This window comes from Cibotium barometz, chromosome 3 (genome assembly GCF_041138505.1).
Source record: "Cibotium barometz isolate CiBa-2024 chromosome 3, ASM4113850v1, whole genome shotgun sequence".
Classification (NCBI taxonomy): domain Eukaryota; kingdom Viridiplantae; phylum Streptophyta; class Polypodiopsida; order Cyatheales; family Cibotiaceae; genus Cibotium; species Cibotium barometz.
The window spans coordinates 17,163,826-17,308,004 of record NC_141048.1 but is presented as its reverse complement, the minus strand read 5'-3'; the positions used below and the strand labels follow the sequence as shown (position 1 = coordinate 17,308,004).

The 144,179-nt window shown below is 42.1% G+C and overlaps 4 protein-coding genes across 18 annotated transcripts; 3 read left to right on the top strand and 1 right to left on the bottom strand.

Annotated features, from left to right (window-relative positions):
• Window positions 1-46,410: 46,410 nt before the first annotated feature.
• On the top strand, window positions 46,411-48,378 carry LOC147639777 (uncharacterized). Its single transcript, XM_086823858.1, has one exon. It carries the CDS (start codon window positions 46,411-46,413, stop codon window positions 48,376-48,378), a length of 1,968 nt encoding a protein of 655 aa, XP_086679984.1.
• Window positions 48,379-48,886: 508 nt separating this feature from the next.
• On the bottom strand, window positions 48,887-141,893 carry LOC147639774 (pentatricopeptide repeat-containing protein At5g39350-like). 7 transcript variants are annotated; one of them, XR_015261976.1, is made up of 5 exons: window positions 141,559-141,893; window positions 99,875-100,147; window positions 99,694-99,749; window positions 95,971-99,592; window positions 48,887-48,903 (listed from the first exon to the last, which is right to left on the bottom strand). XR_015261976.1 is itself a non-coding variant. In XM_086773925.1 (5 exons), the coding sequence occupies exons 3-5, from the start codon at window positions 100,134-100,136 to the stop codon at window positions 96,458-96,460; spliced, it is 3,453 nt and encodes a 1,150-aa protein (XP_086630051.1). In that variant the 5' UTR covers window positions 100,137-100,147; window positions 100,266-100,339; window positions 140,092-140,536; the 3' UTR covers window positions 95,573-96,457. The 7 variants fall into 7 exon arrangements, 6 of the variants coding, with proteins under 6 accessions (XP_086630051.1, XP_086630023.1, XP_086630058.1 ...); XM_086773925.1 differs by lacking the exons at window positions 48,887-48,903; window positions 141,559-141,893 and adding exons at window positions 100,266-100,339; window positions 140,092-140,536 and having other exon boundaries at window positions 95,573-99,592; XM_086773897.1 differs by lacking the exon at window positions 48,887-48,903 and having other exon boundaries at window positions 95,573-99,592.
• On the top strand, window positions 49,101-56,213 carry LOC147639776 (pentatricopeptide repeat-containing protein At5g39350-like). Of its 9 annotated transcripts, none has more exons than XM_086773967.1 (4): window positions 49,101-49,560; window positions 51,941-52,213; window positions 52,339-52,394; window positions 52,487-56,212. In XM_086773967.1, exons 1-4 carry the CDS (start codon window positions 49,509-49,511, stop codon window positions 55,628-55,630), a joined length of 3,525 nt encoding a protein of 1,174 aa, XP_086630093.1. In that variant the 5' UTR covers window positions 49,101-49,508; the 3' UTR covers window positions 55,631-56,212. The 9 variants fall into 9 exon arrangements, with proteins under 9 accessions (XP_086630093.1, XP_086630100.1, XP_086630134.1 ...); XM_086773974.1 differs by having other exon boundaries at window positions 52,496-56,211; XM_086774008.1 differs by lacking the exon at window positions 49,101-49,560 and adding an exon at window positions 50,796-50,957 and having other exon boundaries at window positions 52,487-56,211.
• LOC147639775 (uncharacterized) lies at window positions 78,151-79,526 on the top strand. The gene is made up of 3 exons (XM_086822484.1): window positions 78,151-78,363; window positions 78,450-78,555; window positions 78,688-79,526. Exons 1-3 carry the CDS (start codon window positions 78,303-78,305, stop codon window positions 78,869-78,871), a joined length of 351 nt encoding a protein of 116 aa, XP_086678610.1. The 5' UTR covers window positions 78,151-78,302; the 3' UTR covers window positions 78,872-79,526.
• Window positions 141,894-144,179: the final 2,286 nt, after the last annotated feature.

Here is a 144,179-nt window from a genome sequence, read left to right as displayed (position 1 = left end):
AGAATGAAGAGAGGAGGAAAGTCTTTTCAACAAGACATAACATCATTTTTCATTTTAAAGAAAACAAAAATTAGAAAACCATTAAATGGAATAAAGAAAAAGTAGGATTTCTAACCTACATGAATTTTTGTGAGCTTTCCTTTGGCTTGATGGTTTGAGGGATCTACTCTTGTTTGCAACAAGAGTGGCCACCAATTCTTTTGAAGAGGAAATGGTCAAAACCTAATGAATTATCAATAAATTCACTGTTTTTGGCTCTGGAGAGGAGTAGAGTAATAGTGCATAAAACACTATTAAGCTTTTACAAAGGGGGAGGCTTCTATTTATAGAAAAAAGTGAGCCTCTAACCAAGAAAACTGATTCTAGAATTTTTAAGATTAGTTTGGTCACTTTTTGATCATTTTTACGCCAGTTTAGCTTACTTTTTGGTTCTAGTTGAAACACGAGTGAGAAGAGATGAAATATCTCATTATTTGAGAGTTTAAAACTCTACCACACATGTGAAATAGGCGCCTCCTTCATGAGGAGAATTCCCTCACACTGAGGTATCAAAAATGCATCATTTCCTCTAAATATCTCTTCTTTTTTAAACTAATAATCTTGTCCTTAGTCAACTCTTCATCTTATGTGAGTATTTACTCATTTTCTAGGAAATTTTCTTTATTTCTTCAATTTATCTTCTCCCTACATTTGGATTATTCTAATTGGCCCCTCAGAACCTTAATCTAAAATTTTCAAAAAATCTGGACCCTTAGGCTAAGGCCTTTTGAACAGATTATAATTTATTTCTAATGCACCTTCTGAATTTCTTTTTGAACTTCTCTTTCGAGGGAATTTATTTTAATAAGAAGAGATATTTTTCCATCCAAAAATATCTAAAAATTGAATAATCTCTCTCTAGAATATTTTCTCTCTCTAAGCCAAAATAGGTAGAAACAATCTGTTAATATTCTGACAAGGGGAATGATTACAGGAAGAGAGATTGGACATCTTGAGGGGCTGGGGGAGAAATCTTATAACTCAAACTTCAAGAGCATGTGGTAGCAAGATAGGATGAAGTCCTAAGTGATGTACTTCATGGATATATTATGAGAGTAGTCATTGTAATAGCATTAAGCCTTGTATGAGCTTAAAGTGCCCAGTCGGCCACACAGTTAAGTGAGTGTGAACACTTATGGCCATGTATATAAGTGAATTTCTCTCATAATATAAGATACTCTCTAATTGTGCAATTGAGTCTTGCTCTTGCGAATCCTCTTGCTAATCTCTCTCCCTAATGTATGCTAGTGAGTGTGTGTGAGTGAAGTGAGGTGAGAGGAGGGACGAGGATTTGTAGTGCAACGCGTGGTGTGACAATGCTGGCGGGAGACGCGATGGAATTGATTTTCAAGGAGTTGTAGAGCTTAGAGACCTCAAGGGTTACGAGCTCAACCCCATTGGAAAGATCCTCATGACAGTTGTGGTTCACCAGGCAATCTCTTTTTGGATGTGTTTCAAGGAGGGTTAGGATGAGCCATAACATTTTTGGTGCCGTTGCTGTCGGGAAACCATCCCTTGGCTTTTTCCATCGTTTTGCCTCTAATCTACGTATAACCGATTGCCCATTATCTTGATTAATGGTTCTCCATGAAAAAGATGTGGATTTAATGGTGATTTGTGTGAGATTTAGTGTAGAATATCTCTCTTCTTTGTTTTTGAAAAGAATGCTTTTTGCGTAATTTTAGATTAATTTGTTGTTTTTGTGGTGTAATAGCAACTATGACATTGCCTGCGTGAACTGTTAAATAAACCATCGAGCCGAGCAATAAGCTCTATTTGTATGTGCACAAAAAATCCAACCCACCCATGCATGCATGCAGTCACACACATGCATGCACGTACACACGCACGCGAGCACTTCAGCAAAGAATGCAACAGATTTATTCACCAAGCTGATTTCTCAAGCTTCCTTCGCTCCTCATCTTTGGCTTCTGGGAGTATGTTTAGTATTTGCTAAGAGGGTGTTACCACATTCATCCCCAGTTTCTGGTCATATTTGGAGTCCCCTTTTGGTCCCTTTTGTATGGCTATTATATTCATCTGAACTCTTTTTGAATGCAATTAAAGAAATACTGGAAGGGACACCAAGTTTTGGGACCAAACAGTGTTCGTGTACTATTTACAAGAGCACTCTATCTCCCTCTTTGTTTGCTTTCTTTACTGATTTACAGCCGTGTTAGTGCGACAGTTAATCTACCGCCACCAGGACATCACCAACGTTCCCAAGGGGGTGAGCTCGTGGTTGTCTCGAGGAAAGTCGTGCTGTAAATTTCAGCAAGATGTCTAATCAAGAGGAAGACTATGACTATGAGGAAGAGGAAGAGCTCCGGAGAGGACTAAATCAGAGGATATACATGCAGAAGAACAAGTTGTAGCAACAGATGCACGTTATGAGGATGTAATGCAGCCAGAAGAGATGCCAAGTAAAGAGGAAGAGGATGCCCAATTCAAAGCCTGATTGGTAGGTGCAGTGGATGTGCTCCTGCTGCTCACACAGAGTGAGAAGTTTGCTAAATTTATGAGGGCCCCTTTTGAGCCTAAGAAGAAGAAGAAGTAGGTGCAATTTAATAACCCACCTCAGGTCAACAATAGTGTTACCCCACACAATCCTGCTTTTGGATAGTTTTCCAACATGCAGAACACTTATGGTGCTAACCCACAGAATTCCTTTTTTCAGGCAACCACCTATTCCACAACAATATTTGCATCCAGGCTATTTTGGTAGAGGTTCCGTGTTCCAATATATGACTGGGGGTTATCCTCAAGGGGGCATGGGAATGCAAGGGAATTTTGGTGCTAGTTTTCAGCATGGAATGCAAGGCTGGTGGTATGCAACCCCCGGAATGCAAGGAATGTATGATGGTATGCAGCCCAGAATGCAAGGAAACATGTATGGAGACATGCATCCTGGAATGCATAGTGACATGTTTGGAAACATGGGAGGGTAAGCAAGACTGCATGGTATGCAAGGTGTGGGAACTTGAAGTGTTGACCCTAGTATGAGCATGAATGTAGGGAGTAGCAATCTTGTAAAGCCACTTCCTTATGAGTTTTATGATAGTGAGGAGTTTTATATCATGCCACTTGATGGGTGTGATGTTTTTTTGGGTATGCCATGGTTCCATAGGGTACATGTGGTGGTGGATATATACAATAGGAAGATTACTTTGACTCAGTGGGGGAAAGAGTACATTGTGGATGCAAAGCTTAAAGGGGAATATGTTCCTATTATATCGACCTCGGCCATTGCATCAATAATGAAAAAGCATCTTTCTGTGTACTTGGTTTTTGTTAAGGATGCAAAAGAAGATGAAACTTAGTCTAATTTATCTATGTTAGATAAAGACAAGACCGATTTCCTACGTGAGTACCAAGATTACTTTTTGGAGTTATTGCCAAGAGAGCTTTCTCTAGAAAGGCCAGAAGATCATGCTATTGATCTTATTCTGGGGAGTACCCCACCAAATAGACTGCTATATCGCGTTAGCACAACCCAGCAAGAGGAAATCATGAGCTAGGTACAAGATTTGTTGAAAAAGAGGCTGATTCAGCCAGGCTCGTTGCCTTTTTGCTCACCTATGCTCTTAGTGTAAAAGAAAGATGGTTCTTGGTGCATGTGCATAGATTACAGGGCGCTAAACAAGAACACCATCAAGAATCGATTCCCTATTTCAAGGATTGATGACATTTTGGGCCGTTTACAGGGCTCTAAAGCCTTTAGTCGGATAGACTTGAAGAGCAGGTATCACCAGATCTGCATTAAACCCGAGGATGTGCATAAGACAACTTTTCGGACCACCTTTGGGCTATATAAGTTCTTGGTCATGCCCTTTGGCTCGACAAAAGCTCTCGCCACCTTTAACAGGATGATGGACAAGATTTTCCGGCCTCATCGAGCGTTTGTGGGGGGCACATTCTTTGAGGACATGATTGTGTATTTACACTCAGAAGAGGAGCATAGGAAACATTTGGCCACAGTGTTTAAGAAACTCCAGAAGCATAGGTTGGTCATAAATGGCAAGAAGAGTGAATTATTCTTGGAGGAAATACTTCTTGGGACACGTGTCTAAAGACGAAGTCCGTACGGATCCTTTGAAGGTAGAAGCAATTCTTAATTGGCTAGATTCGAGGACCGTGCATGATGTACAGAGTTTTTTGGGATTGTGTTCCTATTATAGGTGGTACATACAGTATTTTGCTGAGATTGCTTCGCCCCTTCATGATTTGACAAATAAGGGAAGTGTCTTCCAATGGGCTGATCAAAAAATTACAGCCTTTAGGATGCTTAAGGAAAAGCTTATTGCGGATCCCTTATTAGTGCTACCGGATCTCCGAAAAGCTTTTGTTGTCCAGTGTGATGCATGTGGGAATAGCATTGGAGAAGTTCTCATACAAGAAGGACATGTGATAACCTATGAGAGTCGCATATTGCAGAGTACCAAGAAGCATTTGTAGGTCTATGAGAGAAAGAGATGTTGGTTGTAATTCATGCTCTTTCTACATGGAAACACTATTTGCTTGGGCCTGATTTCATTGTGCAGACAAATCATTAGACCTTGCATTATTTCCTCATGTGCAGACTAAGCTTTCTGAGAAGCATATGAGATGGGCCAACTTTTTTTCTATGTTCCACTTTTATATTGTGTATGTGGAAGGCAAAAAGAATGTTGTGTGGCAGATGCTTTGTCCACGGAAGCTAAAGGTCTCAGCAAATTCACTTGCTTATCATCATGAGCTTGATGAGATGAAAGAGCAGTATACGTAGGATGAGGACTTTGATAGGGTCTATGATCAGGTGTTTGAGGGTCAGCGACACGATCATTATACTCTTACGGATGGCTTTTTGTTGATGCATGGTAAGACTGCGTGTTACCAAGCAGTTATGGCTCAAGGTTATGATTGAAAGTCATGCTCCGCCGTATGGAGGTCATAAGGGCATTGAGGCCACGATGAAGGCAGTTGAGGCTTTCTTTTATTGGCCGACCTTGAAACGGGATGTTGATGCTTTTGTTAGGAATGCATCATATGCCAGAAGGTGAAGTTTAACCGTCAAAAGACACTAGGGTTACTTTAGCCTTTACCTATTTCGGATAGACCATGGGAGAGCATTCCCATGGATTTTATATTTGATCTTCCGAGGACACAAATGGGGAGGAATGATGGCATTTGGACTATCATATGCAGGTTCAGGATGCAGACTCATTTCATTCATGTGCGTAAGAATATCAAAATAGATCACATGGTGAAGTTGTTCATGGCGATTATATTCAAGTATTGTGGAATGCCTTCGTCTATCATTAGTGACCGTGATCCACGAATGACCAGTTTATTCTGGAGAGGGTTGTTGGGTACAACTCTCAAATTTTCATCATCATTTCATCCACAGATAGACGGGCAATCGGAAGAGGTCAATTCCACAGTGTTAGATCTTCTCAAGTGCTATGTGTCTGAGCACAAAGAACAATGGGAAAAGTATCTTTCTTTGGTGGAGTTCGCTTATAACAACACCGTCCATACCTCAACGGGCAAGGCGCCTTTTGAGATTGTGGAAGGAGGGAAGAAGGTACCACCCATTTTTCACACAAAGGATAAGATCTTTCAAGCTAACCAGTATGTGGAGAGTATGGATGAAGCTTACAAGAGAGTTAAGTTGGCTCTCTAAAGAACTCAACAAAAGCAAAATAAGGCAGCAGAGATCTTGCCATATTGAACTTTTCACTTTCTTTTGGATCACATGGCTGATATTTTGCTGTTTGGGCAGCCTTCGTTATCAGTGTGATTCCACTTTAATGTCTTGCTGTATTACCAGGATGCAATCGAGGACACTTGCCATTTTTTAAGAGGGGGGTATGTCACAGCCTTGTGTATTTTTGGCAATTTGTCACGTATGTGTATCCATGGCTCTATGCTTGTGAACCCTAACCAGACCTAGAGGTTGTGGGAATAGCTAGTGAATATTAGGCATGGTGTTCAGTGTGCAGGATATTTGTTAAATGTTCATACTTGGGGTCAAAGGTGACTCTAGGTATTAATAAGGCTCCTTTTCATAACCCCATGTGGGACAGTGTTCGAAAAAAACTGGGATACAGTGTAGTTTGCACCTTCAATTTTCAAATTTTAATTTCTTATTCTAAGAATGAAGGTATTCAAAATCTTCAAAAAAATTTACAAAAGGTTTGATACCTTTTAGTAAAAAAAGGAATAATCAAAATACCTTTCAAACTATAAGAGTCAAAGGTACTTCACCTTTATTGGTTGAAATAAAAAAATTTTATATACCATATTTTTACACTATATATATATTATAAAAATTAATATAAATAAAAAAAATTAAACGTTATGTAGTATGGAATCTAAACGTTTTAAAACGTTTATTTTTAATCGTTATGGAATCTAAACGTTTATAAAATTACACTATAAATTATAGAGTCACGCGTCACAAATAAACTTCACCTTTAGGCTTTATCCATAATCCATTATCTTATCGCTCGAGTCCTCGACGCTTACAGTCCACTCAGTGCTCACTGTGCTGCCCGATCACTGGTGCTCGAGCCTCGCTGTGCTGCCACAGTGCCAAGTTCCACTCTTACAACCGACTGTGCGAGTCCCGAGTCCGCAGAAGGGAAGGACCAAGGCGTCAGAGTTCTATCACCACTACCGGACCGAACACAGGCTACGACTTCTCTTTCCAGGTATGCAAAAACTTTGAATCAGTACTAAGTAGTGTCTGTGTCTCTTATCGGTAATCGAGTAGTGAAAGAAAGGAGATTTGAGTGTGTGTGTGTTCGATAAGAGTGTCTGTAGGAGCGAATAGATAGGTAGATACTCAGATTGTGTGAGGGAGAAGGATTCACATAAGTCAATACCATGCTATAGGTTGTGCAACATTGATATAGGTTGTGGCTCGGGTACGAAGTTCGAACACTTCACAAATCATTGATTGGCATCAAACTTTGCAGGATTAAGGTCAGGGTAAATTTTGTTTTAGCTTGCCTCTCTCCATCTCTTTTCTGGCTTGCATCTCTTCTCTATGCCTCTCATTCACAACTACTCAACATCTTTTTTCTTTTAATTTTTAGATATGTTGAGGCATACTACTTGACATGACTTGCTATTTCTTGGTAAAACATTAATTTACAAGGAACATATTATCATAATAATACATTTCAAATATTTGAGATGGCTTTTGTGCAATCCACACACTACTCGGATTCGGAGGATTTAGTAAATAAGTTATTGTGGATAAGAAGAAAAAAGGTAAAAGGTCAAGTAAAGAAATTGACGAAGAAATTATTGCTAATGATTTTACTGTAATTGATAGAGAGAAAGCACGCATGTATTGTAAGGTTTGCATGGAGGATCCTAATTGCAAAAGTGAGTTTGCATGGAGGATCCTAATTGCAAAAGTGAGTTTGCAACAATAGGTGCACAAAACATGCAGCATAGTGTCCTAAGTACACATGCACGCTCTCGCACACATAGATTATCATTGATTCGTTCTATGTCAAGAGGAAGTCTTGAAGTAGGATTGAGCAAACAAAATGAAACACATGACGAAGAGATTACTAATCTATTTCGTACTGCCTATTTTCTTGCTAAAAATGATATCCCATTAAACAAGTTTGTGTCAACGTTAGAGTTTCTACGAGAATGCAAAACTCCCAGTGTACCCGAACATATGTACACAATGATAAGAGTTGTGCAACTTTTGTTCAATATATTGGAAAAGCATTGTCACATAATATAGTAGAACGATTAAAAAATTCTCCTTGTTTTGGGATCATGATAGATGAATCTACAGATATATCTATCGATGAGCACATGATAGTATATGCATCTTATCTAGAGAATCATTGTCCACGTACATCTTTTTTGGACTTGTAGATGTTATTGGGGATCGTACTGCCGAGGGCTTGTATGATTCTTTAATAACATTGATCTTAGAAAATGGATTGGACTTAAGAAAGTTGGTTGGATTTGGATCTGATGGTGCATCCGTAATGATAGGAAAGAGATCCGGGGTGTCTACTAGATTAAAGGAGTCTTGTCCTTTCATGACATCTATGCATTGTTTGGCTCATCACACAAATCTTTGTGCATCTAAAAGCATAGAAAAGTTTCCATTTGCAAAAGCCATAGATTCCACTGTTAATGAAGTCGCAACTCTTTTTAGAAAGAGTGTCATCCACAAAGAGAATTACAAGAAGAATTTGAATGCTCAATAATTCAATTGGATAAAATTCATTCAATTAGATGGTTGAGTAGATCAAAAGTTTTAGCAAAGTTTTGTGACTCACTAGAGCCTCTTCTTGAGTTCTTTGAGAGTGAGAATCTCGTAATCGTTAGCAAATTGTCTTCTCTAGAACTCATTTATGCATTACATTTCTTAGCAGATCTATATCAACATTTGACAAAGTTAAGTAAAATATTTCAAAAGTCATATGTTGATATTACTAGTATTCCTGGCATTGTGAATGCTGAGATTTGTGCATTGGAAATAGAGTTTGTGTCAGAACCGGATATTGACATGAATGCAAGAAAGGAAGATACAAGGGGTTTTCCTATTATTCTTGATTATGGACCACCAGATAAGGGTTTTTTCCATGGTTTACGTTCTTCAATAAAAGGTGACCATTTTTGTAGCAAAAAGATATCTCGCTCTTCCGATGGCTCTGATATTGAATTGGTTATTAGCTTTCAAAAAGCAATCACATTAAGTGTTATTAAAGATTTGAAAGAGAGATTTGTGGATAACTCTACCTTGGCTTGTTTTAAAATACTCTCTCCATCTTGCTATCCTCCTGGAAAGCTACTTAAGAATTTTGGAGCTGATGAATTAGACAGGTTGATATCATTTTATGGAGAAAGCACACTTGCAAATGGTGAGTTAATGGAGAAATTTATAGATCCAATATCTCTTCGAAGAGACCTTACATTCAAGATTCAAGCCACTAATGATTGGAAAGGGTGGAATTTGCGAGACACTTGGTCGTACATAAGTGACAATATCACTCTACAAGAAAAGTATGAAGGGTTGCTAAAGCTAGCGCAAGTTGCATATAGATTGACGACAAAGAGTACAACTTCCTTAATGCGAGTATCCATTTAAGGTCCTCCAATGTCAGAGTTCGAGCAATAGAGCTTTGGAGGCTTGATGCCATTACGACAAGACATGCTTTTACAAATGAAGACTTTAGCTCAGCAGGTTTTCTGAAGTGCTCTCTCTCTCTCTCTCTCTCTCTCTCTCTCTCTCTCTCTCTCTCGTTGATGCTTTTGTTAGGAATGCATCATATGCCAGAAGGTGAAGTTTAACCGTCAAAAGACACTAGGGTTACTTTAGCCTTTACCTATTTCGGATAGACCATGGGAGAGCATTGCCATGGATTTTATATTTGATCTTCCAAGGACACAAATGGGAAGGAATGATGGCATTTGGACTATCATATGCAGGTTCAGGATGCAGGCTCATTTCATTCATGTGCGTAAGAATATCAAAATAGATCACATGGCGAAGTTGTTCATGGTGATTATCTTCAAGTATTGTGGAATGCCTTCGTCTATCATTAGTGACCGTGATCCACGAATGACCAGTTTATTCTGGAGAGGGTTGTTGGGTACAACTCTCAAATTTTCATCATCATTTCATCCACAGATAGATGGGCAATCGGAAGGGGTCAATTCCAGAGTGTTAGATCTTCTCAAGTGCTATGTGTCTGAGCACAAAGAACAATGGGAAAAATATCTTCCTTTGGTGGAGTTCGCTTATAACAACACCGTCCATACCTCAACGAGCAAGACGCCTTTTGAGATTGTGGAAGGAGGGAAGAAGGTACCACCCATTTTTCACACAAAGGATAAGATCTTTCAAGCTAACCAATATGTGGAGAGTATGGATGAAGCTTTTACGGGAGAGTTAAGTTGGCTCTCTAAAGAACTCAACAAAAGCAAAATAAGGCAACACAGATCTTGCATATTGAACTTTTCACTCTCTTTTGGATCACATGGCTGATATTTTGCTGTTTGGGCAACCTTCGTTATCAGTGTGATTCCACTTTGATGTCTTGCTGTATCACCAAGATGCAATCGAGGACGCTTGCCATTTTTTAAGAGGGGGGTATGTCACAGCCTTGTGTATTTTTGGCAATTTGTCACGTATAGTGCATCCATGGCTCTATGCTTGTGAACCCTAACCAGACCTGGAGGTTGTGGGAAGAGCCAGTGAATATTGGGCATGGTGTTTAGTGTGCAGGATATTTGTTAAATGTTCATACTTGGGGTCAAAGGTGACTCTAGGTATTAATAAGGCTCCTTTTCATAACCCCATGTCTCTGTGTGTGTGTGGGGGGAGGGGGGGGGGGGGGGGGGGTGGCAAAGGTTTAAAACCAATAAAATGAAAAACTCCCTTTTTAGGATGAATCGTGGCCCTTGGAGTTGCTCTTTTTTTGGCAGGGCTCCACTTTGGGAAGTACGGGCTGCAACAAGAAGCGCAAGGTTGGGACAGCGAGCAGGTTTTCTGACGTGCTTTCTCTCTCTCTCTCTCTCTTGTGGAAGGAGGCACAAGTGGTTGGAGGCATAGAACTGCAAGAGGTGCATGACTGAACAAGGTTTTCTCATGCTCTCTCTTGGACGGAGGCGGACTGCAGGAGAAGTAGAGGCACACTGCTGAACAGGACAACTGGCCTCTAAGGCCCTTACAGGCTGCAGGGCATCCTTGTGCATGCGCATACAAGCTGCAGGTTTCGCTTGTTTTCTCTCTCTCTTCTCACAGGCTGGTGGGCAGTGTCATACGCACATAGGCTATAGGCCTTCTTCTCTCTCTCTCGCTCTCTCTCTCTCTCTCTCTCTCTCTCACTAAGAGGTGGAGGATGATGTTGATGGCTATGGAGACTCTGAATTCATGTATTCGAGTGTCCCTTAAGCTGAAGGGCTCGAAGCTCTTCTTTCTTCCAGTTTGTGGGTTGTTCAAGGGTTCTCACTTCCTCTCTTGTGAGAGGAGGGATTTGCAACCCAAGAGGGTAGAAATAGGAGCAACTTTGGAATGTTTCTGGAAGGGTTCGTGGGTTGTTTTATGGCTGTGGTTTTGGAGCAACTTTGGAATGTTTCTGGAAGGGTTCGTGGGTTGTTTTATGGCTGTGGTTTTGGTTGTGTGCATGGGCCAATTGGCTGCATTTTCAGGGCCTTGTGGATATACCTTCTTGGCAGATTAGAGGTGCAGAATAGTGTGGTCTATGCTGAGAGGACCAGAGGACTGGCAGTTTGGACATGCATATGTTTCAGCCATGTATGGCTGTTGTATTCAGCTGAACTCTTTTTGAATGGAATTAAAGAAATACTGAAAGGGGCACATCAGTGTTCGTGTATTGTTTGCAAGAGCACTCTAGCTTCCTCTTTGTTTGCTTTCTTTGCTGATTTACAACCGTGTTAGTGCCATAGTTAGTCTACCGCACTTTGGTTTTTATTGAAGGCCAATTTTAGCATCTTCATCATCAGAAGTAGAAGCATCTTCATCATCAACATGGTCATCAAAGTCAGCATCAATACCATCATTCACACCATAATCATCATCATCAATAGCTTCAGTAGTAGCACATAAGTTAGCAAGGGACCCTGTTGGCAGCCAACATAACCCTATCGGTAGCTTGCTGTGTGTCCAGGCTACAGGCAGCCAATGAGTCCATTGGCCTAAGTGCCAGTAGGATAAGATCTTTCAAGCTAACCAGTATGTGGAGAGTATGGATGAAGCTTACAGGAGAGTTAAGTTGGCTCTCCAAAGAACTCAACAAAAGCAAAATAAGGCAGCAAAGATCTTGCCATATTGAACTTTTCACTTTCTTTTGGATCACATGGCTGATATTTTGTTGTTTGGGCAGCCTTCGTTATCAGTGTGATTCCACTTTGATGTCTTGCTGTATCACTAGAATGCAATCGAGGACGCTTGCCATTTTTTAAGAGGGGGGTATGTCACAGCCTCGTGTATTTTTGGCAATTTGTCACGTATAGTGTATCCATGGCTCTGTGCTTGTGAACCCTAACCAGACCTGGAGGTTGTGGGAAGAGCCAGTGAATATTGGGCATGGTGTTCAGTGTGCAGGATATTTGTTAAATGTTCATACTTGGGGTCAAAGGTGACTCTAGGTATTAATAAGGCTCCTTTTCATAACCCCATGTCTCTGTGTGTGTGTGGGGGGGGGGGGGGGGGTGGCAAAGGTTTAAAACCAATAAAATGAAAAACTCCCTTTTTAGGATGAATCGTGGCCCTTGGGGTTGCTCTTTTTTTGGCAGGGCTCCACTTTGGGAGGTACGGGCTGCGACAAGAAGCGCAAGGCTGGACAGCGAGCAGGTTTTCTGACGTGCTCTCTCTCTCTCTCTCTCTCTCTCTCTCTCTCTTGTGGAAGGAGGCACAAGTGGTTGGAGGCATAGAACTGCAAGAGGTGCATGACTAAACAAGGTTTTCTCATGCCCTCTCTCTCTCTTGGAAGGAGGCGGATTGCAGGAGAAGTAGAGGTGCACTGCTAAACAGGACAACTGGCCTCTAAGGCCCTTACAGGCTGCAGGGCATCCTTGTGCATGCGCATACAAGGTTTCGCTTGTTTTCTCTCTCTCTCTCTCTCTCTCTCTCTCTCTCTCTCTCTCTCTCTCTCTCTCTCTCTTCTCACAGGCTGGTGGGCTTCATGGGCAAGCAAGCTGAAGGGCTCAAAGCTCTTCTTTCTTCCAGTTTGTGGGTTGTTCAGGGGTGCTTCACTTGCTCCCTTGTGAGAGGAGGGATTTGCAACCCAAGAGGTTAGAAATTGGAGCAACTTTGGAATGTTTCTGTAAGGGTGGCCAATTGGCTGCATTTTCAGGGCCTTGTGGATATACCTTCTTGGCAGATTAGAGGTGCAGAATAGTGTGGTGTTTTGAGCACAGGGCTATGTGAACCCTCTATGCTGAGAGGACCAGAGGACTGGCAGTTTGGACATGTTTCAACCATGTATGGCTGTTGTATTCAGCTGAACTCTTTTTGAATGGAATTAAAGAAATATTGAAAGGGGCACTAAGGTTTGGGGCAAATCGGTGTTCATGTATTGTTTGCAAGAGCACTCTAGCTTCCTCTTTGTTTTCTTTGTTTGCTGATTTACAACCGTGTTAGTGCGATAGTTAGTCTACCGCACTTGGGTTTTTTATTGAAGGCAGATTTTAGCATCTTCATCATCAGAAGTAGAAGCATCTTCATCATCAACATGGTCATCAAAGTCAGCATCAATACCATCATTCACACCATAATCATCATCATCAATAGCTTCAGTAGTAGCACATAAGTTAGCAAGGGGCATGAGGGATCTAGGGCACCCTGTTGGCAGCCAACAGAACCTGGCCTAAGTGCCAGTAGGGGCTGAAAAAACCTTGTTGGTCCCTATGTTGTTGGTGTCACCATCTTCTTGAGTGTTGTCCCTTTGATCTTCTGCTCCGTAAGCAGGTTGAGCACTACGATTGCTTCATCACGAGAACCCTTGGTGTGTGTGTGGTAAACCGTATCAAGGAGGGAAAGAAGATCACAAGTGGGCTAATGAACAGCAGCGTGTAGCGTAGGCATGCTGGAGGCCAGGACCGCCTCGGGTGAATGATACCATCTGGGCATGTAATACACTGGTGGCCTCAACAGATTGTGGAAGGAGGAGGCCATGAGAGTTGTAGAATTATGCAGAGTAGAAAACAAGAACATAGACAGTTGTAATGATAAAACGGTATTCTTAATTGATTGATTCGGGTAAGCTTCTAACAAGTTTATGGGTCTACCACATAGATTACAAGGTGGCTATCAAGACAATGCCTTTTCGAGTCATGGGCTGGATGCCATCACACCGTTGGATTTACTCATTCCAACCTTATTGGCCTTAATGGTCATGACCTTTGAGGACGATTAGAGGAATTGGAGAAACTAGATGATGTTGGCCTCTATGCTATAGTTGGAATGTGGATTGAAAAGTGCCGACGACATAAGCAATGGTTCGATGAAAATATTTGGACCAAGTAGTTATGGATAGGTGATTTGGTCTTGGTGTACCATGTAAAAACAAGAAAGAAGAAGCCAAATCTTTGAGGACTTGGACCCTATCGTATTGTGGATTTTTCCAGCAGTAAAGCAGTATATATTGAGACCTTGGATGGTTTACAACTACTTGCATTTGGTAAGAGGATTATATAAGTATTATGGGCCTCTAATGGAAGAGTGACACCAAAGATTATACAAAACCAAAGCCTAGCGTAAGCCTCGAGAGCATGAAGCCAAACTTAAGAAGCGCGGGAGTACAATCGATTGTAACATGTCTGAGATAATTCATGTGGATGAGGATGATTGGGAAGTTGTCTTTGGCTTCAATTTGAGTTAGGAAAGGACTTTGAGAAAAATATGGAGTTAATTGATAGTGGCACATGTCACAATTTAATGTCCTATGAGACTTGAAGCTCATTGGGTAGACCCACAATAACTCCAACCATTGCACAAGTGCATGGTTTTAACAAGATGACTTCTTCTTCTATGGGTACATGTAAACTAACTTTCAGCATTTAAAACTACTTGTATGACTCTATTTCACAAGATGATAACTTCTTTGATGGGTACATGTAAACTAACCTTTAGTATTGAAAACTACCTATATGATTCTATGTTCTCAGTTCTCCCTAAAGATACTATGACTAAAGGAACCCTCTTGGGAAGAAGCTGGACAAGTTGTAGAAATCGAGACATTCATTGGCATGCCCACGAGGTTGCATTAGGGTAGAGCAAGGATCCCAAGTCATTCTATCTCTCACAAAACACAAGCCTATCTATGTTCTTAATTAAGATTCATGGTTGCCAACAACCGCACATTTCACCCCAGTGCCAACTTCTTACCTTGCATCCCTAGAATGTAATGAAAAAGAACACATATCATATTGGTGGAGACCTATTAGAAAAACTTAGGCTTTTGCCTCCCAAAGGTGGGTACCTAAAGAAAGCAATACATTGTAGTTGTTGGAGGGCTCTACAAGCTCTCCACATGAAACGGTCTTGAGATATGAACCTCAATAGAAACTGTGTGCTAGGTAAGAATGGTCCAAGTGTGGTGACAAAAGCTTTACCCTACAAAACCTCCTACTACATGGATATTAGTATAATCCATACATGAGAATCTCAACATCTTCCTTGGCCTTGTCAAGGTTTAGGCATGCACAATTATTTGAAGGTAGTATTTGACAAGTTTAAATACCCAAATGGGTAGAACCTATTAAGAAAGTGTACACCTCAGAAACCGTAACATGCGTGAGTGTAGATAGGACTTATGATGATTAGGATTATTATTGCCAACAGATCGTGTTAATGGCATTCTCTCACACATCAATGGAGTGTGTCAAATGGGAGGGGCACCCACTGGTAGATAAAAAAGAGTGGCCTAGGTCCATCATCATGGTAAACCCCGAGGCTTCAACCCCTCACACTCTTGGTCCTTCATGTCTATCCTCTTTGTAATCTCCTAAGCATTCCAAATCACACACACCACAAACCTTAAAATTGAGAGCTACCCCACCACAACAAACACAAATGCACATGTTGAAATGAAATCTAAATACCTCCGGGCTCTCATCTTCCGAGGTCTCCTGTGCTCCTTGGCTGGCTGCTTCCCCCTGCCCTTGTGTCGTGGTGTCTCCTCACGATCCTAGGTAACTGGAGCGCTCAGACGCTGCTCACCAATACGCACTGGATACTTGATGCGATGCACCACCGATCTCTCCTTCATCCTGTCGATGGCATCCTGGATCATGGATGCAAGCTGATCGCGGAATGGTGTAATGGCATCCTCCAACAAATCTCCTACGAAGCTACTATCAATGAGTAGCTGACATAGCAATGTGAGGAGGAGCGTATAAAATGGATCTATGTGCGTGATGTGTGAGTGCACACCATGCAAGCTATGTGTGTCAATGGCAATGAGGGAAATAGATAAATGTGTGTGTGCGCGTGTGTGGAGTGTGTGTGTGGGGGACGTGTGTAGAGAGAGCGAGTGCTTGCTTTCCTGCTGCAGAAGGAGGATGGGCACGAACTGGCGGCATAGGGCTCTAGGGCGCTTTGAATCTGTGGAGTAGTGGTGGGTGAGCAGGCGGAAGTGGCTGTGAGGGTGGCAGCGAAGCGTGGAGGAAGGCACAAGCCCAATAGATGGACAAGAGGCCAAGGAGAGTGGGGAGCTCCAAGCAAAAGACACGGAACAGTGGTGGACGACAGAGTGGGGAGCAAGATGCGGGCTTTTTAGGGGGAAATGCAAGATGAAGTCAACACTACGCCTGACGCTATGCGTCTCTTTTTTTTTCAAAAATTGAAGACGCTAAGCATCGAGATAAACGATGCTAAGCGTCGGTCCTAACATATCGACACTAATACCCAATGCCATGGGGGCACAAATGTAATTGAGTAGTTTAGTTCTGGGTGTCAATCTTGATGTGCGACATACAAGTTATGCACATTAGCAGCAACAAGGTAAATTGATTTTTAATGGGGCATATGGCTGTTGTTGATGAGGTTACAGATTTTGTGCGTATGCATGTGCATGGGTGAAAAGAAAAAAGAGTGCCGAATGCATGTGCTCAAAAGATGCAAGCACCTAATTGCTTATATGCTTCTATAAATCTAAGTTATGCTGTGCAAGGAAGAAAATAAGCAAGGCATTGGCATTCGATGGAGAAGCTCTATCTAGAAGCGAAAAGTGCATGGGTGATGTAGCTTACGCTCCACCCGTCTCACTGATTTTCTAGTCTGCATGCTTTTGGACTCTTATGATTGCCTCTCCAGCACAAGAGACTCACTTTGGACTCTTATGCGCACCTCATCTATCATGCGTGACATAGGACTTACGATGATAAAGATGATAAATACAATGATAAAGCGTGAGTAAATCCTTGACTCACTATGCTCTCCACCAATTTTTGGGCCTTAAGAGACTCAAAGAACTGTAGAGAATGCATCCAACTCTTATCGCTTTTGGTATGATTTCCCCCTCCCAATGCTTATCACTTTTGGTATGACACCCCCCTCCCAATTCTTGGCATAGTGGTTGGATAGTTGGAGAGGGTAGATGAGAAGACTTTTTGATCTTCCAGGAGTAGTCATCATAATGTGGTGTTTCTTTAGAAAGGAGAGACTAAGGTGGAGAGTAGGTTAATGATGAAACTCTTGATAACCATTTCCTCCGCAGGTGAAAGTGTATGGAGAAGCTTGAACTCTTTCCCTTTGTTTGAGAGTGGATAGCTTTGCTTTGACTCTCCCCATTTGTGGTGGCTTTGGCAAGATAGACGATGAAGATATGGATTGACAAGTTAGGGCATGAAGATATGTGTCTTACTTGGGTACTGTAGTCACAATATCTTGGATTCTTTGGAAGTCAAGTGGTACCCAGACTTCGGTGAACTAGAATTCTTGCCTAGCTGGGACACTATACTATCGAGGATTAATATTGGACTAACTCTGTAATATCCTAACTTCTCTAAGAGTTCTTTTGGCACCCACACTTGACGAGTAGATGGCTTCTTTGAAGAATAAGAAGGGGGCCTCCAAGGCCTCATGGGTGTTGATGATGAACCTGCAAATATGGGTAACTTGAGGCCTTCCTTTTCTTGTGTCTACTTCCTCGTTTAGACTTTGACTTTGGTTGATGTGAGGCAAAGATTCCGTAGCTTGTATTTGTTGTCCCTTAACAGTGTCCTTACGAACCCATTATTGTTATAGGTAATTGTTGTGAGAGAAACCATGGGTTCATCAGCTAGAGACGTGTGACTGTTCATAGTGCCCTTGCGAATCCACCATTGGCTAGGTTGAGCTTGAGGTTTTTGAGGTGGTGTTTCCATAAAGTCTGTGTGACCTTGTGCTTTCTTAGAATTCTAGCAGAGCTTCCTCTTTGGATGGAATAACTTGGTACTCCATATGGAGAGGAGTGTAACCTCTTGCATAACCTTTGCCATATATGCATAATGGTGAACTACATAACCATCATATGTCAATATGTGAACAGGTTTTTTGACCCTAACCAACCTACATGGTCTTAGATCTATCCTTGGTGTCCTTGTTGGCTACCTTAGCCTTCCTTGCACCAGGTGTCCTGATAGCTTAAATCCTAAATTCTTCATCATTAAGGCTTTGCTCTAAGCCACTAGACTCTCCATCAACATATGAATGCCTTACTGAAATGCTAGGCATACCAAGAGACTCATCAATCTTCCATGCACCAAGTGTCTTGATAGCTCGAATCCCAAACTCCTCTTCAAGGCTCTACTCTAAGCCGCATATGAATGCCTTGCTGAAATATCAAGCATACCAAGAGGCTCATCAACCTTCTCTTTTTGTGATGCACTTATTGAACCTGTAGGACTAATTGTCTACTATAGCATGCCACTCCATGGTCTAACTCAATGAATGTGATTATTGACCTATATTTTGTACAACCACCTGCTCCTGTGTATCAACCCCAATCGAGTCTTTTACATCAGCATACCAACAACTGCTCCTATGCATCAGTCCTAATCAAGTCTTTTACATCAGCATACCAACTACTCATCTCATTTAATACATCCTTGCTCACTCTCATCTCACATGTGATAGGGTTATAGCATATGTACCCTTTTTGCTTAAGGGAGTAACTAATAAACACCCATTTTTCAGCCTTTGGATCCCACTTACTATATAGCTCATCAAGAATGTGTACATATACAATGTATCCAAACACTTTCAAGTGTGATAAATCTAGTTTTTTGCCAATATACTTCTTCTCTAGAGTCACACCATGCACTACCATTGTGGGGGCTCCTGTTCATAATGTTAACTACACAACTGCTTTAGCCCAATAATGGTAAGGCATGCCCTTCTCAACCCATCAATGCATGATTAACCTCTGCAATGTGCCTATTCTTCCTCTCAACAACACTATTTTCCTTTAATAGTGCTTGCATGTGAATTGACTTTGAATTCCATGCTTTCTCAAGTACTCACTATTCTTCCTCTTAGCAACACTATTTTCTTGCGAGTGTAGCTGTATGTGAATTGCCTTTGAATTCCATGCTTTGTCAAGTACCCACTTAACTCATTGGAGAAGTACCCTCCCCCTCCATCTGACCTTAGGCACTTAACTTGTAAACATGTTTGTTTTTCAGCCAACATTTTGAAATTCTAAAAGTGAGTAAACTCTTCACTTTGTTTGATTTAAAAAATAACATGCTTCACATATTTTATGCTTTTCATCGACCTTAAACTCTAACAAACTTGTAACAATTTTTGAATTCTGCATAAACTTCAATCACATTTCTCATTCACATGATCAATATGTTTGTGCCAGATATCTATATCGGCCACAACACTTGCACCTTGTGCAAACATAGTAGCTTTCACCTCACGCATACTTACATCCAAGTAATCATAGCAGCTTTCACCTCACGCATACTTACATCCAAGTAATCATAGCAACTTTCACCTCAGGCATGCTAACATCCAAAGTAAACATTCTACCCATTCTTTTTCCCTTTGCAACCAAACGACATTTATTGTTGAAGTCCTCAAAATAGCAACTCTCAAGGTTAAAGCGTACTTGCAAACCCTGCTTAAACCATTTACCCAACATAAACCAAATTCTTTATTACGTTAGGCACACGACATACATCAGCCAAGTACCTCATCTTATCATCTTGCATAGCCAATGACACATTCCCAATGTGAGTAATAGGATGAGCTGTGTGATCCCCCATCTCTACATAACTAGGTTTTACCAAATTTCTGATATCTCTAAACCACTTACCATGATAGGTTATACAATTAGAGGCTCTCAAATCCACATACCATACATCATCACCAATGTGCTAGTAGATAATCATAGTAACTAAATTCAACATGTGCTGCATATAACAAACAAATGCTCACATCTATCTTCAGCCTGCTTGCTTTGATTGTTTTGCTACAACCTATCATTTTTTATGTCACTTTGCTTTTGTAGAGGTGTTGGTAGTCAAGCCACTTTCTTCTTTTCTTTGTTGTTTAAATAAAACTTTAAAGGGCCTATAAGTCTTCATACTCTATAAAGTTTGCATCTTCTTTGTAGACTTCTTATTCTTCTTTAGTTATGTTGGATTGTGCTTTTTGATAACAGTCCTTGTCATGCTAAATATTTTTCCCACAATGTTACCAATCCCTAGAGCATGAAGTCAATTCCGCATTGCCAATGCTTTTGATGGCATAGGATGCATTGTTAGCACACAAAATTGTTCCACTTTGATGAAGCATCTCTCAAGGTAAAAAACAACTGCCTGCATGAAGTAATTTGCTTAGTGGCACTAGAATCAAAGTACCAATCAACATTTAATAACGATAGACAAGAGGCAAGTAGATCATTGCATGTTATGGTTAGTGCATATCCATGATATGCAAAATTTGCTTCCTCTACATTGTTACTTATAGACATGGTAGCAAGTACTTTGCTGCTTCTTCTTCTTCTCTCTCCTTCTACTTCCGAAAGTCCTCTAAAACATGACCAGGTTTTTGTTAGTAATTGCATCTCTTCTTCTTCTCAGCTGGATCCTCTTTGGGCTTAGGGATATATGGCTGGGTTAATGCTTTTCCCTTAGGCCTAGCACGAGGTGGAGCCCCAAATTTGCCTTTGCCGTGATGGGAGAGGCAGCAAATGCTTGATCGAATTCCGATTAGAACAACGTGACTGCTCTTCCTGAAGTAGGAGAGCCACCAACTCATCAAAAGGTATACAATTCAGAATTTCTCTTTAATCAGGAGATAGAGTATGATAGAAAATCCTTGATATGATTCAGGCAAACATTGAGAATGATAGAGACAAGAGAACTATCCATAACCTCATCAATATTGATTAGTTATTCCCGATGACATGGCTCAGAAATTCATCCATAGATTCATAGCCTTCTCATGCTAAATATTTTTAACACAATGTTACCAAGGCTTTTTAGCATAGAAATCTTTATCTATGTGATTATTTCTTCCACATATAAAAAGTTTTTTACCTTTGAAGTTCTTCTTGATGAAGGAAGAGATGTCTCCTAATATTGGCTTTACTGGAGCTTCTTTTCTTCTTCTTCTTTTTTTAAAGGAGTTTATGACTCCTTCCGAGGTGAGGTTGGGATATTTTTGAGTGTGGTGATGAGGTTTCCATAGGGATCTTCAAGTATTGACATTGACTTTATGAGAACGGCTACAGCCACATTATCTTCCACATTTGCTTTGAGTGCTCCTAGCTTGCTCGTTAGGGACTTCATCTTGTTAACATGAGCGTCGAAGCTCTGATGTGGTTGCATCATGAGTGAAACCTTGGAATTCTTTCCCTTGGTCTGAAAAGCTTATCTAGAATTTCATAAGCCTCCTTGGAAGTTGGGGATTTGCATTATGATGAATAAGGTTGTCAGACAGGCCTAGGGCTATTATTAGGCCAAAAGCTTGCTAATATCAAATCTTCTATTAAGCTCTTTGGGCTTCCCCCTCAATTTCTAGTATCTTCTCCTCTCCTTCAATGAAAGGCCAACAGCTCTCTCTCATCAGACTAAATATCAACTTAGTTTACCATGTGTGAAAACTCTTCCCATTGAATTTTTCAATGAAATTTGGGAGGCCATAATTTTCTATTAATCTGAGAAGATCTTAGTGGAGAAGCTAGTGTCTAATCTCTTACAAAAAAAATTAGGGTTTTCAATCAAAGGGGTTTTTTATTTTGATGTTGTAGTAGGATTTAGTGATATCTCAATGCTATATTTGCACCTTTAATTGTGAAGATTGATAAAGTAATTAAGTTTAATTACTTTGGTTAAGAGAGAGAGAGAGAGAGAGAGAGAGAGAGAGAGAGAGAGAGAGAGAGAGAGAGAGAGAGAGAGAGAGAGAGAGAAGTAGATGAGCTTTAGACAGGAGAGGCAATGAAGATAAGCAAAGTAAAGCTGCACGAGCTGCTGTGAGCACAACAACAAAATTGCACGATGTTGTAGGTGGATGAAATTGCACATGGACAGTAGCTTATGGTGGGCTTGGTGGCTACGTTTACAAAGGTAGCATCACTCCTACAAATGAGAAAGAGAGAGTAGACAACTATGGAGGCTTGAACACATAAATCTCCATAATTATGTGTGAAGTAAGAAGATGATTAAAATATAGAAAAGTACACACTAAAGTATACGATTGATGAGACTCAAAGATTGCAGTGAGAAGACCATTGCAGGTTAGAGACCTGCAGGTTAGCTTTCTTCATGAAGTTTGCAGGCTAGATCTCTTACGTATTTTTCCAGATTGCAGTGTGAAGACCAGTGCAATGTGAGAAGATTGATTGTTTCAGAGTAGAGAAAGTGCTGGAGACCAGAGAATTGGCTAGGAGGTGTGTCCCTTAGGTTCTATGTGCAGCGTCTCTATTAGAGACTTGGCTCAATTCAAGGAAAAGCTTCTTCAAAAGCTACATCTCCTTTTCAATCCTTTTCAATCTAGATTGATGTTTACAAAAGTTGAGATTGATTGAGTTTGGTAATAACCTTTGAGGACATAGATTTGATTTGATCCTTGACTTAGCTCAAGATTCCTTCCACCCCACTTGCATTGACTTAGCCCACTTGCATTGACTTAGCCCACTTGCATTGACTTAGCCCAAGATTCCTTCCACCTCACTTGCAAGTGGACAACTTGACATTTATGCCTTGTTACTTTTACTTACTGCCTTTTACAAGGGTTGTGCACATGCCATTCCTTTTTGTGCTAGTATAAAGCTTGTCCTCCAACAGTATTTTCATGTTCATCATATGATTTAGTCCCAAGTTTCAACATTCCTTAGCTTATTCTACCCATACAATCCTTCATTAGGCACTAACAACCTAGATAGTCTCATTAGGGAAAGCTAAAGATGTATAAAATATTTTTTTCCTAAAAAACATGACTCTCTTTATTTTTATTTTTTAAAAAATAAAAATAAAAAGTAAATTATTTTTTGTGTTTAAAGAAAATTCAATCCTCCTCACTCCTCTCTTGCATTTTTTTAACTTTTTCATTATATATACCCGAGGTCTCATCTTAAAGAATGTCAGGACAAAGGCCCTCTAAGAAAGGACCTCTCTCACAAACGACGTCTCTTATCACTTTAAGAAATTCCACTTGCACTAGAATACAAGGAAAATTCCATGAGTTTGCGTACTTTTTGGCCTTATGCATGGAAATTTCCTCAAGTCATCTTGGGTTTTATTAGCCAGACCTAAGTTTATTCTTGGTCTATTTTTGTAAACTACATGTTTGTGACTAACAAGGGGGTTATGACCCTAGTAGATGGTTGATCATGGCAACCACTCTTGGTCATATGTCAAGAGGACCCTTAGCAACTATCAAGACCTAAATAGGCAAATAGTCATGGCAACCACTCTCGGTCCCATGCCAACATAATACTCAATGACATACTAGGGAAGGGCTTTTCTTTTGGCAGTCCATCACCCCCATGAGAATGGCTCATGGTCAACAACTAATACCACTTAGGGTATTTGCTTGATGAGGTGCGATCTCCATGCCTCTCAAGGCCACTAGCACGAACTTCTTTTTGAATCAGCATTTGATGCTTTATCATTAGCAAATATTAACTTGGCAAACATTTGACATAGATTACCTAATTAGAAATTAATTTTTACAGTCACCATTTGTGATTGTAATTCTATTGGGTTTAGCCATCCCAAAAATGAAGGGTCTTAGTGATCCATTTTTGGGATCATTACCTTAGTCTAGCTCCCCTTTACAGAAACTCATCCTTTACTTTCAAGAAATGCAACAATTGTCTCACTAAGGACCAGTTTGGACTTGGTTGCAAGCTTGCAAGGTCCATTTATGGAAGAGTGCTTGACACTCCACACTATACAAAAACTCTTCACAATCTAAAAATCACTTAAGGGCTCTCTCCCCCCTTGTGCCTAAAAGGCATGGTGCATTTAAGAGGGGGTTCAAGTGGGATCGACGACTGAGGGGGCCTGATTTTGGGCAGGGGCAATCCAGGCCGTCGGATCCCCGAAAGTAAATTAGGGCCGCCCGATAGTAAACTAGGGTCCCAAAGTAAACTAGGGCTGCACCGCATAACAAAAGCATATATTAATATGGGCCAGATACACTAGTTAGCAGAAATTATACCCTAATGGTAAGATTATGGCCTCCCTAGCGGCACGTCGTGGGTTCAAATCATTTCTTTTGCATTTTTGTGCTCTCTACCTTGACAGAGTTACCCAATTACATCCTACAGCTCCAACTCTGCTACCTAGATGCTCCAAAAAGGTTGGTTATCTCTCTCTCTCTCTCATGTAGTGGCTTGTTTGAATCCATGAACAAATAGGTGCTACATTATGTTAACCCCTAAGAAATCTGATTGGTCTCTTTAGAAAAAGTATGACCAAAGCCATGAAGGGAAAAGCTCATGTTCATTCTAGCCTGACAATTCCCATATACAATAAATTCAATTGGAACTTCTTCCTTTGAGCTAAAGCTGATATATATCCACAAATGAAGCAGTGGTAGGGATGATTGACACATGGGGCAACCTAGATAAGATTAGCCGACATGGCTAACCTTATCAAATCAACAGTCTAATTCATGCAGATGTATATGTGAGGATCTACCACTCAACGACAGTATTGATAATGAAGTGGACACAGTACTCGCATGTGCCTTTGCTACATACAAGCATGAGATAAAGGTAGATTAGGATGACTTTTCCCACCATAGAGATTTTAGGGCAATCAGTAGCCAAGACATTTCAGGTGTGAAAGAGGAGGATGTTACCCCTAGCATAGGGCCGATGGGACAAAGGTAGTTTCAACAAGAAGGTGCATCCGAGGAGCAATACATGATCATGTCCAAAAGCAGTAGCTTAAGAGTAGAAATGTAGCATTGAAGATAGAGCTTGAGGCTACAAAAACTATAGTGTTGGATGCACGAAAGAAAGTGGCCTCATTACAATTCACATCAAAGTGGGTCAAAAATAAGATTCATAGTGCTCAGCCAGACATAAGTGCCACAAGAGTAGTAATGCAATTGGAATTGATAAAGGACTTGGCTGGCTTTGAGGTAGAATTGAAAATGGACAATGACAGCCTAGACATGGCTATAAAAGAGGTTGTATGCACATTAGAGGAGTTAACTAAAACAATCAGATCTATGTCAAATTTGGACCAAACCATCCAAGGCCTCATACAGTGTGACCTATGAGCGATGGTTTTGGTACCAACAACTGAACATATTGCTTCTACGATAAACGTTATTGTCAAGATAGACAGGTAAGAATTTGAATGTGTCTAATATTTTTATTGTGTATAATATATGTTCTAACCATTGGATATGCCTATTATTCCATGTCTCTACACATACCATATCATGCAGCAGTGCACTTTTCAGAGAGCATTCAAGGTTATGCACCATTTTGTGAAGCAAACCATGTACCAGAAGCATGGGTGGCTACCTTGGGATTCACTAAAGGTGAGCACTTCTAATTTTCTTTTTCTAAGAAGTTACTTGTACTATGTACCATTGTGCTAGATAGTATCACAGTGCTGAATAGCACTATGCTATTACTATATACCATTGTATAATACTATGTACCATAGTATCATACTATGTACCATAGTACTAGATAGTACCACAGTTCTGAATGACACTAGTATTCTACTACTATGTACCATTGTCTAATACCATTTAGCACTATTGAGTAGCATTGTCTAGTACTATATAGATATATAGTACTAAAATACATAGTACTATTTATTTTAGCAATCAGATAGATATATAGTACTAAAGTAGATAGTACTATCTATTTTAGCACTCAGATAGTACTATGACAGTACTATCTAGCACAACCTAGAACTATATTGTACTATTAAGTAACACTTTGGTGTTGTGGCTTAAGAATTTAGTAGTCATAGTAATAAAATAGATAGTACTCAGGTAGTACAATAGTCCTAGGTAGTACTCAAATAGTACCATAGTATCTAGATAGTACTATGATAGTATTGTGGTGCTATATGGTAGTAGTACTATCTGAATACACCACAGTCCTATAAGTAGTACTCAAATAGTACCATAGTATCTAGATAGTATTGTGGTGCTATGTGGTAGTAGTACTATCTCAGTATTACCTAAAATTATGGTACTATCTGAGTGTATATGTTTTAGTACTATTCAAAAGCATTGTGGTGATATATTGCAGTAGTACGATCTAAGTACTATTTAGTACTTTTGATAAACACTTTAGTGATGTGGCCTAAGTACTTTTGAGTACTATTGTTTAGTACTATCTTCGTCGTATATTTGTAATATTGAGTAGGACTTTGGTGCTATGGTCTAACTAATTGGCAGTTTCACTATTTAGTACCATCATGTGAGTACTATTTAGTACTATTGATTAGCAATTTGGTTGTCACCTAACAATTTGGTAGTAATACTATCTAGTATTGTCTCAGTATTATTTCAGTACTATTGAGTATAGCACTTTGTTGATGTAGCCTAACTAATTGGCAGTAGTACTATTAGAGTAGTAGAGTGAGGAGGGATAATTACCATCTGCACATTGAGCTCGAACATGAATATGAACCCCTGAGTAAGAGAAATGAACCCAATACATTGTCTACTACTGCCAGAGATATGTCAAGGATGCAAGGGCATAAAAATTTAGACTTACGGAATGATGGAAGGCTTTACCCCAAAGATCCATTTACAAACTCCACACCTCCATTTAGGAATACAACAACTCTGCTTAACTTTCTTTGAGATGGCTATAATGGGCTGTTCATCTATTTGAAGTTACTCCTGAAGAGTGTCAGGGTGTCCTCAAATTTGTGATAAAGCTTGATGAGTGTCAAATAGTGAAGGAGAAAAAGTTAGAAAGGGTTACCATCACATTGATGAACATGGTACTTGATCCGTCTATTAAAAAGGATGACCCCAGATGGTTTAGTGTTTAATCCAAAAATAATATATTCTCTTTGGGATCCTTTGAGGTAAAATTTATTAGAGATCAGTTTGTGTAAATGAATTAGCTAATGCAAGCACTATGTGTGGTATACTCATGTTTTATGTTGCAGGTGGACTCAGAGGATTTTGATATTCTATATTGGGTCTTTCAGAAGACAGGAGGTGATCTCAAAACTTTGAAATGTATGTACAATGTGTCAAAGGGTGCTAATTCAAAAAGTCCCTGCCTATATTATATGTGCAATGCAAAAGTGTTAGATAAAAGGTATTGGGCACCAGATAGGCACTTGAGAGATCCAAACTTCAAGCAAGTTCTTGATATTCCATTGTTGTTTCAGAATCCACATTTGTACAATGCATGCTCTCTGTAGAATCATTGAGAAACTCTTGTTTTTGTACATATGTTTTGCATGGACCTTACAACCAAATAAATCAAAGGTTAAATTAATCAAAGCATTAGAGAAAGTTCTATCAGACATTGTTTTGCATGATGGACATGTAAAGATTGAACAAGATGAAATAAAAGTCTAAGGATGGGAAGGATGTACCTAAGAAACCTTCCATTGGAGGTGTTAAAACAAGAAGGTTTCCATCTCCACAAACACTAGAGAATAACCTTCCATTGGAGGTGTTAAAGCATGGCCATATAAGAAGAATACACTAATTATTGCAAACCATAAAATACCCACACTAGAAGTGTGTTCACAATGTAGTAGTAGACCATGCAGATAATGGTCAAGCAAGAACCCGTAAAGCTAACATGTGGAGATGTTTAGACATTATGTTTAAGTTTTGTGAAAAGAAAGTGTGGATGAAGGACCAAGAGACCTTTCAAACAATGCTAAAAATGAGTTCAAGACATCCGTGATTGATGCATGGACGGATCAACACATCAACCACTACATGGTATTAAATTGATTATGTTGTTTTTGAAATGTATATTGAGCAATATGCTAAGTTATACATCTTTTTCATTTTGCAGCACATTATCTACAATCATAGTCCTTGGTTTGCAAAGAAGTATGGTAGTTTATCACTATGGTCAACCACCCAAGGAATGGCATTAGGGGAAATCGGGACTTGTTTTGGGGCCATGTAAGATAATCCATGTCACCCTATTTTTTGTGGCCCAATATTTACAAAAAGAAAGGATTTTTAACCCTTTTGTGTATTTTTGTAGAGAGAGATAATCAACACGATGGTCATGCCTTCTTAAATGCTCAAGAGAATATATCATCGTCATATGAGTGCATAATAAATATCGAAGGAATAAATGCGCAATATGTATCTATAGGTAAACGAGCTCTTATTAATGCAAATTTTTAGCGTGTTTATTTCCTCTTTGGGGGCGAAGGATTTCCCTGCTATAGTGACTTTTCCCTCCCATTTTAGACATTCAAGTGCATTTCTCGTGAACTCGGGCTATTGCAAGCTCATGTTAATATGGGAGAGAAGAGGAAGCCATATCATATGCATATTGATCTTGAAGAAGAATATGCATATCATATGCATATTGATCTTGAAGAAGAATATGTACCTTTGAAGAAAAGAAATCAGCCCCAACTTTCAAGCAACCGAAAGAGAGAAGGAAGAGATTAGAGATTTCATTCAATTTTGGAGCACAGTGGGAGTACAATCATTTGAAAGGAATGTACACCACTCTTCAAAAAATCCATTTACATTGAAGAAACAACCTCTTATGATAATTATTGCTATATAAAAATGACCATAACAATGAGATATGGGACATCCATGGGATCTAATATCTCATATCGTGTTATTATGGCCAATTTAGAATAACCTCATTTTAGTCATTTTAGTTCTTGAATGAATTGAAATGTCAATTAATAATTAAAGAACTACTCCAAAAGTATAATTTTGCATTCAGGAGATAAAAGTGCAAGAGACTCTAAAACTGTATGATGTTGCTCCAATAGTTTTTGTGATTGAAATTTGGTGTTTTTGACATCACAGACGCGTCCGATACACCTCAAAACCCCCCAAGAACAACTCTTGGATCACTGCATTCCGATGCCGAACGAGGAGATATGGCAAAAATAGACATGGAACAAGAATGACCACTACAACTCGATATGGGGCATTTTTGTTGCATTTCTATGTTACGTAGGCTTGTTGCTCATTGGTTGGGTGTCTATTTTTCTTTTCGCCTAAAAGGCCCAAGAATGAGTCCCGTTTTCCCCTAATGGAGAAAACACATTATCAAGCACGCTCCGGGTATTTCAAGCATACATGGTGGAGGAAGATAAAAAGTTAACAGTTTAGAGGAACTACATTAGTGGACATACAAGAAACTTGTACACCAAGCCAAAAAGAAGGAGCAGTTCAAGCATCCGAAATAAGTCAAGTAGTAAAGAAAGAAAGAAACATATATGGAGGAGATCCAATGCAAGTCTTAAGCATGCAGAATGACGAAGCGGCACAAAAAAAAGACATGGAAATATTTGGATACCAATAGATCCTTGATTGACATTTCAGCCTCAGAAGTGATTACATGAAAGAGTACATTTCACTTTGTCTGTGCTCCACCTATGTCCCCCAAGGTATCTAGATCATGTTTTGATGCAAACTAAGGGAATTATGCATTATCCTTTGAGAATTTTCTATGGAATATAACAACCTGTGGAAATATCTATCGGTTGATGTATTCTCCCAGTCTTGAGTCCTTTCTAAGCCATCTCGCTCGTTTTCCAGTAGCATGCCCAAGAAAATCATCCTCAAACACCACCAGCTAGAAAAAGATGTTGCTAGCAACATGCCACATAAGCCAACAAAACAAATGCATTGAGGAATACAACATGAGTAATGATTATTACTATAAACATACCTTTGATTTTTGTCATCAACAAAAATCAAGTAATTCATTTGTCCATATGTTGATCGCTGCATTGGTCTCCCAGATAGACGAGGACTCCCTTCCCTTCCCATATGAGAAATATTTAGTTTCCGCTGTGAATAGCTTGAAATATTTAGTCTCTGCTATGAATAGCTTGAAATTTCTCTTCAGTGGGAAGGTTGGCTTCATAAAGAACTGTGTCCTTGTACATCATAATTTCTCAGCAAACAGATTTAAACTCATTGTCCTTGACATTTGAATCTAGCAAAAAATATTTATCTAAATCTAAATCAATAAACTCTTCATCTTTCTCTAGATTCTGTGCAATAATGGCAAGACAATAGTCCTCCCTTATGTCAAATAGTTCTTGAATATCTGTAGCAAAAGCATATTCAAGATCAGAAATATGAAATTTAGGGAGGAGTGGTGTTAGATCCTCTATCTCAAATGCCTCCTCTTGCCACTTGTGACCAACTGGGTGTTCTCTTCTCAGGAGATCAATATCCTCTGCCCACCTAACTCCCTCTCTACAGTCGAGTTGATCTCCTCCGCAATCTCTTGAACTTCATCCTCTTCTCTTGTAGGCCCTTCCTCTTATATTTTCTTTTGATCTTCCATCACCTTCTTCATTGGCAACTTGGTCATCCTTTAGTAGGCAGCATATGGAGGTAGCAAATAAAGCCGTAGTGGTAGTTAACCAGATGAAATTTTCTTTTGTGAAGAGAGCACTTACTGTCTTTCTTCTTCTTATCCTCTGGCACCTTTAAGATATCCCTATTTCACTTCTTCCTTTCAGATGTAGAGTATAGAATATCATTGACATGCACGTATTGAACATTATCAAACATGACCATCATTAGTGAAAGATCCCTGTCCCCTCTGCGCAACGAATTCATGGGTGCTAGCAGCGGAAGTAGCACTTCTTGCGTGGGACATATCCTCTCACTCAGGGCCTCGCCCGCAGATATTCGGACAAGAGACTAATCCCTCGGTTCTTCCAAAACTGAACTCGAAAAAACTTCCCTCGCCCAGAAAGCACGGTTGATTCCTCCATGGGATATTGTTATTCTAACGTAGTCAAGGTCATCACTAACCAAACTCATCCAACCAAACCCGTAAGTCACATGGTCAAATCAAGGAAAAGACTTGCACTTGGATCATAGAGACCAATGCTTTTTTCCTCATCGAGATGCACAGCCGTTGATTCTTTTCCATAGAACAAGGACTGTCCGGGATTTACTTCATCTATCGTACCATAACAGAATCGAGTCTCATTTTAGGGATCCATTAGTCCAGCCTAACCCCATCCACAGTCCTATGGGTTAGCCAACCACCTAACCACTGTAGTGATAGAATCCGTTATGTTTTGTCCCGGGTACCAAGGAAAAGAGTTCCCAGGCCCCCTAGCCGGCGCTTCATGCAAACTTCAAGATAGTCACACCACTTACACACCCAATATGAAATTGCCTGTTTCACAGATTCAGCTAACTTTAAAACAATCTTTTAATGAAATCATAGTATCACTGATCATAATCCTCCAAAATATCCAGTTGATTTCTAGTTTCCGATCATTCCTTCATCGGTGTACCTATGGCATCATTGGCAACCAGAACGCTCACCACCTGTCCACTCAGGGGCCTTTTCAATAGCTGATAGTACCCAGAAATATATTCACTTATAAAAAATCCAGATGGACTGTTCGTTGAAGATCAGCAAGATCAACCAACAGATCCATATAAAAGAGCCATGGACTCATCCGTTGGACCAGCAAGGTCAATCAACCAGATCCATGCGTGAATTCAGAAAACAACTCTTACTCCTTGTTCCAATATCTTCCTCCATGCACGCGTGGGTATCTTGGGGACGACCTAGAGCCCGAGCACTGTATGGTCAGCACCCTCTAGGATCCTTCGCAGGTCTAGCGCTTCACTCATAGGCTGCTTCCTTGGCCCCTCATCCACCGTACCGGAAGCTCACCATTTAAATCGAACCGAGGCTGGTCAAGACCTCGGTCGACCGTGCTACGTGAGACGTCCTCCGTTGACTCTCCGTCAGCTGTTGCAACTTTATCACTTAGGTCTCCACGACCTCATTTACAAGACGGTCAAAATGCTTCCCCAGCATTCTTGACATAAAACAGTCATTTAAAAATAGGTTATAAATACAGTTTCTATAACGAACTCTCGTCTTTCCACATTGTTCCACATTACTTAATCCAAGTCCAATCATATGTATTCCCATCGTCCATCCATTCTCATCCAATCACATCATTTTCCATCTCATCACATCTTTACACATTTATACTCATCACATCTCATCACATCTCATCCACTCGCATCTACCCATATCCACATCTCATCCACTCGCATCTACCCATATCCACGTCTCATCACATCACATTCATTCACATTTCATCCATTTATATCTACCCCGATCCACGTCACATCCCATCACATCTCATCCATTCACATCACATCTCATTCATTCACATCTATCCCGATTCACATCACATCACATCACATCCATTCACATCACATATCATTCACATCACATATCATCCATTCACATCACATCACATCCATTCACATCACATATCATCCATTCACATCTATCCCAATTTACATCATATCACATCACATCCATTTCACATCACATCTCACCCATTCATACTTATCCCTACTCACATCACATCACATCCATTCACATTCATTGTATCCCCATTCCATCACATCACATTCATTGTATCCCCATCCATCACATCACATCACATCCATTCACATCCACATCACATTCATCACATTCATTGTATCCCCATTCCATCACATACATTCTATCCACCTTACATCACGTCCACATCTATCCACATCATATCTCATTCATTCCATACATCACATCCACGTCATATCTCATTCATACACAACCCATCTCATTCATCCATATCCATCCAATCATTCACATCTCATCCACATTCATTTTCATCACACCACATCTTATCACATCCCATTCACATCCTATCGCATCCCATTTATATCTTATCACATCCTATCACATCCCATTTACATCTTATCACATCCATTCACATCCTATCGCATCCCATTTATATCTTATCACATCCATTCACATCCTATTGCATCCCATTTACATCTTATCACATCCATTCACATCCCATTTACATCTTATCACATCCATTCACATCCTATCACATCCTATTTATATCTTATCACATCCATTCACATCCTATCGCATCCCATTTACATCCATTCACATCCTATCACATCCCATTTATATCTTATCACATCTATTCAAATCCTATCACATCCCATTTACATCTTATCATATCCATTCACATCCTATTCCCATTTAGTAGCTTTTCCTACTTCGATACCGATAATGGGACTTTTTCTAAATTTTTGCCAATTGTTTGGCTTAGATAAAGGTTCTTTTTCTCAACGACTATTTTCATATTCTTTCTCAATTTCTCAAATGAATTATATTCAATATTCCTCTTTTGAATAAAAGAATTCATGGGATTTACAAAAATCAATTCTACCCATATTTTCACTTTTGATAAATATTCATAAATTGAATTATACTAAAAAAATTCCTCTTTTTTTCATTTAATTTTTTGGATCTCAATTATCATGGGAATTCCTCTTTTTACATTTAATTACTTGAAATCTAAATGTCATGAGAATTGAAAGATCCCTGTCCTCTCAGCGCAACGAAATCGGGGGTGCTAGTGCAGCGGAAGTAGCACTTCTTGCTGCACAAGGCAGAGCCTCTTACTCGGGGCCTCGCCCACCACGGATATCCGGACAAAAGACTAATCCCTCGGTTCATCCAAAACCGAACCTGAAAAAACTTCCCTCGCCCAGAAAGCACGGGCGATTCCTCCAGGATATTTTTATTCTAACGTAGTTAAGAGCCTTAACTAACCAAACTGATCCGACCGAACCTGTAAGTCACATGGTCAAATCAAGGAAGAAACTTGCACTTGGATCATAGAGACCAACGCTTTTTTCCTCATCGAGAGAGGCACAGTCGTTCGTTGACTATTTTCCATAGAATAAGACTATTCGAGATTTACTTCATCTATCTTACCATAACAGAATTGAGCCTCATTTTAGCGATCCATCAGTCCAGCCTAACCCCATCCAGTCCCATGGGTTAGCCAACCGCCCCCAACCACTATAGTGATAGGATCCATTTAGGAATTTGGTTATGTTTTTGTCCCGGGTACTAGGGAAAAGAGTTCCCACACCCCCTAGCCGGCACTTCATGCAAACTTCAAGATAGTCACACCACTTACACACCCAATATGAAATTGCCTATTTTACAGATTCAGCTATCTTTAAAACAATCTTTTAATGAAACCATAGTATCATTGATCATAATCCTCCAAAATATCCGGTTGAATTCTAATTTCCAATCATTCCTTCATCGGTGTACCTATGGCATCATTGACTCTGGCAACCAAAACGCTCACCACCTATTCACTCAGGGGCCCTTTCAATAGTTCCTAGCTCATAGTACCCGGCAATATAATCACATAAAAAAATCCAGATGGACTCTCCGTTGAAGATCAGCAAGATCAACCAACAAATCCATATAAAAGAGCCATGGACTCATCCGTTGAGGACCAGCAAGGTCAATCAACTAGATCCATGCCCGAGTTCAGAAAACAACTCTAACACCTTGTTCCATTTTCTTCCTCAATGCACGCCTGGGTATCTTCGGCGACCCCGAGCATCGTATGGTCAGTACCCTCTACGATCCTTCGCAAGTCACCTAGCGCTTCACTCATAGGCCGCTTCCTTGGTCCCTCATCCACCGTACCAGAAGCTCACCATTTAAATCGAACTGAGGCTGGTCAAGACCTTGGTAGCCGACCTTGCTACGTGAGACGTCCTCCGTTGACTCTTCGTCAGCTGTTGCAACTTTATCACTTAGGACTCCACGACCTCATTTATAAGACGGTCAAAATGCTTCCCCAGCATTCTTGACATAAAACAGTCATTTGAAAACAAGTCATAAATACAGTTTCTATAACGAACTCTCGTCTTTCCACATTGTTTTACATCAATCCACATTACTTAATCCTCCACATCCAATCATATGTATTCCCATCGTCCATCCATTCTCATCCAATCACATCATATTCCATCTCATCACATCTATCCACATTTATCCTCATCATATCTCATCCATTCGCATCTACCCATATCCACATCTCATCCATTCGCATCTACCCATATCCACATCTCATCACATCACATTCATGCACATCTCATCACATCACATTCATTCACATTTCATCCATTCATATCCACCCCAATCCACATCACATCCCATCACATCACATCCATTTCACATCACATCTCATTCATTCACATCTATCCCGATTCACATCACATCACATCTCATCCATTCACATCACATCACATCACATTCATTTCACATCACATCTCATTCATTCACATCTATCCCGATTCACATCACATCAAATCACATCCATTCACATCCATCACATTCATTTACATCACACCCATTCACATCCATCTATCCACATTACATCACGTCACATTTATCCACATCATATCTCATTCATTCCATCCACATTACATCACATCCACATCATATCTCATTCATACACATTCCATCTCATTCATCCACATCCATTCAGTCATTTACATGCACGTCTATCCACATCCATCCATTCATTCACATTCATATCCACCTATATTCACATCACATCACATTTCATCCACATCTCATCACATTCACATCCACATCCCTTTACATCACATCTCATCCACATCCACATCCACATCCATTTACATCACATCTCATCCTTTCACATCCACATCCACATCCACATTCATTTACATCACATCACATCCTTTCACATCCACATCCTTTCACATCATTTACATCACATCACATCCACATCCATTTACATCACATCCTTTCACATCCACATCCACATTCATTTACATCACATCACTTCCTATCACATCCACATCCACATCCACATCCATTTACATCACATCACTTCCTATCACATCCACATCCACATTCATTTACATCACATCCTTTCACATATTCTCACATCTCGTTCTCATCTCTTCATTAATATCCCACTTTCTTAACCTCTAGCTTCACAAGCCTAGAGTTTGATTTGTGAATTGAGAATTTATCAATGAGAAGCATCATTTGAATAGAGAATTGGTCATAGGAATGACCATTCTTTTTGGGGAGAGAGAGATAAACATAAAAAGCATCCTAATTAAGCATAAATGTAAACTTTTCTTAATTATTCATTATAACTCTTAAGAAAAGCTTGATTTGCATTTTAAACACTTAATTTAGAAACTTCTCAAGCTTGAGAGAGGTTGAGAAATGAAAACATTGAGAATAGTAGAGAAAAACCATGAAATTACACCTTACCTCTTGATTTTGCTTGCTTCTCTATCTTAGAAGAAGCCCCCAACCAATCAATTGGTTAGTGTGTTGAGAGGAAAGCTCCAAGGATGGTTGAAGAGAGAGAGAAGCTCCACTCTCTCCAAAAGTAGCCAGCTGACATTGCTCTTCTTTGACATTGCCCATCACTCCATATCTGTGTCGTTCTTCTTTATCACCAGCTCTTGGATAGAGTTTTATTTATTTAAGAAAACAAAAAATAGTTCAAGCCTTATACCACTTCATTAAAATTCTTCTAAATAAGAAAAAATGGGCTTTAGGAAATTAGAACCTTTAATAGCAATATGTTGGTCCCCAAGTGTGGGGAGACCTACAAACACGAGATATCTTTGTTACCTTCTTTTGTTACCTCACCTCATCCTCATTGTACCTATTGTCCTCCTCATCATTGGCATCCTTCTCATCGACCTTGTTCTTGCTGCTACACTTTCGACATGATGCGAGTGCTCCCTCATGCAATTCTTTCTTGAAATCAACAATAGCCACAGAACCACATGGAGTCATCAGCTTTGAACTATCGATGATGCACGTTTTCCTAAGATACTTAAATAGGCTTTTTGTTAGAGAGTGTAGGAGAAGGTGCACCTATGAAATTTACCACCAAATAGTATAAATCCCAAACATAAAACATCTCTACCTCTTAGAAGAAAACACAACATTAGGGATGCATCATACAACTTATTAGGCTACTATTTACTAATACCAAATTGTTAGGCTACAACACCACTTGCTCTTAATCTTCTATGTGAACCTCCTTGCTCATGATGCGTTGCCATCCTCTTGAGCTTCTTTGCATACTTCCTTGCTCTATATCACACCAAGTAGCAAAAAATGAAAAGGCTCCAAAATAGCAAAATGCAAAATCATGCGAGTCGAACTGCTTTTGAAATGTACCTAGTTCATTTTTGGAGAGATTTTAAGATAGAAGCTTTCAAAAACTGACCAAATCATTAATGCCCTCATTTTTCACATACGTGAATAGAAAAAGCGATTGAAAACGTCAAGATAAGAATAGGAAAATGTCTTTTATATCTTAAGAAAATGGAAAGAAAATACATTAAAATGAATTTCATCTTAATTTTTAGAGTTTCTCTTTAAGCTGACTTGGCATTTCTCAGAGGGCCCAAAATTTAGTCCAAAATAAGCCTGATGGCCTCGTTCCTAGAAAATACAATAATATCATCAAACAAAGTTCTAGTGAATTTTTGATGTGATCTGAAAATCTTGTCCATCATCCTGTTATTTAAAAGTGGCGGGAGTATTTGTGAGGCCAAACGTCACTACTAAATACTCATATAGACCAAACGAAGTCCTGAAAGTAGTTTTGTGCACATCCTCTGGAACCATACTAATCTAATGATACCCACTTTTGAGATCAATACAGCTGATTTGACCCTAATATTTTCAAAATTCCCATTTTGACTGTATCAAATTACCAAATTTACCTTAAATTTGACTAAATTCTTGTATTGACCCTCTTATTACTACCATTTCTAATTTGGCCATACTTTTAATCAAAGTTACCATTTTGACCCTAAAATTTGCTATAATTCCTACATTGGTCCCCCAAAACTAATGGTTCCCTAAATTGTAGTAGAAGTTTGCACGAAAGCAAAAAAAATGGACAATAAAAGACACGTGATAAAGCATCTTATATTGGCATTAGAATGCTCTTAATTTAGGTCTTGATAATACAAAGGCAATGCACAACAAATTGACAATCTACTTGAAATAAAAACATGACAATCACTCCTCTAAAGACAATCCTCTAAATCATTTCAAGAGTCTACTATGGGTGCTTTGAAAGTGCGAGAATTCTGGCCTATTTTTGGACTCACACTTTGAGAATGTGAAAACATGTTTCTCTCTAAAGAGGTTTTCAATGTGTATGTCATTGTTTTAGATATTCAAATCACAATTGGATGATTCCCAGGTTTACCATGCTATGCATTTAGGGTCAATAAAGGAAAAATATTTTTTCTGTTGTGCTTAACTATGGTTATGGCTTGAATGTTGAACCCCTCTACCCTACCCATATCCGTACTAAAGGCCGCTTTAGAGAGAAACATGTCTTCATATGCTCAAGGTATGAGTCCAAAACGAGCCACAATTCTCGCACTTGCAAAGCACCCATAGTAGCCGACTCCTAAAATGATTTAGAGGAGTGATTGTGTCATGTTTTTGTTTCAAGTAAATTGTCAATTTGGTGTGCATGACCTTTATATTATCAAGACTCAAACTAAGATGACAAATTGAGAGTATTGTAATGCCAATTTAAGATACTTTATCATGTTACTTTTATTGTCCATTTCTTCTACTTTCCTCCAAACTTCTACTACAATTTAAGGAGCCATTAGTTTCAGGAGACCAATGTGGGAATTATAGCAAATTTTAGGATCAAAATGGTAATGTTGATGAGCAATACAACCAAATTAGAAATGGTAAAAATATGAGGCTCAATATAGGAATTTTAGTCAAGTTTAAGGCCAATTTGGTAATTTGGTAGGGTCAAGATGGGAATTTTGAAAATACTAGGGTCAAATTGGGAATTTCGACATAATTTAGGGTCGAATTGGGAAATTTCCCTATCATCAATCCTCGGAATTGGAAACTGATTCTTGATGGTTATCTTGTTCAAAGCTTTGTAATCTACACACATCCTGTATGTTCCATGTTTTTTCTGCACAAGCAAGACAGGTTACCAATATGGTGGGCTTAACCAATCCCTTCTCCTCCAGAAAATCCATAACATGTGCAGGATTTCCTCTTGTTGTGGTGCACTCACCTTGCATGGTGGCCTATTGGAAGGAGAACTCCTAGGGATCACATTGATGCGACGATCCTCATGCCTCTTAGGTGGAAGTTGTCCTGGTAAAGAGTCAGCAAAACAATCTTGATACTTTTTCAAAAAGTCTATCCTGTCTTTATCCAATGTACTCAAATCCACATAATCATGCTCAAGATTATCTCAAACAAAAACCAAGTAAGAACAAGTAGACTTCTTCATTGCTTTAGAAATAGAAGTATTTCCTACAATGGGTATGGTGCTACAAAGACACCAGCATCAATACAAATCTCCCTACCCCTATGAGTAAAAACATACTTCTTTTCCTTATGAGAAATCTTAGGGTCAAATCGATAATGCCAAGGCATCCTAAGAAGAACATCACACCCACAAAGCGGTGCAATAAAAAGTCTTCACGATCCAAGTATCCATGTATCTACATATGGATCTTTCCAATCACTGGGGTTACTCAGACATCCTTGCCCTCAAAGGCTGCATCTACATGAATCTCCATACCCATCTCCTCGGGTTTCAACCCAAGTGCACTAGCAATCTGTATCAAAATAAAATTGTTTGTAGAAGCATTGTCAAACAAAAACAAGGCATTCTGATCTTTCAATTTACCCCAAGTCTTGCATAGAAATCTACTTTTTGGCTCATCTGAAGTATTTCCATGCACATCAGGAACTTCTTGGCTTTGGTACTTGTGGCTCCCCTTCTTTCACCTGTTGATCGCATGTGATCCGATATTGCTCATATTGTTGTTTGCCATGTGAGAACCATTCCGCTTGCCCCCCAACTTCTTCCCTAAGCTATCCTGAGTGTCTTTTTCCTCTTTATGACCCTTTAGGTGGTTGTCCTCCCTTTTTCTGCTCATGGATAGCCTTGACCTTTGCTTATAGGTGCTGAATTCTTGTTTCTGTGGAGTCCCTTTGACATGCAATTCTTCGAAAGCTATAGCAGAACTAATGAGCTCTTGTAAAGTGCGATTTGGATACAGCTTCAGACTCTACTAAATAATCCTTTGTAATCCCGATTCAAACTTTTGCATCTTCTCCTCTTTAGATATCTTCATGAAAGGTGTGACTTTCAATAGAATTCTCCAAAACTTGGCAACTTAGGATGAGACACTCTCATCCTCACTTTGGGACAGCCAATCCCACTCTTTTGCACACCTCTTTTGCAAAATCTGGAGGCAAAAAATGTTCATAGAATTGTGCTTTAAAGTCCTTCCAAGAAAGAGCCACTATACCATCCAAAAGTTTAGACATCCACCAATTACTAGCCATATCCTACAAGGGCATGCCCACATGTCTAAGCTTAGATTTCTCAGAAAAGTCTTCATTGCAAAAAGCAATCTCAAATTGTCGAATAAAAGCAAGTTCTTTTGCATTATCCATCTTCCCATGAAAGTTTTCAAACTTTACATCCTTATCCCCTAATTTGAATTCTCGTGACTTCTTCCTTTGAGGAAAACTCTCCCAAACCTTGCTCTGAGAAATAAAAGCATCATCCCTTGTTCTCTTACCATGATCTCGAGAAACACTCAAAGATCTATGATAGCCATCATGGTGACGAGTATGCGAAGTAACTTCCTGAGACTCTCCTGTACCCACGTGTACCTACATGAGAAACTTTTCTTGTATGAGTATCATGTGTTACTTCCTTATTGCCCCTGAGATAAGACAAAGCAAAGTCCTTGGGATTTTTGAATCCCCACTCCACAGCCATGGCCTCAAAAGCTGCATCATCTGCTAGAGTCTTCTTTTTTGCATCCAAAATCCTTCTCACACCAGGATCTTCCTTTAGTGCCTGCAATTCCACTACCTCCTCTCGATAGCATCTAACCTGACGCTGGGAGCAAACAGTCTAGACCGGTCCTCACGGGCATTACTCTCTCACCACGAGGTCTAGAGGTCGAACCTCGCCTCTCGTGCATGAGTATGTCAACCTTGTAGGTGGCCCCTGTCAGTGTAGAACGCTCGATCTTCAATCTTCACCTGAAAAGCAAGACCTTCGTGACCAAACATTCCCAAATCAACCCCTATGGCATCTGCTATGCATGGGACACCTGGAAGGCACCACGGACACCCCAGACACTTGTGAATCATACACTTTCTTTGCGCGATGAAAGGTGTTGTCCAACCTTGAAAACATGTCTCCAACCCTCTCTGAACCCAAGAAAAAGGCCTTGTCTGTGTGCTTTCACTGAGCAAACCCTGGCCTATGTGTGGAAAAGAGAGAGAACACCAGAAAACATGCCAAACGGCTGTCATGACTAGAAAATCAGCAAAGCGATCAGCTCTGTAGCAAGCGCTTGCATTGAAGAGGTGCTAGAAAGCATAATAGTTCTAGCAACTAGCAAAAGCAACAAGCAACGATAACCCAATAGCAGATACAAAGCTCTGATGAAGATTCTGGCTGCACGAACAGCTTAGAAGGGGAGTAAAACCTCAGGATACGTGAAAAAAAAAGGTTCAAGATCAACTGACATGCAAAACGAGGTATTTCTGCGAAGTCCTGCTATCCTAAAAAACTCCGTGCGTGAGTCGCGATCTGCTTTTTCACTGAAGATATAGCTCTTTTTTAAATAAAACTGCCAAAAATAGCTGAAAGTCACTTATAACTGCTCTCTCTCTCTTAAATGACCCAAACTTGATAATTCCATGCACAATCTGGGTGCCTGTGTCCTATGACCCTTCCAGAACCCTTCCAGATGGTAGTCCCCCCCATCATAGTGCCCAGCAAGGTGATTTGGTCATGTCCTGGGCATAGTAACATGAAACGTTTCGCCGTTTCGAAGGTTTCGTTTCGTCTATTTTGGATGAAACGCAAAGGTTTCGAAATGACACTTCTTATATACACATACCAAATTTATAACATAGCCAACAGAAAGATAAAGATGCATTTTTTGAGACTAGTGGGTATGAAATTCATGATTTTGGGAGTAGGCTTTTTGGTATTGTCAAAATTTGGGCAAGAAAAGGAGAGAAAGAGAGGAGGAAAGAGACAAGTTGGAAGGGAAGAGGGAGGTGAGAAGAAAAGGAGAGAAAGTTGGAAGACAAGAAAAGGAGAGAAAGAGGAGGAGGGAAGAGGAGGGGTGGACCGTGGAGGAGAAGAGAGAAAGAGGAAGAGGAGGCGTGGAGGAGGAGAAGTGAAGGAGCGAAAAGGAGTGGACGAGACGGAGCAACAGGTTGCAGCCGAGAAGAAGTGTCGGATGCGTGAAGTTGCAAATGGGCAGCAAACAAAGATGGAAAAGACCGCAAAAATCGCATTTGTAAAAAAAAAAACCTCCCGCCCGTTTTTTGACCTCACTTTACATTTGGGCGAAACATCGTTTCGATGGGCAAGTTTCGTTTTGTTTCGAAATGTTTCATGCCGTTTCGAGAGGGCAAAACGGGTTTTTATGTTACTATGGTCCTGGGACATCTCCAACCCCGCCGGTGCTTCATGAACCTTAGTAACACGACTTAAAATAATAAATTAAAACTGAAAAATACACTTACCCCTTGCAAAACCCATAAGATGACCTGTTAGTCCACACGGGTATGCAACGTCCTGGCCCCATGGACAACACACGCAGTAAAACTAGGCATTGTCCATACAATTAAAACAAGTCACACAAAGTCAAATAAAATCATTCATGCACATGCATGCATTGAAGATTGGAAGAATCCCCATCAACTCGTTTGTACTCCAGAAAACCATTGCAAATACATGTCCAAACTAAGACCAAAGATATGTACAAGCCCCAGATAAAAACACCTGTACAGACCATGAATAAATATTGGCCCCAGGGCACAAGCACCTGTACATACCATGAATCTAGGCCCCAACACTACAGTGTCTGTACAGACCACAGATTCCAAAAAACATCCTCTCATGTCCTTGGCCTCCAAGTGACATATGCTATACCACAAGATCCATACACATGCCCAAGAACATAAGCTCTGCAAAATTAGGGATTGGTGACATTCACAACTTGTCGAAAAATGGAGGAGAGTTTTAAGGTAAATCACCTCAAATTTTCCTATATTAGAAAATGGTCACAGATCGACCAGAATTCCCAACCCAAGAAATGGCCAATGCTGCCATCTTGGCCTGCCAACGAATTACTCAAATGCATTTTTGTGCAAGATCATTAATAATACACCTGGCTGGATAGCTTGTAATGCCCCACTTTGAAACATTGAACAGATCAGGGCCTAAATTTGACGGGTGTTTTACCTGTCAAGGGTGATTTTGCCTGTCAAAAAAGGTTTAAAAAAAAAACCATGTCAAAAAACATGTAATGCCTTAGAATTAACGTTTCACTCTGAAATACAGTAATTTCAAATGCCTTTCAAATGACATGTCATTTTTTAAAAAGTGCTTTTCATTTTTTTGATATATATATATATATATATATATATATATATATATATATATATATATATATATATATATATATATAATTTCAGTTGCACAAACATGATTTGTAAATTTTGTAAATATTGGGTAATTGCTAATTTGCTCAATGCTAATAGGCTAATAGCTATTAGCTTATTAATAATTACTAATTAACTAAAGCCTAAATTCCTAATATGCTAATTTGCTAAATTACTAATTTACTAATACTATTTAATTCAATAGTTATTAGTATTAATGATCTTTGAATGATCCGTTGAAATCCGTTGATTTCGTTCTGATTCCGTCACAATTTCCGTGAATAGTGAATCATATTAGTTAATAGTGATTAATACTAATTTAAGAGATTATGGGCCAGGTGGAGTTGGACGACTGGGCTTGCGCGTGCCCACTGCCGCGTGCCACACTGCGAGTGGGCATTGCATGCTGATGCTGCATGCAATGTGTGCCGCGTGCATTATGCTGCAGCCTGCATGCATGCAGCGGCCGCCGGCCAGCCTGCAGGCTTGTAGCTACTAGCATAGGCCGAGCCGCCCTCAGCCCTGGTGGAGTGGTGGCCACTGGCCCGTGTAGCTCATAGCTGCCAGGCTCCAGCCAGCCTGGTGCGGAGTCGCGGACTCGCGGACCGCGGACGGTGGACCGCGGTGAAGGTTCAAGGAGCCTGGGAGGCTCGCGGCTCGCCGCTCGGACAGTAGACTCTCGGAGAATCGGGACTCGGGAGTCGGAGGCTCCTAGGCTGGCTGAGCCTCTAGGCTCTGAGGCCCGGCCGCCCGACTCTGAGCCTGGAGGCTGGTTAGGCCCTGGCCAGTGGCGGTCACGACTCAGTGCTCACGAGGAGTCACGACTCCTGCTGCACTGCTGCAGCCTGCTGGACATTGGACAAGCCTGAAGGAGGCTGAGACTTGAAAGTTGAGCGGCGAGCCTCTGAGACCCGGCGGGCGGCGGGCCGGCCCGACTCGCGAGTCGCTTCTAGTATCTACCCTCTGGAGTCTGCACGAAGCCCTGGCACGGTGGCACGGTGCACCTGCAGGCTGCCTTTTCTCAAAGAACGCAGCGTGGATCAATCATCACCCAGTTGGCAGTGTCCATGGTCATCGACCCATCGTGATTCGTATCCTCCATGGCTGCTCTTGTATACATCGACGGTCGACCTGTAGGCTGTCACCTCTCTCTCTCTTCCCTACTTGTGTTTTCTGTAATTTTTGATTTGTTTATCATTGATCAAGATTCAGGACTGAGGAGTCAGGACCCTGGACGTTAACTGAAGTCTGAGAAGTTGAAACTTGAGAATCGAGATAACTTGAGAACTCTGCGTTTGCTGCTGCAGTAGTATTCCTCTTCCGGCCACGGCGGCCACCTCTCTGGCCAGCTGTGTGTACAGCCCTGCTCGTGAGAAGTTACTACTTACTAGTGATTCCTAACTCCTGAGTGTGAGGGAGAGTCCTCGCAGATTTCTTTCAATGAAGATGGCAGTGAATGTGATAGTTGGCCGCTACTAGCTAGCACGTGTGGCTCCGACTATAAAAATGGCTTCATTTGGGTGAGTCATACTCAGTGCTCACTTAGTCTGCATTGTTGATTCACTGGTGACTGGTTAACATGTCCCTTGTCCTAGCATCCATTGGGAGCTCATCCTCTCAGCCTCTCAGCACTTGTCTCGACTCTCAGGTATCTAGCTATTGCTTGATTATACTCTTTATAATATACGATTGAAGGTTTCTATAATCTTTGAATCCTAGCAAATCTATTACTCAATGATGGGCATGATTTGCTGTTTTCTGAAAGCTGTGAATCTGGTTATGGATGGGCGACTAGGACTGATGATGGATATGATTCTTCATTCTTTGATTTCTAAAAGCTTTGAATCTGCTTATAGATGGGCGAATATGTATTGATGACTTATCTTGGAATTAATGTGTTAACATATGTAACCTAGAAAAAAAAAATGGATTTACTGAACGACTGCTTCAGTTTGCAGATTAGACAAATGGATTGTTTACTTATAGCCATGTTGTTGATCTAACAAATGGATTGTTTACTTATGGCCATGTTGTTGATCTAATACAGTCTATACAGATCTAGCAGTGGATTGTTTACTTATGACAAATGTTATAATATATAGAGGTGGTTTTGTATTGTATGATTGTGTACAATTAAATGAAATTGCTCTCTATCTGTCTTTCTCTCTTAACTTACTTTTATGATTCTTGAATCTTGATTAGTGAGTGGTGATCATAGCTAGCTACTTCTGAGCTTGGTGGAGGAAGGACCTGCTAGGCTGCTGGCTGCAATTTATTCCCAGGTTGGATTCTTATTTGGATTGTTTTAACATTTTGTTAAGCTATCTTCAGCTATTCCCTTTTGTGTCTTGTTTTTGTTGTTAGTCTGTTGTTCCCTTGCTCTATAGTAGTATATATGCCTTGTATAAATGAACATGCTTAATCGGTAAGGAGTATAACGGCCTTGTATAAATGAACGTGCTTAACCATTAAGGTATACCGTATGCTCTCTTCTCTTTATTAACATGTGGCTTCTTTTTCTTATTTTATTCTTAAATTTTCAGTGATGGTTGACCGTCCCAATCTAGTGCCTCATAGAGGACGCAATAAAAAGAAAAAGTCACAACCTTCAATAGATTCTTTTTTGTCAAGACAGACCATTGCCAATGTAGGACATGAGAGTAGTGGTGGGAGCTCAAAAACTTGTAATGAGGTTTCCCAAGAGTCTTCTTCCAATAAACCCAAAAGGAAGTGGAGGACTCAATGGACTCTACTACATCCTTGGGCATATTTATGCAAGTCTACATGTAATGAGGACCGCATAAAATGCACTTGGTGTGAAGAAGATGGAAGAGTGAATACTTTCACAATGGGTGGATCCCAAAGCATTCAGCTTTCAGCCTTGAATGAGCATGCAAAATCTGCAGATCATAGGAGAGCTGCAAGTATTTATCATGCAAAGCTAAAGGCTATTGGTGGCAAAGGACCAATAGATGGGGGTATTGACACAATGGTGCATTCTGAACAGTCTAGAATAATCACTTGTATGAAGTTGGTACACTTGTGTGCATGCAATGATATTGCATTGGAGAAATATCCCACTCAATGTAAGTTACAAAGGGAACTTGGCACTCCTAATATGCCATCATCTGATGAGTATGGTGCATATACCAATCCGGTATCTGGAAGAGAGTTCTTGATGTCTTTAAGAGATTGTACTAGGCAAGACTTGTATGCTGAAATTTGTGAAAGTCCATTTTTTTCAATCCTCATTGATGAAAGTACAGATAGAACCATGGAGAAACATTTGATTATCTACATTTTGTACTTGCCTGGGAATGGCAAAGGAGAGCCCAATTGTAAATTTGTGAGATTGCTACCAGTTGATAATGGATCTGGGGAGGCAATCTACAATGCTGTCCATGCCATGCTCTTAGAGAGTAATCTGGATTTGAAGAAACTAGTTGCATTTGTAACGGATGGTGCCTCAGCAATGACAGGTCATAAGACAGGTGTAGTGGCACGGTTTCAAGCATCGGCTTCACGAATTATGGGCATGCATTGTATTGCCCATCGTGAGGCACTTGCAGCAAAGGATGGTTTTGCATCGAATCCTCATGTGTTTGCTTTTGTTGATAAGGTTGCAAACAAGGTATATGCATGGCTAGGGAAATCAACAAATCGACATGTCGAACTTCGAAACTTGATGCATGAGTATCATATTGCAGACTTGAAAGTTTTACAAATCCATGCAATTCGATGGCTATCTAGAGGCCAAGTAATGGAAAGATTGGTTCCCTTAATGCCTGCTATTTTGGAGCAATGGAGAATGCATGAGAAAAAATGGTACAATTATGCCACAATCTTTCAAGTCCAGTTTATGATGCATTTGCTGGCTGATGTTTTGGTTGAATTGAATAAATTAAATGTAGAATTTCAGAGGGAGAACATGGATGTTACTATGATTGGAGTCTACTTGGATTTGACATTTGAGAAGCTCACTAAAAGGTATATATCTTATGAGGGCGAATTTGGTGCTGGTTCAAAACAGCTTACAAAGTTTTTGAACATGTCAAAAGATGGGAATATGTTATATGTTGATTCTAATGGGTTTACTCATAAGCATGTGCTACACTTTGTGCCAGTTCCAAAATTAGCTCCAAAAAAGAAACGAGACAGAGCAGTAAGTGATTCAGAAGAGGAGGATGCAACTCTTGATCTCAATGTACTGCCTCATGATGCTGGAAGTGCAAGTGGCTCCCTCGCTGAATGTATTTGCATTGGAAGGACATTTGTACAAGATGTTTTGAATGCTTTAAATAATAGGTTTCTTGATCTTGGGGTTTTCAACTCGGTCAAGCTATTTAATCCCTCTGCCTATCCTTCAGATGTAATTGAAAGGGATAAAAGGACTGAAGAATGGTTAGAGAGGCTTATTGGCAAGCTTAATGTTGATGATTCAACAATTGACATTAGAAAATGTTTGGGTGAACGGGAGGATTTTGTTGGCATGCTGTACAGGGTTGCTAGGAGTAGAGGTATGCATGATGCTTGGGCAATCTGCAGCAACACAAAGACTTGGTGGGACACATTTCCAGGACTGATGCATTTATGGCAAGCAAGCATAGTAATTCCAGCAAGTACAGCATCATGTGAGAGAGGTTTCTCTCGACAAAATGACATAAAGAGTAGCTTGAGAAGTAGCATGTGTTTGGAGACGCTTGATGCATTGATGTTGTTATCACTTAATGCAAGTGATGCATCACAAGTTTGTTGGAAAGATGTTTTTGATATTTGGTTACAAGGAAAAAAGAGGAGGGCGATGCCATTAGAGTGATTTGTTCACTAATTCCATGAAGTGCAACACAACTAAACAATAGTCAAAGGCCTAATTTTGGCAAGTTGGACATGCAAGGCATCTTGTCTGGACAGCATGTTGGCCAATGTATGGGTATATAAGATGGTTGACAACATCACTCCAGCATAAGTATTACATTAGTACTTTCACAACATAAGTATTACATTGAAGCCTTTTGTTTGTAGATTGGATGCTTTATGTAAATTTCATCAACAATTATACCTAAATTTTCACTTAAAAAAAAAGCTTGTTTGTAGATTGATTGTTTAATTACATATAGTTTTTTAGTTTTTAAAAGAGCTTTTCATTTTGATAAATTGCTTGCCATTTGAATAACATGATTTTGAAAATTCATGTCATGTGAAAAGCAGTTTGAAAAAGTGTATGTCACTTGAAATTTTAAGTAACCCGTCAAATTTAGGCCCTGGAACAGATGGTCAGTATCAACCATATGAGATGTTTATACTCTGAATCAATAATAATAATGTCAATCATACCGAGTACCTCGCAGTTTTCGGAAATGTATTGGAGTACCATCAAATTCCTCAAATGAGAATTATTTGGAGTCGGGGGTTCCAGGTGCTAAAAATCTTACTGCTTGCTGAAAAAACTTTCCTGGATCATTTCCGATGCGCATGAGTAGGTTCAAAAAATCTCACCATATCTAAAGGAAGAGTAGAATAGCTCTTAGTGGTCTCACTGCATCTATCAACCCCTCAGAGGGTGTGCATTTGTCTCTCTAAAATGGATCTCACCATATTCCCAGGGGGCGTAGAGTTGCATTTAATGATCTCACTGCATCTATCTGATTCCCACTTTGAGTCAAGAGACTCTCAGAGCGCGACATGCAGTCCTAGAAATCATTGTGTAGGCAGTATCCAACAGTGTAGATCCTCAAAGTAAACTGCCAGTCCCATCTTCATGGCCCACAGACCCCCAATTGATGAAGGATACACTTGCCTCGCCTAGCTTTCATTTGTGCTGCTGATGAGCAATCTCATGAACAGTGTCTTTCTCTCAAGCAAAAATGGAAGGCATGTACATGCAAGGCCCAGCCACTACCTGCAGAATGCGTTAGCACACAGGCTTGTGCCGAGAAGGACATCCACATGGCTACGAAACCAAACGGCGAGATAGAGAGCGGTTTCTTTGCTCTTTCCAGTGAGTTTGTTCTTTGCAACCTAGGCTCTCTGTGATATGGTTCTGTTTTACTCAATGAGATGTATTTTGATAGCATTTCGTGTCATCAACTTATCATACTTTGATATCATATGACATCTTCAATCAATCATTGGGGTTGAAAGACATTAATAGAGCTTTGCTCAGAGAGCTTGCTAGGTCTGAGGGAGGAAACCACAGCCAATGGAAGCTCGGCAATTAATTTGACCCATACAATGCATGCATGAAACAGTCATGTGTTTATATGAAACAATGGAACCCGGGGCAGAATATGACCCATATGCCAAAGGGGGGGGATTCTTGATAGGAGTTGGCGTGAGTTCCAACCACATGCAAGCAAGATGAAGGCTTCATGCAAAGTTTACATCTATCGAGAGAGAGAGAGAGAGAGAGAGAGAGAGAGAGAGAGATTATATCATCATCTATTAGAGGGGGGAAGGTAGTGTAATTCACCTAGTCAGGTGTGCGTCTACTTGGGCACCGTCTCTTAAATAATTAACACTTAAACAATCATGAAATGGAAACAACGCAAGACAAAGACAATGCTGAAAAATGAATAATTGCACAAGAGACACCACACTGGGGCCAGAACTAGGTTGAACGCACCCCCCCTCCTCCTGTGCCCTCCCCTTCAATACCAAGTGTATTTTATTTTGTACAATGTTCCATGAGCTCTTAAGCCAGATTTTCCATAAAACAAGAAATATGAAAACATGTACTAAACAACATATATTCGGTGATGATGCCGTCGATGTAGAGCCTTTGTAGCAACTCCCCACCTCTCACTAGAGAGAGGCAATCGAAATTGGTGCTTTGGGTCCACATGTGTCATGTACTCGTAATAGTGCCTGGTTGTAGGCTGACGGTGATGTGATTGCTGAAAATAAAGAATTGGCAGTGGAGGTCACGCACAAAATCAAGCAGCAGCAGCAGCGGAGTCACATATGAATTCCTGTCATGTAAACATCAATGAACTGGTCATGGGCGCCACCCATAGGCACAAACATGCACTATGGGGGGCCCGAAGAACAGTCCTAAATCAGCTCGACCAGCTCCCAAAAGGGATTGACCAGCTCAAAACAGGTTGGCCAGCAACATGGGCTGATCAGGGGCAACATAGGGAGGCCGTACAACAGTTGTGAAGCAACCGGTTGGTGACGTGGCAGCCATTCAGGTCGCCCTGACAGAGTAGCTAGAAAATAAGCATGGAGGGGCGCCCTTCTGATGAGGATCACAGATACGTGCCCTAGTTTACAAATGGATGAGTGTAGCGTCCTTTATGAACAAAAATGATGGAGAGCTTGTGTGCAGGGAAGATGGCGATTAAGCTTACAGAGAGGGAGTGATAGAGCATTGTTGGAAAATCATTGGAGCTTCATGTGTGTGTAACCGCTCCTTACGAGGCCTACAAATCGGAAGACAAAATACACATTTTTAGATCACTTAACTAATACCAACAATGGACATTATTAGCACCATTAAAACTGAAAATGACCAATAACACTTGACACAAACACTGGGGCTGGAAAGGGCCGCCTCCCCCGCCTCAATACATTTGTATTTCTTGGAGTATTTATATGTTCAAGTGTCACGGGCCAATAGGCCAGATTTCTCCTCACATGGAGTGAATACAACTCAAACAATTGGGTACTTGTCGATGAAGTCTGGACAGTCGAAGAAGTCCCAAGTCACAGGCACACTCCCACCTTCACTGGGTGCACACTTGCCTTTCATTGGTCTTCCGGGACCGTGCATCAAACAGGCACGCCCGTACTAGCACAAGCAAAGGGGTACACCACAGAGGGAACATTGCCTGGTTCTCCTAGATAAGCTTTGCTCCCAGATTCCCTAGTGTTTCTAACCTTCACTGGCTCTCAGAATTCTGAGAGCACGGTTAGCACTACCACTCAGGGCAAAACAAACCAAACTAGGAAAGTTTCCTGAGTATGGTTAGCATTATCATGCTTTGTTCTTACTCTGCACAAAACTTAAAGAAATCTTTGAACTTAATTTAGAAAATATTAGTATTACACAAATAAGAAATACAAGGCATCTGGTATAGCTTGTAGCAGGAGTCAATGGAGATGCATTCCTTTTACTTCCTGCCCCAATGTGGTGTCAATATGCAAAATCTCTTTCAAGTATTCGGTGGAATTTTGTTGTGGCCATCATTAAAGTGTTTAATTACATCAATAGTTTAGTGTGCAAGCCCCTTGCTCCCACGGCCCTCAAAGCTTCTTGGTGGTGGGTGGCCTCCAGGATGTGTTGGTTCTTGAGCATGTTAGTTCAAGAGGTATGGATGTTTTAGCACATAGTGAACTGTCTTATCCAAGGGCTTTGAACAGTTTGTTTATGCTTGCAGAGAGCCCAAGAATGCGGAGCTCATGGCAGGAATATTTTAAGGTGTTCATGCTTCCTGACAGCATAAGTACAGAGTGTTCGTGGCAGGAGCACTTCAAGGATCCCTCTCAATGGTGGAATAACAGAAAACGGAAGGGCAGACAAATGCAAGGGCTCCAAATTTCAAGCATAAAATCGCTAATGCAATCGCCATGGATAGACAGTGGGCACAACTCAAGCCAGAGAATGGGAAAATCGACTATTTCAGACAATTCTTTTCGGGATTTGAAACCAGGTCATGCACACACCCCCTCCCTTGGGCCCTTTGAATAATGCATATATTTCACACTTCACACATGGTTCAAACTTTGGCTCTCTCACAGCAGCTAAATTTCTCTAGCCTATTGTATATGGTTGCAGTCCTATGGCAAGAGTATCGAAAACCTTCGGACGATTGGGACAGCAGTATGAGTGATGTAAGTGCACATTTAGTGTCATGAAAATTATTTTCATTATTAAAGTGTGAAGATTATGGCTGACTTGGCTAGTTTGATGAGCATCCGGTGAGTTTGGACAGACAAGCCCAGCGGTGCCAGATGACATGGAAGAAAACACGCAACTGCTGTTGGGGACAAATGGCTGGGAAAACCCAGGCTGTGCTGATAACATGCTGGAAGAGGACAGTGGCTTGAAGATCCTATGCGTAGAGGTGGCACCTGCATCCCCAGAATGGATGGGTGAGCTGCCTTCAGTGGATGTTCTGATCTCCAGGTTACACAAGTGCAGAGAATCAAAGCATCTAGGAGCTGCCAAGTGCCTGCACACGCACATCCATTCAAACGGCCTGGAAGCTCAAATAACACTTGGGAACCAGCTTGTCCAAATGTTCATAGAATGTGGAAGCATGTCTGATGCCCAGCAGGTCTTTTTAAGGTTGCTTCATCGAAATGAGTATTCTTGGACTTCTTTCATGCATGGATACATTGAATGCGGGGAATCACAGTGTGTTTTTGTTCTCTTTCAGAAGATGAGAGAAGATGGTGTTTATCCTAGCAGATATACATTTCTGATCCTTTTGAAAGCTTGTGCTAGGCTGAAATGTGTGGAAAGAGGCCAAGAAATACAAGCAGAGATTACGAAACGTGGTTTTGAAAGGGATGCATTTATTGGCAATAGCTTGGTGGATATGTACGCCAAATGTGGCTCACTTGCAGAAGCACAGGAAGTATTTGAAAATCTCCCGAGCCGGAATGCCATCTCATGGAATGCACTAATCACTGGGTATGCGGAGCACAGTCTTGGTGAGGAAGCACTAAAGAGTCTGGATAAGATGCAACTGGAGGGCATTCCTCCAAATGCAATTACATCTCTTGGTAGCTTGAAAGCTTGCGGCAGCTTAGGAGCCATAGACAGGTGCCAAGAAATTCATGCCGAGATGGCCAAAAAGGGACATGAAAGGGATAGTTTTGTTAGCAGCACGTTGGTGGATACATATGCTAAATGTGGCTTACTCACAGAAGCACGTAAAGTCTTTGATGGGATACGGAATCGGGGCGTCGTCTCATGGACAGCATTGATTGCAGGATATGCTCAGTATGGGCTTGGTGAGGAAACACTCAACTGTCTGGAGGAGATGCGATCAGAAGGTGTGCCTCCTAATGCTGTCACTTATGTTTGTAGCTTAAAAGCTTGTGGCAGTATGCAAGCAATAAATAAGGGCAGAGAGTTACACACACAGATTGTCAGAGGAGCATTCGAAAAGGATCCTTTGGTCAGAAATACATTGATAGACATGTATGCCAAATGTGGTTCAATTCTTGAAGCACAGGGTGTGTTTGATGCAATGCCAGCACAGGATGTAGTCTCATGGAACACACTAGTTTCAGGGTATGTTGAACAGGGGCTTGGTGAGGAAGCGCTGGATTGTTGGGAACGGATGCAACAGCAGGGTGTGCTTTCAAATGATGTTACATTTGTTTGCAGCTTGAAAGCTTGTGGTATTTTAGGTGTGAAAGGAAAGGGCCAAGAAGTACATACAGAGATAGCCAAGGAAGGATTGGAACTAGATTCTTTCATGGGCAGCAGTCTGGTGGATATGTACTCCAATTGTGGCCTTCTTCAAGAGGCACAAGAAGTGTTCGATAAGTTAGGAGTTAGAGATGTAGTGTCCTGGAATGCTTTGATTGCAGGGTATGCTGAGTATGGTCATGGTGAGGAGGCACTGAACTGTTTGCGATGGATGCAATTGGAGGACGTGTTGCCAGATGATGTCACATTCATGTTTAGCCTGAAAGCTTGCAGCAGCATAGGAGACATAGGTAGGGGCTCTGCATTACATATTGAGATTGTTAAAGGGGGTTTTGAAAGTGATCCTTTTGTTGGCAACACTCTGGTGGATATGTATGCCAAATGTGGCTCACTTGCTGAAGCACGGAAAGTGTTTGATGAGCTGCCTGTTCGATCTGTAGTCTTGTGGAATGCACTAATAGCAGGTTATTCTGAACACGGGCTTGGTGAGGAAGCACTGATTTGCATGGAAAATATGCAAGTGCAGGGTGTGTTCCCAAATGGTGTCACGTATGTTTGCATCCTGAAAGCTTGTGGTAGCTTAAGTGCCAAAGACAAGAGCCACATATTGCATGCTGATATTGTGAAAGAAGAACTAGAAAGTGATCAGTTTGTTGGCAGTGCATTGGTGGATATGTATGTCAAATGTGGCTTACTTGCAGAAGCACAGGGAGTGTTTGATGAGTTGCAAGTACGAGATGTTGTCTCATGGAGTGCACTAATTGCAGGATATGCTGTGCATGGACTTGGTGAGGAAGCATTGAGTTGTTTGCAACAAATGCAGTTGGAGGACGTGCCTCCAAATGTGGTCTCATGGAATGGTGTGATCTCGGGATATGCTGAGCAAGGAGACAGCGAGAAGGCTTTTTCAGTATATGCACAAATGCAAGAACAAGGCCTATTACCAAATGATGTCACCTTTCTTAGCATTTTGAAAGCATGTGGCAGCACAACAGATCTAAAGATTGGAATAGCAATCCACTCCCAAATTTATGGACTTAAAGTCATCGAATCTAATGAAAAAACTTTGGCAACTTGCCTTGTTGATATGTATGGTAGATGTGGTAGCATGGTTGATGCTCAGAGGGTGTTTGATTCAATGCCTGCCCATGACCTAATGAGGTGGACTGCATTAGTTGCAGGCTATGCCCGCCAAGGAGACAGTGAACTTGTTTTGTGCTTGTTAGATAGAATGAAGGAGGAAGGTATACAGCCAAATGAGATCACGTTTCTTAAGGTTCTCAGAGTTTGCAGTCATGCAGGTCTTGTGGAAAAGGGCCACTTGTATTTTGAGGTTATGAGCAGGAAGTATGACATTACTCCGACTCTTGAGCATCACAATTGTATGGTTGATCTCCTTGCCCGTGCTGGTCAGCTTGATGAGGCTGTGGCAATGTTAGAGAAAATACCTTTTCTACCCGATCTTGCGACGTGGACTGCCTTGTTAGGTGCTTGTAGAAAGTGGGGTAATGTGAAGCTTGGCAGACATGCCTTTGAGTGTGTGGTAAATCTGGATAGTAAACATGTTGCAGCATTCCTCTTGATGTCCAACATCTATGCAGAAGCCAATATGTGGGAGGATGTGAAGAAAATTGAGGAAATGAGAGCTAGCATACAAGCATTGGTGATGCCAGGAAAAGGTTGACGTAAAACAAGTGGAACGGCTTGGGGGGGATTATATGCCTTTCCATAATGAACCTGAGCAGATGCATGTGGGCCCAAGAGGTTGCTGGTGCACACAAGCATACAGGGGTGCATGCAAACCTAGTATTATTGTTTGGCTGGGGGCAATAGACAAGGTACACGTGCAATACAAACCATGCCACAGGATGCTTCTAATGAAAGGGATTTGGAAGCTTGGGGGAACCTCTGGAAGCACTTATGAACCAGCCAGATCCGATACCCACTCACTGATCATGTATACAGCCCAATCATGCCATTCGTAAACACAGGAGCAGTTTAGGAAGGTATATGTGTGACTCGGGGTGATTACTGATATTTTATAGGATTGTAGACACTGTTGGATTATGTGCTTGATTGTTGGGCGATGAGTTAGATATAGACCATTATGAAGCAGAAGTAATTTTAATCAGCCGAGTCTTTTGCAGTGGTATTGCTGTAGAGTTGAAGATGAACAGGAGTTCTTTTGCAGTGGTACTGCAGTAGATCAGCATTAAGATTTCTCTCAGGTGAGCAGCAAATGAAATCATTGATTAGTTTGAAAATACATATATACATGGGAGGGGGAATAGGTGGACAATGCCTTCAATGGTCTAAGAGCTTATGCTCCCCCTATTGTAGATTTGCATACGACTCTTCGTGTTAATCACCATAATACCATGCTTATCATTTCTATTTTGGATGCCCCCTCCCCCTATTATAGAGTTGCCTACTATCTCACCATGCTTATCAATTCCATTTTAGAATGGTATACCCATAAACATTATGGTATATCCTCCCCCTATTATAGAGCTACATGCTATCTCACTTCTTGTTCATCACCATAATAACATTATGGTATATCCTCCCCCTATTATAGAGCTACATGCTGTCTCACTTCTTGTTCATCACCATAATAACATGCTTATCAATTCGTTTTGGAATGGTATACTCATCAACATTATGGTATACCCATGAACATTATAATTTTCAATGGATTCCCATGGGTTCAGGGTGGCTTCTCATCATCAACCTCAGTGTTGTGTTGCTTGTAACCCTAATGGGTGTAACACATCATTCAACGATGCCTTGTCGTTGTCTACCTTTTGTTTCTCTGTCTTTTTGCCTTCTCTTAGATCCCTTCCATGTAGAACATGGCACATACAAATGAGTCTAAGAGTGAGTCTACCATGCCTGTCTAACATATTTTAGCTCTAGAATTACATCCTTTTTGTGCAGTCAAAGTCTCTTATTTTCCTCTACTTCTTGAACTCAACCTTTTCTTCCATCAAAAACTAGTCTTGTTGGGAAGTCCAACCACTAGCATGGGCAAGCCAAGAGCATGATGGCATCCCATAGCTCCACAAGGGTTTGCTTTATGAACATTAATCTTGTATCTTCCCACTCCTTTTCTATCAGTAGAAGCATTTAAAACTCTTTCTTCTCCACACACACTCTCAACCATTTACTCCATGGGTAATAAGAATAGTTTCTCCCCTTCTTAAGCAAGGTATTTGAGAGGGTCACCAAAAAGAGAGAGCTCAAGTGAATCTCATTTTCCCTATAAGCTTCTCTCAAAGACTTGTTTGTAGTATTTGTGCTTCCTTTCCAAAACTATGAAAATGCATGTATTAGGAAATTTTATATTATATGTGAATTTCATGCTTGCCAAAATCTTCTTGCATTGTTATATGTGAATTCCATGCCTATAAAATTTGTATTATTGTGTGCTCTAGGATGTGGCTCCATAATACCTCCCTCTTTGAGAATTGCTTAAATGCCTTCATGTCTGCACTAATGTTCATTAATGAGACTGGGACAAGCCACTGATGAGAAAATACACAAAACACTATTAAATCAAATTTTACCATTAAGCAAATGATATGGTTTTTGGTTTCTAAGTCCAAGTCCTTCGGATATGGCTCTTCTATTATTACAGCAAATCCGAGCATGCAATTAATAAATATTTTCTTCTATCAAGCCTTTCAACTTCTCTTCCCAATTCACTTGGAGCACCTTCATGAATGCGAAAGATAAGTAAGTTCAATGAAAATAAATATATGAAAATTCAATGGAGTTTGTCTACCGAAAAAGGGCCCGCCATAGTCATCGCCAATTGGCATCATGTAGCCTTCTTTTAGCATTTGTCCACCTCATAGAATGACTCCCTTCACTTTGCTCAAAAATTTTCAAGATCAATTTGGTCCTTCTACAAGGTGATTCCTCGTCTTCTTATGTAGTACACTCACATAGCCAAGCGAAAAAAATCCAAACAAAGCTTGTCGTATCACTTAGTCACTCTTCTTATATGCATCCTATGTAGGGGGTGGAGGTTGTTTTTTAATGTGCACCAAAACAATATTGCCATTCACATTGTAAACAAGTGTTCATTATGTCTACAAGTTTAGGTGTTGAATCTTACAGTTAAGTGATCCAAGATGCCCTATAAAAAATCAATGTGAAGCTCACTCCCATAATTGATTACATAGGCTTCAGGCATGTCGTGGTCCTCATCATCATCCACTCCATCATCAGGTGGACAAGCCTCCTCTTCCTCAACCTTTTTTGGAAAAAAAAAATTGCCCTTCTAGTTTTCCTCTTCCTTGTTTATTTTTAGGCATCTCATAGTCATCATCACTTTTTCTCACTACCTTTTATTTCTTCCTTCGAGATTGGACTTCCTTTTGCTCATTACCTTCGAATGGACTTCCTTGTGCTGCTTTTGGCACCTTGGGTAGGAATGTTTCTTCATGTGTATCTCTTAAACACATTATAGTCTATAAATGTTCAATGACCATGTTTCCTTTAACCGTTTTGTTGACTCAAACAAAAGCACATGAAAAATAGTTTTAAAAATACAAGGATAGTGCAATTGAAAAGGTATAAAAGATGTACCAGGTCTTTCTTGCTCCACATAACAAAAGAACTTTGTGCCTCATGCAACATTTCATGTCTTTTGAGGTAATATAATAAGAAATGGAATGTTTTATTCATAGCCATTCAATCACCATTACACCCACAAGTCTAATGGGACTGAGAGAGAGCATGGGATGGTTGAGCCGGCCATGTGTGTAGGAGATGCCAATAAATACAGTTGAAGGGGTTCGCTGCCACATGTGTGCAAGAGAGACTACAGTGGTGGCCACATGTGCAAGAGTCGCCTAGTTGAGAGAAATCTTTATGGCTTTCCTCCTCCTTTTTTTTTTGGAAGGTCATTTAATCATCATCACTTTCGGTCAATACCTTCTATTTCTTTCTTCGATTAGACTTTTTTGTGCTCTTTTTGGCACCCTCAGATAGGAGTTTCTTCACGCATTACAATCTATGTCTTGTCATGTGCTCAATGAACACATTTCCTTTAACTTTCTCATTCACCCAAATGAAAGCACGTGAAGAATTGTTAAAAAATACAAGGATAGTCCAATCGAAAAAGGTCCAAAAGATAAACCACGTCTTCCTTGTTCCATGAAACAAAATAATTTATGCCTCATGCAACATGTTCATGTCTATGTGAAATAATAGAATCAGAAATGGAATGTCTCCTTCATAGAATTCAATCACCATCACACCTACATGCTCTTCGGGAAGGGGTATGTTGTCTATATAACTTGGCCTAATCCCACCCGTTAATGACCATGCATTATTAAAATCTTATCTCCTCTCATAAAATCTTACAAAACATAAATAAATGGTATCCTCTTCCCTAACTCATTACAAATGATTCATATGCACATAGTCTCAAACATTTTCTCTTGCATTATCACATTAAAACCCCATACATCACTAGGTGTTTTACTATGATGTCTATTCCCCAACTAACATCCATGACTATGCTACCAGCTCGTTTCCACAACTCGTCATTCTCATGACTTCATCTCCACCCATGCATTTTGGTGAGCAAATCAAAGTACGATTCGAAGAGTTAGAGAGTGATAGAGAGAGGGAGATATACAGAAAATGAAAGAGAGAGAGAGAGAGAGAGAGAGAGAGAGAGAGAGAGAGAGAGAGAGAGAGAGAGAGAGAGAGAGAGAGAGAGAGAGAGAGAGAGCGCATGAAATGATTGAGTAGGCCATGTGTGTAGGAGACTCTAGTGGTGGTGGTGTCCATAGTTAAAGAGGCTGAGCCTACCACATGTGTGCAAGAGACTATAGTGAGAGAGAATGGTGAGAGAGTTACCTTTTGTGTGTGTGTGTGTGTGTGTGTGTGTGTGTGAGAGAGAGAGAGAGAGAGAGAGAGAGAGAGAGAGAGAAGTAATGGTCACATGTGCAAGAGAAAGGTGAGAGAGTCACCTGTGTGTGTGTGTGTGTGTGTGTGTGTGTGTGTGTTTGAGAGAGAGAGAGAGAATGGGAATTTGACATCTAACATAAATGATGGGGGCAGGTTTTGCCACATATGAGATTCATGAAAAAATGACACAATAATTAATGATGAAGGGGGGCTTGGAATGACACGAGATTAAAAAAAATGATTACAAGAGTTTAAATTCTTGAAAGGGAAGAAATTAGAGGGGTTTTTAAAAAAAAAATGGGGAGCATATGTCCCTTTTTTTTCTTAAAAAGAGGGGGGGCATATGCCCCGCACCCCTCCCCCCTTTTTTCTTCAAAATTATCAATACTTCAAGGAAATTGTAGGGGATTTGAGATTTTTGGAAAGTGATGCTCCTAAAGTGTGAAAACTACATGAAAATTGGTAGGGATTCGAGTTTTTTGGAAAAGAAAGGGGAAGGGGACATGACCCCCCCCCCACAACCTTCCTTTTTTTCCCAAAGTTAAGAAAATTGGGGAAATTTTATTGGTTTAGGGCCAAGCATCATTAATCTCATTGAAAGAAACTTTTTCAAGTCCACATACATTGTAAGCTTGGTTGCATGGATGGTGGTATAAGTGGAACATTAATTCACCATGTTCAAAACATAATAGGTGATAATAAGATTGTTCAAATGCAAAAGCCAACTAGTTACCATAACAATAGAGGATGATAATAGTTCACACTGGCCAAAATATGTGATTGAGAATCAATCTTGCAACACGCGTAGCAAGCGACTACACTTCTCACATCACAAGAAAGGAACTAAAGAGTTCAAGTGGAATTCATAGTGTCATCTTGTAGAGAAAAAGAGGTGGAGATACATGGCCACACAGTAGAGTGCCATGCCAGGATTAGCTATGAGGACAAGCTGATAACTAAAGAGTTCAAGTGGAATTCATAGTGTCATCTTGTAGAGAAAAAGAGGTGGAGATACATGGCCACACAGTAGAGTGCCATGCCAGGCTTAGCTATGAGGACAAGCTGATAAGTGCAAAAAACCAATCAAACAATCTACGTGTGGTGTTCTAGCACCAAATTTCTTTGGAATACAAGAAGGGGGGGGTCCGGAAAAGGCAATGTAGTCTTATTGCCTTGAGCTCCTCCTCAAGGTAGTATTGCCTTGAGCTCCTCCTCATCCACCTCTGGATACCCCTTATGTTCATTTGTGAAGTTAATTTGTGAAATGGTGGGTGAGGTTGTTGAGTTGGGCTTTGATTTGAGTGTAGACCCTGTAGTAAAGGATGAGCTTCCTTTGGGAGGATATTCTATATAGAGGTAGGCACCCAAGTGGTTACATGTTTTGTTAACCAACTTGTATCCTCCTTCACCATGCTAGAGGGTTTCCTCCTGTAAGACACACTCCTTTATTAGATAGTCCTTTAGACCCTCAACTTTCTTAGTGTCAACAACCGTCAAAAACTCATATTCGTAAAATATTGTGCACACGGTGAGGACATGCACCACCTTTCTAGGTTGAAGATGATGGGATGGGGGGAGAGGTGGTATATATCATCAGACATGAGGAGTTCTAGCTTCTCCCTCAGGAAGTAGAGCATGGCAAGGATTGGGAGTATGGAGTGGGCAAGTACCTTGTTGAGAACACCCTATTCAAGATTCTAAAAACATTGATGGTGGTTGGGCAAGGATGATTCAAGAATCTAAGGGTGGGGGATTTCTTTTTGAGCTCCATTAGATGGGTGAGTTTAGGAATCTTGGTTATTGTCTCTGTTAGGACCCCATCAAGATATTCATTTTGTGGGTGTCCTTTCTTGATCTTTCCCTTTTTGAGCCTCCTAGTTCTACCCATAACATCTGAGGATCTTGTTGTCTCTTTGTCTTTAAGGGCTTGTTGGCTATGGACCTATGCTTGCTTGCTTGGACTATGCCTTTTGTGTGTCCATGATTTCTTTATGTAGCTTAGGCATCACATCCTCTTTGTGCTTAGAGAGGTTCCCCCCTATGTATTGAAGCTTTGTGAAAGAAGATGCATTACCTAATAACCTTGTACTTTTCAATATACCCCATTGTAGTCTGACATTTCATCAATGAACTCAATTAAATCCCCCTTTCCTCTCTCTCTCTCTCTCTCTCTCTCTCTCTCTCTCTCTCTCTCTCTCTCTCTCTCTCTCTCTCTCGACCTTGACCTCCCTCTCCTTCCTTTTCCTCCTTCTCCTCCTCCTCCCTTCTTGCTTGTACAAAGCCTTGTTGGGTACACCATCTAGTAATCTTCAAGCTTAGAAGTAAATGTAGTGCTCTTCAAAACCCTTGCTAAGTTGATTAAGCATGTCATTGGTGACTTGCATGTTAAACCCACCCAATGACACCCATGAATATGCAGCACAATGGCATACGTGGAAGCCTTAGATCATGATGTCAATGCCCTACAAGATTTGTGGGACTCTCTAAATAATTTGAATGTCTGTGTTCCACTGCCTAGCTTCTCTCCACTAAATCAAGGATGCTATTGCAACTCACCCACTGACGAGCAATTCAATCTTGTGGACCTTATTGACAAGAAAATTTAATTTTCCTCTTAGCTAGCCCCTACCGCTAGTGGACTATGATATTCTATTGTGACCCTTCCCATAGAGAGAGAAAACAAGGAACAAGAGAGCTATGAGTCTTATGACCAGAAAGACGCATATGAGTGTTTACGGAGGAATTCATCAAGCTTATATGGGTTTACAGACAGGTCCCATTCTCAGGAATAAAAAAATGAGCTTCTAGCATGCACAATAAAGAAGATAAATTTTAAGTTCGATACTTACATTTAGATGCACACAATGTAGATGATTGAAATCCCCTTGCACTCTGTGAGATCCGTTGTTTTGAAAAATGATGGAAGAGATGTAGATGATGAAAAATGATGGAAGAAACGTAGATGATTAAATTTTGTGGGTGCCACTTGGTGGCCGCTCGACTTCATTCATTTGGGGAGGTGGCTGATATTAAATTTGTGCATTTAGGGATGTTCTTTTTCCAAAAAATTTGGTGGTTGGCGGCAGCTGCTGGCCTCGACGTGTTAGTGAGGGAATATTTTGCTGTGTTTATTTTATACATTTATGGATGAATGTAGAACGTTATTATCTTGAACATGAAACCATTGTGGAATTATACTGTTTGTCAAAAATGAGCCTTGCATCTGGAAGCAATATTGACAACAAATCCTCTAGATATCCACTCTGCAATTTCTACTCCCAGTCTTCAAGTGTGTGTGAAATGGAGGGAGAATCCCAACTTCTTCTAGGATGTAAAAAACGTAAATCTATTGTGCAAGTCAAAAATCGTGGAACTAGAAGTGAGGAGAGACCCATAACATCAGCTCCAGCTCAGAGGGGTATTTTTGAAGAGCTTGAAAATTTGATTTTAGAAAGAGATGAAGAAGGGGCTGATCATGCTGAGACTACCTATGTTGCATCCCATGGAATAGGACCTCAAGAGAAACGAGTGGAGGGAGACATTGATGTTAGCCTTTATGAGGATGATAGCGGCTATGGAACCACTCATGAGGAGGAGAATGAGGGGCTGATCATGCCGAGACTACCTATGTTGCATCCCATGGAATAGGACCTCAAGAGAAACCAGTGGAGGGAGACATTGACGTTAGCCTTTATGAGGATGATAGCGGCTATGGGACCACTCATGAGGAGGAGAATGAAGGGCATGAGTTGGAGGATGTTTTTTTGTAGAGGGAGGAGGGTCTTGAAAGGGAAGGCATAGATGAGACATAAAGCAGCGAAAGAGAGGGCACAAAGGACACCTCCAAATATGCTAGAAAAATAGAGATTTTTGGGAAGATGATGAGACATAAAGCAGCGAAAGAGAGGGTACAAAGGACACCTCCAAATATGCTAGAAAAATAGAGATTTTTGGGAAGATGATGAGACCTAGAAGCCCACAAGGATTCCTTTCAAGGATCAAAGTTGATTTCACCACCTATCCCCCATTGATATCGCTCTGCAAGATGGTGCCACAGAGGCAATAAGAAAGCTCAACTAGAACATCGAGAGAACAATTTCTCGGTCATTCAAGAAGATGGGTGGGTACATGCCTAGTAGAGGATCCTTTATTGTGTCCATGATTGACCTAGAAGGGGAGGAATCCCCTATCATAGAGGGTCATATTGTTGGGGCCACAACCCCAACAGGGAGAATAACATAAACGAGAGACTCTCAAAACAACAAATTAGATGTACGAACAAGAAGAGAAATAACTAATTCACGTTCATCATTTTGAGAAGTTACATCAATAATATAAAGAAGCATTGCATCCCTTTGCGCCACACAGACACACACCTCTTGGCATCCCCAAAGTACATATTTTTAATGCACTAACACTTGGCACACACGGTGGATTGCGCGAACCCATAGTGTCCAAGCATCCCTTGAAAAAAGTCAATTGCCAAGGATAAGTCCAAGTGCATGTGAAAGTAGTACAATCATTTTGGGCATAACTGAGGAGGCAGAGAACCTTGTGAGTGCATGAGTAAAAATGTTGACATATAATGAAGAAGCTTCAAACTGGTACATGATGTAGCTTTTGCCGCTTCACCACAAGGATAGTACCCACAGCAAACCGCAACCATCTTTGACAAGCCATAGATTCTTCCCAACCGCAACTCCGCAAAATCACCTCTTTGCCACCATGAATTAGATACTTGGTGCAGGCGCTCCATTCGATCTTTGATCTGGTATGTCCCTCACATCACCTCTTCTGACTTCATTCGACTTGTAGCTTTCCCTTGGAGTAGTAGTTGAAGAAAACCATTGGATTTCAAGATATCCTTGCAAGTAATTCAGCAGGGTACAACAATAAAGACTGCAAGCATCTTTAGGAATAAAGAAAACCAGCCCATAGAAAACTACAACCGCAATCTCCCCAGGTCTCTATGCACCGCATGAGGACATCTCGCATTTTTTAAGTGGGGTAGGATGTAAGATTCCTCCCTCCAGCTTTTGAGGTGTGTAGGTGTAAGAACCTTCCCTTCTGATCTTATAATTATTCCCCTCTATGAAATAAAAGAAAGATCATGTTTTACTCTGTTTAGGCATAGAGAGAGAAAATGTCTAGAGGGAGGTAATTCAAAATTGAGATATTTTTGGATATAAAAAACCTGCTAGTGTCTAAAATGATTTTCCTTAGAACTAAAATTCAAAAAGAACTTTCCAATGTACAATTGGCATTAATTGAAAATAGATATAAAGGACCTTAGCCTAAGGGTCCAGATTTTTAGAAATTTTTGGATTATGGTCCAATTAAGGTTCCTATGGACCAATAAGATTAATCCAAATGTAGGGAGGAGATAAATTGAAGAATAAAAGAACCCCCCCCCTAAAAATGAGTAAATTCTCACATAAGATGAAGAGTGGACTAAGGACAAAAGAAAACAATTAAAAAACTGAATTTTGATACCTCAGTGTGGGGATCTCCCCTCATGAAGTAGGCATCTTTTTCTCATTATTATCCCCAATTTTTAATCAATAAAATGAGATATTTTCATCTCTCCTCTCTCCTATTTCAAAACTAGATCCAAAAAGTAACCTGAACTGACCCAAAAATGGTCAAAAATTGACCAAACTGATCTGGAAAATTCTAGAATCAGTTTGCTTAGTTAGAGGCCGACTTTCTCCTATAAATAGAAGCCTCCCCCTTTGTAAAAGCTTAATGGTGTTTATGCACTGTTACTCTGCTCCTGTCTTAAGCCATCTACATTGAATTTTTTAATAATTCAATTGTTTTTTACCTAATCCTCTCCAAAGTGAATTGGTGGCCACTCTTGCTTCAAACAAGAGTAGAACCCTTAATCCCTCAAGCCAAAGGAGAGCTTACAAACTCCATGTAAGCTAATTTTCTTACTTGTTTAATGAAGAATCTATGGATTTCTTAATTTTTATGTTTTGCAGATGTTGAATTAAATTCAAATGCTATGCCTTTGATAAAAAGGCCACCCCCTTCTCCTCTTTACATTCCAACCTTTCTCAATCCTAGAAAGATTAACTAACGGTTTAATTAAACTCTTCTTATTGTTTACTCTCTTGAATTTAGAAAATTGTGTAGATTAGAGTTCTATAAATCTAATTTGGGTTAATTTGGGTTAATTTAAGTTAAATAAAGAGTGATAAAAATGAGAAATGGTCAACCATACAAAGGAGGTTATGGCAAAATTTTCCAAAATTTTGTGGAAAAAAAAGTTTGTTTTTATGCTATTCCAAAAGATTAATTCCATAATTTTTACATCTAAAAGAAATATTCTAATTACTCCATGTACATATTCACCTATGAATATGCGTGGATATCACTGATATTAATTATTAAATTTGATTTTTATGCATAGAAAGATGCATAAAGGAATTTTTTTAATTACAAAAGTGTTATTCTCATTAAATTTGATTTTTATATGCATAGAAAGATGCATAAATAATTTTTTTTATTACAAAAGTGTTATTCTCATTAAACTAGATTTTTATGCATAGAAAGATGCATAAGGAATTTTTTAATTATAAAAGCAATGTGAATCAGATAGATGTGTATGTGAAGAATGCATATGGATATGTATGTGAAGAATGGATGTGAATGTGTATGTGAAGAACGGATGTGAATGCGTATGTGAAGAATGGATGTGGATGAGTATGTGAAAGAATGGATGTGGATGTGGATGTGTATGTGAAAGAATGTGATGTGACATGAATATATGTGGATGTGAAGTATAGATATGAATGTATAGATACATGTGAGTAGTTGTACATGTGAACGATTGGATGAAGTGATGTGATATAATGTGGATAGAATGCATGTGATGGGATGGTTATTATGAGAATGAATGTGGTGGATATGAATGAATGAATGTGATGGACATGAATAGATGTGATGTAATGTGAATCGGGATGTGAATGAATGAGATGTGATGTCATGTGAATCGGGATGTGAGTGAATGTGATGTGATGTAAATTAGGATAGATGTGATATGTGATGTGATGAGATGTGGATATGAGTAGATGCGAGTGGATGAGATCTGATGTGGATAAATGAGAAAAAATGTGAATTCATCTTCAACAGTAGCACATGTTCTCCATTCTTCACACATTTTGATGTGGCTTTCACGATGACGTGAGAAAATATACTTCTCTGTGTGACTATTAAGGCTATCTCACCAATGAAAAAGGCATGACCTCTCCCTATCCGGCATTGCCTCTCCATTGTAGCACTCCAATTGGCAGCTACCTCATTAGCCATAAAACCACAAAAATTAGCTTGGTTGCCTATGTGCTCAACCATTACAGCATTTAGATTATTCAAAAACATTGCTTGGGCAACCTCGTCCTCCTGTGCTGAAACTTTGCCCATGCTATTGTCAATAATTGCTACAAACTGCCCACCAAGAACTTCATAATTTTAGTGGGCAGACAAGTTAGAGAGCTAATCACACACAAGAGAAGGTGATGGATACTTACTGTGGGTCATACACATGTGCAGCCATCGTGTGCCATCCATCTATTTGATGAACTTGATCAAAACACACCCATGCATCCTTGAGGTCTCCATTCTTATCAGCATCCATGCGTTGAACAATATCAACTCCTAAACTAGGCCCTGTTGGCGGACATTTTAAAAATGTAGCTACATTCCGACTCGGACTATGCTTGGAGAGGAAATTGGCTCCCATATGGAAGAACTCGTCTGCTTTAATTCTAAGATAGCTTCAAGCCCACTCTCGACAAGTCATCTGCCCTTCATATTACCATTTGCTTCAACCTGAAACGCAGTTTTACATTCGATCAAAAGTGAATGTAGCAGGGGCATTTAGGAGCAAGCCTCCCAATTCATCCACCATCTCTACAAACTCCACCTCGGACATATGCTCTCCTTGTAATCTATCTTCATCAATGAATGCCTTCATAATGAGCTCCCTTGCAACAATTATTTGTATTTTTTGGGGGCCTATACTATGGTCCATCTTTACAAATTTTTGCACAAGGATCTTGGTGTTGCGGAGGGTCGCTTTACACATGTCCCGTTGAACCTGGTGGGAGTGGAAGCCTCGATGTATAAACAAGCATGTATGTGTTGATTGTCTTGGCATGAAATAGTGAGCACTTGCAGAGCATGTATCTGTGCATATTGGTACATGCTTGTAGAAAAAACATTTTAGCTTCCCATAACTACCCATTGCTAGAGATCCTTGAGGTGGTGCCTTTATCAATTGTCCTTTCCAGTAAAGCTTATTTGGCCTAGAGGATCGTAGCAAGAACACACATGTCTCGTTCATGCACTGAAAGTGGCACCACAAACTGACTTTCTCAATACAAAGGACTTGTTTGACCTGGTCTGTGTTTGAGGCTTTGTCCAAACAATTCCTTCATATTTTTCCTCCATCCCCATATAAATTATTCCATTTGTAAGCTTAAAAATACAATTTTCATTGTATTCTTTGGGAAGGAACTCTAGCTTGCCCTTGTATTCACAGTCTCTCAAGAAAGTGTGTAGCACGTCATTGGGTGGAAGGACCCTTATGATTTGGAATGCAGACACCGGTTCTGGAAATGATGGATCCATGTCAATATCAATGACATCTTGGTCAAAGAACTTGCAAGTGGTCTGCATCTCTTCTACTGCATTGTTTAGTACCCCATCCATAGCATGGGACCACGGGTTAGCACTAGCACAGACTTGCAATAATAGCATGGTTGGCAATAGCACAGACTTGCAATAATAACGTAATTAAAAAAACATACATGGGTGATGCTGTACTCCTCGAAGCCTTTGACGTTGACCCTATATCAACCTCGTAACCACGTGCTAGGTAGAAGTTGGACAGACTTTGTTCAAGAATAAAGTACTTGTCCCCCTTGATTTTGGGTAGCGTGGTTGTGGGACCCAATACCTCAAAACCATCTTGTGTTTTCAAAAGAGCTTCCACAGTGATGTTTGATGAAGACACCTAAAATAGGTTGCAATGATTTTTGCAAAGTCCCTGCCCGACCCCCTAGGAAAGGAACCTCCAAGGAAGCACCACGAGTCTCACCCAAAAAAATGGTTGCATTAATCACGTCCCTATGCAAAAAAGTTGGTTTAGAATTAATATGCTTGAACATTTGGGATTGTGTGAATAGAAATTAAATATAGAATAAATTAAGCTAACATAAGAGTCACTGGCCGCATATCACCCATGATCTCACCAACCATGCCAGTGGTGTAAGTGTGGGGCCTTTCCCCAAGGTGGGTCATCAGTGTTGTCCACCGCCTCACTAGATGAGCTCGATATCTCAACACTCCCCCTCGAGCTCAACTCCATCTCATGTACACCAAGCAAAGCCGTGAATCTGCGGAGCTTCTCTATACCCAACACTTTGGTGAAGATGTCAGTGACCTGATCCTGTGTGATGCTGACATAAACAAGGTCAATGTCTCCTGCCAAAACCTTCTCTCTGACAAAATGGTAGTGGACCTCTATATGCTTCATGCGAGCATAATTGGGTTCCTGGCCAACTGTATACCGCTAATGTTGTCATAAAAAATGACAACTTGTCCACTGATAGACCCAAATCTACAAGTAGCTTTATCAACCAAGCTACCTCACATGCTACCATAGCAGCACCTTTGTACTCGGCCTCTGTAGTACTGGATAGAGCAGCCGTAGGCTGCTGCTTGCTGCTCCAAGTCACAGCAACACTCCCCAAAGAAAATATGAAGCCACTAGTAGATCTTCTATCTGAGATACTACCAGCCCAATCAGCATCTGTGTACCCATGTACACATATCTCTGTGTCCCAGTTTCATAAAATAGTCCATAATGCAAAGTAGACCTCACATACCTCAGTATGCGTCTCAATGCATCCAAATGCGGCTTCTGAGGAATATGCATAAATTGACTCACCAACCCAACAGCATAGCTCAAATCTGGCCTGGTGATCGTCAGGTAGATCACGCTTCCTACTATGCGCCTGTACATAGTAGGATCTCTTCTGAATCTACACTCAACTTGCCATTTTGATCCAATGGCATTGAGATAGGCTTACAACCTGTCATACCATACTTGGAAAAAATGTCCAAGCCATACTGTCTCTGCAGTAATCCAATACCATGTGGTGACCTAATCACCTCAATGCCCAAGAAATATCTGAGCTCCCCCAGATCCTTCATCTCAAACTTTTGTCTAAGCAAGATCTTTACATCAAAGATCTCTGCATCATGGTCCCCCGTAATGATCAGGTCATCTACATAGATGACAACAACAAGCACAACCCCTCTTATCACTGTGTCTCACATACAGCGAGAAATCTGCATTGGCTACATGAAAGCCAATAGTGACAAGATATTCAGAAATCTTGTCAGACCATGCTCTTGGTGCTTGTTTTAAGCCATACAAGGCTTTCTTCAACCTGCAAACATGCTCGGGGTGACTCACATCCTCATAACTAGGTGGCTGCAACATATACACCTCTTCTTGCAAATCCCCATGCAAGAATGCATTCTTTACATCCATCTGATGTAAAGACCATCATTGCTTTGATGCAGCCACTGCTATCACAACTCTCACTGTTGCCATCTTGGCAACTGGGCTGAAAGTTTCCTCATAATCAATGCCATATGTCTGCGCATATCCTTTGGCGACTAATCTAGCCAAAGGATATGTGCATATCCTTTGTCTGCGCATATCCTTTGGCTACTAATCTAGCCTTGTACCTGATTATGCTTCCATCACTGTTATGTTTTACTTTGTACACCCACTTGTATCCAATGGCTTTCTTGCCTTCAAGAAATTGCACATTTCCATATAGTGCATCCATCTCCTCATCCATAGCTTTCTCCCAACACACATTTCCAACAGCCTCATCAATGCATGTGGGCTCTACAACCTACACAACTTTTGCCATGTATGCATAGTGATGTGCCAGATAACCATCATAGGTAAACCTCTGCATAGGATTCTTCACTCTCCCAGATCTTTGCAGCTTTGCATTCATGGCTTCCATAGCCTTCTTTACACTAGGTGTTCTCATAGCTGGTATCCCAAGAATCTCATCAAGGCTCATCTCTGAACCACTAGACTCTCCATCAACATGAGAATGCCCTGCAGAAATGGAGAGTCTAGTGGCTCAGAGAGAATGCCCTGCAGAAATGGAGACTCTAGTGGCTCATCTCTGAGCCACTAGACTCTCCATCAACATGAGAATGCCCTGCAGAAATGTCAGGCATACTAAGGGGCTCAACCACTTTCTCTTTTCCTTTATTGATGTACTAATCACATTTGTAGGACTGGTATTATGACACACAGCTTGCCACTCCATGGTCTATCAACAACTGAACCACTAGATGAGGACTCTCCTGGTCCACTCAAAGACTGTGATTGCTCACTTGCATTCTATGCAACCACATTTCCACTCACATCAGCCCCAACAGCTTCTTTTTCAGTAGCATACCAGCTACTCATCTCATCAAAAACAACATCCCTGCTTACCCTCAACTCACGTGTAGCAGGGTTATAACACCTGTATCCCTTTTGCTCAAGGGAATACCCAATAAACACACATTTTTTAGCTTTTGGATCCAGCTTAGTTCTCAACTCATCTATTGGCACATGCACATATGCAATGCATCCAAAGACTTTCAGACGAGACAAATCAGGTTTTCTGTGCCAGTAAGCCTCTCCTCTGGAGTTACATCATGTATGGCTGCAGTTGGAGTCCTATTCATGATGTAAACTGCTGTAGAAACAGCCTCAGCCCAATAGCTATGCGGCATATTCTTCTCTCCCATCAATGCTCATGCAATCTCAGCAATGTGTCTGTTTTTTTGCTCACCAACTCCATTTTGCTGCGGAGTGTATCTGCATGTAAACTATCTTCGAATACCATTCTTCTTCAAAAATTCAGAGAACTCATTGGAGTACTCTCCCCCTCCATCTGGCATTAGGCACTTTACATATTTTTCCCTTTGCTTTTCAACCATAACTCTGAAATTCTGAAAATGAGTGAACACCTCACCCTTCTCCTTCATGAAGTATACCCACACTTTCCTTGTGTGGTCATCAATAAATGTCACATAATACCTGCATCCTCCCATAGACATGGTCTTTGTAGGACCCCATACATCTGAATGCACAACATCTAGTGCATTTCTGCTCACATTTCTGTCACGTGGAAATACATGCTTTGTTTGCTTTCCAAATTGGCATGCTGCACATATTTCCTGCATACCTTTAACTTTAAACTTTGGCAGCCCTGTCACAATTTCTTTGGTCTACATAGACTTTATTCTCTGCACATTCACATGTCCAATTCTTTTATGCCAAATGTCTGTTTGCAACAATTCTTGAACCATTTGCAAACATCGCAGCACTCACTTCAGGCATGTTTACATTCAATGTAAACATTCTCCCCACTTTGTTGCCTTTTGCAACCAACCTGCACTTGTCTTTAAAGTCTTCAACATAACAACCATCAGGGTTAAACCGAACCTGCAAACACTACTCAATCATCTGGCCAACTGAAACCAGATTCTTTGTTATGTTCGGAACATGAAGTACATTTGCAAGGTACTGCACTTTGCCATCCTGCATAGACAATGGCACATCTCCAACATGAGCAATTGGATGAGCACTGTCATCCCTTGTTTCCACAAAACCTGGTCTTTCAAGGTTTTTCATCTCCTTGAACCACTCCCCCATGACTTGTCATGTGGTTGAATCAACGTACCATACATCATCTTTATGTGTTGCTTCAACATTTTCAGACATGGCATTAACGACATGCTGCATAACAAAAAACCTTTCATTATCCTCATTGTTTCTGCTCGAGGATGCATAGTTATTTTGCTGCAATTTCCCATCTTGCATGTCAGCCTGCTTCTTATAACAATCTGCTTACACATGTCCAGGCTTACCACAATAAAAGCATCCACGTGTATCATTATATTACCTTTGCCAATTTCCACGACCTCTTTGACTCCCCCTGCCTCTGAATTGGCCTCTTCCACCTGCGTGTTGTTGTTGTTGTGAATTTTGGGACTGTTGTTGTTGCTGCTGTTAGCCATAATTCTGATTACCTGTTCGGCCACCTCCTTGGTCGCGTCCACGGTCTCCTCTACCTCGTTCTCTTCTTGAACTTGTGTAGAAGGCCTTTTGCTTTGAATTGTTTTTGTTTTGTGACTGTTGGTCTTCACCCAAGCTTTTCTCTTCTATAATCAACATAGACACCAAATCTGTGAAATTGGGAATGTTTTCCTGAGTCTGAATAGACGTCTTGAACGCCTTGTATTGTGGCCCGAGGCCATGTAGACAGACTTCCACCTTATCATCATCATCTACTGAAATGCCAATAGATGTAAGGGGATTCCATAATACCCTTGATCTTCAATGTAGTCATTTACAGACATACTCTTTTTCTCCATAGTATGAAGTTCATTCTTTAACTATATCTTTCGTGCCTTGGTATTTGTTTCATAGAGTTTTACCAAGGTGTCCTATGCCTCCTTGGGAGACTTGGCATCCTGTATGTGCCCAATCATGGTACTACTGAGTCAATACATAACTTTTCTGGCTCCTTGGTTCCAATCCTTGAACTCTTTCACATCTACAGCAGTTGGATTGATCTCCGGTATCTCCGGTGCCTCTTCATGCTCACCTTCTATATAGTCCCTACTGTAATCCTTTCCCATCAGGAAATTTGTCAACTTGAACCTCCAAGCATGGAAGTTGTTCTTATCAAGCTTCTCAGCAACAATCTGGTTTTTGCCATCATTTGACATCTTGCCAGACACACAAATTTACCAGAACTAGCACTCTGGTTTGTCCTACACAAACTGTTGTATTTTCAACAGGGATACTGTACTACACTCAAATGTCACAGCCAGTGACCTCAATGTGCATACATACACCCAATGGCAACTGTTGACCTCCTTGTAACACACACACAATGTCTGCATAACCAATCTGTCTTTCTGCAGTTCTTCAAACAGAGTTCTGCAGAGAATCGATGACTTACCCGCCGGCAGTGCTCGAAATTACATACTTTCTGAAAAACGGAGGTCCTAACGCGCCCAAAATGCGTTTTCGGCCCAAATAATAGAGTCTGATAGGACAGAATAGTTACCCTATAGCTTTACTCCTACGAAGAAAGCTCCTCAATCAGAGATCGTTTGTCGGTGCCTCCCGTAGAGCTCCCCGACAAGGATGTAGTTGCCAAAACAAATAGGGAAGAGTAGATGAAGCTCTTACCCTCGTACCGCTTCTTGTGCTTCTCTTGCTTGCAGCTCAGCCCTTAGCATGAACCATGCTCTGATACCATGAAAAGATGCAAGGGAGAAGAGAGCTTGAGCTCTTGCAAGCACACACACACTCACAAAACCCTAAAAGAGAACACACAAGGTGAGAGGCTGAAATCCTTCTTCTTCTTCACACAACACTCAACACACCATATACAAAGATAAGAGTACACACGAATATGAAAAGGTACTCAACCAAATACATACTAGGGTTCTCTATAGTGTGAACCCAACTAAATGAGCTGGCGCTATAACTATGCCAGCCTGTCATCCCACTGGCCACATATCACACATGATCTAGAATGGCTGTCTCACAAGCCTCTCATCCCACTGGCCGCATATCACCCATGATCTCACCAACCATGCCAGTGGTGTAAGTGTGGGGCCTATCCCCCACGCGGGTCATCAGTGTCCACCGCCTCACTAGATGAGCTCAATATCTCAACAAAAGGTACGTCTCTCAAATTTCATGGATAGTTTACAAACGTAAATTTTCGGCTTCAAAGAATGCCGTGGATAGTTTGTGTTTTTAATCTATATCAGTTTGGCACAGTAAGGTCTTGCTGTGTGTAGGAAGCATACACCTTTGAAAAATGGACAGGCATCTGGAAATTATTGGGAGGGGCTGATTCGAGAGGCAACTTTCTTTCACGCTGAGCGTGAAAGAAAAATGACGTCCCCAAATCAATGGTCGCAGCCCTTGCCATCCCTAATTGTTGGTCGCAGCCCTTGACATCCCTAAATTGATGGTCCTGGTGTCTCTAAATTCGGCCTGTGAGGAGAAATAAAGGTTGGCATCTGAGTGTGAAAGAAAGATGCCAACCTATAATCGGCCTGTGAGACGAGAAATAAAGGTCGGCATCTTTCATTCATGCTCAGCGTGAAAGAAAGATGCCAACCTATAATCGGCCTATGAGGAGAAATAAAGGTTGGCATCTTTCTTTCATGCTCAGCGTGAAAGAAAGATGCCGACCTAAAGTCGGCCTGTGAGGAGATTTAGATTGCTGAACATGAAAGAAAGATGCCGACCTATAGTCGGCCTGTGAGGAGATCTAGATTGGCCTGTGGGTTGGCAATATGGGCTTTTCCTTAGCCATAAAATCTAGAAGAAAAAACCCACCAGAAAATCAAGAGATCTAGATTGGTCGAAAACCCACCAAAAATCAAGAATAAAAAAATGAGCTTCTAGCATGCACAATAAAGAAGATAAATTTTAAGTTCGATACTTACATTTAGATGCACACAATGTAGATGATTGAAATCCCCTTGCACTTTGTGAGATCCGTTGTTTTGAAGAGATGTAGATGATTAAATTTGGTGGGTGCCACTTGGTGGCCGCTCGACTTCATTCATTTAGGGAGGTGGCCGATATTAAATTTGTGCATTTAGGGATGTTCTTTTTCCAAAAAAATTGGTGGTTGGCGGTAGCTGCTGGCCTCGACGTGTTAGTGAGGGAATATTCTGCTGTGTTTATTTTATCCATTTATGGATGAATGCACAACGTTATTATCTTGAACATGAAACCATTGTGGAAGTATACTGTTTGTAAAAAATGAGCCTTGCATCTGGAAGCAATATTGACAACAAATCCTCTAGATATCCACTCCGCAATTTCTACTCTCGGTCTTCAAGTGTGTGTGAAATGGAGGGAGAATCCCAGCTTCTTATAGGATGTAAAAAACGTAAATCTATTGTGCAAGTCAAAAATCGTGGAACCTGAAGTGAGGAGAGACCTGTAACATCAGCTCCAGCTCAGAGGGGTATTTTTGAAGAGCTTGGAAATGTGATTTTAGAAAGAGATGAAGAAGGGGCTGATCATGCTGAGACTACCTATGTTGCATCCCATGGAATGGGACCTCAAGAGAAACCAGTGGAGGGAGACATTGACGTTAGCCTTTATGAGGATGATAGTGGCTATGGGACCACTCATGAGGAGGAGAATGAAGGGCATGAGTTGGAGGATGTTTTGTAGAGGGAGGAGGGTCTTGAAAGGGAAGGCATAGATGAGACATAAAGCAGCGAAAGAGAGGGCACAAAGGACACCTCCAAACAGGCTAGAAAAATAGAGATTTTTGGGAAGATGATGAGAACTAGAAGCCCACAAGGATTCCTTTCAAGGATCAAAGTTGATTTCACCACCTATCCCCCATTGATACCGCTCTGCAAGATGGTGCCCACAGAGGCAATAAGAAAGCTCAGCTAGAACATCGAGAGAACAATTTCTCGGTCATTCAAGAAGATGGGTGGGTACATGCCTAGTAGGGGATCCTTTATTGTGTCCATAATTGACCTAGAAGGGGAGGAATCCCCTATCATAGAGGGTCATATTGTTGGGGCCACAATCCCAACAGGGAGAATAACATACACGAGAGACTCTCAAAACAACAAATTAGATGTACGAATAAGAAGAGAGATAACTGATTCACGTTCATCATTGAGAAGTTACATCAATAATATAAAGAAGCATTGCACCCCTTCGTGCCACACACACACACACCTCTTGGCATCCCCAAAGTACTTATTTTTAATGCCCTAACACTTGGCACACACGGTGGATTGTGCGAACCCATAGCGTCCAAGTATCCCTTGATAAAAGTCAATTGCCAAGGATAAGTGCAAGTGCGTGTGAGAGTAGTATAATCATTTTGGGCATAACCGAGGAGGCAGAGGACCTTGTGAGTGCATGAGTAAAAATGTTGACATATAATGAAGAAGCTTCAAACTGGTACATGATGTAGCTTTTGCTGTTTCACCCCAAGGATGGTACCCACATCAAACCGCAACCGAGGAGGCAGAGGACCTTGTGAGTGCATGAGTAAAAATGTTGACATATAATGAAGAAGCTTCAAACTGGTACATGATGTAGCTTTTGCCGTTTCACCCCAAGGATGGTACCCACATCAAACCGCAACCATCTTTGACAAGCCACAGCTTCTTCCCAACCGCAACTCCGCAAAATCACCTCTTTGCCACCATGAATTAGATACTTGGTGCAGGCGCTCCATCCAATCTTTGATCTGGTATGTCCCTCACATCACCTCTTCTGACTTCATTCATTGGACTTGTAGCTTTCCCTTTTAGGAGTAGTAGTTGAAGAAAACCATTGGATTTCAAGATATCCTTGCAAGTAATTGAGCACGGTACAATAATAAGACGGATGCGTGGACTTCGGGCCCTCTGACCAATGCGCTCCGATCATCGAATCAGGCTCGGTTGAGAATTTTATCTTGTCGCCGCCTGACCAGCGCACGTAGACTTCGGATCCCTTCAGATTCAGAAGTCAGCTCAACTGATGAGATCAGTGCACTACTCTAAGCCGCTCTTTGAAACTCCACCACACCACCATGTGTAGCTTGTGTTCCTTGATTGTCAACCGCTTGTCTTTTGCTTCATTTGTTGAAAAAAATCCACTGCTTCATTCGGACTTCATCCACCCTTTCTTTTGTCGTGGTTGGCTTGGTACCATTGCACCACAACACGCATGTAAGAGAGACCAATCACCATGCCTCACAAGCAGTATTGAACCACCTTCATCATCCTCACAAGCAGTATTGAACCACCTTCATCATCCGCAAAAGCCACCCTGGGTATCGAGGTCTCGTGGTCGCCAAGTGTTGGGGCCACAGCCCCAACAGGGGGGAAAACATACACGAGAGACTCTCAAAATAGCAAATTAGATGTACGAACAAGAAGAGAGATAACTGATTCATGTTCATCATTGAGAAGTTACATCAATAATATAAAGAAGTATTGCACCCCTTCATGCCACACACACACACACACCTTTTGGCATCCCCGAAGTACAAATTAGATGTCCGAACAAGAAGAGAGATAACTGATCATTGAGAAGTTACATCATAATATAAAGAAGTATTGCACCCCTTCGTGCCACACACACACACACACACACACCTCTTGGCATCCCCTTCGTGCCACACACACACACACCTCTTGGCATCCCCGAAGTACATATTTTTAATTCCCTAACACATATTTAGTCTTGGACAGATGCTTGGAGGGTAGTGAATGACTAGTTTGAGGCATTCCTACGTGCTGACAAAGAATGGGGCCCATTTTTTAGTGGAAAGATGGTGAATATCTTGGATGGCAACAACAAATGGAAGGCCTTCATGGAATGCATCAAGCAAGGTATTATTATTCAGTGCTATAATTTCAAAGTTTTGGAATTCTTTTGTAACAATGCTTCGTCTTTTGTGTTTTGGTACATGTTGAAGATCATCCTATGGACATATCTTGGCATTGCTCTATGAAATGTGAGTTTGTCTCATTCAACAAAGGTGATGTCGGGGAGTTGCTATTTTGTCTAACAAGACTGAACAAGTAAGAACGTGTGCTTGTTGGACTATTTCATATGAATATTTGTAATTTCTTTTTCTTTGTTCATTGCTTTATACATGCTAACTATTCCATATGAATATTTGGGGTTAATGAGTTTGGACCGAGCACATTCAGAGATAGGGTGTTTCAATTGAGGCAGATCGGTGAGTCGGACTTAACCACTTTGTTGGTGGAAGTTGATGACGAGGACCTTGCATTTATTAAGGAGGAACTCACTCACAACATCGATATGCATGGGGGAAAAGGGGTGGTACAAAATCCCAATTCAAATCTTGACGCACCTTGTTTTCAGAGATGAGATGAAGCAATGCATTGAGGAGAAAGCAAAAGACATGGATGATGCCGGTCTCGTCGGAAGGTTATAGAACATGTGGAGGTTTTGTACCCAAAACAAGGCACACAAAATGACATGCCTAGCTGACCCACACAATGGAGAGGCTTATTTTGGCAAGCTTTGCTCTCCCTACCATGACATGAACCGGTAGCCACAGAGGAGAAGCTATACCTTATTGGCATGGCATGTATGATGCTGCAAAATCATATTTGGTTGGGATGCTAAACAATGAGCAGTCCAATGTTCGTGCCTCTGATATTAGGAAGATGAGAGATTGGCTCCATGTGTTGGCTGCAAATTGTAGAATTTGGTCAGGCTTTACTAGTTGAAATCAAAACGGCTCACCAGGTCCACCTCCCCTCTGAAAAGGAGTTTAAGAAATATGTAGTGACATGTAGGAGAACATTCTTCAAGAAGGCATTCAAGACACACCATGGAGGGTTCTGCCACAATCCGCCTATTGACGAGCAACCTACCTTAAAGTCTGCTACACACCATGTGGTGTACCGATGGCTACAAAAGCAGCTTGTCTCTAGTGACCTTGAGTCAATGCCTCCCCTGGCAGCAGTTTGGACATCAGTTGATACTCCATCTTACATGTACAAAGATCTGCAATTGATCCGAGTAAGTTTTGACATTTTTTGTTTAAAGTTGGGACATTTAAGTGTTTGTGAGCGTGCGCTTATTATTAATGTCATGATTTTAGGCTTTCCCCGTTGGCTTTCTACTCAGAGTCACCTCACATCAAAGGCCTCTTGTACACGATTACTTCATCATTATACATACACTCATTCATCCATTTCATGTTGTGTTGATTTGCTCTGATCTCTCGCACATCTGGTCCTTTCGTCCTTTTTCCCTCACACTTAGTGTGTGAGTGGTACAGTTACAAGCATGCACTACTACATTTGTGCCCCCATAGCGTCGCAGTAGCATCGACAAAGCGGGGGGGGTCGTGTCCGTGGGGTAAAGGCGACGCTACCAATAGGACGCTAAGCGTCGAGTTTTCGAATGCGACGCAAATCGTTGAAGGCCAATGCTAAGCATCCCAATGTTTTAAAGGATGCTAAGCATCACTAGTCGACACTAAGCATCACTAATTATTTTATTGTTTTAAATAGAACGTACGACGCTAAGCGTCACACCCAATATAGCAAATATATTATCCTATATTACTGCCGATACTGCAATGCTCTTTCTCTCTTCCAGTTGAACTACACCCAATATAGCAAATATATTATCCTATATTACTGCCGATACTGCAATGCTCTTTCTCTCTTCCAGTTGAACTACATTCTCTCTTACTGAGCTATATACATGGCTAGCTCTCCCTGTCTCTTTCTCTCTCTCTCTCACACACAAATAGCTAGCTCTCTTGTTCTCTGTCATCATCGACCAGCATTGTTCATTGACCAAAGATTAAACAAAGAGATTCAAATCTACTCTAATGGCACTAAGTGCACTACTTTAAACACATTTTGTTTCATATGTTATTTGATTTTCATTGTTTGCTACTATGTAATTATAGAGTTAGTAAACGACTCAAAATGGTCCGCATAAATTTATATCAAAACATGTGTGACATGCAATGTGGGTATCCAAGAGAACAAACACATCGACATATGTATAAATCTGAAAACATGTCTCTCATACATAAAAAAGGCTGTAAATATGTGCCAACAACAAAGTTAGGGAATGTATCCAAAACATGTCTATGATACATCAAAAAATGGGCTACACTTTGTCATTACAAAAATCAAGTAATGCATTTGTCCATATGTTGATCGTTGCATTGGTCTCCCAGATAGACGAGGACTCATAGTTAACCAGATGAAATTTTCTTTTGTGAAGAGAGCACTTACTATCTTTCTTCTTCTTATCGTCTGGCACCTTTAAGATATCCCTATTTAACTTCTTACCGTCTGGCACCTTTAAGATATCCCTATTTAACTTCTTCCTTTCAGATGTAGAGTATAGAATATCATTGACATGCACGTATTGAACATTATTAAACATGACATCATCATTAGTGAAAGATCCCTGTCCCCTCCGTGCAACGAATTTAGGGAATATCATTGACATGCACGTATTGAACATTATCAAACATGACATCATCATTAGTGAAAGATCCCTGTCCCCTCCGTGCAACGAATTTAGGGGTGCTAGCAGCGGAAGTAGCACTTCTTGTGCGGGACAGATCCTCTCACTCAGGGCCTTGCCCGCGGATATCCGAACAAGAGACTAATCCCTCGATTCTTCCAAAACCGAACCCGAAAAAACTTCCCTCGGCCCAGAAAGCACGGGCGATTCCTCCATGAGATATTGTTATTCTAACGTAGTCAAGGTCATCATCACTAACCAAACCGATCCAATCAAACCCGTAAGTCACATGGTCAGATTAAGGAAAAGACTTGCACTTGGATCATAGAGACCAACGCTTTTTTCCTCATCATCGAGAGGCACATCTGTTGATTCTTTTCCATAGAACAAGGACTGTCCAGGATTTACTTCATCTATCATACCATAACAGAATTGAGTCTCATTTTAGATCCATCAGTCTAGCCTAACCCCATCCAGTCCCATTGGTTTGCCAACCACCCAACCATTGTAGTGATAGAATCCGTTTAGGAATCTGGTTATGTTTTGTTCCGGGTACCAAGGAAAAGAGTTCCCAGGCCCCCTAGCCGGCGCTTCATGCAAACTTCAAGATAGTCACACCACTTACACACCCAATATGAAATTGCCTGTTTCACAGATTCAGCTAACTTTAAAACAATCTTTTAATGAAATCATAGTATCACTGATCATAATCCTCCAAAATATCCAGTGGATTTCTAGTTTTCGATCATTCCTTCATCGGTGTACCTATGGCATCATTGGCAACCAGAACGCTCACCACTTGTCCACTCAGGGGCCTTTTCAATAGTTCCTAGCTGATAGTACCCGGAAATATATTCACTTATAAAAATCTAGATGGACTCTTCGTTGAAGATCAGCAAGATCAACCAACAGATCCATATAAAAGAGCCATGGACTCATCCGTTGAGGACCAGCAAGGTCAATCAACTAGATCCATGCCCGAATTCAGAAAACAACTCTCACTTCTTGTTCCAATATCTTCTTCCATGCACGCGTGGGTATCTTCGACGACCCAGAGCCCGAGCACTATATGGTCAGCACCCTCTAGGATCCTTCGTCTCGCAGGTCACCTAGCGCTTCACTCATAGGCCGCTTCCTTGGCCCCTCATCCACCGTATCGGAAGCTCACCATTTAAATCGAACCGAGGCTGTTCAAGACCTCGGTCGACCGTGCTACGTGAGACGTCCTCCGTTGACTCTCCGTCAGCTGTTGCAACTTTATCACTTAGGTCTCCACGACCTCAAGACGGTCAAAATGCTTCCCCAACATTCTTGACATAAAACAGTCATTTAAAAACAGGTTATAAATATAGTTTTTGTAACGAACTCTAGTCTTTCCACATCAATCCACATTACTTAATCCAAGTCCAATAATATGTATTCCCATCGTCCTTCATCCATTCTCATCCAATCACATCATTTTCCATCTCATCACATCTTTCCATATTTATACTCATCACATCTCATCCACTCGCATCTACCCATATCCATGCCTCATCACATCATATTCATTCACATTTCATCCATTCATATCTACCCCGATCCACGTCACATCCCATCACATCTCATCCATTCACATCACATCTCATTCATTCACATTATCCCGATTCACATCACATCACATCCATTCACATCACATATCATCCATTCACATCTATCCCAATTTACATCATATCACATCACATCTCACCCATTCACACTTATCCCTACTCACATCATCACATCCATTCACATTCATCACATTGATTGTATCCCCATTCCATCACATACATTCTATCAACCTTACATCATGTCCACATCTATCCACATCATATCTCATTCATTCCATCCACTTTACATCACATCCACATCATATCTCATTCATACACAACCCATCTCATTCATCCACATCCATCCAATCATTCGCATCTCATCCACATTCATTTTCATCACACCACATCCTATCACATCCCATTCACATCCTATCACATCCATTCACATCCTATCACATCCCATTCACATCTTATCACATCCATTCACATCCTATGGCATCCCATTTACATCTTATCACATCCTATCGCATCCCATTTATATCTTATCACATCCATTCACATCCTATCGTATCCCATTTACATCTTATCACATCCATTCACATCCTGTCACATCCCATTTACATCTTATCACATCCATTCACATCCTATTGCATCCCATTTACATCTTATCACATCCCATTTATATCTTATCACATCTATTCAAATCCTATCACATCCCATTTACATCTTATCAAATCCATTCACATCCTATTCCCATTTAGTAGCTTTTCCTACTTCGATACCGATAATGGAACTTTTTCTAAATCTTTGCCAATTGTTTGGCTTAGATAAAGGTTCTTTTTCTCAACAACTATTTCCATATTCTTTCTCAAATTTTCAAATGAATTATATTCAATATTCCTCTTTTGAATAAAAGAATTCATGGGATTCACAAAAATCAATTCTACCCATATTTTCACTTTTGATAAATATTCATAAATTGAATTATACTTAAAAAAATCCTCTTTTTTCCATTTAATTTCTTGGATCTCAATTATCATGGGAATTCCTCTTTTTACATTTAATTGCTTGAAATCTAAATGTCATGGGAATTGAAAGATCCCTGTCCCCTCCGTGCAGCGGGGGTGCTAGTAGCGTCGGGGCCTCGCCCACGGATATCCGGACAAGAGACTAATCCCTCGGTTCTTCCAAAACCGAACCTGAAAAAACTTCCCTCGCCTAGAAAGCATGGGCGATTCCTCCAGGATATTTTTATTCTAACGTAGTTAAGAGCCTTAACTAACCAAACTGATCCAACCGAACCTGTAAGTCACATGGTCAGATCAAGGAAGAAACTTGCACTTAGATCATAGAGACCAACGCTTTTTTCCTCAACGAGAGAGTCACAGTCGTTGATTATTTTCCATAGAACAAGACTATCCGAGATTTACTTCATCTATCGTACCATAACAGAATTGAGTCTCATTTTAGTGATCCATCAGTCCAGCCTAACCCCATCCAGTCCCATGGGTTAGCCAACCGTCCATGGACCGAAGTCAACCCCTCTCTTGGCCAACAAATCAAATGGCTTCAAATTAAGATCTTCTAGTTGCTACGGGTAGCGGTACTCACCTTGTTGTGCACTTTGATTGAGAAAAATGAAATTTGCATGTCACAGATGGTCCACCATCCTAGACTAGAGGCCACAGATTCCTCTCGTGATGCTACTCCACATAGATAACTCGAAGCGTGTTGTCAGTGTCCTCAGAAAATGCAATAGGCCAGGCCTCCATGAAATAATATGCCGGCCTACTCTACCATATGGTGCAACCTTCCACCAATGCTTAAGCATAATGCCATTTAAATCTAGAATAATCACCTTTTTTAACACTCTTTGTTTGGCCAAGACATGTAAACCTGTGTAAACTTAAAAGAATGCACTAGAAAAATGAATATTGAATCATAGATATGTGTACACATAAAAATCTTAGTTTATAACAGATGCCATCCTGGGATATAAAAAGGTACATAATATGAATCGATACAAAGGATTCCTTTCCTATTTTGTGGTGGATATTTCCCTACAAGTAGGGGTGGGGATTTTACTAGGATTACAAAGTTTGCGAGGGGGTATGGTAACCAATTTTCTTTTCTTAGAAGCTGGAGGGAGAAAACTACTTATGGCCAAGTTGTCATTTTCATCTTCATCTCCCTCATCGTTATTTTGCAAACCACTCTCACTTGCTATTACCTCCTCTCCAGTGTCTTTAGCACCCTTTTTCTTCTCTTCATCATCCTATGTCATCTTAGTCTCCTCTCCACTATATGACAAGTTCCCTTTTCCTTTGTTGCCTCCTTTTCCTCAGCCACACTACAATGTCTTCACCACCCTTGTTCTTCTCTTCAGCATCCTATGCCATCTCAGCCTTCTCTCCAGTCATCACCACTGTATGAAAGGTTCCCTTTTCCTTTGTTGCCTCCTTTTTCTTAGCCCCATTATAGTATCTTCACCACCCTTGTTCTTCTCTTCAACATCCAGTGCCATCTCAGCCTCCTCTCCAACCAATGTATAACAAGTTTCCTTTTTCTCTATCGCCTTCTTTCCTTAGCCACCACCACTACAATGTCTTCACCACCTTGTTCTTCTCTTTAGACTTGATATTATCTTCAGCGTAATGTGCTAGCTCACCTGTACTTTTACCTTCAGTTGTAACTTTAGCACGTGTAATTGTCATCTCGGTGGCATCAATGTTTCCACCTGTAATAACTGTGTATTCAGCCATAACTTTAGCACCCTTGATTGTTTCTTCACCTGTAATATTTCCATCAGTTGTATCTTCAACATCCTTATTCATTTCTGAAGCACCCTTGTTCATCTCAATGTTCTCTCTCTAAGCACTTTCACCTGAACTGTATCTTTAGATACCTGCTCTACACAATGGATGGCTCCAACAACAACATCCTAGTAAAAGTTAGAATTGCTCATCATCAATATCTAATAAAGATGAATAGATGAGATTACCAGCAATGTACTCAAAGTCATATATATGATCCTCCAATTCCTCTTGTTGTGGATAGATTGTACCTTTACAAGGGTCCTAGAGACAAAGGAAACTGTGCATTGAGCCAAACATGTGTCATGCATTTCCTTCTAAGGGTACACCATTGAGCTGCCATGTAGTGCACTCATGTAGGGATAATGACATACCTTGCTTGGAACCCATCGGGAGATTCAACACTCTCCTTTTTCTTCCTTGCATTCTTGCTCTTATATAGTGATCGAACAACATTGCTCTTCTTTGACATTGCCCATCACTCCATATCTGCGTCGTTCTTCTTTATAGCTAGCTCTTAGATAGAGTTTTATTTATTTAAGAAAACAAAAAACAGTTCAAGCCTTATACCACTTCATTACAATTCTTCTAAATAAGAAAAAATGGGCTTTAGGAAATTAGAACCTTCAATAGCAATATGCTGGTCCCCAAGTGTGGGAGACCTACAAACACGAGATATCTTTGTTACCTTCTTTTGTTGCCTCACCTCATCCTCATTGTACCTATTGTCCTCCTCGTCGTTGGCATCCTTCTCATCGACCTTGTTCTTGCTACACTTTCCACATGATGCAAGTGCTCCCTCATGTAATTCTTTCTTGAAATCAACAATAGCCACAGAACCACATGGAGTCATCAGCTTTGAACTACCGATGATGCACGTTTTCCCAAGACACGTAAATAGGCTTGTTAGAGAGTGTAGGAGAAGGTGCACCTGTGAAATTTACCACCAAATAGTATAAATCCCAAACATAAAACATCTCTAACTCTTAGAAGAAAACACAACATTAGGGATGCATCATACAACTTATTAGGCTTCTATTTAGTACTCACATAGTACTAATACCAAATTGTTAAGCTACAACACCACTTGCTCTTGATCTTCTATGTGAACCTCCTTGCTCATGATCCATTGCCATCCTCTTGAGCTTCTTGCATACTTCCTTGCTCTAGATCTCCCAGTAGCACAAAATGAAAAGAGAGCTTGCTCTATATCAGACCAAGTAGCAAAAAATGGAAAGGCTCCAAAATAGCAAAATGCAAAATCGTGCAAGTCGAACTACTTTTGAAATGTACTTAGTTCATTTTTGGAGAGATTTTAAGATAGAAGCCTTCAAAAACTGACCAAATCATTAATGCCCTCATTTTTCACATACGTGAATAGAAAAAGGGATTGAAAACGTCAAGATAAGAATAGGAAAATGTCTTTTATATCTTATGAAAATGGAAAGAAAATACGTTAAAATGAATTTCATCTTAATTTTTAGAGTTTCTCTTTAAGCTGACTTGGCATTTCTCAGAGGGCCCAAAATCTAGTCCAAAATAAGCCTAATGGCCTCGTTCCTAGAAAATACAATAATATCATCAAAGAAAGTTCCAGTGAATTTTTGATGTGATCTGAAAATCTTGTCCATCATCCTGTTAAAAGTGGCGAGAATATTTTTGAGGCCAAATGTCACTACTAAATACTCATATAGACCAAACGAAGTCCTGAAAGTAGTTTTGTGCACATCCTCTGGAACCATACTAATCTACTCAAGTTTTTCCAAAATATCATCAAGGAAAAATTACCAATTTAATCCTAAATTATTCTGAAATTACCAATTTGATCCTAGTATTTTCAAAATTCCCATTTTGACTGTATCAAATTACCAAATTTACCTTAAATTTGACTAAATTCTTGTATTGATCCTCTTATTACTACCATTTCTAATTTGGCCATACTTCTCATCAAAGTTACCATTTTGACCCTAAAATTTGCTATAATTTCTACATTGGTCCCCCAAAACTAATGGTTCCCTAAATTGTAGTAGAAGTTTGCATGAAAGCAAAAGAAATGGACAATAAAAGACACGTGATAAAGCATCTTATATTGGCATTAGAATGCTCTCAATTTAGGTCTTGATAATACAAAGACAATGCACAACAAATTGACAATCTACTTGAAATAAAAACATGACAATCACTCCTCTAAACACAATCCTCTAAATCATTTCAAGAGTCTACTATGGGTGCTTTGAAAGTGCGAGAATTTTGGCCTATTTTGAACTCACACTTTGAGAATGTGAAAACATGTTTCTCTCTAAAGAGGTCTTTAGTGTGTATGTCATTGTTTTAGATATTCAAATCACAATTGGATGATTCCCAGGTTTACCATGCTATGCATTTAGGGTCAGTAAAGGGGAAAAAAAATTATTCTGCTTAACTATGGTTATGGCTTGAATGTTGAACCCTCTACCCTACCCATATCCGTACTAAAGACCGCTTTAGAGAGAAACATGTCTTCATATGCTCAAGGTATGAGTCCAAAACGAGCCACAATTCTCGCACTTGCAAAGCACCCATAGTAGCCGACTCCTAAAATGATTTAGAGGAGTGATTGTCATGTTTTTGTTTCAAGTAAATTGTCAATTTGGTGTGCATGGCCTTTATATTATCAAGACTCAAACTAAGATGACAAATTGAGAGTATTGTAATGCCAATTTACGATACTTTATCATGTTACTTTTTATTGTCCATTTCTTCTACTTTCTTCCAAACTTCTACTACAATTTAAGGAGCCATTAGTTTTGGGAGACCAATGTGGGAATTATAATAAATTTTAGGATCAAAATGGTAATGTTGATGAGCAATACAACCAAATTAGAAATGGTAAAAATATGAGGCTCAATATAGGAATTTTAGTCAAGTTTAAGGCCAATTTGGTGATTTGGTAGGGTCAAGATGAGAATTTTGAAAATACTAGAGTCAAATTGGGAATTTTCCCTATCATCAATCCTCGGAATTGGAAACTGATTCTTGATGGTTATCTTGTTCAAAGCTCTATAATCTACACACATCGTGTATGTTCCATCTTTTTTCTACACAAGCAAGACAGGTTACCAATATGGCGAGGAATTGGGCTTAACCAATCCCTTCTCCAGAAAATCCATAACATGTGCTAGGATTTCCTCTTATTGTGGTGCACTCACCTTGCATGGTGGCCTATTGGGAGGAGAACTCCTAGGGATCACGTTGATGCGTTGATCCTCATGCTTCTCAGGTGGAAGCTGTTCTGGTGTAAAGAGTCAGCAAAACAATCTTAATACTTCTTCAAAAAGTCTATCCTGTCTCTATCCAATGTACTCAAATCCACATAATCATGCTCAAGATTATCTCAAACAAAAACCAAGTAAGAACAAGTAGACTTCTTCATTGCTTTAGAAATAGAAGTATTTCCTACAATGGGTATGGTGCTACCAGAGACACCAGCATCAATACAAATCTCCCTACCCCTATGAGTAAAAACATACTTCTTTTCCTTATGAGAAATCTTAGGGTCAAATCGATAATATCAAGGCATCCCAAGAAGAACATCACACCCAGAAAGCGGTGCAATAAAAAGTCTTCATGATCCAAGTATCCATGTATCTACATATGGATCTTTCCAATCACTGGGGTTACTCAGACATCCTTGCCCTCAAAGGCTGCATCTACATGAATCTCCATACCCATCTCCTCGGGTTTTAACCCAAGTGCACTAGCAATCTGTATCAAAATAAAATTGTTTGTAGAGGCATTGTCAAACAAAAACAAGGCATTCTGATCTTTCAATTTACCCCAAGTCTTGCGTAGAAATCTACTTTTTGGCTCATGTGAAGTATTTCCATGCACATCAGGAACTTCATTCACACTTGGCTTTGGTACTTGTGGCTCCCCTTCTTTCACCTGTTGACTGCATGTGATCCGATATTGCTCATATTGTTGTTTGCCATGTGAGAACCATTCTGCTTGCCCCCCGGCTTCTTCCCTGAGCCATCCTGAGTGTCTTTTTCCTCTTTATGACCCTTTAGGTGGTTGTCCTCCCTTTTTCTGCTCATGGATAGCCTTGACCTTTGCTTATAGGTGCTGAATTCTTGTTTCTGTGGAGTCCCTTTGACATGCGATTCTTCGGAAGCTATAGCAGAACTAATGAGCTCTTCTAAAGTGCGATTCGGATACAGCTTCAGACTCTACTAAATAATCCTTTGTAATTCCGATTCAAACTTTTGCATCTTCTCCTCTTTAGATATCTTCATGAAAGGTGTGACTTTCAATAGAATTCTCCAAAACTTGGCAACATAGGATGAGACACTCTCATCCTCACTTTGGGACAATCAATCCCACTCTTTTGCACACCTCTTTTGCAAAATCTGGAGGCAAAAAATGTGCATAGAATTGTGCTTTAAAGTCCTTCCAAGAAAGAGCCACTATACCATCCAAAAGTTTAGACATCCAACCAATTACTAGCCATATCCTTCAAGTGCATGCCCACATGTCTGAGCTTAGATTTCTCAGAAAAGTCTTCATTGCAAAAAGCAATCTCAAATTGTTGAATAAAAGCAAGTTCTTTTGCATTATCCATCTTCCCATGAAAGTTTTCAAACTTTACATCCTTATCCCCTGATTTGAATTCTCATGACTTCTTCCTTTGAGGAAAACTCTCCCAAACCTTGCTCTGAGAAATAAAAGCATCATCCCTTGTTCTCCTACCATGATCTCGAGAAACACTCAAAGATCTATGATTGCCATCATGGTGACGAGTATGCGAAGTAACTTCCTGAGACTCTCCTGTACCCACGTGTTCCTACATGCGTGTACCTACATGAGAAACTTTTCTTGTATGAGTATCATGTATTACTTCCTTATTGCCCCTTGTTAAAATATACAAGTGAATAGGGTGTGTGCGGGAACAAGCCCTTGGTTAGAGGCTGTAAAAGAGGATGTGTAAATGTGAAAGAACCTGTGAAAAGGTGAGAAAAATCTACTGGGAGAGAATAAAGGGTAGCATGAGAAGATTTAGGAAGTGTGGAGATATTCTGGGAAAAGTGAAGAGGTGGAGAGAATCAAGCAAAAGAGGTGGAGATATTCTAGGAGAGGTGGAGTGAATCAAGGAGAAATCAGTGGGATTTGATGCTTTGATGTAAACTCTATAAATTGAGGCATTGGCCTAATGAGAATTTGTTGGTTTTTGATAATGCATGCCTACATTAAGCTATTTGCTAATTACTCACTAATTACATCTTCATCAAGTCTACAGTGAGATCCAAGCTCTTCATCAAATCTGCAGGTGACTTTGGTAAAACAGAGATTAAGCTTTCAATATTTGGTCAAATCTTTATGTTTATTGGCTTTATCCTCTACTAGACTCATTGCTATTGATGGCTTTGAAAGCATTTGAGCTCATTTGAAGTCTAAGGCGTCAGATCTAGACTCCCCGCATACTCTGTTTTCTGCACACAAAACAGTGGATTAATTTGCTAATCAGTGATTAATCAATACTAATCACTATATTTTGGTGCAATTGAGGGTTCAAATTAACCATTAAGTATCTGATATAGATTCTTATAACTTTAGATTAATCAGTGATTAATTTACTAATCAGTGATTAATCAATACTAATCACTGTATTTTGGTACAATTGAGGGTTCAAATTAACCATTAAGTATCTGATATAGATCCCTATAACTTTAGATTGCAATTCGGAGTTGGTTTGATACTCCAACCATCCCGTACAAATTGGTTACCCTTGATTTAATATAATTTCTAGGAAAATTGTGCTGATAAATTTGTGGTAATCATCATTTTTCATTTAACCCTTGGTTAATGCTTGTAAATCTCACTCAAAATCAAGATTATTCACAGCCAGAGTTGCATTTGGGAATGTGCATAAGAATGGATGCTATATGCATTATGTATTGGGGGCACATTACATCAGTGTAAATATGGGATCAGACACTGCCCTTGTCCAGAATAAGGCAAGAGGTAAGACCTCCCGCATAAATTTGGGTTTGCATTGCATAATGACACAAGATAAACATCAAAAACCCAAAGGAACTTTCAGCAAAACATTTAAACATGTTGCTCACATGGAGCAAGAAGACCTGACGACGAACAAGCTCATGGCCCCAGCCATGAAAGAAGAAGAATATCTCTTTCCAAGAAGAGGATCCACACCGAGAAGATCTAAAGGAAGAATTGAAGGAAGACATGGACACGAGAAGAGAAGCTGCCACCACAAGAAGACTGAAAGAAGAGGAAGACACGGACGCGTGGAGAGAAGCTTCCAGACAAGAAGATTGAAGACAAGAGAAGATGTGAGGCTCCAAAGAGTGAGGAGCCATGTGAAAATCTCTGAGAGAGAGAGACTCCAAAACCCAATGTAACCTGCCCCAACAAAGTAAAACCACCTCTGAGCCACCGATGATGTAGGCCACGTGGTAGATGTATGTGTGAGCACTTTAGTCAAGGTCGCGGGCAACTATAGTAAGCCTTGGACACATAGAGAGAGAGTGTGTCAAGGACTATGAGTTTAGGGACTTGAGGCACTGGTCGCAAGCTATCAAGTAAGAGAGAAACTTGGTATAGGGTCGAGGTGTGCTAAGATAACTTGAGGGGAGGTGTGCTAGACACTAGTCGCAGACTATCAAGTAAGGAGGGAAACTTGGTATAGGGTCTAGGTGTTCTAGGAGTATTCACTTGAGGGGAGGTGTTGAAATATACAAGTGAATAGGGTGTGTGCAGGAACAAGCCCTTGGTTAGAGGCTGTAAAAGAGGATGTGTAAATGTGAAAGAACCTGTGAAAAGGTGAGAAGAATCTATTGGAGAGAATAAAGGGTAGCATGAGAAGATTTAGGAAGTGTGGAGATATTCTGGGAGATATTCTAGGAAAAGTGAAGAGGTGGAGAGAATCAAGCAAAAGAGGTGGAGATATTCTGGGAGAGGTGGAGTGAATCAAGGAGAAATCAGTGGGATTTGATGCTTTGATGTAAACTCTATAAATTGAGCCATTGGCCTAATGAGAATTTGCTGGTTTTGTATTATCCATGCCTACATTAAGCTATTTGCTAATCACTAATTACGTCTTAATTATTTGCTAATCACTTTGTTAATGATGTTGATTCTAGTATTTGATCCACCATAGCTCATCACATTGCTCTAATTTCAACACCCCTGAGATAAGACAAAGCAAAGTCCTTGGGATTTTTGAATCCCCACTCCATAGCCATGGCCTCAAAAGCTGCATCATCTGCTAGAGTCTTCTTTTTTGCATCCAGAATCCTTCTCACATCAGGATCTTCCTTTAGTGCCTGCAATTCCACTACCTCCTCTCGATAGCATCTAACCTGATGCTGGAGAGCTTCCAACTCTAAGTATACCTCCCTCTAATCATTCTCCTGAATAGGCGGATGAGACTGAGCACTCATGATTGGCAAGTTGTATGCCAGAATTTGAATCCTCTGTGTGTCCAAGACCATCCCTCTCTAAGCAGAGAAGGAAGCCTTGCTCTGATACCAAGGTAATGGAACTCAAAGCATTGATCATGAAGAACCAAGATTTAACACACTTCAATCTTCAACATAAAAGAGAAAAGAGTTCTACACAGTGCACAACACTAGGGGCCAGAAAGATGGGTTGACCCCTTGCCCCCCCCCCCCCCCCCCAAGGTAATATCAATTACCAAAAGGAGTTTTCTCCCCAGAGTACAAACTTGCATTTGCCCAAGGTTCACCACTAGTATGCACCAAATTCTTCCAATTCAGCAATGAAAAAAAACAAAAGCAAATAGTCTAGACCGGTCCTCACGGGCATTACTCTCTCACCACCACGAGGTCTACAGGTCGAACCTCGTCTCGTGCATGAGTATGCCAACCTTGTAGGTGGCCCTTGTCGGTGTATAACGCTCGATCTTCAATCTTCACCTCAAAAGCAAGACCTTCGTACCAAACAGTCCCAAATCAACCCCTATGGCATCTGCTATGCATGGGACACCTGGAACGCACCATGGACACCCCACACACCTGTGAATCATACACTTTCTTCACGCGATGAAAGGTGTTGTCCAACCTTGAAAACCTATTTCCAACCCTCTCTGAATCCAAGAAAAAGGCCTTGCCTGTGTGCTTTCACTGAGCAAACCCTGGCCTATGTGTGGAAAAGAGAGAACACACCAGAAAACATGCCAAACGGCTGTCATGACCAGAAAATCAGCAAAGCGATCAGCTCTGTAGCAAGCGCTTGCATGAAGAGAAGTGCTAGAAAGCATAATAGTTCTAGCAACCAAGAAAAGCAACAAGCAACGATAACCCAACAGCAGATACAAAGCTCTGATGAAGATTCTGGCTGCACAAACACCTTAGACGTGGAGTAAAACCTTAGGATACCTGAAAAAAAAGGTTCAAGATCAACTGACATGCAAAACGAGGTATTTCTGCGAAGTCCTGCTATCCTAAAAAACTCCGTGCGTGAGTCGCAATCTGCTTTTTCACTGAAGATATAGCTCTTTTTTAAATAAAACTGCCAAAAATAACTAAAAGTCACTTATAACTACTTTCTCTCTCTTAAATGACCCAAACTTGATAATTCCACGCACAATCTGGGTGCCTATTTCTATGACCCTTCCAGATGGTAGTCCCCCCATCATAGTGCCCAACAAGGTGATTTGGTCATGTCCTAGGCATAGTAACATGAAACGTTTCGAAGGTTTCGTTTTGTCTATTTTGGATGAAACGCAAAGGTTTCGAAATGACACTTCTTATATACACATACCAAATTTATAACATAGCCAACAGAAAGATGATGATGCATTTTTTGGGACTAGTGGGTATGAAATTCATGATTTTGGGAGTAGATTTTTTGGTATTGTCAAAATTTGGGCAAGAAAAGGAGAGAAAGAGAGGAGGAAAGAAACAAGTTGGAAGGGAAGAGGGAGGTGAGAAGAAAAGGGAAGGAGATGAGAAGAAAAGGAGAGAAAGTTGGAAGACAAGAAAAGGAGAGAAAGAGGAGGGGTAGACTGTGGAGGAGAAGAGAGAAAGAGGAAGAGGAGGCGTGGAGGAGAAGAAGTGAAGGAGCGAAAAGGAGGAGTGGACAAGACGGAGCAACAGGTTGTGGCCGAGAAGAAGTGTCGGATGCGTGAAGTTGCAAATCGACAGCAAACAAAGATGGAAACGACCGCAAAAATCGCATTTGCAAAAAAAAAAACCTCCCGCCCGTTTTTTGACCTCACTTTAACACCGTTTCGATGGGCAGGTTTCGTTTTGTTTCGAAACGTTTCATGCCGTTTCGAGAGGGCAAAATGGGTTTTTATGTTGCTATGGTCCTGGGACATCTCCAACCCCGCCGGTGCTTCATGAACCTTAGTAACACGACTTAAAATAATAAATTAAAACTGAAAAATACACTTACCACTTGCAAAACCCATAAGACGACCTGTTAGTCCACAGGGGTACCCAACGTCCTGGCCCCATGGACAACACACGCAGTAAAACTAGGCATTGTCCATACAATTAAAACAAGTCACACAAAGCCAAATAAATTCATTCATGCACATGGAAGATTGGAAGAATCCCCATCAACTCGTTTGTACTCCAAAAAACCATTGCAGGCCCGAGGTAAAAATACATGTCCAAACTAAGACCAAAGATATGTACAAGCCCCAGGTAGAAACACCTGTTCAGACCATGAATAAATATTGGCCCCAGGGCACAAGCACCTGTACAGACCACAGATTCCAAAAAACATCCTCTCATGTCCTTGGCCTCCAAGTGACATATGCTATACCACAAGATCCATACACATGCCCAAGAACATAAGCTCCGCAAAATTAGGGATTGGTGACATTCACAACTCGTCCAAAGATGGAGGAGAGTTTTAAGGTAAATCACCTCAAATTTTCCTATATTAGAAAATGGTCACAGATCGACCAGAATTCCCAACCCAAGAATTGGCCAATGCTGCCATCTTGGCCTGCCAATGAGTTACTTAAATGCATTTTTGTGCTAGATCATTAATTAATAATACACCTGGCTGGAATGTAGTGAATTCTCCCTTTGCATGAAGGGAAGCTTCTAGGATTTGGATCAAATGATGGCTTTGTCTCTAAAAATCCACCTAGAATACCTTGAGTTTCTTCATACGCGTACACACACACACAGAGACAGCGCTAGTTTTGGGCAATTGCACCACTTTCAATAGAAAGAATTAATATAAACAAGCTAGGGACTCCACTCAAAATACCCACGATCCATACACATGCCCAAGATTAACATAAGAAGTTCCGCAAAATTAGGGATTGGTGACATTAACAGCTCATCCAAAGATGGAGGAGAGTTTTAAGGTAAATCACCTCAAATTTTACTATATTAGAAAATGGCCACAGATCGACCAGAATTCCCAACCCAAGAATTGGCCAATGCTGCCATCTTCGCCTGCCAACGAATTACTCAAATGCATTTTTGTGCAAGATCATTAATAATACACCTGGCTGGATAGCTTGTAATGCCCCACTTTGAAACATTGAACAGATGGTCAGTATCAACCATATGAGATCAATCATACCGAGTACCTGGCAGTTTTCGGAAATGTATTGGAGTACCATCAAATTCCTCAAATGAGAATTATTTGGAGTCTTGGGTTCCAGGTGCTAAAAATCTTACTGCTTCCTGAAAAAACTTTCCTGGATCATTTCCGATGCGCATGAGTAGGTTCAAAAAATCTCACCATATCTAAAGGAAGAGTAGAATAGCTCTTAGTGGTCTCACTGCATCTATCAGCCCCTCAGATCAGTGAGTGGGTATCGGATCTGGCTGGTTCATAAGTGCTTCCAGAGGTTCTCCCAAGCTTCCAAATCCCTTTCATTAGAAGCATCCTGTAGCATGGTTTGTATTGCACGTGTACCTTGTCTATTGCCCCCAGCCAAACAATAATACTAGGTTTGCATGCACCCCTGTATGCTTGTGTGCACCAGCAACCCCTGTATGCTCTTGGGCCCATGCTCAGGTTCATCATGGAAAGGCATATAATCCCCCCCAAGCCGTTCCACTTGTTTTACGTCAACCTTTTCCTGGCATCACCAATGCTTGTATGCTAGCTCTCATTTCCTCAATTTTCTTCACATCCTCCCACATATTGGCTTCTGCATAGATGTTGGACATCAAGAGGAATGCTGCAACATGTTTACTATCCAGATTTACCACACATTCAAAGGCATGTCTGCCAAGCTTCACATTACCCCACTTTCTACAAGCACCTAACAAGGCAGTCCACGTCGCAAGATCGGGTAGAAAAGGCATTTTCTCTAACATTGCCACAGCCTCATCAAGCTGACCAGCACGGGCAAGGAGATCAACCATACAATTGTGATGCTCAAGAGTCGGAGTAATGTCATACTTCCTGCTCATAACCTCAAAATACAAGTGGCCCTTTTCCACAAGACCTGCATGACTGCAAACTCTGAGAACCTTAAGAAACGTGATCTCATTTGGCTGTATATCTTCCTCCTTCATTCTATCTAACAAGCACAAAACAAGTTCACTGTCTCCTTGGCGGGCATAGCCTGCAACTAATGCAGTCCACCTCATTAGGTCATGGGCAGGCATTGAATCAAACACCCTCTGAGCATCAACCATGCTACCACATCTACCATACATATCAACAAGGCAAGTTGCCAAAGTTTTTTCATTAGATTCGATGACTTTAAGTCCATAAATTTGGGAGTGGATTGCTATTCCAATCTTTAGATCTGTTGTGCTGCCACATGCTTTCAAAATGCTAAGAAAGGTGACATCATTTGGTAATAGGCCTTGTTCTTGCATTTGTGCATATACTGAAAAAGCCTTCTCGCTGTCTCCTTGCTCAGCATATCCCGAGATCACACCATTCCATGAGACCACATTTGGAGGCACGTCCTCCAACTGCATTTGTTGCAAACAACTCAATGCTTCCTCACCAAGTCCATGCACAGCATATCCTGCAATTAGTGCACTCCATGAGACAACATCTCGTACTTGCAACTCATCAAACACTCCCTGTGCTTCTGCAAGTAAGCCACATTTGACATACATGTCCACCAATGCACTGCCAACAAACTGATCACTTTCTAGTTCTTCTTTCACAATATCAGCATGCAATATGTGGCTCTTGTCTTTGGCACTTAAGCTACCACAAGCTTTCAGGATGCAAACATACGTGACACCATTTGGGAACACACCCTGCACTTGCATATTTTCCATGCAAATCAGTGCTTCCTCACCAAGCCCGTGTTCAGAATAACCTGCTATTAGTGCATTCCACAAGACTACAGATCGAACAGGCAGCTCATCAAACACTTTCCGTGCTTCAGCAAGTGAGCCACATTTGGCATACATATCCACCAGAGTGTTGCCAACAAAAGGATCACTTTCAAAACCCCCTTTAACAATCTCAGTATGTAATGCAGAGCCCCTACCTATGTCTCCTATGCTGCTGCAAGCTTTCAGGCTAAACATGAATGTGACATCATCTGGCAACACGTCCTCCAATTGCATCCATCGCAAACAGTTCAGTGCCTCCTCACCATGACCATACTCAGCATACCCTGCAATCAAAGCATTCCAGGACACTACATCTCTAACTCCTAACTTATCGAACACTTCTTGTGCCTCTTGAAGAAGGCCACAATTGGAGTACATATCCACCAGACTGCTGCCCATGAAAGAATCTAGTTCCAATCCTTCCTTGGCTATCTCTGTATGTACTTCTTGGCCCTTTTCTTTCACACCTAAAATACCACAAGCTTTCAAGCTGCAAACAAAAGTAACATCATTTGAAAGCACACCCTGCTGTTGCATCTGTTCCCAACAATCCAGCGCTTCCTCACCAAGCCCCTGTTCAACATACCCTGAAACTAGTGTGTTCCATGAGTCTACATCCTGTGCTGGCATTGCATCAAACACACCCTGTGCTTCAAGAATTGAACCACATTTGGCATACATGTCTATCAATGTATTTCTGACACATGGATCCTTTTCGAATGCTCCTCTGACAATCTGTGTGTGTAACTCTCTGCCCTTATTTATTGCTTGCATACTGCCACAAGCTTTTAAGCTAGAAACATAAGTGACAGCATTGGGAGGCACACCTTCTGATCGCATCTCCTCCAGACAGTTGAGTGCTTCCTCACCAAGCCCATACTGAGAATATCCTGCAATCAATGCTGTCCATGAGACGACACCCCGATTCCGTATCCCATCAAAGACTTTACGTGCTTCTGTGAGTAAGCCACATTTAGCATATGTATCCACCAACGTGCTGCTAACAAAACTATCCCTTTCATGTCCCTTTTTGGCCATCTCGGCATGAATTTCTTGGCACCTGTCTATGGCTCCTAAGCTGCCGCAAGCTTTCAAGCTACCAAGAGATGTAATTGCATTTGGAGGAATGCCCTCCAGTTGCATCTTATCCAGACTCTTTAGTGCTTCCTCACCAAGACTGTGCTCCGCATACCCAGTGATTAGTGCATTCCATGAGATGGCATTCCGGCTCAGGAGATTTTCAAATACTTCCTGTGCTTCTGCAAGTGAGCCACATTTGGCGTACATATCCACCAAGCTATTGCCAATAAATGCATCCCTTTCAAAACCACGTTTCGTAATCTCTAATTGTACTTCTTGGCCTCTTTCCACACATTTCAGCCTAGCACAAGCTTTCAAAAGGATCAGAAATGTATATCTGCTAGGATAAACACCATCTTCTCTCATCTTCTGAAAGAGAACAAAAACACACTGTGATTCTCCGCATTCAATGTATCCATGCATGAAAGAAGTCCAAGAATACTCATTTCGATGAAGCAACCTTAAAAAGACCTGCTGGGCATCAGACATGCTTCCACATTCTATGAACATTTGGACAAGCTGGTTCCCAAGTGTTATTTGAGCTTCCAGGCCATTTGAATGGATGTGCGTGTGCAGGCACTTGGCAGCTCCTAGATGCTTTGATTTTCTGCACTTGTGTAACCTGGAGATCAGAACATCCACTGAAGGCAGCTCACCCATCCATTCTGGGGATGCAGGTGCCACCTCTACGCATAGGATCTTTAAGCCACTGTCCTCTTCCAGCATGTTATCAGCACAGCCTGGGTTTTTCCAGCCATTTGTCCCCAACAGCAGTTGCGTGTTTTCTTCCATGTCATCTGGCACCGCTGGGCTTGTCTGTCCAAACTCACCGGATGCTCATCAAACTAGCCAAGTCAGCCATAATCTTCACACTTTAATAATGAAAATAATTTTCATGACACTAAATGTGCACTTACATCACACGTACTGCTGTCCCAATCGTCCGAAGGTTTTCGATACTCTTGCCATAGGACTGCAACCATATACAATAGGCTAGAGAAATTTAGCTGCTGTGAGAGAGCCAAAGTTTAAACCATGTGTGAAGTGTGAAATATATGCATTATTCAAAGGGCCCAAGGGACGGGGTGTGTGCATGACCTGGTTTCAAATCCCGAAAAGAATTGTCTGAAATAGTCGATTTTCCCATTCTCTGGCTTGAGTTGTGCCCATTGTCTATCCATGGCGATTGCATTAGCGATTTTATGCTTGAAATTTGGAGCCCTTGCATTTGTCTGCCCTTCCGTTTTCTGTTATTCCACCATTGAGAGGGATCCTTGAAGTGCTCCTGCCATGAACACTCTGTACTTATGCTGTCAGGAAGCATGAACACCTTAAAATATTCCTGCCATGAGCTCCGCATTCTTGGGCTCTCTGCAAGCATAAACAAACTGTTCAAAGCCCTTGGATAAGACAGTTCACTATGTGCTAAAACATCCATACCCCTTGAACTAACGTGCTCAAGAACCAACACATCCTGGAGGCCACCCACCACCAAGAAGCTTTGAGGGCCGTGGGAGCAAGGGGCTTGCACACTAAACTATTGATGTAATTAAACACTTTAATGATGGCCACAACAAAATTCCACCGAATACTTGAAAGAGATTTTGCACACTGACACCACATTGGGGCAGGAATAGTCTGACCCTCCCCCTTGGAACTATGCATTACCAAGGAAAATCTCTTCTCCCTGACTGAAAAGAAACAGGGCGCGGGCGCTCAATGTGTAAAAAGAGTTCCCAGAAACCGGTACCTCAGGTAAACAATCCAGTACAGCAGGCACAGAAGCAGCTACAGCAAGTACAAGGATTGGTACATCAGTTATAGAAGCTGGTACAACAAGTACAACAGGTACCAAAGCTGGTACAACCGACATGAGCTTCGAAGGCTCGTATAGCAAGTACGACAAGTACTGAAGCTAGTACAGCTGGTACAAGCTTTGCAGGCTCATACAGCAAGTACAGGGTGCATTGAAGCTGGTACAGCAGTTACAAGGCAGCCAGCAGCATTAAATGGTGTACAAACAGTGTACGGCAGTAGTTCAGATAGATACAACAATGTACGGGCAGTTTGCACAAGCCATCATGAAGAGAGAAGATGGCGATGATGAGTATGCATGCCCTTTTTTAATGTTTTTAACCTTGAGCTAGGGTTATGACGAAAAAATAACAAGTACTGCCACCTTTATGAGCAAGTCAACATATGTATGCCAATGGGTGTGTCGCCTACTGATGTGGGTTTGTGACTGGATAGGGCTTTGGCGGCATCCAAGCCGTTTGCAGACATTATTGTACTGCCTTCGGGTAGGAGACCAAAGACGCATTTGGGAGCACTCAAGTTGCTACTACAGAAGGATCTTCTCGTGGGGTGGGGTTGTGTCGACATATGTTTGGGAGGACTCCACTACTTTTCCTTCCGCTTTGGCTGCCCGCATTAATGTCCGGCCTAATGGGTGTAAAACCCATTAAAAATGGGGTGCCCATATGATAGTTTTGTCCACTCTTTTTTAAATAAGTTTGAATCCCTTTGAACACCGGGTGTCCAAATAACTTCTTGTCCACCCATCATTAAAAATGATGTGAACACTATCAAATGCCCACTTTTTAGCTTGTGTTCATGTGTGAATCATTCCCTAGTGCTTCGGGGCTTGCCACACATGCTTCCTACCCAAACAAGTCCAACTCGATAACCAAGATCATGTTCCGCCCCACTATGACCAAGTTTTGGGTGCCAAGGTTCTTGTACTAGATGAATCTCCCATTCCCAAAGCTTGTACTTTCTTGGTCTTTCAGGCATCTTGGTGTCCTCCAAAACCTATCCAAGTGTGAAATTATTTGAAAATGTATAAGCGCCCTGTACAACGTGGTATGCTTAGCAATTAATATTCCCGTTTATTTTCGATGGTTATTCTATACTTAAAATAGATGAATAACAAAACCAACTCAATGCTGAAATTAATTACAACACGTGCATAAGATAGCAATACATATTGGAAGTAAAGTTGAGGGACATATGATGGAGCCAAATTGAGGGTTGAAGATGGACAATACCCCCCCCCTCCTAAGATGGGAATTTATTTCTACTCAATCCAAGTACTTTAGGATTGAGTTCAGTTACAATCAACCTGAGGGTGAAGAAGAAGTAATATTCACTCTCACAGACCAAGGGAGTCAAATGAAAGCTCCTTCCGTCCACATTCACAAAACAATAATGGTTTTTCAATCTGATGCATCTAACTCATATAAAATGAAAATCAAGCAATCACTCTAACATAGACTTTGATTGGTCATGCCATCTTATCGATTGTAACTGTCTGTTCTAGCGGATCTAGCCGACACTCCCAAGCATCAATCTTTTCTATGTGCGAGCTTGACCCTGGTATGCTTGAGTTCCGACCATAGGCGCCCAATCAAGTCATATGGGTGAAAGTGTGCACTATCCATGTTCTAGCCCACTACGTGGATCCACCATGACCTATGGCCACTCACCAGTAGCCAGCTCCTATGCATGAATCTATCCAAATGAATGGATTATCTTGCTTATCTAAATTCAAAGGAAAACATGAAAAACATAGAAGAAAGTATAATTATTACAAAGGATACAAAGAATTCTTTCATTCATTTTGCGTTGTTTCATGAATGGCTTTCATTCAGTTGTCCTCAGCTAAAAAGCTTCTTCGTATGGTTGAAGAATCCTTAGATAGATTGCTGAACTTTTCATCTACCCATTTTGCATCCATTGAGGATAGATCTTTGAATTTTAGCAAAAACTTCCGAGTCACAAGGCCACTTCTGGTGGTCTGGTCCTTGTGAAACAATATATGTTCTGGTTCTAGCACCTGTTCAATTTCTTCCACCAAAGGTGGATCTTCAATGATGGGTTCTTTCGGTTCTGGTCCAACATAAGGCTTTAGCAAACTTACATGAAAAGCATTATGTATCTTCCAATGAGGTGGAAGATCAAGCCTGTAAGATACTTCATTGATCTTAACTTTGAATGGCCCATAATATCTATTGGACAACTTTGGAAAAGATGAAGTTTGGCCTGTTCCCTGCTTCAGACGGCTTTTATCAAATTTCAGCAAAATATAGTTGCCCTTCTCGAAGACCAAATGCCTTTGACGCTTGTCAGCTTGCTTCTTTTGTCGCTCCTAAGCTGACCTGATTGTGGAGTGGACTTGATTCATTAATGTTTTCAAATCTAAAGCAAACTCATCAGCAAAAAAAAAATCTTATCTTTGGTGCGAACAATTGGTGGTGGGATCACTTTACCCTGTATAACCTCATTTGGAGCTTTTCCCGTCGATGAATGCATTGTATTGTTGTAGGCAAACTCCAGCAAAGGAAGGTATTTCTCCCACTGGGTCTTATGTTCACTAACATAAGCTTTGAGCATATCAAGGAGTGTGAGATTCATGACCTCTATTTGCCCATCAGTTTGAGGATGGAAAGAAGAAAACTTCAAGGTAGTCCCCAAGTTTTCAAATAAAGCTCGCCAAAAATTACTTGTAAACTTAGAATCTCTATCAGATATTATTTCAGAAGCCATCCCATGTAATCTAAAAATGTGCTGGATAAAGAGCCGTGCAGCTTGTGCAGACTTCAGTGTTTTATGACAAGAAATAAAATGTGATTGCTTACTGAATCTATCAATAATAACCCAAATCATGTCATGACCCTATGGAGTTCTTGGAATACCTGAGATGAAATCCATAGTGATTGATTCCCGAGGAGCATTTTCACTATGGAATCCATCACTATGGATTACCGACTTCAATGTTTTATAGCGGCAAACCAAGAGTCTTTTGCATGTCATACTTGGATTTTTGACAAACCAAGCATGACTCTATGAAGTCATGGGTGTCTCTTCGAAGTGTGGGCTAGTAGAACAAATGCTCTAGTGCACTCAAAGTGGCTGCCCTTCCTCAATAACCTGCATATGGAGGCTGATGGCCTTCTCTCAACACTTTTTCTTGAAGAGGAAGAGTGATACAGAGACGATTATTCATCAAGAGATAACTGTCTCTCATAAAGTAATCTGTATGAGACTCTCCTTGCTGTAAATTTGCCCAAACAGTTACAAAATTATCATCTTTCTCATATGTGTTCTGCATCTCCTGAAACTCTTGTTTTGTCCTTTGTTGGGACAGTGTTTGGAGATGTGACCTGGCTGTCCACACTTGAAGCACTTCCCTTCTTTCATGTAGCGTTGCTTTTCTTCTTCAAAGATCTACTTTTAAATGACTCCTAAGCCTGTCTCACTGCCGCAAAAGCAGTTCTCCATCCCAAAGGCCTCTAGCAACTCATGAACATACCGTTGCTAAGAAACAAAGAACCCCCTCTAGGTCTACCAAATATTCAATCCCAAAAAGAAATGAAGTAAGCTTAGATCCGTCATCGCAAATTCCTCTGACAAGGCAACCTTCGTCACAACTATGTGCTCCACATGACCGCCAGTGAGAATAAGATCATCCACATAGAGGATAATCAAGGTGACCATACCACATTCCCGAAAGAGATACAAGTTTGGATGTGCAAACTGATCTATGGAAACCCTTTCAGAAAGAATCAATCTTTCGGTTCCAAGCCTTGGGAGCGTGTTTAAGACCATACAAGGCCTTCCGTAACCTATAAACCATACCTTTTGATCCCAAAATCTCAAAGCCTGGAGGTTTCTCAACATACACCTCCTCCTGCAAGTCACCATTCAGGAACACAGATTTCATATCCATCTAATACACTGACCACTGCTGAAAGAGGCAAGGGCAAGAACTGTCTGAATCGTGGTCATTCTAGCTGTCGGTGCAAAAGTGTCCTCATAGTCAATGCCAGGCAGTTGAGCCTAGCCCTTAGCCACAAGTCTGGCCTTGTGCTTGTCCACGGACCCATCGGACGTATACTTGGTCTTGTAGACCCACTTGACACCAATGACTGACCGCTTTGATGGCCTCAAAACCTACTCCCAATTTCTATTCGTCTCTATGGCTTCAAGTTCCACTTGCATGGCTTTCCTCCAAGTCTCCTGGGAAAGAGCTTCCTTAACTGAAGTAGGCTCTTTGTTCCTACATCAATGCATAGTTCACTCTAAAAGCTCCTTAGACTGAGTTTTATCACGAACGCAAGAACTGCAATGTCCCTGCATGCTCTGCAAGACATCCACCACATGGTCACGGAAAGCCCGCCGCAACGTGTCCACATTCAAGTGGCCACAACGAGAATGCCACAAATCACCGAGCTAAGTACCTATAAGAGAAGAGAGTGCTGAGAGTTTGTAAATCCCATTCTCCACTCCACCTTCCCAAACAACCTGGCCTGTTGCTTTGTCCCAGAGAGCAACAAAATTGTCACGATTGTGACTAACTCTCTTAATCTCTCCTTAATTATTCATTAATCCCTTATTAACTGAAAGGACACCTGTGAAGGGTCACACCCTTACACATGGGTCACTATCAAAGGACATGTCTATTCATTAAAAGGCACACTCTTAAGTCCAAAGGACATAACCGTTGACTCAAGAGCCACACCCCTTCCCAGGGATGTGTCTCTTCACTTGTAACCTTTCGGCCTCTATTTAAGAAAGGCCCCTGTCTCAATGCAAATAACACGTCTAATCTCAATCTTTCTATCAGCATTTGTCTTATGTTTGTTAATTAAGTCTTAATCATGTTAATAAAGCTATAAAAGCTTTACAGTGGTATCAGAGCAAACTTTTTTCCGCCCTGTGAGATGCCCAAACCCTAACCCTAAAATCAGTCCAAACCCTAACCCTAAAATCAGCCTGCCCAAACCCTAAAATTGGGTGTAGCAAGTGTTGAATGGAAGAGCAGGAGAGAATGCCCCATTTAATTCTACCCAATTTTGCCAATTTTGCTTGATTAAGCATTTTCCCAATTTTCTATCACAAAAAAAAAACGATGGGAAGCAGAGAAGCAGAGAAGCAGAAACTCACATCAAAGTGCTTGTAGTATGCCTGTGTTCTACTGGAGGCCTCATCGCATCTTTTCGGGCTGCATTTCTCCCCACGCAGGGTCGCCACCCTTCGATCTTGCCTCTTCACGTTTTTCTTTTAAAAACGTGACGTTTCATATACAAACAACACAAAAACCACAAGCCTTATAACTTAAGGCTTATATTAAGCCTTATGACACGTGGTTTCACCAGCCACGTGAAGCGACCGGCAGCCAGCACCTAACGGCCAGCGCCAGCGCACGCAAGGAAACCCGCCAGCGAGGAATAGCCGCCCACACAAAAAAAAAAAACGAATGAGAGAACCCGACGTGAAGCCGCCGGCCAGCGATTATTTAAAAAAAAAATGAAAGGAGCACCCCACGGCCAGCAATCACCACATTTTCAAAAAAAAAAATCCACCTGCGGTCTATGATGATGTTCTCCGCGGTGTAACGGCTACCTTGGTGCTTCTTCTCCAACAATACTATGGCAACCTACTTCAGGTGTGATCTTCCATCTTCTTGGGTATACATATTTCACCTCAAGTGGAGTATTAACATATCAGCAACCTGCCATTTATTCTTTTTTGGGCTCTCCACTCTTCCGGGGCCAATACCTTTTTTTTTAAAAGGGATCACGTGGACACACACTACCCTCTTCTCTGACGGCTTATGGCAGAGGAAACCTATGATTTCAGTTATTTACAGGATACACCCTCTCAGTCCATAGTGCCCTCTCCTACCCGTGTTTCTCCACCAGCCCCAACCCCTGTTCCAGTGAGTGTGCCCCCTTATGTCCAGCCCACTCATTACCGAATACAGATAGCCACACCGACTTCTCACCTCCGAGAATTCGACGTGTGGGTGATACGTGTTCGTACTTCTGCACAAGATCTGGATCACTATTGTTTTATGCTCAGGCGTCATCCTTATCTGGGTGCGATTCTACCCGAGTGTAGCATCATCTTTCATGAATATTGCACTTATTCTGAAGACATTTATCCATCTCCATTCACGGTGCGCCCCTCTACACCGGAGTATACACCCTTGACACCTGTAGCTGTCCCTACTCCTGTACCTTCTTCTCCAGTTGCAGACTCTCGTGAGAGCCCAGTACCAGAGGATCGTCCTTACTATACTGGATGGTCTATAGCCGCTTCACCAGTACGTAGCCTTCCTTCTCGGGATTTACAGATGCCGCACCCTCCAGCCGATGGTTCTTACTAGAGCCCAGCGGCGTGATCAGCAACAAAAACCCCCTGAGCCTCATCATCTGGAAGCCTCTACATCAACATCTCCTCTCATGGCAGAACCAGTTGATATACCAGCCCCTCCGGAATGGCAGTCAGCGTTACAGCAACTCCAACAACAGTTCCAACAGCAACTCCAGGAGTCTATGGCATCCTTGGCCTCTCAGATCCAGCAGCTTCACACGGATCGCCAATCCAACACAAGTTCTGTGCTAGCAGCAGATGTTTCAGCAACAGTACCAGCAGACGAAGACGTCATTCCTTCCGAGGTAGAAGGTGACGATCTTAAAACTCTTTATCGTCTTTTGCAAGCCAGTAAAACAAAGAAATTGGAAATTAAACCCCCTGACTCTTATGGTGGTCAGCGCAATAAGCGCATCTTAGACCAATGGCTCTACAAAATGCAGTTATACTTTGAATCCATGACCCTTTCTGATTCCAAAAAGGTGACTTTTGCGGTATCCCTCCTCAAAGACACTGCTTTATTATGGTGGCAACGACGACAGCACTCTGGAAAAACGGTTACAACGTGGGAAAAATTCGAGCGGGTCCTCCGTAAGCAGTTCATACCTGCCAATGCGGATTTCCAAGCCCGTACTCGCTTACGCCATTTGGACCAAACCGGTTCCTTGGCCTCTTATATCTCCCAGTTCACCAACTTGATACTGGAGATTGATTCTTTGTCCCCAGCGGACGAACTTCATGCCTTTGTTGAAGGGCTTAACCCCACACTACGTGCCGATGTCCAGAAATATAACCCTGTCGATCTTGCCGATGCCATACGATATGCCGAGCGTGTTGCAGACATCAATTCTCGAAATTCGACCTCTTCCGGTCGAACTAATGACTTTCAGAAAGCCAGTGGATCTCGTATGAGCCGAGACAGTCGCAGAGAGTCATCTGGCTCTTCTAACTCCCGACCTAATCCTCGATGGAATAATTCTCAACAACCTCGCCGATCAGAAGGATCGTCCTCTTTTCGGTTCCGACGTCCTAACTCCTTCCAACCACGTAGTTCGGATCGTGGACAGGACCAAAGACGTGACCAATCTCGCAATCCTCGTCCTTCTACTGTTCCTTCTGGACGGGATCAACAAAAGACAGGATTATGCACAATTCGTAATGGACCTCATCGTTGGTTTGAGTGCCCCAAAAGACCAACTCATCGACAGAATTCTAATGCTGAACCCCCCATTTCTACGGAGAAACCCCTAGTTGCTGACAAAGGAAAGCGTGCAGTTAATCACCATGCTATTGCACATGCTTCAGTAATCACCGCTACTGCTACAGCACAACCTGCCTCTTCACCGTTGCCTCAGCGGTCTACTCAAGTTTTGGTTCTTCAAGGTTCTATTTCCAGTCACCCTATTCAGGTGCTCATTGACAGTGGGTGTTCTCATAATTTTGTGGGAACCACCTTGACTCAGAGATTGAAGATTCGGACTTCTCCAAGTAGTGTTGTTTATGAAGTAGAGCTTGCCGATGGTTCTACAACCTCGTGTAACACCATTGTCAAACACCTCTCCTTTCGAATTCAGCACTATCGTGACAAATTGGATTTCCAAGTCATGAATTTGGCACATTATGATATGATCCTTGGTCAAGAATGGTTGTATCAATATGATCCCCTGATCAGTTTCCGGAACCATTCTATACAATTTGCTCAAAATGATATGCTTGTGGCTCTCGAAGGAATCAGAGACCAACCTTCTACACCAACCCTTTCAGCTCTTCAAGTGAAACGGTGGGTCCGCAAGAGTGGTTGTTCCTCAGCACTTTTAATGGTCTATTCAGCAAACGACCCTCCCGAGGATATAGATACAAAGGTGATGTATCTCAGGCAACCTTTCTTTGCTCCATACTTGGATCTTTTTCCTCAGGAGCTTCCTGCGGTCCTCCCACCTCGTCGACCAGTCGACCATGCTATTGATATTGTTCCAGGTAGTGCTCCACCTACTCGTGCTCCATATCGAGTTTCTTTTACGGAATCTCAGGAGATACAGCGACAACTTACTGAGCTTTTGGAGAAAGGACACATTCGACCAAGTAAAAGCCCTTTTGGAGCTCCAGTGCTTTTGGTGAAAAAGAAGGATAAGTCTATGCGCCTTTGCATCGACTATCGTGCCCTTAATAAGTTAACTATCAAGAATAAGTATCCTCTTCCACGCATTGATGAATTGTTTGATCAATTGCTCCATGCAAAGGTCTTCTCCAAAGTTGATCTTAAGTCTAGATATCATCAAATTTGCATTCGCGAAGGTGATGAATATAAGACAGCTTTTCGCACAAAATATGGTCATTACGAGTACCTGGTCATGCCATTCGGGTTAACCAATGCCCCTGCAACATTTATGAGTCTGATGAATGATCTTTTTCGTCCTTTTTTGGACATGTTCGTCATTATTTATCTTGACGACATCCTGGTGTTTAGTCGCAATATGGAAGACCACGAGGCACATCTTAAGATCGTTTTCCAGGTGCTTCGAGACAATGCACTTTATATTAATCCAGGCAAAAGTGAATTTTTCAAGACATCCTTGGAATACCTTGGACATGTTGTTTCAGCAGACGGAATTTCCGTGGATCCAAAGAAAATACAGGTTATTGTCAATTGGCCAACTCCCACAAACATCCATGATGTTCGTTCTTTTTTGGGACTTGTCAACTTCTATCACACAAAGGTTCATCGATTTTCCGAAATAGCTGCTCCTCTCACTGAACTTTTAAAGTCCGCCCCTGCATTCCAATGGACTGAAGCCGCAACAGAAGCTTTTGAAAATTTAAAGACAGCTTTGACAACAACTCCTGTCATGGCTATTCCAGACCCTACTCTCCCCTTTGATGTTTACACGGATGCTTCTGATATTGCCACTGGTGCCGTCTTAATGCAACAAGGACGTGCTATTGCGTTTGACAGTCATAAGCACTCTGCAATTCAAGGAAGATACCCGGCATATGACAAGGAATTTTTAGCTATTGTTCATGCCTATCGAGCATGGAAACATTATCTCCTTGGTGCAGATTCAGTGGTGAAAACAGATCATCATTCTTTGAAATATATCTTCACGCAGCCAAATATGAATGCTAGGCAAGCACGTTGGGTCGAATTCTTAGCCAATTTTCATATGACAATTGAGTATGTTCCTGGTCTTACCAATGTGGTTGCGGATGCCCTCAGTCGTATGCTGTCAGCTTCGGTCTTGGCTATTTCTACAGTTGAAATGGATATACCTCAAAGTTTCAAGGACCGTTATTCAACAGATCGTGATTTTGGAAATGCATTTCGAATTCTCAATTCTCAGAATGCAACTCCTTCCGACTTAAAGATTTATGGCGCATACACAATAGTGGATGATTTATTATATTATCAGGACCGTATTTGTGTACCTCATGATACTCATGTTCGAAGAGTATTGGTGAAAGAACATCACGAGGTCACTTATGCTGCACACCCAGGCATCAACAAGACTTATCGTCTTTTGACAGCTACATATTATTGGCCTCAAATGAAGCAAGATGTTATTAAGTTTGTTACAGCGTGTCTCTCGTGCCAACGTATGAAAGCTAGCAGACAAGTTCCAGCTGGTCTTCTTCAACCACTTCCAGTTCCAATGGGAAAGTGTTAGTATGGATTTTATCACTTCATTGCCACGTTCTTCTAAAGGCAATACACAGATTCTTGTGGTGGTTGATAGATTTTCTAAAATGGCACATTTCATCCCGTGCAAGAAAGCAGCTCAAGCTTCAAATATTGCAGTATTGTTTATACAGTATATCTTCAAACTTCACGGATTGCCAAAATCTATAGTTTCAGATCGAGATCCAAAGTTTACAGGACATTTCTGGACTTCGATATTCAAGTCTCTTGGTACAAATTTACTCTTTAGCTCTGCTTATCATCCTCAGACAGATGGCCAAACGGAACGAGTTAATCAGATTCTGGAAGAAATGCTGCGACATTATGTTCAGTCTCGATTAGCTTCATGGGAAGAATACTTACCGTTGGTAGAATTTGCTTATAACAATTCTTATCATTCAGCTATTGGAATGACACCTTTTCAAGCAGCTTATGGCCATACTCCCCTTATTCCTGCCAACTTTGTTCTTCAACATAAAGTGGCTTTAGCAGATCACCTCATTCAGGAAATGCAAGATATTCTATTACAGATTAAGGATAAGATGATCAACGTCCAAGAGCAATATCAACGCACAGCTAATAAGCGTCGTCGACACATTGAATTTCAAGAAGGAGACTTGGTATTATTATATATTGCCCCTCATCGATACAAGACAGTGAAATCAGTTTTCCCAAAGCTTCGTCCAAGATATTATGGACCCTTTCGTATTATTTAAGAAGAACTCATCTCTCAGTTATAAGTTGGAGTTACCACCTTCTTGGGGTAGAATTCATCCAACTTTCCACATTTCTTGGCTTAAGAAGTTTGTGGACGGTGATTCTCCAGTTTTAGATCATTTGGATTATGTTCCAGAAATCGAAGATGAACACATACTCTTAATTCCAGAGATAATTCTTGATGTCAGACAGAAAGAAACAAGACATAAACTCACTACAGAATTTTTGGTTAAATGGAGAGATCTTGATGATTCTGACTCTACTTGGCAAAGTGATGAAGACTTACAGGAATATCCAGAACTTCTTCGGGAATTCTTTCAAAGACAACCATCTCTTCTCAGCCGGAGTCTTATTTTAAGTGGGAGGGAATGTCACGATTGTGACTAACTCTCTTAATCTCTCCTTAATTATTCATTAATCCCTTATTAACTGAAAGGACACCTGTGAAGGGTCACACCCTTACACATGGGTCACTATCAAAGGACATGTCTATTCATTAAAAGGCACACTCTTAAGTCCAAAGGACATAACCGTTGACTCAAGAGCCACACCCCTTCCCAGGGATGTGTCTCTTCACTTGTAACCTTTCGGCCTCTATTTAAGAAAGGCCCCTGTCTCAATGCAAATAACACGTCTAATCTCAATCTTTCTATCAGCATTTGTCTTATGTTTGTTAATTAAGTCTTAATCATGTTAATAAAGCTATAAAAGCTTTACAAAAATGCTCATCAAACTCCACCCGCATGCCAGTCTTGCAAACCTCATGCACTGACAAAAAATGAAAACCAAGAGATGGAACATAAAGAACCTGGGAGGAATGCTTCTCCCCTCTACTATTGGGAATGATCTCCAACTTGCCCTCACTGTGAATCGGGATAGTGGACTTGTCACCAATAAGGATGTGACATGTTTGCCTTCAAAGATCCTGTAACTCACAGGAAGGAGGAAGCACCACTGTCTAGAATCCACTCTCGAGTATCCCCAACGGTGAGACCAACGGCCTCCCTCCTCGAAGAAGATGAAGCTCCAGTGTCCATAATCTCCGAGTGCACAAAAGCTAGAGTCATCACGGTTGCAACGGAGGAATCAACACCTTTCTCGATGCTCCGCTGAGGACATTTCCTCAAGTAGTAAGTTGTAACCCTTCTGGCCACAATGGTTACAAGTCCGCACGGCCTTCAAGGCATCACGATCCAAGTCGGGCTCCTGCTCAAAAGACTTCGCCTATGAAGACTTCCTTGTTGTTGTTGTTGTTGTTGTTGTTGCGGCCTTTCGACCATTGGCTGGTCAAAGCCTAAGAACCTCCGCCCTGTGGAGGGTTCAAAAACCGCTCTTCCTGGTCCAATACCATCGGCACAAGCTCCTCCCATGTAATGGTGCCGAGCATCCCATTGGTGTGATCAAAGAAGAATAGAAAGCCGAGTATTGAGGGGATAGATGAGACAACAAAGTGATGGCCATATCCTCTAACGATATCTCCTTCCCAACCTGAAGAACCTCCTGTTGAAGAGCCTCGAGTTTGTTGATTTGATCTCGCATCGTCGAAGACTTTGCAAGATTCATCACTCGCACCTACACTTCAAAGGAAATTCTCTTCATGGGCGACACCCTATTGTACAAAGAAGCCAAGTGCTACCAAATTGCTCGAGTCAGCATCATGTGTTTGATGTGGTTAATCACTTAGGGTGTGCAATTAAGGAAGATGAACGAACGCACACGGGCATTGACACGATCCCACAACTGTGCCTGAGCCTCCTGCTCTTTCTTGGTGGATAGTGAAAGCTCCTCCTCCTCTAACTTTGGCCTTGGAACTCCAACCACAATGAAATCAGCCTAATCATAAGACTCCAAGACAAACTCCATCATACCTTCCAGATGCCATAGTTGTTCCCGTCCAACTGTTGGTCCACCGGGAACGTCCGGAGGGTGGGGATCTTCACATGTTTATCTGCCATCTCGAGCAAATTTGCCATCTCAGAGGTTTACTTGGTCTTGTGAAGGGAGGGTGGGTTGGTGGGAAAAAAAATATGAAGAGGAGGCTGCAAATCAATGCAAGGTGGCTGTCCACCAACAGTGATGCCATCTTCTATCTTCTTCTCCACATCCCGAACAGCCCAACAATACTCCAATCAGCTCCAAATGCAACAGTCCCGGAATGCTCTCACCGTCTCTGAATCTTCAAGCCACCTCGGGCTCTGATACCATGTCAAAATGGGCAGCAGAGATGAGACAAAGTACTGACAGCAGAAAGTACAGAAATGCAAGAGAGGAGACGGCTGTATAAACTCTGCTATATAGACCGGAATCCTGTACAAAACCGGTGTGGGGTGATGACATGCTATATATACATGTAGGGGCCATGTAGGGGCAGCTAGTCGGCCAGTAGGAAATAGACCGACAACCCCTGAATAGGCCCACGGCTGGATAATATCCAGTCGGCTAGCATAAAAACCAGTCGGCCAACACCAGATAAAGTCGGCAGGAGGGGGGGACGCGAGGCGCAGGTAGCAAAAACGGGGGGGAGAGCTTGCAGGTTCATTCACGACTCACCATACCACCTAGGGTTGGACGTACTATGCACTTTGACACCTCTTACAACATCCCTCGCCTTAGATAAAGCATCTATTATCTGTTCTCTTGCGTACACCCTCTTTTGAAACAATATGCCCCAAATAATGGATCTCTGACAAGAAGAATTCACTCTCCTTATTTGATTCGACTCTTTATCTGCTCGCTGAAGCTATCGCCCCCACCCCTGCTCAAGCTGTTGCCTGCTCGCACCCCCCCTCCCCGCCCTCGTGACTGCCTTCCTCGCGTGCTCGCACCCCCCTCTCGCCATGCCCCTGTGCTGCTCACGTCCCCCGCCCTTCCCTTTCGCGCCCATCGCCCCCTGCCCGCCTGCCCCCTGCTCCCGCCCCTTCCTCCGCGTCCCACCGCCCCTGCCTACCCCCGCCCTCCCCCCCCTTTTTCGCGCTTGCCCCCCCGCCCCCCCTTGCGTTCTCCGCTGCCCCCCCCTCTCTTCTCCGCCTCTGCCTTCCACCCCTCCCCCTCTGTTTTTTTCTGCCCCCCTCTGTCTTCCGCCCCTTCCCCTCTGTCTTTCGCCCCTTCCCCTCTGTCTTCCTCCCATCCCCCTCTGTCTTCCACCTTTTCCCCTTTTCCCTCCCCGCTCCGCCTTATTTGTGCAGCTTGGTTCTTGTAAGACCCTACGTTTTTTTTCGCTTCACCCTTGACTCAGCTTCAGACTCTGATGGAGGCTCCTCCCGCCCCACCTCAGAGGGACTCTTCCGCAGCCCCCTCGCCCGCCCTTGAGGATACCCCCATTAGGCTTTCTCTTTCGCCAGAAGAGGAAGCGAGCCTCGCCCGCCACCGCAGAGGTGGAACGCCTCCAGGCACACTCCACCATTTGCCGTATAGTTGGCACTCACCCCAGCAGAGGGGAGATCCGGGATCTTCTCCAGGCCCGCCTTCTTGCAGATGTGGGCAAGATCCTGGACGTTCAGTTTACTGGGCCGCGGACACTACCAGATCGAGTTTGAGACAGCCCAGAGCATGGCCCATGTCCTAGCCACCCATGAGTCCCCTTGACATCAAGGGCGCTCGGGCCTTCTTCAGACCTTGGCAGCATGGTTTCGACCCAGCAGCGGCGGTCGAGCGGGGAGAGCGCCTATTCCATGTCACAGTTTGCTTTCCTAGACTCCGCCGCGAGTACCTTCCGCTCCCACAACAGCTTCAGTGGTGGCTAGAGCAGCTGGCCTGCCTTCGGTCAGAGTTTTGGTTCCTAACATCTCCTCCCTTCCAAAGGTCATTCAGTTACCTAGGATAGGGGGGATGGATCGATCAGAGAGTGGAGTTTTCGGGGCTCCTGAACCAGTGTTTCATATGCAGGCAGGTCGACCACCTGGCCAAGGCTTGCCCTCGTAGGAGACCCCGACCCTCACCGCAGTAGCAGACCACCGATGGCCCGCCCACAGATGCGGCTCGGTAGGCAGCCTCCGGGACACCTGCTCAGCCCACAAAGACCTCGGATTGGCAGCCTGAACAGGGGCGCCGTAGAGGGAGACAGCCACAGCAGCATGCCCATATTCCCCTATACATTGAAAAAAAGAGACAAGGCAGTTTGATCCTTCAATTTGCCCCAAGCCTTACATACAATTCTACTCCTAGGTTCAGGTGCAGTATTCCCCTATACATCGGATATGACATTCACTCTTGGTTTTGCATCCTGCACATTAGACTTTTAACATTCTGAGGGCACTGAGACTTCATGTAATCCTTACTGCCACATAAGAAACATTTCCCATCTTTCATGTCTGGACAGCTTGGTGTCATCCTTCTTACCCCCCGGCTTCTTTTCAAAGCTCCCTTTTGCATCCTTGGCATCATCATGCATAAATTTAGGTGGCTATCCACCCTTTTTCTGCTCGTTTCCAGCTGTGAATATTCCTTTGTATGAGCTGAATTCTTGCCTTTGTGATGCTCCCTTGCCATGCAGTTCCTCCAAAATAGTGGCTGAATATATCAGCTCCCGTAAAGTGCTATGAGGATAAACTGTCAGGCTCTTCTGTATGATACATTGCAGCCCTTGACTCGAATTTCCTTTTCTTCTCGTCCTCAATAATTGTCATGAAGGGTGTGATTGGTATATACACGCTAGATCCGGTACAATAATGTGGGGGGGGGCAAGTGCCCATATATATATATATGACAAGGGGCAGCCAGTCGGCTTGTATAAACAGGGCCGACAACCCCCCTACAAGGCCCCATGATGAGGTCGACCAGCCCCTAGTCAGTCCCCTTGTAGCCAGCCGCCTCCTACATGCCGACTAGAGAGAAAAAAACAGCCCCCACGACACACTCCTACCAAAACTGGGAAAAGAAAAATGGAAATGATCAGGACTCCTCCCACGGGTGGGCACACCCGCATCACACGCCCTCACTCCCTACAATATAGTATGGTACAGATAGGAGATGAATGCTAACACCCCCTCTCAGCTCCTGGATGTGGAACCAATCCCAATGAGCTGGAGTGATGACGGAGCATCTGCTGAGGAAGAGGCTTCGTGAAGCAGTCCGTCACATTGTCCTCTGTCGAACAAAAGGCTAGCAAGATGTTACCATCCCAAATCTTCTCTCAAACAAAGTGATATTGTTTCTCTATATGCTTGGTCCGGGCATGGAAGACCGGGTTCCGAGCAATAGCTATACAGCTCTAGTTGCCATACTGGATGACTTTGGGTTCCTTTTGCGGAAACCCGATCTCGTAAAGTAACCTCCTCAAATCTCCTCCCCAATCAGAGTCACTCCAACATCGAAGACTGACTCCGTCCTTCGATCCCCCTCCAGTGTCATAAAAGAGTCCAAGATCCTTCGTACCCTGCAGATACTGCAAGTATTGAAATATTGAAAACCATGTGCACGTTAGCTATGGTGGATAAAATACTAGAGCTAAGTTAAAACACATGATAAAGAAATATAGTGTAAAATGATGTGTACACACAAGAGAGACAACAATGTTGGGCAAAATGATTGATTGATTACTTCATAGGCAAGTGTCCTTTTATAGATTCCATACAACTCAATACCACCTAGTGGTTTCATCAAAACAAGTGGTTAAACACAAAACTACGTGCTAGAGAAGCTGCACCCACAAGCTAAGTGATTTGGTCCCTTTCACATGTACATGGTCCATTTGGCCCCATCCTTCTAGAGTGTGTTTGGTGCATATTCCAACACACCCCTTCAAATACATAATCATTACAATGGTATTGATGACCTTTGATGACTCACCACAACTTATGCTTACCTAACATCCATGCTAGATGATTTCCCTCTTACTATGCCTACTTACCATGACCATACAAGTTTAGGATGGCAATTTAACTTGAGGCTAGTTAGGAGTAGTTGGGCTAGAGGTTTAATGGCTAGTTTACAAAGATTTACAACGCTTATGTAAAGTTGGGCAATAAGAGTTTGGGGCTAGGCCCAAGACATGATCTAAAGAAGGTATTCACTATGCATTGTGAGGGCTTCGTGATGCCCCTTGTTGTCCTCCTTTGGTTCTACATGCTCTTCTCCTTCATCTCCATACTCTTAATGCATAATGTAGGCCTTTTGAGCCTTCTTTCAAAAGAAACAATCTTTCTCAATGTGTCCAGGTTTGTGACAAAAATCACAAATGATTGAAGAGTTGTACTTAGCCTTCCCTTTGTAGCCTTTGTTTGATGTGTAGAGAGCCACTTGATTTGGTGAAGTGTTGGACAAGGTGTCCTTTTTGGCTTTGAACTTCAGCTTCTTCTCCTCCTCCAAAAGAGAAGCTTCAACATCAACAAGCTTTGTGATAGGCATGTTGGTCAAAGTTGTCACAATGTTGTTAAAATCGGGAGGCAATGGCTTGAGTAGCACCACAACGGCAATGTCTTCATCCACCTTTAGTGAGATGCCTACAAGTTGGGTCATAAGACTTTGCATATAGTTAAGATGAGATGCAAGAGAAGTTGTAGACTTCATATCAAGTTTAAAAAACTCAATAAGCAAACCAAACTTAGAGCTCCTAGATTGAGCCCCAAACAAGGTATCCAATTGATCCCATGAAGCCTTGGAAGATTCACACCCATCCACATGGTAAATGTATGTATCATCCAACTTAAGAGTTATGATGGCTCTTGCTTTGTCATCTCTGGTCTTCCATGCCAAATAGTAGCTTGGTCCCTTGGCTTCCTCTCCTTTCCATTTGTGATGCTCCCTAGGCCTTTCTTCATGAGAATGACTTTCATGCGGGTTTGCAAAGTGTGAAAATTTTGCCCCTTGAAGCGGAAGGTAGTGTCATGTGAGGCCATTAGGGTTGACAGAGTTGAGCAACACACTTTGAGAGCAAGTATTGAGAAGAGGGTTTGACTCAAACTTGAGTCAACTTGAAGATTGAAGCTCTTAGTGAATGAGAAACTTGAACTAGAGGCTTGTGAAAGGCTTGGAAGAGGCTTAGATTTGATTTCAAGAACATTGTTGGGCCTTGCAAGAGGAGCCAAGACCAACATTGAGATGGAGCAAGTGATAAGAATTAGAGAAAACTCTTGATTAGCCAAACACAAGGTAGTATTATTAGTGATTATTAATCACTAATTAGCATTAAACAAGCTTTTGGCTATGGCTGTGAGAAAACACAACTCTAATGAAGAGCTTGGTTCGCTCCTAATGAGGAAGGGGCTGTTTGAGCACGAACATAAAGGAATGCTCCTTCTGCTCCCTTACGGATAGCTCGTCTGGCCTGGAGATGCGAAATCAATGGGATGCCAAGAATGCTTCTATCCCCACCAATCATGATAGGCTTAGGAAAACCTTTACAAATAGTAAAAGTGTGTCCTGCCCCCAATCGGGAATAGGCTCATACTGACGGAACCACTGAATTCCTAAGATCATGTCACACCCCAACACCACGGATGGCATAGGATGCATAGAAGGTAAAATTTGAACTGCATTTGAGGTAGTAGGCGGGGCTGGAGGAGCTGGGGAGGCTGTGGCAACTGTGGCAGAAGGAGCTTTGGCGGCTTGTTCCGCTTGCCATTTGTGGCAATCCTTCTTACCATGCCCTATAATATGACAGAAAAAACATCTATTTTCTGACTGGTACTTCCGTTGCTCCTCTGGAGGAAGCTAACCTCCAGTAATGCATGCTTTAGCCTTTTCATAAGGGGTTTTCTTAGGTTCTTTATCTTTCTTACCCCCTGAACTGGAGCTATTACTGCCGTCCTTCTTAGCATCTTTAGAAGTCGCGTTACCTTTCCCTGTCTGAGCAGCTGATCGTCGCTACTGCTGGGGTTTGGTACTGGATGGAGATGATTGCTTGGGCTTGCCCCCATTCAGCTTCATTTCTTCGTTCTGAGCGAGTCAGAGCCCGGTCATATGTACTTGGTTCAAAGTTACGAACTCTGAACCGAATGTTAGAGTCCAATCCACGAATAAATTGCTCCATCTTAGCTTGCTCAGATAACCCTAACTGCTGTGCTAAAGTAATAACCTTACCCCGAAAAACTGAAGCACTGGGGATCCGTTCTGTCTGAGTCCACAGAACTCGTCTTTCAGACTGGTCATGTACTAGGGCGGGAGAAATCTGGTCTTCAGGTCATGGACAAAGATGTCCCAATCAAAGGTTGTGACACCTGTGGCCTGGTCTATATGAATACTAGACCAATGCTGCCACCAAGTGACTACCTCACCCGTGAGATGGGGAGCCGCTAAGTGGACTTTGTCTTGTGGGTCTGTGATCCTAGCTAATGCAAAATGAGCATTAAACTAATGAATAAATTGATTAACTGATGAATGATCACACTTACCATCATACTTAGTGAAGTTTGGTTGACTGCGAATGATGGTGGTTGATGTTGCTGTGGACTGCTATGGCTGGTGACACCCTAACTCCTGTGCTAAAGTAATAACCTTACCAAAAAACTGAAGCACTGGGGATCCATTCTATCTGAGTCCATAGAACTCGTCTTTCAGACCGGTCATGTACTGGGGCGGGAGAAATCTGGTCTTCAGGTCGTCATGGACAAAGATGTCCCACTCAAAGGTTGTGACACCTGTGGCCTGGTCTGTATGAATACTAGACCAATGCTGCCACCAAGTGACTGCCTCACCCGTGAGATGGGGAGCCGCTAAGTGGACTTTGTCTTGTGGGTCTGTGATCCTAGCTAATGCAAAATGAGCATTAAACTGATGAATAAATTGATTAACCGATGAATGATCACACTTACCATCATACTTACTGAAGTTTGGTTGACTGCTGGTGCTTGATGTTGCTGTTTGCGAACTGCTGGCTGGTGACACCTATGAAAGGGGAGACTGAGGAGAGCTGCTGATACCTCAAGTGTATGGCCTCATTTTCCTGTTGGTGCTCGAGTAACATACATTCTCGATCAAGCTCACGTTGATGTTCCCGAGCGACGAGTTCAGCCTGACGCCGATCTTCGTCGATCCTGCGTTGGGCTTCCTCATAGTCCCGTCTTTCTGCTTTTTCTCTTTTCCTTCAGGCCTCATCCTCTCTCCTTTGTTGTTCCATTTGAAAGAAGAGGGAGATGTAGTCGAGTGCTGCTGGAGGTGTAGAAGGATGTGCTGCTGCTGCCTCCAAGAGTTGGAGACGCTCCATGAGCAGCTAGTTCTGAGCTCTAAGAAGACCTATGGTGTCTGCTGTAGGCGGAAGAACATGGTCTCCTTCTTGGGAGACGTCTTCCGGCTCATGAGTACTCTCTTCTGTAGACATGATGCTGAAGTCGGTGGTCGTGCCGGAACACAATCTAACCATCCAATGATGCCCCCGTGCTAGGATACAGTGTGTGTTGACAATCTCAATCTGATACCAATGTGATATGCAGCAGAAGTCTTTGTATTGGAAGATCCTGTCACACAAATGCTCACACCGTCTTCTGTATCCTGAGTTTCGTGAGTTTAGCAATCCACTTTGATACTTCAAACTTTAAAGAGACGAGAGAGAGATATATGAGAACTGTACACCAGATTGGGTCCCGAATTACCCACTGAAGGGCCCCCTATCCCGATAACCAGATAGTATTTGCTTTATTTCTTTAGAGAGAATGACTGTGGATTGTAGATAAGCCAAACGCAAGATCTCCGAGGATCGGAAGCCTGGCTGAATTGTACACAATTGTAGAAACACCTCGATGAACTGATCTCGAGCCTATGCACTCTTCCCAAGGGCATGAGAAAGGGCTGCACACCTGAGTCTGAGAAAAGGAGATGGTGGACTGTTCTAAGCTATATTAGAATGCTGTAAATGCTTATGAATGCTTGGTTACCTTCACCAGAGGGCTGGTGTATGATTGAATGATGCACGGAAGGCTGAATATTGATGTAAACTGCTGTAGGACTGAAAACGGATGAAAGGATTGCTGGAAATCTGTAAACGCAGGGCTGTGGAGTAATTTTTTGGCGTTGGACTGATGCTGAACTGAAACGCAATGCTACTGGGCTGCTGCTGGATAGAAACGCTGACCTGAAGGGCTGAAAATCTGTAAACGCAGGGCTGATCTGTAGGCGGCTGATTCACATGTAGAAAACGTAGGTGTTTATGCTGAATCGGATGCTGAATCGGGGCTGATCTGATGCGCTTATGGTTGTAGGGACTACTGAATAGCATGCGTTGGAGAACCAAGGTTGGCTGAGGCAAACTCAAGCTCTCCAAGGGCTGGATGAGACTAGTCTAGTGCTGAAGGCAAGGGAACTCCAAGGGCTGGATGAGACTAGTCTAGGGCTGAAGGCAAGGGAACTCCTAGGGCTGAGGAGGAAAGCTCTTAGCACACTGAAGACTGAATGAGAAACTAAGCCCTATGCAAGCCTATTTATACTAACTAGAGGTTGGTCAAGTTGGTTGGTCGTTTAAGAAAGTTTATATTTATAAATGATAATAAATGCTAAATAAATACTATAAAATATGGAAAAAATACCAGATAAATCCTAGTAAATTCCCTAAGGCTTTTGGGATGTTCTAAATGATGCACATGCATATGAATGCATATTATGCAGAATGCAGAGTGCTTTCTGATGCAAACCCTAAGGCTTCTACTGACTCTACATGCATGAATGATTCTCTCCAAGTGGGTTAAGGGACTTGACTGACTAACTGACCCGCTAAGGCTGAGGAATGACCTACATAGCTCGTGCCTGACTTATCCTGGATTGAGGATGTACAATGGGGTCATAGCGTACGATAATTATCATCCTACTAGGTTCTAATAATGTACAACTATTGCACTGTTGATGATGAGCCATCTTGTCACCATGCACTGAGTGCAGAGTGCATGTGACACAAGCTCCTCACCTTTTTGTTCTCCCGTACTTCTTGTGCAAAAGAAGGATGGATCTTTCCGCATGTGCGTGGATTATCGAGCTCTAAACAAGCTCACCATCAAGAACAAGTTCCCAATCCCACGCATAGATGACATCTTGGATAAGCTTGATGGTTCGGCTTGTTTTAACCGTATAGATTTGAAGAGTGGTTACCACCAGATTCGTGTGGTACCCAATCCATAAGACTGCATTCAAGACAACTTTTGGATTGTATGAATTCTTGGTAATGCCTTTTGGCCTTACCAATACCCGAGCAACATTTAACCATATGATGGACAGGATATTTCGACCCCATCATAAATTCACAGGTGTCATGACCCTGTGAAAATGGAACAGCATAAGTGTGGGCATGTTGCTGAGCAAAATAAATATTAAATGATTCATATTTGGGGTGCCCGGACAAAGGGAATGATGTGTGGACATCTTCAAGTGTGAAGGGGGACCAAGAACCTTAATATTTTTAATGTTCTAATCATGGGTGGCCCCTAGGCCTAAGTGGCCCCTAGAAACTTTAATGAATTTTAAAGTAAACTACCTAGGATATTTTTGGAGAGAGGGACAACTCCACTTTTGGAGTTACACGCCTCTCTCATCTCTCTCTCTCTTGCTTTTTGGGAGACGTGCAAGAAAACCTGCGTGGAGGAGTAGAGGGCCTGGTCGACTAGCTGCGTTGAGGAGTGTGGGCTGCTGGTCTTGCTCTGTGAAGAGTGCAGGCTCTACTGAATACAGGCCGTATAGTCCACACGTGGAGGCTACCCGTAAAGACAGTTGCAGCAGGTACAGTCGGTTGCTGCTACAAGTATAGTCGGCTGTTGCTAGTTCAGGCAGCGCAGGCAGGTACGGATAGCTAGTACAGTCGTATTGTTGGCGGCTGTACATAACAGGTTGCAAGCAATGCTGTACGATAGCAGGTACAGACAGCTGGGCATCTTCTGGTTCAGGCGGCGCAGGCGACCAGAGTCCAGTGATGAGCAGGCGGGCAGATTCAGGTGACTGTAGGTACAGTCCGTACAGTCCTGTACGGGAGGTACAGTCAAGTACTATTGTCCTGTACGGATAGGTACAGTCAAGTACTGCTGACCTGTACGGACAAGTACAGGCAGAAACAATACTTTTCAGTCCTGAACATTATCAAGCGTTGAATCTCCATCAGAGCATATTTGGTGCATCAGTCAGGTGGTTGCAGAGAGGAAAGTACAAACAGTCTTTCTCAAGAGCAGACTGGTACGATCAGTCCCACGGGTGCAGAACCACGCAGTGAATTGCTAAGCTCTGAACTTGTCCATCTTTCTTTCTTTCCATTGGCTTATGTCGCTGAGTTGTGTTATCTGGCCCCTTGTGAGAGGAGGGGTATGGCAGATTGAAAGGGTGGAAACAGAGATTGGACAGTGGATGTATATGTGAACTGAGTTGTGGAACCATGTACATGAGATATGCCAGATGTGTGCTCAAGGCTGCCCTACTGAATTGTCTTGGTTGATTAGAAGGAAGCACAGAGTGTTGCTTTTGTGAGACACAGATTTGTGTGAATCCTCTGTGCTAAGAGGTCTTGTGGGCTGCCAGATTGGACATACAGGTATATTCTCCTGGGCTGGCTTTGTTGTACTCAGCTTTACATCTCTTTGAATTTGAATAAAGAAATACCGAAAGGGGCGCCAAGCTTTGGGGCCAACAAGTGTCGATTTCATTTCAGTTTTGGGGCACTCTAGCTCCAATTAATTTTGTTTCTTATTTGGACTACAAGTGGAAGGGTGACTGCTAGTCTACCGCACTTTGGTTGCTACCAAAGGCCGGTTTCAAGGTTCCGTTGCCGGGACCCATCTTCAACTTTCTTAAGGGGGTGAGCTCGTGGTTGCCTCAAGGAAAGTCATCGTCGCTGAAAAATTCAGCAACATGTCTGATACAGAAGATGAATATTTTTATAATGAAGAGGAAGAGCAAGAGACCTCTCCTGAGAGAAATGAATCTGAGGATATTCTTGCAGGAGAACAGGCTTCAGATGATGAGCAATATGAGGATGTAACACAGCCAGAAGATATGCCTAGTAAAGAGGAAGATGATGCTCAGTTTAAAAATTGTTTGGCCGGTGTAATGGATGTGTTTATGCAGCTCACACAAAGTGAGAAGTTTGCTGAATTTATGAGATCCCGTTCTGAGCCTGAAAAGAAGAAGAAGAAGGTGCATTCTAAGAACCTACCTCAGGGTCTTAGTGGTGCCTTCCCACAGGATCCATCTTTTGGACAGTTTTCGGACATGCAACATGCTTTTTGGTGCCAATTCACAGAGTTCCTTTTTCGGCGGACAGCCATCTATTCCATGCATCCAGGTTATTTTGGTGGTGGCTCTGTGTTGTTCCAATCCATGACTGGGGGTTATCCTCAGGGAGGCATGGGTATGCCAAGGACTTTTGGAGCTAATTTTCAGCCTGGTATGCAAGGGAATATGTATGGTGGTATGCAGTCCGGAATGCAAGGAAACATGTCTAGGGGCATGCAGCCTAGAATGCAAGGAAATACGTATGGGAGCATGTAGCCCGGTATGCATAATGGTATGTTTGGAAACATGGCTGGAATGTATGGCATGCCAGGTGTGGGAATTGGTAATGTTGACCCTATGATGGGCATGAATGCTGGGGGTAGCAATCTTGTGAAGCCACTTCCTTACGATAATCTAACGCCTATGGGTAAGGCGAAAGATTATAAGGAAGGGGGAGCTGCTGTGAAATTTGACACATTCAGTGGAGCCAAAGATAAACTAAAGGCACTTACCTTTTTACAGTAGTTTGATGCTGCTTTTTCTGGTGGTAATTACACGGAGTCCTCAGGTGAGAAAAGCTGCGACTTTTCTCAAAGGCAATGCATTGCAGTGGTGGTCTACTCTTCTTTTGCAAGGCATAGCACCATCTACTTGGGTACAATTTAAACAGGTGTTCTCTTCCGTATGGCTCACATCTACTTTTGAGGTGGATGTAATGACAACATGGCACAAGTTGGATGCATCAAAGTGTGAAAATCTTGAAGATTATAATAAGAAGTTTTGGGAAGCTTTACTCCCAGTTACTTCTTATCGTGCAGTGATTTGTCTGAGCAGGTGGAGAAGTATTGTTGTGGGCTGCCCAAGGAAGTGAGTGACTATTGCATCGAGACTCGAGTAACAAATATGTCACAGATGATAGAGAATGCTATGACAGCAAATGCGTTACTCACTGAAGTCTCATTTGGATTTAAAGGCAGTAAGAACTCGAGCAAGAAATCTGAAAAGTCAAGGCATGCTTCGCGTGATGCAAAAGGGTCTACAGAGAAGCGATATAAGAAGTTGCCAATGCCCAAGAGAACTCTAGAGGAGAGACAGGCTTTGATGGATGCTTGGAAATGTTTCTACTATACAGAAGAGGGACATATGTCTTTTAATTGTCCCAAGAGAAAGTCCCAAAAGGACTTTGACACCAAAGGAGAGCCCAAGTCAAAGAAACCAAAACCTTCTGCAGGGTCAGTTCCTGATCTTGTTGGGAAACAGCCAGGTGGTGAAGAGACTGAGTTGTGCAGGGCATGGGGCAAAGTGAGAGATCAAAATGCCTTGATATTCTTTGACACAGGTGCTAGAGCCAACTTTATTTCACCGGATTTGGCTGGCCGATTGGGGATTCATGCAGAGGAAATGGAGCCTTTATATGAGGCTAACATGGCTTGCCCTGGGTATGCAGAACCCGTCACTCCTATTATTGGGAAGCTTAGGCTTTATTTGCAGGGTTATGTGGACAGCTTGGAGTTTTTCATCATGCCACTTGATGGATGTGATGTTTTGTTGGGAATGTCATGGTGCCACAGAGTACATGTGGTGGTGGATACATACAATAGGAAGATCACTTTGACTCATAGAGGGAAAGAACATGTTTTGGATGTAAAGTTACAAGGGGAATCTATTCCTATTATATTAGCTTCAGCAATTTCATCAGTAAAATGAAAAAGCATCTTTTCGCGTACTTGATTTATGTAAAGGATGCAAAAGATGACGAGTCTAAGTCTGATTTGTCTACGTTAGATAAGAACAAGATTCATTTCTTATGTGAGTTCCAAGATTGTTTTTTCGAGTCATTGCCAGGAGAAATTCCTCCGGAAAGGCCAGAGAAGATCATGCCATTGATTTAATTCCGGGCAGTACTCCACCAAATAGACCGCCGTACCGTGTTAGTGCAGCCCAACAAGAAGAAATTATGAGTCAGGTACAGGAGCTGTTGAATAAAGGGTTGATCCAGCCTAGCTCATCACCCTTTTGCTCACCTGTACTCTTAGTGCAAAAGAAGAATGGTTCTTGGAGCATGTGTATTGATTACAGGACGCAACAAGAATACCATCAAGAATCGATTCCCCATTCCGAGGATCGATGACATTTTGGACTGCTTACAGGGCTCCACAGTCTTTAGTTGGATTGACTTGAAAAGTGGGTATCATCAGATACGTATTAGACCCGAGGATGTGCATAAGACAGCATTTTGAACCACTTTTGGGTTGTATGAGTTCTTGGTTATGCCCTTTGGTTTGACAAATGCACCTGCCACATTTAACAGAATGATGGACAGGATTTTCCGACCTCATAGAGCATTTGTGGGCACATTCTTTGATGATATGATTGTGCATTCACAAACTGAGGAGGAGCATAGAAGGCATTTGGCCATTGACTTTGCAGAACTCCGAAACCATAGGCTGGTTATTAATGGCAAGAAGAGTGAGTTCTTCTTGCAAGAGATACACTTCTTGGGGCATATTGTGTCTAAGCATGGAGTCCGTCTGGATCCATCGAAGGTGGAAGCAATTCTTAATTGGCCAGATTTGAGGACCGTGCATGATGTACGCAGTTTTTTAGGACTATGTTCCTATTACAGGCGGTACATACGGTATTTTGCTAAAATTGCTTCGTCCCTTCATGCCTTAACAAAGAAGGCATCAGGAAATTACAGCCTTCAAAAAGCTTAAAGAAAAGCTTACTTCGGATCTAGTATTGGTATTACCGAACCTCCGAGAGGCTTTTGTTGTCCAATGTGATGCATGTGGAAATAGCATTGGGGCAGTTCTCATGCAGGAAGGACATGTGATAGCCTATGAGAGTCGAATATTACAGGATGCCGAGAAGCATTTACAGGTTTATGAGAATGCTTTGTCACGCAAGCCACAGGTCTCAGCAGTTTCACTTGCTTATCATCATGAGCTTGATGAAATGAAAGAGCAGTATGCCCATGATGAGGACTTTGAAAGGTTGTATGATCAGATGTCTGAGGGTCAGTGGTGGCATGAGCACTATACTCTCAGAGATGGGTTTTTGTTGATGCATGGTAGACTGTGTGTTACCAGGCAATTGCGACTCAAGGTTATGATTGAAAGTCATGCTCCACCGTATGCAGGTCATAGAGGTATTGACGCCACGATAAAAGCAGTGGAGACTTTCTTTTATTGGCCAACCTTGAGAAGAGATGTTGAAGCTTTTGTTAGGCAATGCATCGTATGTCAGAAGGTAAAGTTTGACCGTCAAAAGACACCAGGGTTATTACAGCCTTTACCTATTCCAGATAGACCATGGGAGAGCATTGCCATGGATTTTATATTTGATCTTCCACGTACACAAACGGGGAATGATGGCATTTGGACTATCATATGCAGGTTCATTTCATTCCCATGCGTAAGACGATCAAAGTTGATCATATGGTGAAGTTGTTCATGGCGAACATCTTCAAGTATCAAGGCTTGCCTATGTCTATCATTAGTGACCGTGATCCACAGATGACAAGTTTATTCTGGAGAGGGTTGTTTGATAACATGGGTACAACTCTCAAGTTTTCATCCTCATTTCATCCACAAACAGATGGTCAATCGAAAGAGGCTAACTCTATAGTATTAGATCTTCTTAAGTGTTATGTGTCAGAGCACAAGCAACAATGGGAAAAGTATCTTCCTTTGGTGGAGTTTGCATATAACAACACCTTTTGAGATTGTGGAAGGAGGGAAGAAGGTACCACCCATTTTGCACACAAAGGATAAGATTTTTGAGGCTGATCAGTATGTGGAGAGTATGGATGAAGCTTATCGGAGAGTTAAGTTGGCACTCCAGAAAACTCAGCAAAAGCAAAAGAAAGCAGCAGACCGTCACAGACGTGCTTTAGAGTTTGCATTGGGTGATTGGGTTCTTTTGTGATTTGAAAAGGCTAGGCTCAAGAAGATGAAGGGTAAAGAGCGCTTATTCCCTAAGTTGAGCATGCACTATTATGGGCCTTTTCAGGTATTGGAAAAGATTGGTGAGGTGGCCTATCGCTTGAAGCTACCAGATCACTGGAGGATTCACAATGCATTTCATGTGAGTCTCCTTAGACCTTTCTGTGGGGATGTGCCTGAGGATGTATCAGATGAGGCTCAGCCGGAAGTTGAGGAACTTGATGAGGTTCTTATTCCAGAGCAGATATTGGCACATAAGGAAAGAAAGGTACAAGGCAAAGTTTCCCATCGCTATCTTGTGAAATTCAAGAACTATTCACCGATGGATGCGAAGTGGATGTGGAGGAAGGTGACTTAACAGATTCACCTCAGGTTTTGCAGCTTTATCTCGATGCCTTTGAGTTGGAGCCGACTCTTGTTATGGCTCATTCAGGTTCAGTAGAGCATGGGTCTGGAGCATTGCCTGATGCTCAAGAGGGGGGAAGCACCTCCAGTCTCTTAATACAGACAGGCTCAGATGACATCTAGAGGTCGCTTGGTGCAGTTTTTGTCTCACCCAAAGGTACTGACAGTACATCTGTTTATGGGACTTCTATGATATAAGTGTACTAGTCACATTGGATGTTGTGGTTGTGTATGGTTCACAGTGGTATACAACTTGGACTACTACTACGCCATTGGTTTGCAGCAGTGAATGTTGTTACATGTGCATGGCTTAGAGAGATTGGGACGCTGATCTTGCCATATTGTACATTTCACTTTGGATATTTTGCTGTATCACCCGATTGCAATCGAGGACGCTAGCCATTTCTCAAGAGGGGGGTATGTCATGACCCTGTGAAAATGGAACAGCACAAGTGTGGGCATGGTGGTTGCTGAGCAAAATAAATATTAAATGATTCATATTTGGGGTGCCCGGACAAAGGGAATGATGTGTGGACATCTTTAGGTGGTGTGAAGGGGGACCAAGAACATTAATATTTTTAATGTTCTAATCATGGGTGGCCCCTAGGCCTAAGTGACCCCTAGAAACTTTAATGAATTTTAAAGTAAGGGGCCTAGGGTATTTTTGGAGAGAGGGGCAACTCCACTTTTGGAGTTACACGCCTCTCTCATCTCTCTCTCTTGCTTTTTGGGAGACATGCAAGAAAACCTGCGTGGAGGAGTAGAGGGCCAGGTCGACTGGCTGCGTTGAGGAGTGTGGGCTACTGGTCTTGCTGTGAAGAGTGCAGGCTGTACTGAATACAGGCCATACAGTCCACGTGGAGGCTACCCATAAAGACGGCTACAGAGCAGGTACAGTTGGCTACTGCAAGTACAGTCGGCTGTTGCTGGTTCAGGTGCGGCGTAGGCACGTACGGACAGCTGGTACAGTCGTACTATTGGTGGCTGTACATAACAGGTTGCAGGTGCTGCTGTACGACAGCAGGTACAGACAGCTGGGCATCTTCTGGTTCAGGCGGCGCAGGCGACCAGAGTCCAGTGATGAGCAGGCGGGCAGATTCAGGTGACTGTAGGCACAGTCCGTACAGTCATGTACTGACAGGTACAATCAAGTACTGATGTCCTGTACGGACAGGTGTACGGGCAGGTACAGTCAAGTACTGCTGTCCTGTACGGACAGGTACAGGTAGAAACAGTACTGTTCAGTCCTGAACATTATCAAGCGTTGAATCTCCAGCTACAGGCAGTGCTTTATCAGAGCATATTTGGTGCATCAGTCAGGTGGTTTGCAGAGAGGAAAGTACAAACAGTCTTTCTCAAGTGCAGACTGGTACGATCAGTCCCACGGGTGCAGAACCACGCACTGAATTGGTAAGCTCTGAACTTGTCCATCTTTCTTTCTTTCCATTGGCTTATGTCTACTGCATAGTTATGTTATCTGGCCCCTTGTGAGAGGAGGGGTATGGCAGATTGAAAGGGTGGAAACAGAGATTGGACAGTGGATGTATATGTGAACTGAGTTGTGGAACCATGTACATGAGATATGCCAGATGTGTGCTCAAGGTTGCCTTGCTGAATTGTCTTGGTTGATCAGAGGGAAGCACAGAGTGTTGCTTTTGTGGGACACAGATCTGTATGTGAATCCTATGTGCTAAGAGGTCTTGTGGGCTGCCAGATTGGACATACAGGTATATTCTCCTGGCTGGCTTTGTTGTACTCAGCATTACATCTCTTTGAATTTGAATAAAGAAATACCGAAAGGGGCGCCAAGCTTTGGGGCCAATAGGTGTCGATTTCATTTTAGTTTTGGGGCACTCTAGCTCCAGTTAATTTTGTTTCTTATTTGGACTACAAGTGGAAGGGTGACTGCTAGTCTACCGCACTTTGGTTTCTACCAGAGGCCGGTTTCAACAGGTGTATTCTTTGATGACACCTTGGTTTTCTCCAAGAATGAGAAGGAGCATAAAACTCATTTGGCTACAGTCTTTGAAGAGTTGCGAAAGCATAAACTCCTTATAAATGCTAAGAAAAGTGAGTTCTTCCTTTTAGAGATACACTATTTGGGGCACATTGTATCCAAAGAGGGTGTAAGAATGGATCCTGCTAAAATTGAAACCATTCGAAATTGGCCAGAGTTGCAAAATGTACATCAAGTGCGTAGCTTTCTGGGGTTATGTTCATACTATAGGCGATTCATCAGGCATTTTGCCAACATTGCCTCGCCATTGCATGATCTTACAAAGAAGAAAGCCACCTTCAAATGGAATCCGAATGAGCAAAATGCTTTCTTGCAACTCAAAAATGCTATCATTTGCGGGTTCGTGTTGATTGTTTCCGATTTGCAAAAGCCATTCACGGTGGAATGTGATGCATGTGGGAATTGTATAGGGGCTGTCCTAAATCAAGAGGGTCATGCAGTTGCTTATAAAGGTCGTCGATTACATGATGCCGAGATCCATATGGACATTTATGAAAAAGAGCTCTTGGCTGTAATTTATGCCTTGAAAATATGGAAGCATTATCTTCTTGGGGCTGAATTTGTAGTCAAGACCGATCATCAAAGCTTGAGATATTTTCTATCTCAAACAAAGCTTTCGGAGAAGCAAATGAGAATGGCAAACTTTCTTTCCATGTTTCATTTTTAGATTGTACACACTCTGGGAAAGAAGAATTTGGTGGCAGATGCTTTGTCCATGAAGCCTTATATAGCTGCAGTTTCAGTGGCCTCTCATGGAGACTTATCTGCCATGTGTGATCTTTATCATTTGGATGCTGATTTTTCCCATATATGGACTGATTTGATGGTGGCTGGTCACTCGCATGTCTCTTATGTGATTAGAGAGGGTTATCTTATGAAGGATAACTGCTTATGTGTGGTGAAGGCTATGCGTCCAAAGGTTATGGAGGAATGTCACGCTCCATCTTATGCTGGTCATAGAGGTATTTTACCTACAACACGCATGATCGAAAGATATTTCTTTTGGCCTAGCATGCGTAAAGGATGTACGCGCATGTATTACTTGCCAAAAGGTGAAATTTGACAAGCAAAAGCCTCCAAGTTTGCTTCAGCCATTGCCTATTCCCTCGCAGCCATGGGAAAGCATTACTATGGACTTCATTATGGATTTTCCTAGATCCCAGCATGGGAATGATGCTATATGGACCATTGTGGACAGGTTTGGCAAGTAAGCTCAATTCTTGCCCATCAAGAAAACCATTAAAGTTGATCATATGGTGAAGCTTTTTCTTGCTCACATCTTCAAGCATCATGGTATGCCTAAGTCCATTGTTGGGGATAGAGATCCTAGGACTACGAGCCTCTTTTGGAGGGCTTTATTTGATAACATGGACACTAAGCTTGAGTTCTCATCTGCTTATCACCCCCAAAATAGATGGTCAAAGTGAGGCTACAAATTCTGTTGTGTTGGATTTGTTGAAGTGTTCTGTGGCACATCAAAAGAGTGCCTGGGAAAAGTATCTTCCACTTGTAGAGTTAACAACACAATACATGCCTCCACGGGAAAGGCCCCATTTGAGATTATTTATGGCAGAGTGGTCTTGCCATGTCACGTGCATCCCGCACTTGGATGCCACGTAGACATTTCTGTACAGAAGGTGCAGGACCTGGGATGGCGAACTGGTCCCATGTGAGCCCAGTCCGGGACGAGTCAGCCAGGGATCCATCTCAGTCGTCCAAGGTCAGGTGTGCAAAGTCCTGCACAAGAAGCAGTGCCAGTCCGCGCTGTGAGTCTCCCTCTGGAATGATGTCAGATGTGCTGTGTATCTGGTTTGCAACTGGATGCCAGGCCTCTGTAGGCATGTAGGTTGCATGTAGAGATGGGGCCAGCCCATAGGGCTACCCCAGTGTGAGGATTTGTATTTGCACTTGTAGAATGGGCATGGGGGAGGTATAGAACCATCCCCAAGGGGCCAGGAGGGCCCCCATTGTGCCCACCAGCCATGGCTTGGGCTGAAAGGGCAGTCGGCCAGCCCTAGGGCTGCTGGACAGGCAGCCGACAGGGGTAGGAACCCTGCCCAGCCAGTCAGCCAGGTGTGGGAGGCAGTCCCACACCCATGCGCATGGTGTCCAGCAGTTAGGAGGCTGTCCCAGAATATGTGCGCAGGCTGGACAGCAATTAAACAAGTGTGAAAACAATTTATTAACAAGACACAGTCGTGAGGCTGTCCTGAAGCCAGCCGACTGGATGAAGGGAGGGGTATAAAAGCCCAGCCAAGATCTCATTGAATCCATCTCATAATTCACCAAGAGCTCCAAGCAACCAAGGGCCAGGACAGCCAAGAACATTGCTAAAGCTAAGGGGTGAAGGACTGAGGGTCAAGGGCAGGTTTTCCAGCCAAGAAAAGGTCAAGTACTTTGTATTTGTTTCAGATTTACATCATTCTAATAAAGCAAATACACCATCCGTGGTGGGGGCCCTACAGAGGGTAATTGGGACCCAATACTGTGTCCTTCTCCATCTCCCCCTTCTCTCTCTATTTTTCTGCACATCGTCTTTCAGTTTGTGCGTTAATTTCGTCGCGAAAAGAGTGCTGTTTTCTGAGTTTTGAAGTACCGATCCTTCTCCGAAGCTTCCGCATATTACAGTGGTATCAGAGCTCACTTCAAGGACAAAGATTCAGCAAAGAAAACCAGAAAATTTTTTCGCTCATGTGGTTGGTTTTTAGACGCCGGTGGACTACCCCTTTCGGAGTGACTCCTGTCCCTCGAAGGACGGTTGGTTTTTAGCCTCCGGAAGCCTCCGGAAGCCTCCCACACAGATAGTGCATGGTCAGATTGCGTTCCGGAAAGGAATCGCATTTTCCCGCTATGGCGAACTTTGGCGACGAGAGAGAACCAGAACCATGGGACCAGAGTGCACCAGGCAGCCCAGCGAGGGCACCCGGCTTGAGTGTACAAGACATGTTCCAGCAGATGATGCGAGCAATCGCAGACCAGACAACCAAGTTGGATGAACAGAAGGCGCGGATTTTGGCTCTGAAGGAGCGTTCTCGCTCTCCAGCGTCGCGTTTTCCATCTCCTCCTCCCTCTCCTTCCGTATCCCAGATACCAGATCCTCGTCACAGGGACCCTCTCGCAGGGTCACAGCCGCAGCCAAGCTCCTTGCTTGAGATGCAGATGCGTGCATTGGAGATTCGACAACGAGAAGACGAAGCCATGCGACGAGTGGAACACGAGCGTTACCTCCGAGCTTTGGACGCCAGATTGACACCGGCGGCGCCCTCGAATCAGTTTCCCGAGAAAATGAATTTCAGTAAGTATAATGGTAAACTCGATCCCACTACTCTGTATTCATGGTTACATCAATTTGAAGCTTACTTTGCCGCAGTTAGGAAATCAGATATTGACAAAGTGATCTTAGCCAGTTGGTATTTGGAAGGTGAGGCCATTCCTTGGTGGACTCAGTGGGCTCATGCCCACACCAGATCAGGTATGGCAGCTTATGGGTGGGACGAGTTCGTCCGTGACCTTAAGCAGCGGTTTTTACTGCCCCACTACCTTGAGCGACTCGAAGACGAGTTCAGGGGTGCGCGTCAGAACGCGCAACCAGTCCTTCAGTTTGCCAATAAAATTTCGACCTTGTGTCTGCAATTAGGCTTATCTGATGCGGACAAGAAAGGGCAGTTTTTGTATGGCCTGGACACGCACATCCAATGGGAGGTGCGTATGTTTAGACCAGCCACCTTTGAGGACGCACTCTCGCTTGCGCAGAGTGCAGAAATGAAACACAATGGTGGCAAGCCCAAGACTTCCCAGCCGGCTTCTCCCAAGGCTAACGCCTCGGGGAGCAAAAGCCAAAACCAGACGGGGTCTTCCCCAGGACAGAGCCCGGGAGCCTCTGGCTCCAAGAACTTGAACAATGCATCTAAGCTTACTCCAGACCAAAAAGCGGAGGCAGGCAAGACAGGTGGCAAGTTGAGTGCTGAGGAGCTTTCTCAGTATAGGAAGGAGGGTAGATGTTACTTTTGTCACACAAAAGGACATACTTCTCGGGATTGTCCGAAGAAGCCTCCAAAGGCCGCCGCCGCCTCCACAGCTTCCGTGGTGAGCACAGCTCCGCCACAGATCCCAGCGGCTACCCCTACTTCTTCAACCCCCGGTACTTCAGTTGGAGCAATTATTAGCCGGGAGCTCGAAGATAAGCAGAAGGGCGCCCATGACCAGGAGTATGAGCGCAACGAATTGCTCAAGTCCTTTGGCTACATAGGTGGCCAGAGAGTCGCTGTCTTGTTTGACAGCGGCAGCACGGAGGATGTGATCACGGAAGAGGCCGCTAGGCGTGCCCGTTTCGAGCTGACTCCGGTGGACAAACAAGTTGAGGGTTTTAGCACAGGTATGACTACGAGCGTCAAGTATGAAGCTCTAGGTGCTAAGTTAGTAATTCAGGGCATAGAGTTTGTGCGTGACTTTATGGTTGCCCCTCTTGTAGGAGCAGACATAATTTTGGGTATCCAGTGGTTTCACAAGTTTCTTCCTGATGTCAAGTGGGACAAGCACACGTTCCAGATTGATCGGAATGTGTCAAACACCCCGGTGACCATTAAGTGTGAGCCAGGTATTCCAAACTTTCCGCTCATAAGCCACTTGCAGGCTAAGCGAGCAGTCAGGAAAGGCGCACAGTGTGCGATGATTTACATCCAGACAGCCCAGACGGTGGCCAGTGCTTCCGAGAAGTACTCGGTTCTCCATGAAAAGTTCCAGAAGATTTTTCTTCGGGACAGTCTCCCTCCCCAGCTTCCCCCGTCCAGACCGGAGGATCACAAGATTGACCTCCTCCCAGGCTCGGAACCCCCGAGCAAGTTTCCGTGTCGCCTTTCTAAGGCAATGGAATCGGAGTTGGACCGCCAACTCCAAGAATTGTTGCAAGCTGGCTTCATACGCCCCAGCGTGTCGCCATTTGCAGCACCGATCTTATTTGTCAAGAAGAAAGATGGGTCTTCTCGGTTGTGTGTCGATTATCGTGCACTCAACAAGCTGACTATCAAGAGCAGATTCCCGATGCCTCGAATTGACTATATTCTCGAGAGGCTGAATGGAGCTAAGGTGTTCTCTAAATTGGATTTAAAGAGTGGGTACCACCAGGTTCGGATTGTTGAGGGGGACATCCCCAAGACAGCTTTCCGTACAGAACGGGCCCACTATGAATTTGTGGTTATGCCATTTGGATTGACGAATGCCCCAGCTACATTTAACCGCATGATGATGCGTATTTTCCGGGAGTTGATTGGAGTGTGTGTGTTCATATTTCTAGACGACATACTCATATTTTCAGCTACAGTTGAGCAGCATGACATTGATGTGGAGAAAGTCCTTAAGTTGCTGGAAAGCAACGAGCTCTATGTCAATGAAAAGAAGTCAGAATTTTATCTGTTCCAGGTACATTACTTGGGATATATAATCAGTGCCGAAGGCATTCGACTTGATCCGGCTAAAGTAGCCGAGATTGTTAACTGGGAAGTACCTCAGACTGCTTATGACATTAGATCATTTGTGGGTATATGCCAGGCATATTCCACCTACATTGACAAGTTTTCTGATCTCTCGGCAGACCTCACCGATCTGCTAAAGGGAGTGAAAACAAGGAGGCAAAAGATACGAATGACTCCACGAGCGTTGGAGGCATTCCAGAACCTCAAGGTGGCTTTGTCAGAAGCGCCTTGCTTAGCCCTTGCCTCGTGGGACGAACCATTTCAGGTGATCACCGATGCGAGTAACATCGCCATTGGAGGTGTATTGCAACAGAATGGTCATCCAGTAGCTTACATGTCTCGTAAGTTACTGCCCGCCGAAAAGAATTACTCAGTCTATGATCGTGAACTCCTAGCAGTCATTCAGGCCTTGAAACATTGGAAACATTTCCTGTATGGCCGTGACTTCGAGGTTCGCACTGACCATCAGGCATTGCGCTGGATTCAGACGATGCCAAGTGCACAGTGGAGTGATCGACAACACCGCTAGAGTCAGATATTCCAGCAGTTTGGTGGCATGATTGAGTACCTTCCAGGAAAGGCCAATCCAGTGGCCGATGCTTTGAGCAGGAAGGGACAAGTATCTGCGATTCAGACCACTAGACTTGACCTTGTTGGTACTGGACTAGAAAACATGAAGCACACATACGCGGATTCCGAGGAATTCGGTACTCAGTGGGAACAGGCATTGGATGCCACAGGACCATGCCATTTTCTGATACGCGATGGTTGGCTTTACTACAAAGGCCGACTGTGTGTCATGAAATCATTCCGGGCAGCTCTTCTCCATGATGCCCATGACGCCATTACAGGTGGTCATAGGGGCATGAATTCGACTCTGGAGAAATTAGAACGGCAATACTATTGGCCAAAGATGAGGCGTGATGTGTTTACATATGTACAACGCTGTGACATTTGTCAAAAGGTGAAAGCTCCTCGTGGAAAGAAGATAGGGTTGTTACAGCCTTTGCCAATTCCTGAGGGTCCTTTCCAAGACATTTCGATGGACTTTGTCACAAATCTGCCTCCCAGTCCGAGTAAGCGTAATACACAGTGTTTGACTATTGTTGACAGGTTCAGCAAATTTGTGATGCTTATTCCTTGCAGGGCCAATGTGACCACCCATCCTTCGTACAAAGGATGAGATTTTTGCACAGCCGATGAGTATGTGCGTGACTTGGATGTAGCCTTTGATCAGGTGCAGACAGCCATTGCAAGGTCAAATGACAAGCATAAGAGGGCTACTGACAAGCATAGAAGGGACATGCAACTCAAGGAAGGTGATTGGGTATTGCTGAAATTTGAGAAAGCTAGGCTTCGGAAGAGGCCATGATGAGGGATCATATGCAAAGCTTTCTATTCGATATTATGGACCCTTCAAAGTGGTTGACAAGATCAATGAAGTGTCCTACAGGCTTGCTTTACCCAGTCATTGGAAGATTCACAATGCTTTTCGCGTGAGTCTTTTGTGGAAGTATATGGAGCCAAATCTAGAAGAGCCTGTCGCAGAAGATCCGCCTGAGATTGATGAGCTTCAGGAGTTTCTCTAGCCAGAACAGATTGTATTTCACAAGGAGAGAGAGCTACCACATGGGAAGCTTTCCAGGAGATACATTGTGAAATTTAAAAACTATTTACCCATTGATGCAAAGTGGGTAGATGAGGACTATTTTGTTGACTACCCACAGCTTTTACAGGCATATCTTTGAGGCTTTTCAGTTGAGGACAACTGTTTAGAAGCCCGAGGGGGATGCCACCATTTGGTCCATCTCCATGTTTGGAGCCACTCTTCTGGGATTGTTACTCCATAGAGCGGCCAGATTTGTGCTATGTTCACATGGGGCCAGGTCGGTGTCCCATGTGAAAGGGCCAATCTTTTGGTGTCACATGGATGGGAGCCAGATTCGTGCCACTCGTGTGTGACCAGTACTGCATCACATGGTCAGAAACCAATTTTGTGCCACCCGTGTGTGACCTGCTTTGTGCTGTATGGACAAGAGCCTATTGGTGCCACCCATGTATGGCCAGGATGGCGTCTTACCTATGGGATTGTCACTCCATAGGAAGACCAGGACATGCATTCATATTTCTGTCGCGCCAGTTTTGTGCCTGACAGAAACTTTCTGTACAAGTTTCATGAAAGGGAGATTTCGTCCATTACATGTGCACATGCATTTATGACTGCATGCATAAACTTGTTTTCGCATGATTTGTTTGCGTGTGTTTGCCTGTTTTGCCATGCCAATACACTGGACGCCCCCAATGTACTGTTGGAGTGCTGCTTGCTGACACATTGGTGTGGCGTGTGAGCAGGTAAGTATTACCATTTTGGCCCTTCTAAAGTGTAAAATTCATAAACATTAGTTAACTTTAATGTTTATAAGTAAATGTGTTCACACACATTTAAAATTTGGTCTGGACACTTTCTAGTATGGATGCCCATGAGCTAACTTTTGATTAAAGTTTGATAATAATTAAAGTATCTATTGCATGGGCAACTTCTCTTTCCCCACACGTGGAAGATATGGAGAGAGGGTGGTTGATGAATGGTAGGCGACTACAGAAGCTAAGGAAGAGTTGATTTTTGGGCCTGTTGCACCCGCTTGTTGTACCTTTGTTGTACCCGCCTGCAGCAACTATACTCGGCTATCTACACCTGTACCTGGTTGCAACAGTTGTACCCGCCTACGGCACTATACCCAGCTGTCTACACCTGTACCTGCCTGCTGTACAGCACCTGTACCTACCTGCCTATAGACTGCACCTGTACCTACTGTACCTGTCTTGTACCTGCCTGCTGTACAGCACCTGACTGTTGTACCTGCCCTGTACACACTTGTTGATGCTGTACCAAGCCCTATACTTGTAGTACCAGGCATGTACTTGCTGTACTAGGCCCTATACTTATAGTACCAGGCATGTACTTGCTGTACTAGGCCCTATACTTTGCTGTACCAAGCATGTACTTGATGTACTTGCTATACCAAACTTGTACCTGCTGTTGTTCGTGTTGTACCTGCTGCACCCATGGTCGTACCAGGTGGACCTGACTGCATGGTAAAAGGAATGCATCTTCATTGACTCCTGCTACTACAAGCTATACCAGATGCCTTGTATTTCTTATTTGTGTAATACTAATATTTTCTAAATTAAGTTCAAAGATTTCTTTAAGTTTTGTGCAGAGTAGGAACAAAGCATGATAATGCTAACCATACTCAAGAAACTTTTCTAGTTTGGTTTGTTTTGCCCTGAGTGGTAGTGCTAACCGTGCCCTCAGAATTTTGAGGAGCCAGTGAAGGTTAGAAACACTAGGGAGTCTGGGAGAAAAGCTTATCTAGGAGAACCAGGCACAATGTTCCCTCCGCGGTGTATCCCTTTGCCTGTGCTAGTATGGGCGTGCCTTGGTGCACGGTCCCGGAAGACCAATGAAAGGCAGGTGTGCACCCAGTGAAGGTGGGAGTGTGCCTGTGACTTGGGACTTCTTCGACTATCCAGACTTCATCGATAAGTACCCAATTGTTTAAGTTATTCACTCCATGTGAGGAGAAATCTGGCCTATTGGCCCGTGACACTTGTACATATAAATACTCCAAGAAACACAAATGTATTGAGGGGGGGGGGGCAGCCCTTTCCAGCCCCAGTGTTTGTGTCAAGTGTTATTGGTCATTTTCAGTTTTAATGGTGCTAATAATGTCCATTGTTGGTATTAGTTAAGTGATCTAAAAATGTGTATTTTGTCTTCCGATTTGTAGGCCTCCTATAGGGAGCGGTTACACACACATGAAGCTCCAATGATTTTCCAACAATGCTCTATCACTCCCTCTCTGCAAGCTTAATCGCCATCTTCCCTGCACACAAGCTCTCCATCGTTTTTGTTCATAAAGGACGCTACACTCATCCATTTGTAAACTAGAGCATGTATCTGTGATCTCATGAGAAGAGCGACCTGCTACACCCCTCCACGCCTATTTTCTAGCTGCTCCGTCAGGGCGACCTGAACGACTGCCACGTCACCAACCGGTTGCTTCACAACTGTTGTACGGCCTCCCTATGTTGCCCCTGATCAGCCCATGCTGCTGGCCAACCTGTTTTGAGCTGGTCAATCCCTTTTGGGAGCTGGTCAAGCTGATTTAGGACCGTTCTTCGGGGCCCCCATAGTGCATGTTTGTGCCTATGGATGGCGCCCATGACCAGTTCATTGATGTTTACATGACAGGAATTCATATGCGACTCCGCTGCTGCTCTGCTGCCTTGATTTTGTGCGTGACCTCCACTGCCAATTCTTTATTTTCAGCAATCACATCACCGTCAGCCTACAACCAGGCGCTATTACGGGTACATGACACATGTGGACCCGGAGCACCAATTTCGATTGCCTCTCTCCAGTGAGAGGTGGGGAGTTGTTACAAAGGCTCTACATCAACGGCATCATCACCCAATATATGTTGTTTAGTACATGTTTTCATATTTCTTGTTTTATGGAAAATCTGGCTTAAGAGCTCGTGGAACATTGTACAAAATAAGATACACTTGGTATTGAAGGGGAGGGCACGGGAGGAGGGGGAGGGGGGGTTGCGTCCAACCTAGTTCTGGCCCCAGTGTGGTGTCTCTTGTGCAATTATTCATTTTTCAGCATTGCCTTTGTCTTGCGTTGTTTCCATTTCATGATTGTTTAAGTGTTAATTATTTAAGAGACGGTGCCCAAGTAGACACACACCTGACTAGGTGAATTACACTACCTTCCCCCTTCCAATATAGCCTCGACTCACCTTTCTTGAATCTCTCCAGGCAAGAGATCGTCCGCCTTATCCATCTCACACAAACCACACATGAATGTCCCCACCAGAGCTCCCAATGAAACTCCAATTCTCACACAAACCACACATGAATGTCCCCACCAGAGCTCCCAATGAAACACATTTCTTGAATCTCTCCAGGTAAGAGATCATCTGCCTTATCCATCTCACACAAACCACACATGAATGTCCCCACCAGAGCTCCCAATGAAACTCCAATTCTACAAAGAGCACTCACTGTGAGTTTTCGAGAATGGATTTACTATGAACCTTGGATACCTTCATAGGCCCTCCCTCAGACCTAGCAAGCTCTCTGATTGATTGAAGATGTCATATGATATCAAAGTATGATAAGTTGATGACACGAAATGCCATCAAAATACATCTCATTGAGTAAAACAGAACCATATCACAGAGAGCCAAGGTTGCAAAGAACAAACTCACTGGAAAGAGCAAAGAAACCGCTCCCTATCTCGCCGTTTGGTTTTGTAGCCATGTGGATGTCCTTCTCAGCACAAGCCTGTGTGCTAATGCATTCTGCAGGCCAGATCAGCATTAGGATTTCTCGCAGGTGAGCAGCAAATGAAATCAATGATTAGTTTGAAAATACATATATACATGGGAGGGGGAATAGGTGGACAATGCCTTCAATGGTCTAAGAGCTTATGCTGCGGGAGGCAATGCCTCCAAACTAATTTCATTATTTCAGGCTGCACTTAATATGGCTACAACATGCTAGAGGTGCATGCAGCAAGGTCTCCTATCGCAGCATACGAAGGGGTCACGTCTTCCACATACACTTGCTCGGACAATTTCATGAATAAGGCCATGATAAGATGGTTTGTCCCTACAAACATTTGGATCAACTAAGCAAGGAAAAATAGGGCACCAAAATGTTGTTTTGCATTTCCATTAAATGTATTCTTTTGGAGGAGTTATAAAGAAATTCAGTATATAAGTGGCATAAGGAATTTCTTTCAAGCACACCACTAAAGATGTGATATCAAAAAAGAAAATTTAATTATTCATTCATATCAACAAAAAAAAAAGAGTTCATTCATGTGTTTTCTTCACCACAACCATGTATTTGACCTCTATTAGGAGTCCATATACAACCATCAATTTGCATGCCCTATTTGTCTCTTCTGCTTCAATATGGATTATTGGACCCCTTGGGAATACTTCCATAATAGCTTTGATAATGTGGTTGTAATGGAAGTACAACTTTTGATCGTGTCTTAGTGCATACTCACCAATGTCCTGGGGATCTGATACTAGCACCACGATCTACGCCCAACACAATCAAGAATTTGCTCAAAATGAGATCCTTGAACTGAAAAAAGGAACACTCTTACCAAGGGTTGTCAATGCTCTTCCTCTTTGCTTAACTGCCACTTTTGCCGAATAGCTTTGATCGTGTCTAATGCATATGAATATATGTTTTATGTGAATATGATGTATGAGAATCTTATGCTTTTATCTAGGTTTTGCTTTGCTTTCTTCCTTTTCAGATGCCCCCCTCCCCCTATTGTAGATTTGCATACGACTCTTCGTGTTAATCACCATAATACCATGCTTATCATTTCTATTTTAGATGCCCCCTCCCCCTATTATAGGGTTGCCTACTATCTCACCATGCTTATCAATTCCATTTTAGAATCGTATACCCATAAACATTATGGTATATCCTCCCCCTATTATAGAGCTACATGCTGTCTCACTTCTTTGTTAATCACCATAATAACATGCTTATCAATTCATTTTGGAATGGTATACTCATCAACATTATGGTATACCCATGAACATTATAATTTTCAATGGATTCCCATGGGTTCGAGGTGGCTTCTCATCATCAACCTCAGTGTTGTGTTGCTTGTAGCCCTACTGGGCGTAACACATCATTCAACGATGCCTTGTTGTTGTCCATTTTTTGTTTCTCTGTCTTTTTGCCTTCTCTTAGATCCCTTCCATGTAGAACATGGCACATACAAACGAGTCTAAGAGTGAGTCTGCCATGCCTGTCTAACATATTTTAGCTCTAGAATTTACATCCTTTTTGTGCAGTCAAAATCTCTTATTTTCCTCTACTTCTTGAACTCAACCTTTTCTTCCATCAAAAACCAGTCTTGTTGGGAAGTCCAACCACTAGCATGGGCAAGCCAAGAGCATGATGGCATCCCATAGCTCCACAAGGGTTTGCTTTATGAACATTAATCTTGTATCTTCCCACTCCTTTTCTATCAATAGAAGCATTTAAAACTCTTTCTTCTCCACACACACTCTCAACCATTTACTCCCCTTCTTAAGCAAGGTATTTGAGAGGGTCACCAAAAAGAGAGAGCTCAAGTGGATCTCATTTTCCCTATAAGCTTCTATCAAAGACTTGTTTGTAGTATTTGTGCTTCCTTTCCAAAACTATGAAAGTGCATATATTAGGAAATTTTATATTATACGTGAATTTCATGCTTGCCAAAATCTTCTTGCATTGTTATATGTGAATTCCATGCCTATAAAATTTGTATTGTTGTGTGCTCTAGGACGTGGCTCCATAATACCTCCCTCTTTGAGAATTGCTTGAATGCCTTCATGTCTGCACTAATGTTCATTAATGAGACTAGGACAAGCCACTGATGAGAAAGTACACAAAACACTATTAAATCAAATTTTACCATTAAGCAAATGATATGGTTTTTGGTTTCTAAGTCCAAGTCCTTTGGATATGGCTCTTCTATTATTACAACAAATCCGAGCATGCAATTAATAAATATTTTCTTCTATCAAGCCTTTCAACTTCTCTTCCCAATTCACTTGGAGCACCTTCATGAATGCAAAAGATAAGTAAGTTCAATGAAAATAAATATATGAAAATTCAATGGAGTTTGTCTACCTAAAAAGGTCCCGCCATAGTCGTCGCGGCGGTCGCCAATTGGCGTCATGTAGCCTTCTTTTAGCATTTGTCCCCCTCATAGAATGACTCCCTTGACTTTGCTCAAAAATTTTCAAGATCAATTTGGTCCTTCTACAAGGTGATTCCTTGTCTTCTCATGTAGTACACTCACATAGCC

What these genes read in the sequence shown, in the direction of transcription:
- LOC147639776 (XM_086773953.1), top strand. Translation starts at nt 51,874, where the DNA reads ATGGATGTTTTAGCACATAGTGAACTGTCTTATCCAAGGGCTTTGAAC. An exon ending in TTTTCGGGATTTGAAACCAG is followed by an intron (nt 52,214 to 52,338) that starts GTCATGCACACA and finishes ATATGGTTGCAG; the next exon opens with TCCTATGGCAAGAGTATCGA. An exon ending in GGGACAGCAGTATGAGTGAT is followed by an intron (nt 52,395 to 52,486) that starts GTAAGTGCACAT and finishes GCATCCGGTGAG; the next exon opens with TTTGGACAGACAAGCCCAGC.
- LOC147639774 (XM_086773897.1), bottom strand. Translation starts at nt 141,670, where the DNA reads ATGCTGATCTGGCCTGCAGAATGCATTAGCACACAGGCTTGTGCTGAG. An exon ending in CGGTTTCTTTGCTCTTTCCA is followed by an intron (nt 100,148 to 141,558) that starts GTGAGTTTGTTC and finishes TTATGCTTGCAG; the next exon opens with AGAGCCCAAGAATGCGGAGC. An exon ending in TTTTCGGGATTTGAAACCAG is followed by an intron (nt 99,750 to 99,874) that starts GTCATGCACACA and finishes ATATGGTTGCAG; the next exon opens with TCCTATGGCAAGAGTATCGA.
- LOC147639775 (XM_086822484.1), top strand. Translation starts at nt 78,303, where the DNA reads ATGGTGAATATCTTGGATGGCAACAACAAATGGAAGGCCTTCATGGAA. An exon ending in CATGGAATGCATCAAGCAAG is followed by an intron (nt 78,364 to 78,449) that starts GTATTATTATTC and finishes TACATGTTGAAG; the next exon opens with ATCATCCTATGGACATATCT. An exon ending in TGTCTAACAAGACTGAACAA is followed by an intron (nt 78,556 to 78,687) that starts GTAAGAACGTGT and finishes GAGCACATTCAG; the next exon opens with AGATAGGGTGTTTCAATTGA.
- LOC147639777 (XM_086823858.1), top strand. Translation starts at nt 46,411, where the DNA reads ATGGGTGGATCCCAAAGCATTCAGCTTTCAGCCTTGAATGAGCATGCA.